The sequence below is a fragment of the Neomonachus schauinslandi genome, chromosome 13, assembly GCF_002201575.2.
Source record: "Neomonachus schauinslandi chromosome 13, ASM220157v2, whole genome shotgun sequence".
Taxonomy (NCBI): Eukaryota; Metazoa; Chordata; class Mammalia; order Carnivora; family Phocidae; genus Neomonachus; species Neomonachus schauinslandi.
Window position 1 is genome coordinate 54,971,867 of NC_058415.1, and position 144,179 is coordinate 55,116,045.

Here is a 144,179-nt window from a genome sequence, read left to right on the forward strand (position 1 = left end):
AACTTAAATGTTTAGTGATGAGTAAGTGGGTAAAGAAAATGAGACATATACATACATCACAGTATTATTTAGCCTTAAAAAAAGGAATCCTACAATATGTGACAAGATGGAGGAATCTTGAGGACATTAGGGTAAGTGAAATAAAGAAGTCACAGAAAAATATTGCATGATTTTACTTATATGAGGTATCTAAAATTGTCAAACGCATAGAAATTGAGTATAATGGTGGTTTCCAGGGACTGGAGGGAAGGGGCAATGTGAAGTTGTTAATGGGTATAAATTTTGTAACAAAAGATGAATATATTCTAGAGATTGCTGTACAACTCGTGACTAGAGTTAACAATACTGTATTGTACACTTAAAAATCTGTTGAGAGTAGATCTCAATAATACCACATAAAAAAACTAAAGTTAAAAGATCCCTTGAGCTGCCCCTCCCCCCCAAAAGGAGAAAAAATAAATGTTCTAAATTTGGGGTTAAATTTCTGTGATGAATTAAGAATGGTCTCAAATTCTTTATGACTCTCCCATAAAGAGGGGGGCCTGTTTTTCAATTTTTTATTTATGTTTTTCTCAATGATTCTAGAAAGGGCCTATGACTTCTTTGGCTAATAGAATATGACAGGAGTAGCACTGAACCAGCTTTCCATCCAGCCTTTGAGAGATCTGGCAGTTTCCACTTCTTCTCTAGGAATGCTCATTTTGAAAGTCCTGGACTTCTAAGAAATCTCACTATCTGCTATAGAGACCAAGTGCAGAGGCCATGTGCAAAGGGAAAGAACCTGAGATTACATGCAAGAGAAGCTAAGCAACCCTAGCATCCCAACTGAAACCAGCCTTCCCCCAGTCCTATGGGTCTCAAGGCATGTAGGGGAACCATCTTGAATATTCTAGCCCAAGTTGAGCCCCCAGATGGCTGCAGTCCCAGTTGACATCGTGTGGAATAGAAGATACACCCAGGTGAGTCTAGTTAACCCTCGGAATCACAAGAGGTCATAAAATAGTTGTTGCTTTAAGCAACGAAGATTTAGGGTAGTTTATTATACAGTAAAAAATAACCAGGATAGACTTATATTCATTCACATTCATAATTATTTCCTTCAATAAATAAATATTTTATTAAGCACTAAATAAGGAGCCCAGGGGTAGGCTTCTCGCTGGTGATTTCTGTCTAGCTGGAAAAGAAACATCAAACACATAAGAACATAACAATGCATCTCTGATATATGCAACTAGAAGGAGGTGAGTGGAATGATGAGATGAGTTTGACCCAAGCATGGAAGTCAAGGTGGTGAGGATTAAATTATGATCAAAAGAGGTAGTAGGAGGTGACTCCACATGGGAGAAGCAACCATCTGTGAGAATGCTTATTTCAGAGCATGGCACAGTGAGGATTAAGAGAAGGCTATTGCAGCTGGGGTTCAGCACACTGGGGGATATGTGGTCAGGTGAGGCCACAGTCAAAGACTGGGGTCAGAATTAACTTAATAAACATATAAATAGGGACCATCATGCTCACTTTATATTTTTACTACCTAGACCATTTCCTGACACAGTAGATGTTCAATAAATGCTAAATGTTTCCAGGAAGGAAGGAAAGGAGAAAGGGAAAGGAGGACGTTGTTCTTTGCTCTTACAAAATCTGCTTACACAGGAGTATGTTCTCATTCAGTGGTTCTCAAATTTTGCTGCGTATTAAAATAATCTGGGATTTTAAAAAAAATCTCTATACGCAAGCTGGACTATATAACTAATGAATTAGAATCTCTTTAGTGAGTGGGGTTCCTGGGTGGCTCAGTTGGTTAAGCTGTTGATCTCAGCTCAGGTCTCGATCTCAGGGTGGTGAGTTTAAGCCCTACATTGGACTCCACACTGGTCGTGGAGCCTACTTAAAAAAAAAAAATCTCTTGAGTGGGATTCAGACATCACAGGAGATTCCAATGCAAAGCCAAGTTTGAGGAGTGGTGTTCCCTTGAGTCTGTGCTCCTCACAGTAAAGTGGGGAATGGTGCTCCCTGGATCATTTTCTGTATTGACCTTGCAGTTTTAAAGGTCAGCAAATTAATCTCGGTTCTAATGCAACCAGACATTGGTAAGAAATGGGGAACAAAGGATCAGCATTCAGTGTCATCAGATCTTACTGAAAATACAAAATCTAATTTACAAAATAGGTCCCCATGCCTGTGTGCTAATGAATTATGTAAGTAGACTATGTAGCAGTTATTTACTGAAACACTCACTCAATAGAATAAATTGAAAAAAATATGCCAGAAAAAAAATGAGCAAATCTGGTTCAATGACTACTATATCATGGACTGTTCAATGAAAAAAAATACTTTTGATCATAGGTCTCAGCACCAGCCCAGCATAAAAACGTAATTAGTGTTCCAATTGATGTCTGTATTGTTGCTGATAAATTAGCAATGCTAACTCAATTACTGAGTCAGTAATAACTGTGGAAAAGAGCCACAAATGGACACACTATTTTCACTTGTTTATAAAATACAGCTTTGATGCATATGCTATATAATCTTGGTCATTTTTCTCACTCCTTATTGTACCTGTCCTGAAGTATTCTATGAAAAGTTATTCTGCATAACTTCATTAACTTCATGGAGAACTTGCACAGGGAGGATTTGAATATAAGAATTTCTCAGCATTTTTTGTCTCTCTTCATTCTGAAAGTAAATACACACACGCGCGCGCGCACACACACACATGGCTGGTTTGACGCTTTGAAGACATAAAAGTGTCTATCATTCAACAATAAAAAACTACATAACTTTATAAATAGTATATATGTGATATTAGTTGCCTCTTAGACTAAAGTCTCGTGTTCTAATAAAGAAAAATTTTCATAGAAGACATCTGTCTATTTCTTGGAGCTCCAGTGGTCATGGCAAGACCAGTCTGTTACCTTGGCTGGTAGGCTATGCTTTCATTTTTGTTCTAGTCCAGGAAACCATGGTTCCTTTATGGCTGTATTACATGGAGTTGACTATGTATCGTCTCCATCTGAGTCTTCTATCTGTGTAAATTTAACCCTGAAGTTTTGCTCAACTCCTTACTACTGATTAGATGTGGGTCTACATTCCTCTCTCTGTGTGTCATGAGTTGATAAACAGACACTTTCATGACACTGATTGCCTGAAATCTCAACAGCTTTCCAGTTTACTCCACTCTCTCTAGTATCTTGGTACTGCTCCCCCTCTCTCCACATACATTTTCCAGCATGCCACATGACCATCATATTGACTTCCTAGTAGGGGCTATTTCTATGTCATGGAACTGTTAGGTGTAACATGCATTGTTAATTAATCGTTAATGACAAATCTGTGAGATAGGCACTATTATTCTGATTCTAAAAATAAGGAAATGAACACACAGAGATATTTAGTGACTTGCACAAATTCCCGAAGTCACAAAAGAACAAAAATATGATGAGCCGGAACTCCCAACCCTAAGTCCAGTGCTGTTTAATTGTATTCCAACTGGAGGCGATCTGGTTTTACTCAATTAAGGAGACACTGTCTCAATATTCAATTTAATGGGTTAAAAACTTGGTTTTGAAAGTTCTTATCACTTGATATAATAATATTAAATCTCATTTCTAAATATTTCCTGTCTTTATTTTAAAAAGAGGAAGTGTAACACTTTAAACCAAAAACAGACTGCCTCCTTTCCTTGCTACTCCATTGCTGCTTTATGGCAAGTTTTTTCCTATAAATTTTCTATATCAGGCTTTTTGTTTGACATTGTTAACTCCCTGAAAGTATGGACTCAGAAATCACACAAACCCGATTCAAGTTTCACTACAACCTGCCTGAGTGAACTTAGTCAAGCTCCTTAGCCTCTTGATGTCTCAATTTTCTCATTTGTAAAATAATGTTAAGAGTAGAGCCCAGAGCCCAGAGCCCAGTTTACTGAGTGGTAAAGAGAACCAGATAAGATAATGTACATAAAGAACTCAGCACAGTGCTCCAACAATACTAATGACAATGATGATGATGATGATGATGACGATGATGATGATGATAACAATACTTAGAGGAATTGATATTTACCTTGAATGGGCTTTGGGTGAATTTGTTTTCAGCAAACTGATATGACACTTAACTTCACCAACTTTAACCTAGAGAATGTCACAGTACAGTTTCTTTCTCTTTCCTAGTTTTTCTACAGCAAGAACCATGCCTTCCTCATCTTTGTAGTTAACACAACTAGGTCTGTTCATAGAGCAGTTAATTTAGTAATACAGAATGGATGAATAACCAAATCCCTGAATCCTTGATCTCTATGCTTCTGTGTCTCACCTACAGCCAATGCCATCTTTTCCTGACATATCATTAGAAGCTTCCAAACCAGTTGCCCTTTCTCTAACTTCTTCCCACTACAGATCCATATACGGCCCTACTACCTAACAGAACTTAAGATGTATGTTCTGTTTGTATTAATACCATTAAAAACTCTTCATAGCATTCCATCAGCTACCATATAAATTACACCCTCCTGGCACAAGCTTTTATCAATACTGCTTTATAAGCAACATGATGGGTTTTGTTCGTTTGTTTTTGTTTGCTTATCAGTTTGAACTTGTTATCCTATCTTCTTGAAACATTACACTGATGCCAACTCATCTCTCATTTGATTCCATTTACCCAACTTGTATAAATCTTTTATTTTACAAAATATCTTTCATTACTTTTCTACCTCTTTTTTCAGTTTAGATGCTCCCTTCTCCATGCTTCTAGTATACCCTCCACTTGTCTTTTCATTTCACTCATCACATTTTTATTTCAACTTCAATGTCTCTCTTCTCCACCAGACAGTAAGCTACCTGGGCCAAAGCCAACCCATCCTATTTATCACACTTTCCCCAAAGTCCAGCAAAATGCCTAGCACTAAACAGAAACTAGTGCATGAGTTTATGAATGAATAAATAAATAGATGAATAAATGCCCACTGAGAGTATCAAAGACAATTTATATTTCACATTCTTGCAGACCTCTCAGAAAAATTTGACTCCTGCCCAGAGTCACTTCCTGGAAGAGATCCAGAGGGAGAGGCAGGGAGGGGAGCTGGTACTGCAGCCTCTTACAATTAGTCTAAAAAATTCCCTTGCATGGAACTCTTGGGATCACTCAGTTGTGGATTATTGTCCTGACAGTACCTACCAGTATATGGTTAGGTTGGAGACATTTGGGGTCAATACATCTCATGGAAAAGCAGTCCCCAGGCCTGAACAATTAATGTTCTAGTGATCTCTTACTGCCTTCATATATACTTGTGACACTTGATTTGATTAGTGTTTCTTTTGACCTCATGATGAGCAAATTTATATTAGAAATAAAGCGACCTGACTTCCCTCTTCTTAGGGATTTCACATCTGAGGTTGTGGCTCAATAACACAAGTAGAAAAAAAAAAAAGGAAAAATGAGAGGCAACCAAAGGTATATTTTTAATATTGATAATAATAATGGTAGTAGTACTAACGATATGTGTAGAAGGAGCTCATATTTTTAAGCATATACTATGGATCATTCATTTTGCTAAATGCTTTATGTATATTATCTTAATTTTCACAACACCCTTATAAATGGTATTCTATTATTTTTCCCTACTGTAAGGTAAGTATACAGGTTTTAGGGATTAACACCAGCCAAATAGAACATTACATATGGCTAATAGGAACACAAATTGAGATCTCATTGCTTGGATATAAAGCCAGCACTTCCATGATGATTGGGGATAATGGCTCTAGGTCCAGATCCTAGTTATCCAGGACATATAGTTCCATCTTTTGGCAGAATTACTTCACTTGCTTCATCTCCTTTGGAAGTCTGCAGACAAGTTAATAGAATGCAATTTCATACTGACTTCTTTTGCAAAAGTAGGTTTAGTCAGGATCTATGATATGCACTCCAAATTGGACAGATAACAACCATTTTACACAATAAGAACACTGAGTATGTTTACAAATAACTGTCTAATATCAACCTAGAAAGTATCATCTTGTCTCCACAAACCCACTGAGAACAGTTATATCCATCTAGATAAAAGTGCTTTATGTTAACACAAAAGGCAATAGTCTGTTCTTTAAAAGTATCCCTAGATACATCATCTTTTAAATGACTGTCAATATTCCTGGTATGTTGTAGATTTAATGCTACACTCAGGTTCTAAGCCATGGAACAAAACTGGAGATCAAATCATTATAATGAGACCTTTCTGTTTTCTTTCAATAAAAACAAAACAAAACAAAAACCAACACAAAGCAAAACACTGTCTTAGCTACAATAAAGAGGTGCCTGACATTTTTAAGAACACGGCGCTTGCTTTTGGTTAATAGTGATTTCTGAAACCTTGAATGCTAATACATTTTTCCAAGATTTAAAAGAATTGCTTTAGCCACTTTTATTGGGGAGTCTCAAAGCATGTAGGAACAATTTTCAGTGTTTGCAAAGACAAGACAGTCACCATCATGCTAAATTAGGAGACCTGGATAATAATGGGTTGTTCTCTTACTTCCTTTGAAGGACATGAGTACAATAGATGGGTCTGAACCTGGATCTTCCCCAGGGTAAAATATTATTGGGAGCTCCTATCCCGTTTGGTACAGGCATGGAGGGCATTCAGAAAGCTAGAGTGTTTTCCAGGGTCCTCAGAAAGCATTAAGTCTTCAAGTCAAAAGCTGAACCAAGGTGATACTTGTGTTACTGTTTTTCTTTCTTTTTTTTTTTTTACCCTTTAAAAATACTTAACACACACCAAGAAATTTGGTAACTTCCTTAAGTAGTTCATTTAATTTTAACTCTCCCATAAGTACATGAGATGAAATGACTTCCCTAGAGAGAGTGGTAGAGAAAGGATTTAAGCTCTGTTCCTATGAGTGCAGGTCCCCTAATCTTAGTTGCCATGCTCCTCAGTGTCCCGGATCAAGATGCATGAGGTCCACATCCTCGCCAACATCTATTTTCCTGACTTGTTAATTTTAGCCATTCTGATGGTGTGAAGTGGTATCTCATTGAGCAGTATGGAGGTTCCTCAAAAAGTTGAAAATAGAGCTACCGTACAACCCAGCCATTGCACTATTGGGTATTTACCCCAAAGATACAAAAGTAGGGATCCAAAGGGGCACGTGCACCCCGATGTTTATAGCAGCAATGTCCACAATAGCCAAACTATGGAAAGAGCCAAGATGTCCAGCAACAGATGGATAAAGAAGATGTGGTATATCTACACAATGGAATATTATGCAGCCATCAAAAAAATGAAATCTTGCCATTTGCAATGATGTGGATGGAACTGGAGTGTATTATGCTAAGCGAAATAAGTCAATCAGAGAAAGACATGTATCATATGACCTCACTGATATGAGGAATTCTTAATCTCAGGAAACAAACTGAGGGTTGCTGGAGTGGTGGGGGGTGAGAGGGATGGGGTGGCTGGGTGATAGACACTGGGGAGGGTATGTGCTATGGTGAGTGCTGTGAATTGTGTAAGACTGATGAATCATAGACCTGTACCTCTGAAACAAATAATACATTATATGTTAAAAAAAAAAAAAGAGAGAGTAGGAAGGGAAGAATGAAGCAGGGGAAATTGGAGGGGGAGACGAACCATGAGAGACGATGGACTCTGAGAAACAAACTGAGGGTTCTAGAGGGGAGGGGGGTGAAGGGATGGGTTAGCTTGGTGATGGGTATTAAAGAGGGCATGTATTGAATGGAGCACTGGGTGTTATATGCAAATAATGAATCATGGAACACTACATCAGAAACTAATGATGATGTGTCTGTTTTTGTGCCAGTACCATACTGTCTTGATGATGACAGCTTTGTAATAGAGCTGGAAGTCTGGAATTGTGATGCCACCAGCTTTGTTTTTCTTTTTCAACATTCCTCTGGCTATTCGGGGTCTTTTCTGGTTCCATACAAATTTTAGTATTATTTGTTCCATTTCTTTGAAAAAAAATGGATGGTATTTTGATAGGGATTGCATTAAATGTGTAGATTGCTCTAGGTAGTGAGCCATGAGAGACTATGGACTCTAAGAAACAAACTGAGGGTTCTAGAGGGGAGGGGGGGAGGGGTTAGCCTGGTGATGGGTATTAAAGAGGGCACGTATTGAATGGAACACTGGGTGTTATACGCAAACAATGAATCATGGAACACTACATCTAAAACTAATGATGTAATGTATGGTGATTAACATAACATAATAAAATTAAATTAAAAAAAAAAAGATGCATGAGGTCCAGAACCATGAGTCCAAATTACAAAGGAACAGTCACATGAAAAGGAGGGACTTAAAGCTGATCCAGAACCAGACAGTTCCCAATTGCTTATTCATTTGTTATAACAATGACCGTGGGTTAGCTGGCATCCACTGGCATGGATTCCCTCAAGAAACAGGGCCATCTTGACATGCTGAGGTATCCTGTTTCTAAAGAGAACTAGCTAGAGTGCCCAGCAGAATGTAACAGTCTTTCCTTTGGATATAAGGATATGACTGACAGAAGCAAAGTCAGGTCCAAACTAACTAGGTCCAAATCACAGAAGCAAACAGCTTGCTCTATTTCCAGAATAATGAGAGTCTTAGTGTGGTTCAGATATTTAGAGAAGAATGCTAAGAGATGAGGTGGAACACTGCACCAGACTCTTCAACAACAATACACACATAGCAGAGTTAGACTTCAGACAAGCATGTTCCAAGAAACGTACTTACAGAGAAGTGGGTATGAAAACCACAAAGTGCCTTTTGTGGAAAAAGAGCTGTGCTTCAGGGACCAAGTGACCAAAGAGATGGTGAACCCTCAGCGAGTCTATGAACTTGATTGCTGACGGACTCGGTGCTACGTGCTCCAGCACCATGCCAAGCACAGCGCTCCTGAAAAGAATTAAAAAAAAAATTCTGTGAAAAGAGTGAAACCACAAGTTCAGCACAGATCTCCCGAGGGTAACTACACAGAAAATATTAGGCTCCTACGTGGAAAAAATTAACACGTGCATCCGGAAATGAAAGCAAACTGCACACCTAAGTATATTGAGGAGAACAAAACTAAATCCAAATTTATATTTAAATCATCCACTTTGAAAGGGTCTAGGAAAGAGACATTTATCTTCAGCAGGGAATGAGAGAAAGGCTGTCTGACAGCACAGCTTGTTCAATTCACTTCTGCTTTCTAGAAACATTTACAGTGGGAGAAAGGTTAATGAGCTCCCCTGGTGGTAGTCAGGGCATATACACTAGAGAGGAAGAAGAATGAGTTCTTGTTTCCATCCAATCTGTTTTTCTTTTCACTCTAACGCAACATGCCAAGTGCTCCTATTACAGTAATTTACCGTAATATGTATGGTGAGACGACCCTGACACCAGGCAAAGCAATGAATGTGCCTTTTTCTCAAATAATTGAAAAACAGACACTGAAACATTTTCTTTAGAAAGGGACCATTAGATTGTCTACGCGGCGTGGTGACTAGCGGGATACTTAAGGAACAATGCAACTGGTATTTATGTATTTCTGGACAGGTACAGCTGACAGTATAAACTCATTTTACGGGATAGCTGAAACAGCTGCGGGAAAGAGATAAAGACATTTTATCATTTTAATTTGCTATCACCTAAACATAACAGCAGTGTAACAAAATTGCCTGGGATTATTGAAAATAATCTGTCATCAGAATTGATGGTATTTACCAAAGCAGTTTCACTAGCAAACTTCAGTCTGTTCTTGGGTTCAAAAAATAAAAATCTAGTACATGCCATGTGAAAATGCCCTTGGGTCTATCTGTACTAATAAATAATAATGTGAACTGCAACAAAAGTGATTTGGGATAAAGAAGATTATTCTTCTGAAAAACAAAAAATTATCCTGGAAAGGTAGATCAGAAGAAAGTATATCCAGACTGTTTGATTTAAGAGAATTACCACTTAAAGCCACATTTATACCTAGGTTTTAAAAGCATCTGAATTCTTATTTACCAAAAAACAAACAAAAATCCCTCTTTATGCAATTTTTTACATTTGTTGAAAGCAAACAACCTCGATAAACTCAGTAAAGAGAGAAATTCATTCCCAGAGCCTTATTATCAGTGCTAAACCAGATCATTTTTGAATGTTGAATTTTGTACCAAACCAATACCTTGAGTGGTCAGAGACAGGCTATCAGTTATGATGGCAACATAAAAATTAGGATAACTCTATCAGGAATCACACTGAGTATGGGATGGGAAGGTTATTAGTTTGTCTTTTCCACTATGAGGAGAAACTTTGCTGACAGGACCTAAGAACCTAAAACACAAAAGCCCTATTTTGTACTTTCCCGTAGGAATATTCCCCCCACCTTTTGTAAGTCATCTCTTCCTCCTTGAAATACCAATAGCATTTATTGCTTGTACAACTCAGATGAACAGAGATTATCATCTGTTTTCATAGTCATAAAACTGAGAAAGGTGACGGGCGCCTGGGTGGCTCAGTCGGTTAGGCGACTGCCTTCGGCTCAGGTCATGATCCTGGAGTCCCTGGATCGAGTCCCGCATCGGGCTCCCTGCTCTGCGGGGAGCCTGCTTCTGCCTCTGACCCTCCCCCCTCTCATGTGCTCTCTCTCTCTCTCTTTCTCTCTCTCAAATAAATAAAATCTTTAAAAAAAAAAAAAACTGAGAAAGATGTCCAGGAGAAGGGAAGCTAAAAATAATATTGTTATTTTTACAATGGGTATAATGTGCCAGATAGTGCTCGTGGGCAGGGAGCTAATGTGGGGAAGAGGCTGGGAATAAAGAATATTTTCCTCTGACGCCAAAGCCTCTCCAAAATCTCTCTGTAATTATACTGTTGCTTATGTCAAATGCCCAGATAGGTTGGTAAGTTTTCTGAAATCAGGGATAAGGTTTTAGATCTATCTGTGCACCCAGTACTACCCACTCAAGCGTGCTTATCTAAACCAGTCAGTAGAGATTTAGCTGTCAAGAAAATATAGTTTACATTTAAACAAAATGTAACTAAAAGGTAGTGCTTGGGAATTTGACTTTGCAGCATTTAAGACTTGAAAGGATATGCAAAATCATCTCATTTGACTCTCATTTTAAATTAGTATTTATTGTATCAAAATAATACAAGCACATGATTTTAAAAGTCCAATTATAAACATTTATATCAAAATATTAATTCTGCCCTTCCCTTCCATTCAGGGGTTCTCAACTAAGGGTAATTTTCCACCTAGGAGACATTAGGCAGTGTCCGGAGACATTTTTGGTTGTCACTATTTGAGGAGAGGGTTGATAATGGTATTTGGTGGGTAGAGGCCAGGGATACTGCTAAGCATACGAAAATGCACAGGACAGAGTCCCACAACAAACTTCAAATAGCACCAAATTGAGAAACCCCTGCCACAGACCCCTCCACAGAGGCATCTACTTTCCACTTCTTAAGATTTTATGATGCTCACATCCCTCCATGTTTCCAAATAACATACATACCCTGCTACCTTTTGTAGTACCAATTAAGTATATTATCTATCGACTCTAAATTATGAAGATGATGATTCAGTTCTCTTTTGCGATCATTTTCTCTGCTTTTCCACAACATCCTCCTGAAGTCGTATGCAAATTGTTGGTTAAATAAGTTATATTTAAATATACTTTATGTATTTATATATATTTATATCTTTTACAAATATACTTTATATATTTATATACTTATATATTTATATATTTATAATATATAATTTAGATATACTATATAATATATATTACTAAATAAGTTTTATATATATATATACTATACGCAACTGAGCACTGTTCTGTTTGATTTAATGTTTTCTTTTTCATCATTGATGTTTCTTTGCACATGTTGCTAATTCTTCATACACCTTCCTAAAGTCAAAACCTTTAAATGAAATGTTACACAGGCCAATCACATCATTTACATTATTAGTCCTATCTGTTTAAAGAAATCTCTTCTGAAACTTTCATGCTCTTGATATTTAGATTGGCTTCTCTCTCACTCTGCAGGAAAGCCTTTATCTAGGGAATTCCTCTGCTTGGATCCTTGAATTTCTTTTGTTTTCCTCCTGGCTTGATGCCTTTTTTCTGGAGTCTGTATCTTCCTCCTTCTTGTTTTGATGGACAATATCCATCCTCCAACTGTGACATCTAGTTCAAAAGTCAGAGCAATGTCAGAAATCTTGGTTATTTTTCCCTGCAACAGGCCAGAATCTTGAATCACACTAACCCAATTTGGTGTCACTCTGACTCAATTTTCATACATAAAAATTACCAGATGCCAATTAAATTACAATTCTGGGTATGGCACTTATCTCTCTCTTTCACATCTTCCAATATTACATTGTTGTTTTCTATTTCTTTGTTCTCTTAATTTTTACATTTTGTTTTGTCTTGACCATAAACATCTCATTCCTACTAATTTTGGTGGTTTAGGGAAAACTAAAGGTCTTATGGACTCCTGGTGGCTCAGTAGGTTGAGCATCTGCCTTCGGCTCAGGTCATGATCCCAGGGTCCTGGGATTGAGTCCCACATCGGGCTCCCTGCTCAGTGGAGAGCCTGCTTCTCCCTCTCCCTCTGCTGTTCCCCCTGCTTGTGCTCTCTTTCTCTCAAATGAATAAATATCTTAAAAAAGAAAAAAGAAAACTAAAGGTGTTTGTCCAATCCCTCGGTTGTACACAGAACTCAGATCTGAGATCTGAGAAGTCCAAAGATTTGCCCAGGATCACATAGTTAGCAGCATATTCAGGACCAGAAGCCAGGTTTCTTCTTTTAGTTCAGCTTTTATAAACTTTCCATTGACCATCAGATCTACTTAATTAAGTTCTTCCAAAAAATATGCTAATGACTCATAGTTATACCTCTTCTACAACCACAGGATGCATGTATTCCTACACTCAGCGATTCTCTATTGGTTGCCTAATATGTCTGAGGCATGACTTAGACACTGGAGATACAGCAGAAAATCAGACCAAAATGCTGGTTCTATTAGAGTTTCCAAGTTAGTGAACAAAGACTGAAAATTTAGGGGCACCTGGGTGACTCAGTCAGTTAAGCATCCAGCTGTTGATTTCAGCTCAGGTCATGATCTCAGGGTCATGATATCAAGCCCCGCATCAGGCTCTGCACTGGGCATGGAGACTACTTAGGATTCTCCCTCTCTCTCTCTTTCTCTCTCTCTCTCTCCCTCTACCCCTCCCCCAACCAACTCTCTCTCTCAAAAAAAAAAAAAAAAGATTGAAAATTTAACTAACAGGTAAATTATTATATTCAAATGGTCATGCAAACAAAAAAAAGCAGAAACAGACCTATAAATACAGAGAACTGATGGTTGCCAGAGGGGTAAGGGTTGGGGGAATGGGCAAAATGGGTGAAGGAGAGGGGGAGATACAGGATTCCTGTCCTGGAACGAATAAATCATGGGATAAAAGGTACAGCACAGTGAATATAATCAATGGTATTGTAGTAACCTGAAAACTTCTAAATCTCTCTTTTTATCAATTTATTTCCAGTGTTCCTACCTTATTTCAGCCTATTGTCATTTGTGAATTAAACTACTGCTTTAGTCTGATAACAGATGTATCTCTTTCCAACCTTTCCAACCTTAAACTCTCTTCTTCTCTTTATTCCTCAGTCACACTGGGACCCAAGTTATCTTCCCATGCACACACATCACGGCTCTACTTGAAGGGCTGCAGGGCCTCCCTAACACCTATGGAATAAAACCAAAGCTTCCTGCTACATCAGATATTGCCCTCTGTGACTGGTATTCCTCAGTGGGGTCCCTAAGGCACATTTTGAAGACTTTAGGAATCATTTTAGGGTAGTCACAATGACTGAAGGGTATTAAGAGCATTAAGTGAGCAAGGGATAGAGGTACTAGGTGTGTAGGGCAGATTTGTATCAGAAAGAATTGTCATACACCCTACACGACCTCCAAAAGACTCAGCCAACATTGATGTAGGAAAAAACCATATTTAAAATAGTCTGAGCCAAGAAGTAGCTTATTTTATCCTCAAAACAATTTGTTTTAAACCATTTTATATGTATTTAATATTCTTGGAATAGAACTTCAAGTCAATTAAGGAAAGATGATTCTTAGTTTTGTTCAGAATTTCATCAAGGGTTATTCGTGATTTTGTAAAAATATCTCTTCAGCAATTCCTCTAATGTATCTCAATACAACAGGTGTATCAGTCAGCAATTGTAACTGTTGTATTAAAGTTGGCTCTACATATTAGCAAAAACATCTGACTTCTTACTCCTGTTGTCTAATACAGTCTTTTCCAATCACTGATGTAGGCTGGGTTCTTTGGGAAACAGACTCTAAAACTCTGATATTTTAGTGCAGGAGGGTTATTGAGGGTACTCTCAGAGACAATAATTTGAGGGGTAAAGGATGCAGGACTGGGCCAAGGGAGAAGATGAACTGGGGTTTTGTTGCAATAGAGGACCCAACCTACCCCACCAGGCATTCTGGAGCCATCACACCTTGAGGAAGGGACCAGTTTTTAAAACCACACTTACGACTCATTAGTTGCATTGTCTCCTATGATGGATTTTTAGGTAATTCTGTATATGGCGTAAGACACAGATCAGGTTTTATTTTTTTGCCTATGGGATTCCAAGTGTTCCAGCACCATTGGATGAAAAAACTATTCTTTCTCCACTGAAGTAACTCTGCACATTTTGTAAAAATCCAGTCTACAAATGTGTGGGTTATTTTTGCCTTCTCTATTCTGTTCCATCGATATGTCTATTTTTATAACAACACCATATTGCCTTGATTACTGTAGTTCATAATGTCTTGAAATCATCTAGCATCAGTTCTCCAATTTTGTTCTTTTTCAAAGCTCATTTAGCTATTTAGTTGTTTTGATTTCATAGAAATTTCTTGTACACTTTAGAAAAAGCTTGTCAATGTCCAAGACTATCTACTGGGATTTTGACTGGAATTTTACTGCATCTATAGATCAATTTGGGAAGAAATGACATCTTAATCATTTTGAGTCATCACACCTATGAACACAGTACATCTTTAGAGTTTCTTAAGTCCTCTCAGTACCGTTATATAATGTTCAGTGTGCCAGTTTCTCGTATCTTTTGGCAGATTTATTCCTATGTATTTCACACATGTGGTCTTTACTTGTTTGTTGCTAATACAGGAACACCATATCTTCTGCAAATAAAGACAATTTTGTTTCTTCCTTTCCAATCTGGATGACTTTTTTTTTTTTCTTGCCTTGTTTCACTGGCTGGAACCAGAACCACCAATCCAATGTAAAATAGAAGGCTCAAGACTACACAGCCTTGATTTGCTCCTGATCTTAAGGTGAAAGCATTCAGTCGTTTGCCATTTAGTATGATGTTAGCTATCATTTTGTTTTGTTTGTTTTGTTTTTGAAGATGTCCTTCACTAATTTGAGGAAGATCTCTTCTATGCCTCATTCTTCCTGTGATTTAATCAGAAATGGATCTTATCAGATATTTTTCTGTAATAATGTAAGGTTTTTCATGACTCCAGTCTTTGTCTCAACCTTCTGTACCCAGTGCTTCAAGGACCCATTCAATACCACAGTGTGATGGTCTCTGACCTGCCCCCAAGCCTAGGAAGAGTTGGCTACACTGTCACCTGTATTTCACATCACTGAATATATTCCTTTCAGATGGCCCTTGTACTACTGTATTATTTGTATTGCGCCTGTCTCTTCTGAAGGGGAACCCTGAGGCTGATCATTTCCCTGAATTCAAATGATTTGGTCAATGTCTGGCATATAGCAGACAATCAGTGTTCGATTAACTGAATTGAATTCCAGACTGTTAGCAGTATCTTAGAAGTCTCAGTTCACTCCACCCATCAGGAGTGGAGAACATGACTGGAACTGACATACTGAGCTCCTGTCACTTCTATCCCCAGCCAGAATATGTGAGTGCAAAGCTGTGTGAAATTAAAAAAATCATAGTCCAGAGATTTTAGGTGTGTGGACCATTTCATTATTTTATTCCAACAACCTTATCAACATGCTTTATAACAAGGAAGCTATTCGACCAAAGTAAAAAGAACAGAAAAAAAAGTGTTAGTGAATTCTTGTAGGAACAGAAAACTGAAAGACATGCTTTGTCAGTTTTCTTGGAAGATATTCTCCAAATTCTCATGTACTGAAAAATATTAAGAATTTTGATACTTACGCCAAAATGTTTGCCATGGTTGCACACCTACTTAAATTGTTTTGTTTCAGTTTATAAATATCTCTGATGCTAAAAGACATTATCCAATAGGTAATACAGGACTCTCTAGAAAAATTGATTTTTTAAATCAATACTATAGCCAAATGAAGACTAAGTCATTATGAGTCTCTTTAAAATATCACAATAACATTATTATAAATTCTGAGAAATACTTCCAAAAAGTCTTTAAAATTAACGATTTTTGTTGCTCAAGTAGTTTATTCATATCTCAAATTCAACTCTAAAGCCATTTCTTTACATAATACTACTTCATATGGATTTTAATTTCTTCCCTAATTTTCATAATGATCCCATGAATTCATGTTGACATCTTTTGTTTTTAACATAAATCATTTTGATGATGTAATGAAACTATTCCATTTATATAATAAAGCTTCAGTAAATCTTTTTTTTTTTTGCTTTTAAAATTTTATTTGGCTTTTTTCTTTAGGGCATATGCCTACAAGTTAATTATATCAAAAGATAAGACCATTTGCATAGCTCTTAACATATTTTACCAAATTTCTTGAAACAAGTTGTGCCATTTTAGAATATATAGGCATATCCTGCTTCCTCAGCCCACTAATTACCCACTAAAGAGTAGAGTTTTTGACTCCGGGTGCATCCTGGACTGCACCTACCTTGGGGGCAAATTAGTAGGAGAAAAGAGCCTGCCACCATCCCTCCCCCCAACCTTTTGCAGCTCATGCCACCACCTTTGCCTGCAACAGAGTTGTAGTTTCATTGCTGAGACTCTCCTAGGATGCAGACAAGGAAAGTCTTAAGAGTTCTGTCCCACAATGTACCCTCTTCCTGGTCCTCTGACAAAACAGCCTTTTCTGTCTCTATCTGTTCACAATTCCAGGAGATACACATGTCTCAGCAAAGAGACATGGAAGGCAAAACAAGCAAGCAAATAAAATTAAAAATAGACTAGACTAGATCTCCAAAGTATGGTCATTCTTCAAGCTTTGATATCTCTACCCTGTCCATCTGCCCTTTCTTATTTTCACTTTTAGTTTGAGTATAGTTGACACACAGTGTTACATTAGTTTCAGGTATACAACATAGTGATTCAACAAGTTTGTATCTTATACTATGTTTTATGCTATGCTGACACATGTAGCTACCATCTGTCACCACACAACACTATTACAATATCATTAACTATATTCCTTATGCTGTGCCTTTTACTCCTGTGACTCATTCATTCCATAGTTGGAAGCCTGTATCTCCCACTCCCCTTCACTTTGTCCAACCCCTGACTCTCCTCTGGCAACTCTCAGTCCACCTGCTCTTATTTAATTTTGAGAGATCTCCAGTAGCTACTTTATGAATTTTGTCTGGGGATTTTGGTTATTATCAATAGGAGAGCTGGAATGAAGTATATTTATTCCTTTTTTACTGGAACCAGAAACTATCAATAAGCTTTTAGTTGGGAAAGTGTGAAAATAGATTTTATTCTTTGTGTCATTAGTTGATTTCAAAGACTGTGGAGTGATGATGACGACATATATTGGTTTTGAATAATCTGATCCAGTGGCTGAGATTTACCATTTATTCATCTCTTTGATATGTATTAAGCTAGAATTTTATCGGTTGGACCACTTAACCCTATTAAATAGTACAAGATGAAATATATGACAGCAGTTTTTGTTGTTGGTTTTTTTTTTTCCCCCCTCCACCTTCATGTGGGAACCCAGATCCAGGGTCAGTAGTTTTGGGTTGTTTTTTTTTTTTTCTGTAAAGGGCCAGATAGTATTTTAAGATTTGTGGGGTAGTATTTTAGGATTTTAGGATTTCAGGGACATACAGTATCTTTTGCAGCTACTCAGCTCTGTTGTTTTAGCATGCAAGCAGCCCTAGACAACATGTGAATAAATGGGCATGGTTTGACTTAGCCAACAAGCTGTAGTTTGCCGCCTTCTGGCTTAGAACATTGAATTAACATCTCTGTGCCTTGGTATTGATCCACTAATAAAACTGTTACAGTAAAAACCCATTGTAACACTTCATGTGGATTCAAAAATTTCTACTGAGTGAAATGTGCATTTGTATTATTTTGGGGTGATGCCTGGATGAGACTGGACCCCTAGTAGGCATGGGTCTCTGTTCTGAGGTTTCCAGGAGCCAGTCACAATCACTCCAATTTATATTTGTTTTATTATTTACATGTGTGTCCTTCTTGTGACCTCCTCATGAATTAAATGGCATAAATTAAATTTCTTATATATGACCCTATGCAATCTGGAAAAAAGGGGGGTGAGGCTTTCTAATTTCATTCCAAAGTTTAAAGATACAGGGCAATAACATTTAGAGTGGCGTGAGTTGATAGTTGCCAGATTCCAGGTTGAACTGTCACCTTACTAGAGACAGAATTTTAGAAGATTCAAGTATCTTTTAGCATTTATTTATTAGGAAATTATTTAGGCTTCCAGCTTTGGTATAGCCCTCCAAATCAGAAAGAACTATATTCAGTTTTTTTGCTATGGCACCACATAAATGTAAGTTCTGTCTTTATATGAAACCCAAATTTAAAATAGAAGTTTTTTTTTTAATATCCTCACTGAGTACTTATAATTAGAGTTTGTCTAAGTTAAGGGGCTTCTGTATAAATCAAGAGCAGTCTCAATTTTTCATATTCACAATTCAGAATTGCCTAGCTCTATTACCATCCTGTTATTTTACCATGGTTCTATCACTCATATTTCAAAAAACAGCCATGACAGGACCAGAAGAAATTACAAGACAAAACATAAATTTGGGGGTAAAAAAGATCTAAGGAAGAGGTGATAACCAGAGCCATAAAACATTATATATTTTACTACATAAATATGACCAGTATTTATGTGGCAATTCATGCCATAAACTAAGTCACCCTACAAACACTCAGCAGACAATTTCCTTTGAATAATTACAATTCAAGAAGGAAAAGAACCCAATATTGACAAGTTTACCAAGGGTATTTCAATGGGGGATTCATAAAGAAATATAATTGTGTAAAATATAAATGTAAAGATGTTGAAGCACAGAGAAGAGGATTATATGGAAGGCAAAATTTGACTTAAAGGAAAGTAGGATGAGGGTAAATGAAAGAAAATGTAAGGCGTCAAAATATCTCCTGAAGTTATGAAAGGGATGGGCTCTTATCTCTTTTCTCCCAGGTTATAGTCATCTATTTTCTTGCCCCAGAAGTTATTTCAAATCATATTTGCCACTGATCAGAGTAGCAGAATACATACTCATCACGCTCACTTTCTTTTTTTTTTAAAGATTTTATTTATTTATTTGAGAGAGAGAGAGCACATGAGAGGGGGGATGGTCAGAGGGAGAAGCAGACTCCCTGCCGAGCAGGGAGCCCGATGTGGGACTCAATCCAGGGACTCCAGGATCATGACCTGAGCCGAAGGCAGTCGCTTAACCAACTGAGCCACCCAGACGCCCACACTCACTTTCTTAAAAAGGTGTACTAAGAATATGAGTATAAGCCACACAGAGGAGTTTACTGGCTATATAGAAGTAGACCACCACAAGAGAGGGCAATCCAGTATTAAACTGTGCTTTTTTAATGACACTGCAGAAGGAACTTTAATTCCCATGAGTGAGAAATTACATGGTTCTGCAAATAATAGCGTTATTAGTATTTACAAAAATCACATTGCCAGGGGCACCTGGGTGGCTCAGTCGGTTAAGCGACAGACTCTTCATTTCAGCTCAGGTCATGATCTCAAGGTCGTGAGATCAAGCCGCTCCTATGTAGGGCTCCCTGCTCAGTGCAGTGTCTGCTTGAGATTGTCTCCTTCGCCCTCTGCCTCTGCCCCCTCCCCTGCCTCTCTCTCTCTCTCTCTCAAATGAATAAATACAGTCTTTAAAATAACTCACTTTGTCAGATGAGGTATTACTCATCATGCCTCACTGTATGTGCAGTTCAACATGTTAGGACTCTGAGGGGCTAAATAGTAAGGCATGTGAAGAAAAGTTTATGGACGGATTTGTTCTGAGAATTTATTCTTTCATGAAATTCTATATGTCACAATATGGACCCCATTTCTTAACTTATCCAGCTTGTTACCATTATAAGGAAGAAATGGAAGTGACTCAGTCACTACACATATTGTCTCCCGACTGTCAAGGCATCACTCACACTTGGCTTAACAGGACCCACTGAGAAAGAGAAATACAGGAGGGTCCTGTGCTTTAGTAATGAAGATTACACCCAATCCCTGTACCATCTGCTCCCTTTCTAAATTCATTTAGTATGATTTGGGGGTCTGGACAGATTTTCACTTTAAGTAAAGCAAGCCTAGCAAGGGGCTTAAAAACAAAAACAAAAACAAAACAACCAACATCAGCAGTGTCCCTTGGTTCCTTTCTCATGACATTTTAGAAAAATACTAATGCCCCCTGAAATAATGCTGAGTGATGGAATACCTGCTATCACAAACTATTAGGGAAGGATGATAACATGTCCATCCAATCTCTACATCGATTTAAACTTTGGTGTATTAATTACTGGACAATTTAACTCTGTTCTTAAGTTTCCTCATCTCTAAAATAATAGCATCTACTTAATTGAGAATGATATAAGACTAGACTCTAGAAAATATCAGAATACTAAAAAATAAAAGAACAACTGAGAGAGTGATACATTTGCCTTGGGGAGCAGGAGTTGGATATGGAGATTATATATAATATATTTCTGAGCCGGGAAATACGAATAGGGCCTTATATAACAGAAGAGTCCAAGCAATTCAGAGGGAAGAGCATGACTAATACACTAATACACAACTAGAAACTGACATAGCTGATTCATTGTGGAAGAACATAGGGTTACAGGTCATGATGCTAAAAAATTAACGTGGGGGACAAATGTGACATGTTTTGTAGCTTCACTGAGGAGTTTGAAATTTATGGTTTCCATGGAAATCCATAAAATATTTTTAATGAAGAGAGTGATATGAACAGACCAAGGGTTATTTGATGATCTTCACAAAACCAGAGCAGTTTTGGCAGAACAATGATGAAAATAAGTCATTTGGCTATGTTGAAGTAAATTAGACCATACAAAAATCAATTCCAGAGAGACTGTAGGTCTAAATGAAAAGGGTAAAGCTTTTAGAAGAAAATATAAAATGTCTTCATGACCTTGGGGTTGGCAAATATTTCTTAAAGAGATACAAAAAACCACTAATCATAAGGGAAATTTTTTTAAATGAAGAACTCTTGGGGCTCTTGGGTGGCTCAGTCAGTTAAGCATCTGAATCTTGATTTCAGCTCAGGTCATGATCTTGGGTCCTGAGTTCGAACCCCGAGTCAGGGTCCACACTCCGTGGGGGTCTGCTTGGGGATTCTCTCTTTCCCTCTCCCTTTGCCCTTCCCCCTGCTTGTGTGCTCTCTTGCTAATAAATAAATAAATCTTTTTTTTTTAAATGAACTCTTACTCATCAAAAGACAGCATTGAGAGTAAAAAGACAAACCACAGAGAAAGATGATGTCTTCAATATTTATATCTGGCAAAGAACATACACCTAGAAAATATAAAGAACTCCACAAATCAATACAATGCAGACAACCCAACCTAAAAGAAAATAAAAATATGCACATCAATGGCACAGAAATTATACTCATAGATACATAGAATAAAATGTGTAAGTTTACCAAAAAATATGTCTGAGAATGATCAGGACAATTAACCAAGTGTCTAGCCAAAGGATAAATTCTCATACATACATATGATGGAATCTAACACAACAATAAGAATAAACAGTTACACATACACATAACATGGACAAGGCTCACAAACATAACATGGTGTTTGAGAAGTTTGACATGTAGAGTACATTCTACAAGATCCCATTTCTATCAAGCTCAGAGAGAACTGACATACAGTGTTAGAAGTCAGTATAGTGGTTATGGGCATAATGATTAAAAGGAGGAATGGATAGTCTTCTAATATGTCCATAGTGTTCTGTGTCTCAATCTGATATTAGTTACATTTTTTGTTTACTTTGAAATTCATAAAGTTGTATTTAGGATTTATGTACTTTTCTATGCATATACTGGAATAAAAATTACAAAAAAAAAATCAGAGGGACTTCTACTTCCAGCATTGTGGCTAACTAAATATTCTGAAAAGGCTTCCAATGCAAATGTCAAGCTACTAGATAAATTGCAATAACCATTTTTAAATCCACAGCTAAGTTCATGAGAAAGTACAGGAAATATGCATGGGACAGATAAAAACCAGAAGGATGCTGAAACAGAAAAATATGAAATTTAAAGCCTGTGTTACCCTCAGGGCACACATTTCCTAGGAATCCAGAATTTGGGGATTAAATTGCCACCCTGGGTTATCAGACTATAAAGAATTTGACTCTCCTCTTCACCTCCCTGTCCCTCTTCCTTTCCTCCTTTTCACTCATTGATAGAACTTTGAGATAGCTAAGTAGTTAAAACCAACCTGACAAACTCTAAAGAATTCTTATAGGAAACATACATGTGAATTTCAAATTGAATGATTTACTCCTGCAATTTTCCCTAAAATATGTAAACAATTCTCTTGCTTTTCTCATTTTCTGACAGTAAGTGGCTTACCCTCAGCAATCTTGTGATTTACATTCAACCCATCACTTATGGACACTCTTTTTTTTTTCTAACTTCATTTAAGGTACCAGATGACCCTCTGTTTCACAGATACTTCATATACAACTACTTCTGGAAGAAACTACTGTTATGGAAGAGCTCTGCATTGGAATTCAGAGGGGAGAAAAAAAGCATCTGGCACCAGTCCTGACGTTTCCACTAAATCTGTGATGACTTTGGGCAAGTTACCCAACTTATCTGGGCTTAGAAACTTCATTTGTCAAATTTAGTGAATGGACACTGATTTTCAGGCATTATGTTGTAGGAGAAAAAAGCATTAGCTTTGAGGTCAGGCAAACTGAAAATCCGTCTCTGCTCTGGACCAGGTAAGTAAATTGATATAAGCATACACTGAAACCCCAGGCAGCCCTTAAAGAGATGAAGTAGACCTGTGAGCCTTGAAATAGAAAGATTTTCAAGACATATTGTTAAGTAATAAAGAGCAGAGCAATAAAAATGGCATTTCATTTGTAAAAAAAAAATAAACATGAATAAAAAATATATAATCAATAAATGTCTGCAAGGGACTACATAAATCAAATTTCCTCTGTAGATTTAAAAGAAGAACGAGTATAATTTTTCTATATCCATTGAATTAACATGTGGATGTATAACATAATTTTATAATTACATGTTTAATTAAAATTTTTTTCAATGGCTGGCACAAAGTTCTAATTAAATAAAAAGTCATCTCACTTTTCTGTGGCAAATAGCCTATGAAGCTATTGATTTGGGGAGGTAAAAAAAAAAACAAAAACAAAAAAACCAAGAATGAAATACTTGAAATTAGTGGATTATCTGAAAACATCATAAATTTTTTTTAAATCAAGTTTTACAGTGAGTCCTGTTTATTCAGGGTTGAGTGGAGCTTAGGTGGGCAATCAACGTTGAGCAACAAGTTTGGGTATAGACAGAGGAAAAGGAGAAAGCATTTAGCCATGTCATTTTTCTTTGGGAAAGAAGATGAGACAGAAGAGGTGGTGAATGCGAGAGAGATGGAGCAGGACAAAGGACATGGTTGTGGCATCATCCTGAGATTACAGAGGCAGCCAAGAAGGCATGGTGGAGGTATGTGGAAGCTGCTAAACGTGATTATACATGTCTAATGTAGGCTCTCTAAGTAAGTGCAACAGTGAGAGGAAAGGGGCATTAAGTAACCTGATAGAAAGTTTTTGGTCTCACTGTCAAATTCAATGTAAGTTCTAAAACAGAAGGTGTAGCAGAGAGAGAAAATTCTTAGGTAAAAGTTTTTCTGACCACCAAGGAGTTATTTAATAGGACACCATTTGGGGAGGCACAGTCCAGAAAAAAGAACAATTTTTCTGGCAATGAGACTGAATCAAATAACCACCCTGAGCCCCGAGTGACATAAATGAGCCTTCTTTCTCATAAGTGTCCCTTTCACCAACCGCTCACAAATTGTAGGTTGGCTTACTGAAGGACTCCTGTGTCAACAGTGCCGTCACTTTGTCTTTTGGCCTTTTATAAAACCAGCCATTTTAGCTCTTTTTAAAGAACATTTTTCTTTTCTCAGGTTTATTAGATCCCAAATATCCATCAGAAGTTCCTGAATTCCTATCCTATTTTTCTTTTTCTACAGCCATGGTTGCTGTAGAGGAATACAGAGGACATTTACATGATGTTCAAGTAACGAAGGCCTTTCTAAGCCTGATAGGAAACTAAATAACCTCAAAAAAATGAAGCTTGGCAAATGCAAATGATAACATATTCCTAGCCACAACTAACTTCAAAAGTCTCTGGGAAACAGTCAAAAAATAATCTCACGGAAAAAATATCTTCAGAAATGGCAAAAGTCCTTACCAAAAAAAAGACAAAGAAATGCTTCAGTAAATTAGACTAAGAACATAGCTAAAAATCTGGAAACAAAGTCATCAGAATACCTACAAATCCTCGAAATAATTTATTTAAATGCAAATTAGGGTGGTGAATGATTTTTCACGTGTGAAAATGAAAATTCTGAGAGTGTACATTTTTAAACATAGTTAAAGGGAAATGTATTAATATATTAAAATTAAGACATAAAATTTCTTCATCAGAATTAATCTTAAGTATCCTCAGTTATAGCAAGGAGGAAACATGGATGTCAGCACCTGACGTGTATGAGGAGGGGAGACATTTACGGAGACTGTTAAGTAGAGTACGCCAAGCAAAGGCCAGTCAGTGGGGAGCAAAGATGGTTAGTATTCCTGAGACCCACACTCTTCTCCCATCTTCCAGCCTCCTTCACATTTAGATTGGTGCCACGTGCTTAAGTTCTAGCCAATGCCATCTGGGCATAAGTGACATAGGCTATATTTAAGGTTTATCTTAACACCCCTGCTCAATCATCCTTTTTCTATCTACAGTGATCATGGAGACCATGGAGACCACGGATTGACAGCATCATGAGAGGAAATGATCCCTGAACTTGGGCAACAGCCCCCATGGAGAGCCACCTAACCCATGCTGTCACCCAGAATAAGCCTTTATTCTGTTAAGTCATTGTGATTTCAACATTTGCTTGAAATATTACAGGAAAGCCTAGAAAAGTGCTTCTGAAATTTTGGTGGGCCTACAAATTCTCTGAAGACTTTGTTAAAACACAAGTTTCCGAGTCACCTTCCCAGAGATTCTGATTCAGTGAGTCTAAGACTAGAGAAACTCATTCTTTATTTCTAACCAACTCTCAGTTTTTGTTGATGCTGCTGGTCCACATCGGCCTAAATATCCTGAATAAAATACTAGGAGTGGAACTACACAAAGTTTGTGTAGAAGACGTGAGGTTCTGAGGCAGCAAAGAGCCTCAGTCTTATACATACAAAGAACTGAAGGTAGAAGAGTATAGAAGAAGAATAAGCAAAGATTATAATTCAACAATGATCCTGAAATTTGAGATGCAAACCCGGAGATCATATTGGCACCAAATAAGTATTCCCAGAACAAACCTAGGGCACTAGTTCAATATTAATTGACCCACTAACATATCATGGTATTGATGGGGTGCAGGATTTGTTCACAATTAGGATACAGACGAATGCCAATATATTCATTTCCTTATACCTAGACGTCTCCAGGACCAATTGAATGGATCTTGAAAAACCCAAAGAACCAGACATTTTCTATCAGTTGTAAAAGCTTCAGTGTGAATGGGAATTTTATGACTGACCCTTCCTGTATGAACAAACTTTCTCTGGTTTATGAATTAAGGCTAGGAAATGAGAAAGGAGCCAGAGTGGCATTAACTTGGAGCCACCAGAAACCTCATGAAGAAACAGCGGTGTACCCAGTGAGGACGATGACTCCCGTGGGCAGGAGATTGGTGCCCAGAGCACTGGTTCTCAATACCAACTGCACATTAGAATCCTGATGTGAGTTTTACAAATTACTTTGCCTAGGCCACCCTTGGAGACTGTAATTCCACTGACCTGGGTTAAGGACACCCAGTATATCTTGCCATAGTTTTTTTTTAAAAATTCAACTGACTTCCATAAATGTTCAGACTCTTTTAGTCATTAAAATTTTCATTCTGGTTCCTAAAATCTAAACACTAATCATTTTAAAGACTCAGTGTCATTAAGCACTTATCCTCTTCTCGTCCCAACACGGGCTAGAACAGAGGTATAGCAGCTTAGAGAGGAAAGATATAGGGGACAGGAGAGGAGAAACTGTTTGTACTTACACCTTTCTTTTTCTTCTTTCCTTTCTACATGCTAGCCCAGTGATGTTAAGATGGACATACAGATAGAGGATGCAACAATGTCTACTTTGGCCACCTCTGGTGGTGTGGCAGTTTCCTGCTTCTGTTGGTTATAACTTCTTGTCTTGCTAACACTTCTGTGGCCCTCACCTCTATGAGGCATGCTTTCCAGTGTGTCTCTCATGTGGGTACATTGGTAGACTCTTCAAAAAGCCTTATGGCGTTCTCTGTTACGGGCCGAATTATCCTCCTAAAATTCACATGTTGAAGTCATAACCCCAATTGCTCAGAATGTGACTGTATTTAGAGACAGTGCCTTTAAACAAGGAGTTGGGGGGATGAGTGAAATAGGGAAGGGGATTAAAAGGTACAAACTTCCAGTTATAAGACAGTCATGGGGATGAAAAGCATAGGGAATATAGTAAATAACAGTGTGAAAATGTTGCACAGCGACAGATGGTAACCACTTACTGTGGTGGGCATTGTGCAATATAGAGAATCCTCCAATCACTATGTTGTACACCTGAAACTAATATAACATTTTATGTCAATTCTACTTCAATAAAAAATATATATAAAGAAGTAGTTAAGGTAAACAGAGTCATATGAGTTGGCTTAATCTAACATGACTGGTGTCCTTAGAGGAAGAAGAGATCAGGACACAGACAACACAAAGACCCAAGGGCAACCATGTGAGGACCCAGCAAGAAGGCAGCCACTTACAAGCCAACAAGAGAGGCCTCAGCAGAAGCCCAAACCTGCCAACACCTTAATCTTGACCTTCTCGCCTGCAGAATTGTGAGAAAATAAATTTCTGTTGTTTAAGCCACCCAGTCTGTGCTTTTATATTATAAAATCCCTAACAGATAAACATACCGTTTATATGGGAACTCCAGTTCCTCAGGAACAGCCCTGTTAGCCCTTCTCACTCTTTACTCAGGGTGGACTAACTAGCTATTCCTATTGTTAAAAAACAAAAACAAAAAAACACCTTTGCCCAATGGAAGGATTGACAAAATTACTGATAATATTTCATTTTCCACAACCTCCATTGAGCCCATGGGAAATCTGCATGCCAAAAAATAACAAAAAATAAAAGAGACATCACCACCAATCCTCTTTCAGTAGTTGCCCTGTTCTCTGTGCTCCAGGCAGATTCTGGACTCTAGTCCAGGGGCTCAGCAATCTTTTAGTAATAGCTTACCCGAGGACCCTACGGCAGTGATCAGAGAAAATGGTGCAGACCACCCCGAGTTTTTGGTGTTCTTCTCTAAGAGATCCCTTCCCTTGCCCCTGGTGAGAGGGAATCACATCTCCTTATGACTCTTCTGCTCTTTTTAAAAAGAGAGCTTCTATATAGGAGACATATGGATCTTGGTTCTGGCTCCAAACACTGAGGAAGCCTGAGTTCAATGTGGATGAATCTCAAAAACCATAATGTTGAGTATGTACACCAAAGGGTACATACAGTATGATTTCATTTATATAAAGATCATAAAACAAGCAAAACAAAACTATGGGGGCTACAGTCAAAAGAAGGAATAACTTTGACAGATAATTGGCTAGAAGAGGCAATGATCAGGGTCTTTGTGGTGCAGGGTAGTATTTTAATATCTCGATCTTTGTGGTAGATGTTTGGAAGATGGTAAGAAGGGGATATTTGGTGACTATTTAAACCTGTTTAGATCAGGGCACCTGGGTGGCTCAGTCAGTTAAGCATCCAGCTCTTGATTTCAGCTCAGGTCATGATCTCATGGTTGAGGGATTGAGCTCTGCATTGGGCTCCATGCTGGCCATGGAGCCTGCTGGGGATTCTCTCTCCCTCTTCCTTTTCCCCTCCCTCCCACTTGCACACTCTCATACTCTCTCTTTCTCTAAGAAAACAAAACAAAACAAAAACCTGTTTGTATCAAATTTCACCAAATTGAAGTAACTGTGAAATATGTGAATCTGATTAGAGAACTTGCTCAGTAGTAGGTGTTCCTGCATACTCAGGAAATGTCATTAATAATTGAAATGTCATAATAAAGTATTAATTTCATTAATAATTTCACTAGTTCTAATATGCTCCATATAAGTAATAAGGAAGGTATCAGGATTGTTAGCTGTGAGATCTTCAGTAAATTACTTTCTTCATATGAATCAACTACAAATTGGGCAAGGTACTTCTGAAAGTGTTATGCTTGTTAAATGCTCATTAATCATAGTGACCCTAAATGAGATACTTGTATATAAATCAACAGTCTAATCTCTGGTCATGTACCTGATTTTCCTTAAATTAATTTTCACTTTTATTTCCATGTAATTATACTTTTTCACATTTTTCTGCTGACCTTTACTCTTTTCCAGGAATTCTGTAAAACACTGAAAGATAAAAGACTATTGTACTCCTTGAATGGGCATGCTTTTCTCAGGAAAACCTTGAATCAATAAAGGAAAAAGGTTAACCTTGACTGTATTAAATTAAGGAAATAGATTTTATTAGAAAAAAATGTGGAAACAAATGTTCATCAAATAGTTATCTTCAAGTTGTGGTTCTTCTTAACATGTATGCTAAGCAATCATTTTTCAATAGTGATAAAAGCAACATTTAAAATATGAATGCCCAAGATATAGGATAAAGGGAGATAAACAAGTTTGAAACCAGCTTCATTATGCATTTCTTTTGTACAGCAGGATTTCTGGTGACATTTACTTTTCTTTGAGAGAAATAATTGACATGCTAGACTTGAAAGCTACTGAGAGGAGACATACAGATTTTATAGGTTGTCTGGGGCCTTTTTTTGAGCTTCAACTTCTTCTTCTAATAAATATCATCTTTTCTACCTATAGGTAATAAAACTTACTAAAATGAATCAAGATGAACCTGAGTGACCAAAAGTGAGTGACAGTGGGGACAAGGAGGGGTCCATATAGCATCTCCATAAAGGCAGAAAGAGTCAGGTGTCAAGGGTAAATGTAAACTTAGTTACACCTGAAATTCTTGCCCAAGTAAGGTAAGGTTACTGTCTGAGTGAATTAAAGATCTCTAATTCGAAAAGCATAGGGCACTAAAACTCATACCAACAAAATTTTGAATTCCCTAATGTACAAAAACACTGCAAATCAAGAAGGAAAACACTAAAATCTCTTTAGAAACAAATCAAAAAACATGAAAATTCATATACAAAAGAATAATTCTTTTTTTAAAGATTTATTTATTTTAGAGAGATAACAGAGCACACACCGGGGGGAGGGTAGAGGGAGAGCAGAGAGAGAGAATCTCCAGCAGACTCCCCACTGAGCACAGAGCCCAACAGGGGGCTCAATCTGGGACCCTGAGATCTTGACCTGAGCTAAAATCAAGAGTCGGCCACTTAACTGACTGAGCCACCCAGGTGCCACTGTAAGTAATTCTTAAAAATGTTTTTAATCATCCTTTCCCTCTGTGTTTTATTTTAAATATTTTCTATGGTTATGTTTTTAAGTTTATCTGAGACCTAACCTTATTCCTAAGGTAGTGGCAGGTTTAACTTCCAAATGAATGATATAACTAGATTTACCCTCCCACCTGAAACAAGCAAAAATGGACACAATATCTGAAATAATGATTTTCAAGACACAAGACATCACACAAAAAAGGACAATGTTTTGCAACAAATTGGAAACAAACAAGGTGAAACCTTTGGTAGCCCCAACTTTCTAGTTTTGGAGAACTCCCAAGCTGTGGCCCAGCTAACACTCCTGAACTGAGCAGATGAGAGTGAGAAACTAGAGATGCAGGTGGCTGCAAGTCTCAGGATAGCACCTCAGAAAGGAAAAAGCCACACAAGGAGAGAACTCGAGAAAGCTATAGATATCTCCCTCTGGTAGGTTCATCACAGGAACTTCACAGGTACTTTAAAAGAAGGTACTTATTCCTCCGTAAGTGATATGTCACTTTTTCCCCAGCTGTTTATGAGATTTTTTTTCTCCTTATCACTGGTTCTGAACAATTTGATTTTGATTTAACGTGGTATAATTTTAGGTTTCAGATGCTTGAGTTTCACTGATTTGTAGTTCCATCAAATTTTGAAAATGTTTGATGACAATTTCTCCAAATATTTGTCTTATTTCCCTACCCCCACCCCCCACCTTTGGGACTTCTATTACTTGCATTTTTTGGCTGCTTGAAGTTGTCCCATAACTCGTCGATATCGTCATTTGTTTGTTTGGAGGGGAGTGTTTTGTTTTTGTTTTCCTCTGAGTTTCATTTTAGATTGCTTCTACTGCTATGTCTTTTGGTTCTTTTTCTTCTTCTTCTTATTTAATGTCTAATCTGCCATTAATCTCATCTTGTAATTTTGCTTCTCACACATTGCATTTTTCATCTCTAGAAGTTCAATTTAGGTCTTTTCTATATCTCCTGGGCTTTTTTATTGCTAAACGTACTGAAGTGTTATAAGAATTGTTTTCATGTCCTTTCCTGTTAATTCTAACATCTGTGTCAGTTCTGGGTCAGTTTCAATTCATTGATTTTTTTATTATCATATGGGCTGTACTTTCATGCATATTTGTATGTCTGGCAATTCTGGATTGGATACTTACTATAGTGAATTTTGCCCTGTTGGGTGCCAGATATTTTTGCATTCCCATAAATATTCTTGAGCTTTTTCTGGGCTGTGGTTAAATACCTTGGAGATAGTTAGATCCTTTGGGGTCTTTCAAAAAAAATTTGTTAGATAGGACCAGGGCAGTGCTCAGACTAAAGCTAATTATTCCCCATTGGTCACACAAATCCTTCTTTGTACATATTATCAAATACCCTTTGAATATAAGGTTTTCCAGACTAACGGATCGAAACATATGCTATTTCTGGTGCTATGAGTACCAGAAATTGTGTCCTCTAATCTTTTTGAATAATGGTTCTTTCTTGGCCTTGGAAAGTTTCCTCAAGTGCACCTTAATGTTCTGAAAGGAAAACGAAAATTTAACCTAGAGTTCTTTAATCAGCAAAATATCTGTCAAAAACCAAGGTGAAATGTTTCTTCAAAAATATAAAAGCTGAAAGAATTCTTCAGCAGCACTCTCTCATAATAGAAATGTTAAAAGAAGTGCTTCAAGCAGAAGGAAAGTGATTACTAATGTAAATATAGATCTATACAAGAAATGAAGAGTATCAAAGGGCAACTACATGCATAAATATATAAAATTTTTCTCATCTTGGGGTGCCTGGGTGGCTAAGCATCTGACTCTTGATTTCAGCTCAGGTCATGATCTCAGGGTCATGGGATTGAGCACTACATAGGGCTCTGCATTGGGCATGGAGCCTGCTTGGAATTCTCTCTCTCTTTCCCTTTCGCCCCCTGCCCTCTAAAAAAAACTTTTTTAAGTGTTCTCATCTTTAAAATGTACTTAAAATATAATTGACTGTTTAAACAAAAACAGTAACAATGTAATGTGACTTTTTAACCTATATAAAAGTAAAATGTATGCAAAAATAGCACAAAGACTGGATGGAGAGAAATGGAAGTTCACTGGTGCAAGTTTCTTTTACTATATGTCAAGTGGCATAATATCATCTGAAAGTAGACACAGATTATATAAACATATACCTTAAAGCAGTCACTTAAAGAATAAAGATTTATAGCTAATAAGTTGATAAAGGAGATAAAAATTATAAAATACTCAATATGCAACAACACATAAATATGAAAAATGAATATAAGAAGAGATGGGGCAAATAAAAAGAGCTATAGATTAGATGGAAAGCAGGTCATATCAATAATCACATTAAATTTAAATGGCCTAAATGTCACAGTTAAGAAGCAGAGGTTGAGGTTGTCAGATTGATTGCAAAGTAAGGTGCAAATATATGCTGCCTACATGAAAAAAACTTTAAATGCAAGCTACAAATAAGTTAAAGAGTTGAAGAATGAAAAAAATATGTACTATGCTCACACTAATCCAAAGAAAGCTGGAATGAACATATTAATTTCAGAGAAAGTATTTCAGAGCAATGAATATTAACAAGATTTTTTAAAGGTAATTTCATAATGTAAATGGATCATTTTATCAAGAGGGCATAACAATCCTAAATGTTTCTGCACTCAGTAAAGAGCTTTAAAATACACAATAGAACTCCAAGGGAAATTAGCACATTCACAATTATAGCTGGAGATTTCAATAATCCTCTCTCAATGATCAACAGAAAAAATAGACACAAGGAGAGTAAAAATATAGAAAATGTAAGCTATACAATTAGTCACCTTGATCCAATTGGTATTCACATAATATTCATCCCAAACAGCAGAACACACATTACTTCTAGATGCACAAGAAACATGTAACAAGATAGACTATATCCTGGACCATAAAACAAATCTCAACAAATGTTTAAGAGATACAAGCCATACATAGTATGTTCTCTAACCACAGAAAAATTAAGTTAGAAATCAATAATGAACGTATCTCAGGAAAATCCCCCAATATTTTGAAACTAAATAACACATTTACAAATAAACCATGGGTCAAGAGTAAATCAAAAAAGATTTTTAAAATAATTTTGAACTGAATAAAAATTTTAAAATACCAGATGTTATAGGATGCTGCCAAGCAGTATTTAAGAGTAAATTTATAGCACTGAACCCCATTCATTAAAAAAGAAATTTCTCAAGTTAATGGTCTCAGTTTCTACCTTAAGAAATGAGGAAACATGAGAAAATTAAACCCAACATAATTAGAAGAAAAGAAACACTAAAAATTAAGACAGAAATAATGAAATAGAAAATATCAATGTAATGAAAAAAGCAATGAACTATTGTCAATAAATGCAACAATATGAATGAATCTCAAAATAATTATGCTGAATAAAGAGACTGGCCTAAACCAAAAAAGAGTGCAAAACTCTGTGGTTCCATTTACACAGAATTGTGGGAAATCAAAAACAATCCCTAGTGGGGTGCCTGGGTGGCTCAGTTAGTTGAGGGTCCAACTTTTGGTCTTGGCTCAGGTCTTGATCTCACAGTGCTAAGTTCAAACCCTGCACTGGGCTCTATGCTGGGCATGGAAACTACTTAAAAAAACAAACAAACAAACAAACAAAAGAAAACAATCCCTGTGACAGAAAGCAGATCATTGGCTAAAATGGGGCGGAGGGGTGGTTAGGGAGGGAAGAGAGAGAGAGAGAGAGAGAAGGATTACAAAGAGGCGTGAGGAAATCTTTGAGAGTGATGGATATGTTCATTGTTTTCATCATGGGGATGATTTCGTGGTCATGTACATATGTCACAACCCATCATACTGGGCACTTTAAATATGTTCAATTTAGAGTATGTCCATTATTTTTCAATAAAGCTGTTACCAAAAAACTACACTGAAAAATCAAATGATAAATGGCATATGCACAAGGTTATTCCACATAAGGTACAAAAAATAAATTCAATGCAACCTAATGTCTAGAAACAAGAGACTGGTTAAATTATGCTCATCCAAGAGAGAAAGCAAAATATCTTTATGCATGGCTATGTAACAATCTCCCTGATATATTGTTATGAACACACACACACACACACACACACACATACCCTTCAAGAATAAAAACAAAATCCAGACCATTTTATATTTTCTGTTTCTGTTTTTGGTATAAAAAGAAAGGGTAGGGCGCCTGGGTGGCTCAGTTGGCTAAGCGACTGCCTTCGGCTCAGGTCATGATCCTGGAGTCCCTGGATCGAGTCCCGCATCGGGCTCCCTGCTCGGCAGGGAGTCTGCTTGTCCCTCTGACCCTCCTCCCTCTCATGCTCTCTGTCTCTCATTCTCTCTGTCTCAAATAAATAAATAAAATCTTTAAAAAAAAAAGAAACAGTTTACCATCACTCTCATCTTCTAGCCACCCATGTCACCTTGCCAATGCTAATATTTTTACTTTCTCATGTGAAATATTCCTTGTCTATCCTTTTTTTAATTGAAGTATAGTTGACACACAATATTAATGAGAAAGTAAAAATATTAGCATTGGCAAGGTGACATGGGTGGCTAGAAGATGAGAGTGATGGTAAACTGTTTCTTTTTTTTTTTAAGATTTTATTTATTTATTTGACAGAGAGAGACAGAGCGAGAGAGGGAACACAAGCAGGGGGAGCAGGAGAGGGAGAAGCAGGCCTCCCGCAGAGCGGGGAGCCCGATGCGGGGCTCGATCCCAGGACTCTGGATCATGACCTGAGCTGAAGGCAGACACTTAACGACTGAGCCACCCAGGCGCCCCAGCAAACTGTTTCTTAAATATGATCTTGATATTTTCTCTCTCTCTGAAACATGCAAACGTCTTACCTATTTAAACGTATTCTTTAAGAGCCCTGGGAATGTACCATACTAATTAAAAATCAATCAAGCTCCTGCCAAAATAAACTTTATTCCCTATAACTTAAAAACAAAAAACAAAAAAACTAGTCAAGCTCTAGATTCAGATAGCTTGTCTTAACCATGTGATTTGGGCCAACTTTGTTAAACTGTCTCCATTTCCTTAAAAATATAACACAGATAATGAGAGTGTCTCCTTATAGGATAATTATGAGTATTAAATGAGCACTTAGAACAGAACCTGACACTATGGTAAACATGCAGTATGTTTTAGACATTATTTGCTTAGGTTCAGTTAAACATGGCTGGTTGTAAGGGTGTCTGGATGGCTCAGTCGGTTAAGTGCCCCACTCTTGGTTTTGGCTCAGGTCATGATCTCGGGGTCCTGGGATCAAGACCCACATTGGGCCATGCACTCAGCAAGGAGTCTACTGGAGATTGTCTCCTTCTCCCTCTGCTCCTCCCCTGCTCACAGGCACTCTCTCTCTCAAATAAATAAATAAAATCTTAAACAAACAAACAAAACCCATGGCTGGTTGTAAAGAGCACTGCCTGATTTGGATTTGGTTAACATTCATAAGTTACAAGTAACTCCAAACACTTGCAGGTTGGTTCATTTTACTCCCATCTCTTTGCTCACACTGGACTGACTCACCAAGTCAGTTCAATGGGAGTTCAATGTTTAGAGGAGCACAAACATTGTTTCAAATAAGTAGTGATTCAATAGTAGGTGAGGATCCTTAGAAACAGTTTGTCATCTTCCTCATTCTAAAGAACCACACAATATGTTATCATTATTGACTGTGCAGTCCATTATAAAGTTACACCTGAGCCCCAACAGCTTATTCAAAACTCTGAAGAATGAAGTCTGAATAAATATGTATTCACATATATATGAATAACTAATTATAAGTAGACTTTATACAACACACACACACACACACCCAAGAGGGAGAAAGAGCTCTGTGAGTTTAAGGGATTCATCCATGCTCATGCAGCTCATTGAGCAGGAGCTGTGAACAGAACCTTTGCATGGAACAAAAGTCATAGTATCTTATAGCTTATAACCTCTCTTTGTATCCCTCTGTCCTAATATGTAACATACAGGTAAGAGTTCAAATCCATTTTATCATTCCTAAGAGAAGGGAGCAGATCTCATTCCTGGTATATGAAACAAAATTAAACAAAAACCTGAGGGGCCTGGAGAGTAGACCAAGTTTATAGAGCAAGTGACTAGATCCTGGGTCTCCTGACACCATTTTTTTCTTTCTTTAGAACCATATTATCTTCTCTTTCCCCCTCTTGACCTCGAATAGACCAAGCAGAATCAACCACAGAATCTTAGAAAGACTTGAGTTCCGGGCACCCGGGTGGCTCAGTTGGTTAAGCGACTGCCTTTGGCTCAGGTCATGATCCTGGAGTCCCGGGATCGAGTCCCACATTGGGCTCCCTGCTCGGCAGGGAGTCTGCTTCTCCCTCTGAACCTCCTCCCTCTCATGCTCTCTGTCTCTCATTCTCTCCCTCGCAAATAAATTTTTAAAATCTTAAAAAAAAAAAAAAAAAGAAAGACTTGAGTTCCTGCAATGCCACTTCTGAAGTATCCATCACATATTTCCTAGCTGATTAGTGATGCACTGATCTTTCCAACTTTATAAAGCAAGAGTTCTACGACAAAAAAGGAAGAAGAAAGAGGAGGAGGGGGTGAACAGATTTAAACCAATGTCACACATCACATATAGTTCTATTATACTGGATATTATTTTATATATGATGCTAATTTGCCAATGAAAGAAGTATACACAAGTTTCATGGATCTAGGTCATCATTTGGTTATTTTTGATTCCTGTGCTGTAGGTTGCAAGGATTTATTGTGGAGACAGATGAGGGTAAATTTTGTCCCTTCAGAGGACTGTGGCTAAAGGGCTCTCACTCTTAGTGCTTACAGTATTCTGGGAACAAGTATAGACAAGGTGTTTATCAAGTGTCTCTGACAATAGTCTGAGGGTTATTGGATCAATTTAGGGGATCAAAATAGGGATTACTGGATCAATTGCATCTTCTCTTAAAAAAAAGTGAATATAGCTAAATCTTATCTACATTGAGTCTGTTAAATCTGAGACTATGCTAACTCTGCATGCATTATTTCATTTAATCAAAACAATACTCTGAGATGGTTATTATTTTCATTCCCATTTCGTGGATGAAGCTATTAGGCACAGAGCATAAAATAACTTTCCCAAGTTTGCACGGCTAGTATGTGGGCAAATCTCTGAATTGAACCAAAGTATTCTGATTTTCCAGTACCCTGCTCTTCCTCCTTGTCTAGGAATCAGAAATTAGTGTCCTTGTCCTGAACAGTGATTATTTGTATCTGACGGACACCAGGGTCTCTGAGATGTACCAGGATTTCATTTGAACCCATGAATGGGATGACACTTGTTTACCTAAACTTTTAATTTCAGATCTCTGTGCTAGTTATTTAGTTATTGGCCTTACTTCCTAGACCTCCCCTGTTGTTGTTGTTTTTTTTCATTTCTCATCCACCCTTCACTGGTGATATCTTGCTATATTTTATGCATTCCCTGCTAGCTGCATTAAATCCCTTCTGTAATAAATAAATACATGTATAAATACATACCAAAGCAGTCATCTCAGAAAGAGGATGGTGGTTGGTGACATATGAATTATAAACTTGCAATGAGCAAGTAATTACTTCATTATGTTTCCATTATTCCCTTTAATTAAAAATTCATTCTCTGTAGTTAAAGATGACTGAAAAACTATCACAAATTTCTCATGAATTAAGGATTTAAAATCCCTGGGTTTTGAGCAAAGACTTTATACCAGTTTAAATAAATAAATAAATCCACCACTTAGCAAAGCCAGTGAGGCTGCCAGAATCAACCCAGAAAAATTTCTGACCAATTCATCATATGTGCTACATCTTAAAAGTAAAATAATTCATATGGCTCACCAAGACCACACAGTGAATAGTCTAGCATTGTTAATTTGGTCCTCAGGTGGTGGATTCAAATAGCCTTCCACACCTCATCTCCTATCTCATAATGGATCACTACCTCATATGCCGAATACAATATAATTTCTTTTCCCTCCTCTTTTAACCAAATAAGTAAACCACGGATCTGGAATTTAGGTTCTAAAAGGGCCTTATAGATAATGTAGTGTTATCCCTGTATTTTACTAAAGAGGAGGGTGAGTTATAGGGTGGTTAAATAACTGCCTAAGATCATAATGCTACTTCAGGCGCCTGGGTGGCTCAGTCGGTTAAGTGTCTGCCTTCAGCTCAGGTCATGATCCCAGGGTCCTGGAATGGAGTCCCGAGTTGGGCTCCCTGCTCAGTGGGGCGAGTCTGCTTCTCCCTCTCCCTCTGCCTCTCCCCCCCTGCTCGTGCTCTCTCAGAATCTCTCTCAAATAAATAAAATCTTAAAAAAAAAAATCATAATGCTAGTTAGACTCAGTACTGGGACTAGAATCCAGGCCCCAGAACTTCAATTTTTTTTTAATATTTGTAGTAAAACCACACTTTCTATTTCCCAGGGGGAAAAAAAGGTTTTGACTTTTATGACTGTTGTGACATTTTACCAAGTATGAATTAACTCGACAGAGTTTAGCAAGCATGTTAATTTAATCAATAGTTCTACGTTTTCAAAACTGTATTTTCTAATAGAGAAAGGAATTTTCTAGAAAATGTCTTCTACCTGTTAGAAATTCCATCAAACATGAAAGAGTTGAGAATCAAAGTGCACTACACAAAGTCACAGAAGTTCTCAGCCACTCCACAGTTTGCACTGCCAGTCACATCATGGCCATCCTATTCTTTTAAGTTTTCCAGCTCCATGAAACAAGTTAAATGTGACAGGAGGAAGAAAGTGGAGTGGCTGGTTTTCTCCATGAGAACAGGTGTCATATGCTATGGACTGAATATTTGTGCCCTGCCACCAACTACATATGTTGAAGCTCTAATACCCACGGTGATGGTATATGAAAGTGGGGCCTTTGGGTGGCAACTAGGTCATCAAGGTGGATATTAGTGTCTGCATAAGAGACATGAGAGAGATGAGGTGCCTGCCTGGGTGGCGCAGTCATTTAAGTATCTGACTCTTGGTTTTGTGATCGTGAGTGGTGATCTCAGGTTGTGAGATCAGTCCCTGCATCAGGCTCCACACTCAGCGTGGAGTCTGCTTGAGATTCTCCCTTTGCCACTGCCTCCCAGTGCGCTCTCTCTCTCTCAAATAAATAAATCTTTAAAGACAGAGAGACATAAGAGAAATGATCTTTCTCTCTGCTATGTGATGATACACCAAGAAAGTGGCTATCTGCAAACCAAAGAGGGCCTTCACCAGACACTAAATATGCTGATACCTTGATCTTGGACTTCTAGCCTCCAGCACTAGGAGATGATTTGTATATCGAATTAATAATAATGTCATTAGAAGATTCCCAGGAGAAAATCCTGCTCAAAGAGATTTTTTTTTTCCTGTAAATGAGCAGGGCTAACAAATTGGGATAAGGGTGAAAGGTAGAAAAGATGTAGGTACCTAGATTGGGGGAGGTTTGTTTGTTTTAGTGAAAACTTAATTTTTAAATATATTTTCTCAATCAACAGAAAGGATATTGAGAATTAGGTTTCCCAAATACCACTTTTTAAAGATCAAGGAAATATATTTAAATTTACAATTTGGTGGGGAGAGTATATCCGATTATACCAAGAAGGATGTGCTGTCAGGAGTAGCTGAGTTGGCTGTGGAGCTTGAATAAAATAAAACATAAGCACTCAGTACAACATAATGCTTTTGCCCTTACTTGATTTCCTGTATGTCCATGGTGATTTAAAATGAAACAAAACCAAACAAAACCCTATACAATGCCTTCGGGATTAAACAATTGATTTCCTGGTCCAGAGAAACAAGATGTTCTTATTAGTCATAATTTAAAACCTTTGAATCTCAGAAAACAATAAGCATACAATGAGGATTTATAAACAAAAGGTCAGCTCTGCGTAGAGCTTAATGAGAGAGAAAGCACATTAAGGAAAGTACAGCTGCTACAATTATTTCAGTGCAAACTGCTTGTCCATGTTTTAAACAAGTACATGGACATCTAGCTCACTGAGGGGTGACAAAGTGGTCTCCAAAGATGGAGAGAAAATGGGGCTGTCAGAGTCACCTATGATTTGTGTCTCTCAAATCTTAGTATAAAGAGCAGTCTTCTATATTTAAGTGTGAGAGTGAGAGAACTCAGTTGGATTTATTTTACCTAACTGACCCACACTGGACGTGGAGGATGTGTTTGGTGTTTTACTCACAAATAATCTTATAAAATATATTTCCTTAAATAACATGTCATTTCCCTGTGAAAAATAATTGTAACTTACCCTACAATTCCTCATTTCATTGTCACTCCATACAATCAAAACCCTAAACCCTATCTACTTTGACCAAGTAGATAACAGGAATTGGAGTTACTCTATCCCATAAAAACACGAAATAAAGTAGACAAAATGGATGAACTCAGTATTATAGATGTTGGACATCAAGCAGCAGAGGACAGTGAGATCTGAGAAAGGGGAAGCAAACAAAATAGCCCTGTGGCTGCCATCGCTCACTGAATGGAGCGAGTTTCCTGGCCACCGTGGGTGTGGGGAAAGGAAGCTCAGAGGAGCCCAGCAGTTTCTGTGAGGGAGGGAGATGGAGTTGGGAGCTCAGGGAGGCCACTATGGCTAGAATATATAATTCCAGAGATGAAATCATACGATGATCATGCTCAAGTGCCTCAGCATCATTTTATCTGTGTAAGATGAGAAAACTTTTAAATCTTTGGCAGCAATTAGTTGTGGCTTTTCCTTTTTGTCCTCACAAAAACTATCAAATCCCTTCGTAAAGTTATGTGCTTGTGAGGACATCCATTCTTTATTATTTTCACTGATCTTTTCATTAAATCTAGACTTCTTAGTAAATTCCATGCTTTTCTGCCTCACATCCATTTTTATGGCAAGGTCTCTATGACGGTACTAATGAACTGTATGCATTCGCTTCTCTCAGCGCATTTCTTTGTCTTACATTTTCTTCTTCTAATATGTGTATGAGAGGGTTAGGCCTTTAAAAGTCTCTTATTTCTTCCTAAGTTGACTTGCTTAGAAGACAGTTTCACTTAATAATGAAGGGAAAAGGAAAGCAAGGATGCAAATATATATAAACACCACCCAAACAGGATATGGTTCTATAGGGAAAAAAAACTAAGGTAGACTGTGGTGTATTCTATACTCTCTTACCAAGACTGAAAAATAACTTAAATGTTTTTTTCTAGCTTGGCTTGTGGATTTGTTATAGGGGATTTTTTTTATTATTATTCTGGTAGTGAAATGATTTTGTAAGCCCTCATTTTGAAGGTCCAAAAATAAGGGATGCTTGTATTTAGTAGACTTAGGGACAGAAATCATTGAATTCTACCCTTAGAATTATTATATAACTATTTATAGTCCTGTTTGATACGCTAGACTCCTTATCAAGGGAATTCATCCTGTTCATTTTTACTCTCTTCCTCCCCACCCCACAAGAGAAATAATTGTAGACGTATATCTGAACATCACATTAACTAAACCACAACTGAAGAAGGAAAATAAGTTTAACTTCTAAGGGTGAATACAAAGTAATTTAAAAATAACATTTTTTCCACACGTGTATTTAACTCCTCAATTGTCTACAAATATCAGGCTGAGAAAAATTAGGAATTCACACATTCAGTCAAAGTTACCAAAGTGTCTGAGGTGCATCGCTAGAGCCCATGGGGCCCAGGTAGTCGGCTGGCCAGAGCTGAGAGGAGATGCTGAGACAGGAGCAGGCATGTTGGAAATGAAGAGAAGTGAAGAGGAGTACTTTACATGCATTACTGAGTGCGAAGACCCCAAGGCCCACACCACGCTCCTCTGCAGGGCCAGCAACGAGAATCTCTCGGAAGTGGAATGCAGCCTCCAGGATGCCAAACAAGTGTGCCACAATGTCCACCTGGACTCCCAGCCCATTTCTGGGGTGGAGCCTCTGAAATGGCCGTGGCCCAGGCCTTGACAGAAAAATCCAAGGGCATGACCGGTAGGGAAGAATGGCCAGACAGGGCTGTTGCCCAGGCCTCAGAGGTCATCCCTCATACCCTGATCCACAACTGTGGGGTCAGCACCTTCTGACTACTTCCCTGCCTTCTGGCCAAGCACATGCAGGACAATGGTGAGACGGGCACCCTGGGGGACAGAAAAGCCTTGGGCATCTGGGAGCCACGGCTGTGAAGCTGCAAACATACCAGACAGCAATGGAGACAGCAGTTCTGCTATTGCGGACTGATGACATCATCTCAGGCCACAAAAAAGAGGGTGATGACCAGAGCCCGTGAGGCAGGGCACCGATGCTGGCCAGGAGTGAGTGGTGGGCAAGGCAACCTCAACACAGAGCCAGCAGAGGGTCCCTCTTCCCCGAGCCGGATGGCCAGGGACACAGGGGATGTCTTTGTTTGGAAGGGATCAGGGTGAGGGGCAGCCCCAGCCCCTTTCTGTCCCAGCTCAGTCTGCAAAGGGCGCAGACGTGTAATTCTTCTCTATTGTAAGCTTTCCATTTAGTTTGCTTCTGATGATTATATCTAAGTCATTTGAAAAAAATGTTAATATCAACTGTTAGCAAAGCGGAGACAGAATATAGGACTAAGTGAACTAAGTGAGGAGGGTCCGAAGAAGCAAGTACTATCGCTTATGTGGCACGATCCAGATAACAGTGGAACTGGAGAACAGGAGGGCTCAGATCCTTGAATACCTCAGGTCAGCTGGGAGACAAAAATAGTCCATCAGGGTTTTCCTTTCTTTCTTTCTTTTTTTTTTTTTTTTAATAAGCCATAGGAAAAAAGTCCCTTGGAAACTGTTACGATTCTCTGCTCACTACAATCTTCTCATCTCAGAGCCCTTACTCCAGGAATGCCCCACACATCTCCCAGGGAGCTGCCACCTCGTGGGTTTCTTGTTAGGAGTACACGAGATAGTCAAGAATACACCCCTTCCTCAATTCCTGGCACTCACTGCTAGAATTAGGAATCCCTTAATCCAAAAACTGTTATTTAACCTGGCAGCAATAAAACTGAATTCTATCCCAAAGAAGGTAAACAGAAGGCACAATTGGGATCTTACCTGGCTTTATAATTCTTCCCTGTGAAATGAAATCAAAGGTTGGAAGCTCTTTACTCCTTTCTGTCTAGAACTAGGTTTGCAGGTCAAGGGTACAGAATGAGCCGAAATACTAAACAATCGGTCTTTAATTTTAAGCATGGAGGGAGCAATGCCACTTTGGGAATCACGATCATATGAACCAAGAAAGATTCCCATTGTTCAGAACCTATATAACAGTAATTATCCTACTAACCCACCTCACCACCACCACCACTTTCTCCTTCCCTAAGGAACTGATTCATTCAGGTAAGCAGGTGTAGATCCTTCAGATTCAGGGAAAATATGTCCTTTTGCTGGTACTTGTAAAGTAATCATGATTAGTCTAAGCCAACCATGAGAACTGCAGTCCCCTTTTCTGTGTATTTTCCCCCGCCTCTCTTAATAGTATGCATATATGAAACAGGTTCCAGATAAAATGACATAAGGAGGAGTTCTGCAGGGGAAATCTGGGGAGGGATTATCTCTACAGATAAATACGTACAACTTTCATAAAGGAAAGACATTTTTCCTAGATCTTTTTAGCCTAAAATGAGGGATGAAAATGTGATGCCTGGAGCTGTGACAACTATATTGCCACCATGAGGCAATAAAGCACAAAAATGAAAAATCAACACTCGGAGCACTGTTAAGCAGAAGTATGGAAATCCTGCATCCTTGACGTCATTGAACCTCCAAAATAAATCAGGACGTACCTACCTCTAGTTTTCTTTTACTGTATTAAATATCCTTACAACTGAAGCCCTTCGGTGCATTTATAGTTATTTGCAGCCAAATCAATCCCTACATATTCAACTTCAAGCAGAGGGCTGGAGGAAGTGGAGAGAATAGTCAGATATTTGGACACTGAGTTTGATAAAGCTGTATGAAATCTTTTCTCTCACTGCATATTTAAATTTGTTCTACTTCATTTCAAATATGATAAACTGCGTGTTTAGCCAAAGACTGGCCACTCCCAGAATAAATGGGGAGGTTTTAGATTTAAACCCGCTACAAATGTTTCTGCTCTTCACAGACATAGTTGCATTAACACAAGGATCTGACCCTGACTAGCATGAATGGAGATTTTAATCTCAGGTCCTGAATCTAGGTCCCTGTTCTGCTGTATGAAGTCAGTGCACAAGAGACTGGTAATCTTAGTGTTGAGATCTTCATAAACCCATGGGGTTTGGGGTTAATTTTTTAGACTGTCATTTTGTTTGTTCCAAACCCCACCTTGGTCTTACTTTTCAACTCTTCCATCTAAAAGGCAATTCACTAGAATAGTATTGGCTACTAAGGTAGATTAGACTTAATTTTTAAATAAGTATTTATTTTCAGTTAGCCAAATAATGAGTTAGTCTTTCACACAGTTAAAAAGTCAAGTAATACAGGGGCGCCTGGGTGGCTCAGTTGTTAAGCGTCTGCCTTCCACTCAGGTCATGATCCCAGGGTCCTGGGATCGAGCCTCGCATCAGGCTCCCTGCTCAGCGGGAAGCCTGCTTCTCCCTCTCCTACTCCCCCTGCTTGTGTTCCTGCTCTCGCTGTGTCTCTCTCTGTCAAACAAATAAATAAAATCTTTTCAAAAACAAAAAATAAAAAAAAAGTCAAGAAATACAAATAAAGTCAAGTGTTTGTTGGTGTTCTCACCAGAGGTGACCTCTATTGTATGTTTGTGATTCTTCCAGATCCCTTCTATTGATTTGTTTACAAAAGCTTTACCTAAAGATATAAATTACATATTTACATATATGTTAAATAGTTATTTGTATATACAGAATATATAGTTTTGTGTTTTCTATTTACATAAAGGATTTATACTATACGCACCATTCCTTTTTTTTTTTTTTTTTTTTTTTTTTTTTTTTTTAAAGATTTTATTTATTTATTTGAGATAGAGAGAATGAGAGAGACAGAGAGCACATGAGAGGGGGAGGGTCAGAGGGAGAAGCAGGCTCCTCGCCGAGCAGGGAGCCCGATGCGGGACTCGATCCCGGGACTCCAGGATCATGACCTGAGCCGAAGGCAGTCGCTTAACCAACTGAGCCACCCAGGCGCCCAGCACCATTCCTTTTTCACCATATATGTCTCTTTGATTATTGCATAGAATTTTATAGTGTGCATGTACTATAGTTTAACACCTATTATTAGATATATAGGGGGTTTCTGAAACTTTGCTTTATAAACAATATTGCAATAACATTCTTCTATATGCATCAAGTATAACTGAATCTAAGGAGAGATATGGGAAAGTAGAATGCTTAAGTGTACACAGTTTAAATTTTAATAGTGTTTGCCTAAATGATAGTCAAAATTTTATTTCCACATGGAAAATTCACAAAAGTACCTATTATTCAGTCACTTGATATTATCAGATCTTCAAACTTCTGATAATCTGATATATGAAAGTAGGCATCTGAGAGTTATTTTAATTCAGTTTTCAGGATGTACACAAGGTTAAGCATCTCTTCATATGTTTAAAGGCCGTTTGCATTTCCTCTTCAGAGAATAACCTGATATATGTCTATTTTTCTATTGAGCTTTTAAATCTTTTATTTTTAGGAGCTCTTTATGAACTCTGAATATTAACCTTTACCTTTAATAAACAATTGTTTTTATCCAAAATACTTTATCCAAATAGTCATTTTTATGGTGACTTTTTGTCATAAGGAATATAATTGGTAGAGTCAATTTTTCAGTGTCTTTATTATCTTTGCTTTTGGTTTAATTTATGTATGCTCCCCATAACCCATATATATATGTGTGTATGTGTATATATATATATACACACATATATACAAATATATAAATAAAATATTTATATAACCATATATATTACATATTTTATTATGTTTATATAATATACGTATCATATTAATAGAGACACAATTGTATTTCTGGAATAATTCCCATGCATTTGGAGAATAAATGCCAATAGATTCATATCTCTCCCACCACACACAAAGAAACAAACTTCAGCTAGACTGAAAACCTGAAGGTAATATACACGTTACGGCGAGACTGTTGCTAAGCGGCACTTGTCACGTGCAGCCAGCGCAGTGCTAACATGGCTAGGTTTACAGCAGTACCTCGCCTGAAATTCTAGGAAATCTACATTGAAATCTCGAATACAATCACATGGGATTCTGTTTACATGCAACTCTATATGGATACTTGAGGCCTACTGTATTTTAGCCTTACCGAAAAAACACGACTACAAGCACAATCCTTTATGGCCATAATTCTGTGAACATAAGCTAGCTTTCACAGAGGAGAGGTTACATATTCCACTGAGAAAAATGAATTCTGTAATAAAACCATTTTGTTAAAAGAAATTTCTAGAGTTGGGAAGGAGAACAGTAATTGAATTTTTTTTTCAAGTGAAAGAGAAAAAGCTGGTTTCCTGCCATGTTAGAGGACTGTAAGTTCTGTACAGTGCGATTTATTTAGTTACTGGTACCAGCTTCCCAGAATGTGGCCAATAGAGAATGGATGTGTTGCTGGAACATGGAAACTAGAACAGGTTAAAAATGTTGTGACAGGTTTTTTTTTAATGGCTTCATATCCTGTAAAAGGCATTAATTTTCAAGAGAATGATTTTGGTTTGCCTTTTATGTTCCATTATATCTAATTTGTTTTATGCTCCAGCAGTGAAAATCATTTTCCTCCCTTCAATTTACATGGCAAACACAAATGAATATTCAAGTAAAAAAAAAAAAAAACTGGTTTAATTTGGCCATTCTCTGCTTCACCATAAAAGTATGTACTTTTTCCTGAACTAAGTGGGTAGAAAAAAAAAATTGGTTTTTAAAAAAATTATAATTATTTTGGTCCCCAAAAAAAAAAAAAAAAAAAAAAAAAATGATTCTTGAAAATAAGTAATCATTCTCATTTCAGGAAGGTAAAAAGGTCATTGTACTTAGGAAAACCAAAGCAATTGTAATATTTAAAAACCGATGGCTTGATATGGCCTGGCTTTCTCATGAGGAAAATGCAGGAAATCTGGATGGATAGGAAGACTTCCCCGGGTATGCCTAATAAAACTAAGTCTAGATCTGAAATATTCTTGTTCAGATATTAAAACACTTGTGTTTATTCATTTTTGTAAGTAAGCAAGGTCAGTCCCATTATGGTAAGAGCTGAAGGAACCTGGGGAGACAGACGTGTGAAGAGTTTTTTACTTATGCCAGAAGTTTCCTTTCCTACCTAATGAGTGCATCAAACTTTGGTTAAAACCTAAAGTTAATACCTTCATTACCTAGATCAATTATAAATGTTCAGAAGCCAATTTTCATAGCACTAACAGTCTAGGGAACTCATGCCCTTCTTTCGGGAATGCAACAAAGAACCTAAGCCAAGATAACAGGATCCACACCCTGAAAATCCAGAGAAATGACACATTGCTCTGAAGCCATAGCGTTCATTCTAGGAGGCATGAGAGGTCCATATGATGTAACGTGATGGACTCAACATGATGTTATCTACTTTATTAAGTGGAAGTTTCTGGGAGAGGGAGGATGATGAGCCCTGTGAATGAAAAATACAAAATACATAATTTGAAATTGAATCCATCCCTAGGTTGCCCTGGAGAACAGACTTGTTAGGGCCAAGACACCAGGTCCTGCCCTTGACATTATTTTGTTTCTCAAATAAGCCAGTTCACCATCCTTGATTCATATTCTTTTGTGTATACTCTGTGGTAGTGGCTTTCAAATATGATTCCCAGACAAGTATTGGACCTAGGCAAAACTTCCACTATTTCTTGGGAAGTAAGGAAAAGAAACATGAATTCTCAAAAAGTTACAATTATTCTGGGGTGCCTGGCTAGCTCAGTCGGTTGAGCATCTGACTGTTGATTTCAGCTCAGGTTATGATCTCAGGGTCGTGAGATTGAGCCCCATGCTGGGCTCAACGCTGGGTGTGGAGCCTGCTTAGGAGTCTCCCTCTCATTCTGCCCCTCCCCTGCTCACTCGCTCTCCCTCTCTCTCTCTCTAAAAAAAAAAAGTAAGAAAAAAGTTACAATTATTCTAATAACAAAAAAAGTCCTCTTACTCTGAGAGATTTATTTATTAAATTATGGTGATACACATAATGGTGGTATATAAGCCCGTAGTTCTTATTCAGGAAAGGTAACTGCAATTCAGGTTTTTTTCCTATGAAACATAAATACCTGGGAAATACTAGTCTATGGTGAGTAAAGATTAGACAAGTAATTTTGGGAGGGTGAAGCAGGATTGGTAGATGTTGATGCTAAAAAAAAGTTGCTATTTTTTTGCTTTTTGTATTTGAGGAAACAGATCCATCTGTTGTATCAATTCAGGTGAGAAAATCCTTTAGGCAAAAAGAAAATGATAATAAATGGAGTTCTAATCTACTCAGAAGAATGAAGAGCACTGGAAGTGTTAATTAATTGGTCAAATATAAAGTTGTTTGTTTCTGGGCAATAGAACAGATCTCATTTACTTTTTAAAAATTCAAATCAGGGGTGCCTGGGTGGCTCAATCAGTTAAGCATCAGCCTTCCGCTCAGGTCATGATCCCAGGGTCCTGGGACTGAGCCCCGAGTCGGGCTCCCTGCTCAGCGGGGAGTCTGCCTTTTCCTCTCCATCTGACACTCCCCCAGCTCATGTTCTCTCTCTCAAATGAATAAAATCTTAAAAAAAAAAAAATTCAAATCAAAAGATACTAACAGTGGTGCCTGGGTGGCTCAGTTGGTTAAGTGTCTGACTCTTGATCTCAGTTCAGGTCTTGATCTTTTGGTTGTGAGTTCAAGCCCCACGTTGGGCTCCATGCTGGGCATGGAACCTACTGAAAAAAACAAAAACAAAAACAAAACCTCTTAACAGAACGAGTAGACAAGCCAGAGCAAGTTAATGACAGAGCCTGAAATAAAGGCACACTGTGTAACTCTTTTCATGACCCAGACTAATTCTAGAAAAATATAAGCCCTTCAATGTTTTCCCAAAACTCTAGAGTTACCTGTTATTATCTCAAATACTACATGGTCAATAGTAATGTCTATGTTAGACTTTTCCCTTAATGGAGTTTCATGTTGTTTTTTTTTTTAAGATTTTATTTATTTATTTGAGAGAGAGAGAGAAAGAGAAAGAGAGAGGGTGTGAGAGATCACACTTGAGTGGGGGGGAGGGGCAGAGCAAGAGAGAGAATCTCAGGTAGACTCCATGCTGAGCGCAGAGCCTGATACGGGGCTCAGTCTCACGACCCTGAGATCATGACCTAAGCCAAAATCAAGAGTCGGATGTTCAACTGAGTGAGCCATCCAGGTGCCCCAAGTTTCACGTATTTCTAAATAAATTCATATTTTCTTCTATGAAAATACAGCATGATAAAACCCAGCAATTTTGTACTCTGTACTGGTTCTGTTCTAGTCTTTCCTGTATGCACCATTTATTTTTTAAATGGAAATACTTAGACTGAATATACAACATTCCATTATCTAAATATTCTTTCCTTCTTTGATTTCCATGAGCATAGATCCCCCATTCATTATATGAGGCACTGAGCTGGATGCTTAAACAGGTCAACTTTCTCCTCATCTGTTTCTAAATTCAGCCCCATGACAGCCACTCACCAATAAAGAAAAGGAGTTTCAGAAATGCTAAGAAATTTGACATTGGTTCCTCAACTAGTATGTGACATAGATGTTTGAACTCAGGATTTCTGATTAATTTAATAAAACACCTAAAACAGGGGGAGGTACATGCAGTTCTTCAGTGAATATTAGGTCATTTCCTTTCTTCCCTACCTGCTCCTCCATAAATTCATCCTGATTTAAGAAAATGCCAAATATAACATGTATCATACCTCATGATTCATAAAGCATCTTTATACGTTAGATAAACAAGAGAAGACATATATAAAAAATGCAATAGTAAGTAGACTGGTATAAACAATGAGTGTGGATAAGAAGCTGTGAGGTAGATACTGCCTCTATTTACATTTGTGGAACTGCTTTAAACCTGGTGTGTAGTGCATGTCCGTCCTGGAACAGCCAAGGAGAGGTGCTCGGGAACTGGTCAGCTCCTCTTCCCAAGCCCCGGAGGGATGCGAGCACCCCCTCTTGGATCACTTCCTAAAGAGGAGGCCACGAATGTGAAACCACCGTCTTCCTGCCACAGGATTGCAGGAGCCTCACCAATGTGAGGTTACAGGAGAGTTAGCTGTAGGCCAAAGCTGGCGTGGCTCCCTCCTGGTACTCAGGAAGCTCCGCGATCGAGGCTTGCTCCCACACACGACCCCAGCCACGCTCTTCTTCTCTCAGCTTTTCCCGGGTGACCTCGTGTGACCTCTGCCTCCCACCCTGCTCTCCATTCCGAACCACGTGCTGCACGCTGCTCAGACACAACCTGCCTTGTTCTCCCAGATAATCCCTTCTTGTGAGACGTCATGGCCTATTGTCACTCTGATAAGAGCAGCCTAGGGACACTTTCTCAATACTGCCCAGGAAAGCACCTCTTTTTCTTCTCTAGTGAATCCTCTGAATGAGGCAATCCTCTCTCTCTCTACATTTCAGTCATTCTCATTTTTTAAAAGTAGGCCTGGGTTTTTGTGTGTTTTTTTTTTCCCTCAGCACGAAACTGTAAACTTCCCGTTGTCACACAGTACCTTCGGCCCCACACTGCTGATCAAAAGACTTCTTCCCCAGCATAGGGATTGTTTTTCAAGGATGGAAGAGAAGTGCATAAAACCACTTCACCTTTTTCAGCCCATGCTGGTGAAAGCTATAAGAAATCAAATCCTTTATGAATGACTTCTCTTCTTTGGAATATAGCAAGATTTGTTTGAGACCTAGCAAGAAAATCAGCATATATGAATGCTTTATGTATTTGAAAAAGAGAAATGTCAGAGCAGAGCCACGTTGCGTTGGGAAGAATGCAACGAAGGAGGGAATGCTGTCTCACTTTGGGGGCTAGTGGTGGTGTTCAAATGCTGATCAGGGAAAAAACAAAAAGAAGGACTTTTCTCGTGCCTCTGAGAGACCCTGACACAAGAACTAGGACAAGAACATGACGCTGTATTGTGAAGTCTAAAATTTCATGGGCTGCCTTGATGTGTTCAGCTTCACAGGGCTCTGAAGGCCTACCACGTGGTCCCCTGCCGCGGCCAGATACACTCCACACCTCAGGAGTTCGTCTCTCCGTAGGGCTAATCCCCTTCCCCGGCTGGACAGTTGCCATCTACCTGGCCATCAACCTAATGGCCTTAGCTGCCCTGACAGCCCACAGAATTATTCAGATAAGCCAACCACACCCTCCTGTGTAAACCGGGGAGCACTTCCCCTCCCTGTTCCTCTTGACCAAGCCTGCCTCGCGTGGCCCCTAGTGGTTCCCTCAACTCCGGAGTGCATCCCCCATGTGTCCCTGCATAGCACACAGTCTCCTCCACTCCTAGGATGTCAGTACTGCGACCAGTGTTGAGTGGCCTATGTTTGGCCACCTTCTACTATCAGACCACGTATCCCTCCCTCACCACCGGGGTGAAGAGAAGACAATGAGAACAGGAGCCCACACTGGTAAGTCAGAAACAGGCATTTTCAAGAGCAAATAGTTCCCAAGTAACTTTTTAGTTGAAAAAAATGATCCATTGCAGTCACTGGGAAAGTAGCTAGGTAAAATGTGTACATGAACATCAACAAATACCGTACAGGCATCAACATCATTACAGCATTTTGCAAGAACACATTAAACACATTAGAACAGTTATTCATTAGGATGCTAGGGGAATGAGAGGTGGGTGCGCAGATACCAGGGAATAAACAAATCACTAAAATCAACCAGAGAGGGGCCTTACATAGACTCTGCACCGTAATGTGCCATGAATTGAGGACAGGATAGACACAGCCTCTGTATTCCAGGAACCCTTTGCCCAAAAAAGGCAGTAATTCATGCACATGGTGTGTGTGCACATTTAAAAAATGGCTATTTGTTTTCGGTCTTGGAAATCTACTTTTATGTATTAATCTTATGACCAGTTACTTTATTAACCTATTTTATGTTTCCTATTAGTGTTCAATGTCATTTGCAGGCTAGGTATGCATCCCTGATCATCTACAAATAAAGATAATGATCTTGTTGCCTCCTTTCTCATATGTGTTTCTCCTATTTCTTTCTCTTCTCTAATTGAAATGGCTAGTACATCTGGAGCAATGTTGAATCATCAATGAATAGTGCCTCCTTTTTTTTCCTGACTTTTATGAGGCTGCTTCTGGTGCTTAATGATTAAGGTTGCTGAATACTCTTTTATAAATATTCAGCATTATATTTAATTATGAAGCAATAGAAATATTCTTACAGTCATAGGAAAGGAGTATTTTATTAAGACATGTTCTTTGTCGACTGGGAATGGGAGTTGGATTTTTATCACATGTCATTTTTATACCTCTGGAATTAATTGTGTGGCTTTTCTGCCTTGGCTTCTTCTTAGAGTGACAGATTCTTTTATTTGTATTATTGTTTAGAAGATGCACAGTCTATTTTATAATATGAAATGCAAGCAATCTAAATCTGTAGCTGTTCTCAAATTAATGTGTTGAGGAGCATTACTACATGAACATGCAAATCTAATAGAAAGAGATGGCCAATAAACTTTGCATGTCCTTTGATGTGTGGCATTCCAGATTCTTTCATTTTGCCTCATAGAGAATGATTCTTTGGGGAAACCTGGCTCAGGCCCCAGCTACATCTCCTCCAGAATGCCTATCACTATTATGGCATGTTTGCTTGTGATACAGTTTTATTTCTGTGCAATCAACAGCATGGATTTCTGTTCCCCCAAGAGGAGCCGTTTCGATGCCTATATTTTGTCCTGATTATGAGCTGCATGATATATTCGTCTGTGTTTACATTGTAAATTTTCTACAATGCTTCCATGATTTATTCAGAATTTGATGTTTGGGAGCAATTACTTTGATATAAAACCTGTAGGCTCAGTGAAGGCAGAGACAGCATCTGTTTTATCTCTAGGGTCTTCCTGGCACAGAGCTTGGTACATAAAAGATGCTCAATAAATATTTGATCATTTTTGTTTGAATTTGTTTTGAAACATTACAGAGGTTATATGGTTCTATCTTTAGAAAATACTAATTTTATAGGAGGCTGTCTTCGAAAGTGCTACTAGGAATGCCATAATCCTATCCTTCGTGCATTTTTCCAGCTTTAATGAGATATAATTGACACATCACATTGTACAAGTTTAAGATGTCCAGCATGTTAATTTGATACAGTTATATATTGTGAAATGATTACCACCCTGGTGTTAGCGAACACCTGCATCCTCATATAATTACCATTTCTTTTCTGTGGTGATAATATTGAAGACCTACTCTCTTAGCAACTTTCAAGTATGTAAGAGAGTACTGTTTACTCTAATCACCATGCTGTACATTACATCGCCAGAACTGATTTATTTGGTAACTGAAAGTCTGCAAGGGCTTTAAAGGTACTTCCCATGGTTTAATTAAGATTTTATTACTCTTTAAAGTATACAATGCATTTTCATATTTCACTTCAATTGATTTTCACCCAGATCCTTTGGGGTGAGTATCCTTAGTATTCTGTTTTAAATATGAAACAAAAATCACAGAGATCAGGGAATTTACACAAAAGCACTAATTTGGTAATCCCTAAAAAAATACACCCAGCAATTTTAAATCCCAGATCACTGAATCTTCCACTGTATTTTTACAAAATATCCCTGTTCTTTTTATATTCATCTCTAAACATATTTATAAGAAAATAACACTTAAAATAAATACTAAAGTCAATTAGAAAGCCAAAATAACAGACGACAGGTCACACAACAACAGTGTTTGGCCTGAGGGCAACTTTATGGAGAATGAAAGTAGTTTATTATTGGTAGAAAAAAAGTGCATTTGAGATGCTTTCAAATAAGAAAAAAATAGTATTGAACAATTCCAATAAAAAAAATTACCAGAAAAAAAAAATCAGGTAATGCATTTATAAAAAGTCCCTCAGGGTGGAGACTACATTTTCATCCTTGCTTTTCTTATACCTAGAGCAATTAATATTTGTCATTTAGAACACGCTCAAAAATGTCCTACTGATTACTGAATAAATAATCATAATAATTTACTTCTAGGTTTATGTAAAACATTTTGAAAGTCACAGTAAAATTTCAAAATGTCTATATTAGGTTCAGGCTCTTTTCATTATTATTAAAAAATCACTGATAGCTTAGTTGTAGAGTTAACTTAAATATTATCCCCAAAATGCATCACTTAGAAGTCAACTTTTGTTTATTTTTGTGGCCTTAAGGAAGGATAAGGCACAATTTTTCATGTAGAGTTTGATATCTAACTCCTGTGTTTTTTATGACTTCTTTCTGGACTTCCTGCTCTTGAGATTCCCATCTGAGGAGTTAGATGATCTCCCTATGACCTTTTCTTTATTTTTTCTGATGTGATCTTTTCTGCCATGTACACCTCAGAAAGGAAGACATCAGTAGAAACCCAGACTCTGGAGCTCAACAAACCTCACTCTCGGTACAGAAATTAAATGTAGGTATAGGTACAGCAAATAAAAGAAATTTGTGTCATTCTATTTAGAATTACATGATCCCAGAGTTGTAAGGAAATGTACACTCAGTTTATTCCAATCACTCATTGAAGGCATAAAGGCTCACTCTAACAGCCTTCCATTGAATGGTATGCTTGGTAATTTTTTTTTTACTTCATGTGACGTTTTATTTTTTTAAAGATTTTTTATTTATTTGAGACAGAGAGAGAACGCATGAGTTGGGGGGGGAGGGGCAGAAGCAGAGGGAGAAGTAGACACTTCGATGAGCAAGGAGTCTAGATGCGGGGCTCAATCCCAGGACTCTGGGATCATGACCAGAGCAGACGCTTAACCGCCTGAGCCACCCAGGTGCCCCTCATTTGATGTTTTAAATTGTAGTGGTAATTCTTGCTTATTTTACCCACTCAAATAATTCAAAATATAAAGTTAATAATCTGCATAAATTCACACCCTACAATAGCAATCCTTTGAAGCAGCTATTATTAGTAGTTGGGCATATATCATTTCACATCTTTTTTTATGCTTATGGAAGCATCAATAGGCATACTCAGAATTACTTTCAAACATAAGTCATTCTGACCTTGCACGACTCTTTCAGAAACTTCCTAAAATTTTATGATACCTTAGAAACTGAGATCTATATTAATACCTAATTATTTTTAATAGACAAACTCCATTTTAAAAGAATTGTGCCCTTTGATTTTATTTATGCATAATCATGCTCAATATAAAGGAAACGTAGTTTAACTTATACCAAATACTAACACAATTTTTTAATTTTTTTTATTAACTTGTAATGTATTATTTGTTTCAGGAATACAGGTCTGTGATTCATCAGTCTTACACAATTCACAGCACTCACCATAGTACTTACCCTCCCCAGTGTCCATCACCCAACCACCCCATCCCTCCCACCCCCCTCCACTCCAGCAACCCTCAGTTTGTTTCCTGAGATTAAGAGTCTCTTATGGTTTGTCTCCCTCTCTGGTTTCATCTTGTTTCCTTTTTCCATCTCTTCCCCTATAATCCTCTGTCTTGTTTCTCAAATTCCTCAAATCAGTGAGATCATATGATACTTGTCTTTCTCTGATTGACTTATTTCACTTAGCATAATACCCTCTAGTTCCAACCACATCGTTGCAAATGGCAAGATTTCATTTTTTGATGGCTGCATAATATTCCATCTCATACACACACACACACACACACACACACATCTTCTTTATCCATTCATCTGTTGATGTTTCCATCCACAGAAGGATGGATACATAATTGCAGTGTATTTATATAATATGATACCATAAAGCAAATCAATGGATTTTAGCTAAATGTTCAACATGGATAAGTATCAGAAAGAAAATACTGAATAAAAAATCAAGTTATAAAGGATATGTGCAATATGCTACCATTTACATAAAGCTACTACCATGGGAAACAATGAGATTGTTTATTCAGAAATAACTTCACAGGGTAACTTAAAAGCATTGAAATATTCTTAAGCACATGGAACACTAAATTTAGAGCCAGATTTCTTTGGAAGTGGAAGAAAAGAGAGTGGGAGTGAGAAATGTTCACATTTGATAGCCATGATTGGTTAAATGGGTGTTATGTTTATATGTATGTTGAAATTTTTCCTTAAAAACATCCAATGCAGCAAAACTGTCATCCATCCTTAAAAGGGATAATACCTGTTGCTTAAGATGCACAGCAAATGAAGTATTCAGTTTGTATTTAAGGATAATATTGTGCAATATCACTATATACTTAAAACTAAAATCATATTGAGCATAATTAGATGCCCAGAATATGAGAGAAACACTAAAACCTGGAGTCCACTGGCAGGTTGGCAGATTTAGGTCTCTTATCTTAAACCCAGTCCAGGGCACATCTACATACTTATCATTAAATGGAAGAGTACTTTTCATTCTATTTGAAATATACGCATTCATTCATTCATTCATTCATGTTCTCTCTCGCTCGCTCTCTCTTATTCTTGCTCTGTTTTCACATACAGTCAGAAAATAGCTTGAATGATGAGCAGTGGGCTCATTTCTGTGTGCTCTGATTTACCAAGAGTAGTCCCAAATCCAGTCCTTCATTTACTTAAACTTAGAAACCTCAGCAGAGGGTAGTTGAATGTCTATTTTTCATATTTTTTTCCTTTCCTAATTATCTTGGATAATGTTGGATACAACATTCTCAAAATCCAAAAGGACTGTGCAGGAGTTCTCAACTACTTGTGTTTCTGAGATTAATGAATACTGGGACTTTGGCTGGCAAAGGCAATGGAATTCACAGTTAACACTTTATACTTTATGGCCATTTACCATTGTTTAAATAGATTTATTGAGTACTCTACCGGCACTAGCTTACATACTCAGAAGCTCTTAGAAGTTTTCATTAAACCTATAATTTTTCTCGGGCGCCTGGGTGGCTCAGTCGTTAAGCGTCTGCCTTCGGCTCAGGTCATGATCCCAGAGTCCTGGGATTGAGCCCCGCATCGGGCTCCCTGCTCCACGGGAAGCCTGCTTCTCCCTCTCCCTCTCCCCCTGCTTGTGTTCCCTCTCTCGCTGTGGGTCTCTGTCAAATAAATAAAATCTTAAAAAAAAAAAAAAACCTATAATTTTTCTCAATCACTGGCCCAACATTTATTTCATCATCACATTTGCCCATTCTGCTTTGACAGGCTTTGCCATATACACATATGTATGTGTGTGTGTGTGTGTGTGTGTGTGTGTGTGTATATATATATATATATATATGGTATATATGTGTATGTGTGTTACATTGAAGCAAAAGTAAAATCATTAAAATATAAAGTGTCTATTATAACAGCATGTCATAGTAGAAATAAAAGTTTTGAGAAAAGTTGATCTAACCCAAAGTTAACTAATTGGACAGACAGCTACAATTCTATGTCAAAGCCTATTTTAACTCAGTATGTAACTGTTAATTCATAAGGGCTCTAAATCTTACTATTTTGCACAAGACACATCCTTCTTTAATTTATCTGGTCTTTAGATATTATAAGACATTTCCCCATTCTAAACCTAGTCCCAGTAAAACTCCCACTTCCACCAAAACAAAATGAAATGACAAAGCCACTCTCGGATTTTATAGCCTCTCGGTTCCAAGAGTTTCCATTCATGCAACTCCAACCAGATTCTTTCCATTCTAAAATTTGTTACATTTCTGCATTAACTTCCTAATCTTAAACTCAGTTCTAGTGGTTAAGATGGTGGATTATGGAGTCCAAAAACCTGGATTTGAGAAGAGTTTCTGCATTTTCCCATCTATGAAGCCACACCACATTCTCAATTTTCTTAACTAAAATATGGTGATAATAATGATACCCACTTCAATGGACCGCCATGTGAATTGAATGAGAAATACTCTGATAGCTTTTAGAACTATATCATTTAGTAAATACTCAATGAATTTTAGGCATTACTAGGTCATACTAGGCTTCCCCATTATCATTGGAAAAAGCAGGTTTCTCTTGTAATCTGAAACAAAGCTGTATTTCTTGTCCAATCACTCTGGTTGCCAACATAAGAACACAGGTCTTGCATCCACTGTCTACCAAAACCATCTGCCTCTTTGCTTGACAGTTCTCATCTTTTGTCCATATGTCCAGATTATCCCTCCTTTACATCCCATAACTAGCCAACATCTCAACATATTCTCTTTCAATTAAAGTTCTACAAAAAATACACTCTTTGTCCTGTTTTCCTCACCAGAATGTAAAGTCCACAACAGCAAGAACAAGGTCTGTTGTATTCACCAGAATCTGGAAAATTCACAAATAACAACAGTAGGCCTTTGGTAAATACTAAATAAGCAAGAGACAAAATAGTGTTTAAGTTCAAAGAGGTTAAAGAACTCAGCTGCTTTATTCATTGCAAAACTGGAACAGAGAACAAATCTGAATTAAATAAGTAAAATTTGGAAACTATAAAATAATAATGTATATACATTTGAAATCCATAAAAGAATCAATTAAGAAGGCAAAAGACACGGATACATCACAAAAGGTGTATGAATGGCAAATACACACATGAAAAGATGTTCAACATTCTTAGTCATCACGGAAAGGCAAATTAAATTTACAATGAGATACCACTACAGACCACTAGAATGGCTGGGGGGCGGGGCGGGGCGGAGACCAAGGGACCAAGGGTTTTAGGTTGTGGAGAAACTGCAACTCTTGTTCTGCCAGAAGAAATATAAAATGGTACAATGACTTCAGAAAGCATTTTGGCGTTTCCTTAAAAAGTTAAACATATACCTTTCGCATGACCTCACGCCACTTCTAGGTATTTATTCCTAAGAAATAAAAGCAGGTATTCACTCAAAAGCTTGTACATGAATATCCATACCCAGTTTATTTATAAAACCCTGAAGTGAAAGGGCGCCTGAGTGGCTGTCGTTGGGCGTCTGCCTTCTGCTCAGGTCATGATCCCGGGTTCCTGGGATCGAGTCCCGCATCGGGCTCCTTGCTCGGCGGGAAGCCTGCTTCTCCCTCTCCCACTCCCCCTGCTTGTGTTCCTGCTCTCGCTATCTCTCTCTGTCAAATAAATAAATAAAATCTTTAAGAAAAAAAAAAAAAGAAGGAATGAACTAATGATACATGCAACATGATTCAATCTCAAAATCATTATGCTGAAAGAAGCCAGACAGAAAAGCGCATATACTCCATCTATATAAATTTGTAGGAAATTAAAATGAATCTGCAGTGACAGAAAGCAGAGTGGTGGTTGTCAATGGACACTGATGGAGGAAGGGATGGATTGCTAATGGGCACAAGGAAATTTGGGGGAGAGATGGAAATGTTTGCTATCTTTTTTTTTTTGTGGTAACAGTTTCATGAGTATACATAGAAGTCAGAACTCATCAAATGGTACACTAAATATGTGCATTCCTGGGCCTCAATTATGCCTCCATAATCCTGTAAGAGTCACTTCAACCTTGTGTTCAATAACTATGACAAGATAAGAATGATAACATCTACCATTCAGTACATTAACTTTTGCTAGAAAAGTTCTATGCTCTTCCCAGGGCAAATTGTCTTCACATCCTGCTTCAGCCCATGTTTCCCCCCCAAAACAGTGCTTGAAATGAATAGCTTGAGTGTATGTGTTTTTGGAAGTGGTTGTAGGGAACAAGAATTGCAAGCAAGGGATGCATAAAATAGGTGAAGGGGATTAAGAGGTACAAACTTCCAGTTATAAAATAAGTCAAGGGGATGAAAAGTACAGGATGGGGAATACAGTCAATAAGACCATAACGATGTTGTATGGTGGTAGATGGGAACTACTCTTATGGAGAGCACAGCTTAATGTATAGCATTGTCAAATCTCTGTGTTGTACACTTGAAATTAATATAACGCTGTATGTCAACTGCACTTCAATTTAAGAGAGAGAGTTGCAAGGGCTACTAGAAAAGTCAAACAGGAAAAGAGGGAAAGCCAATCCAAGGGTAGCTGCTATGACCTAATCTGTCTGGAGATCCCTAAGGGCCTCCAATTTGTCACCCTGAACTTTCTGGTATGCATATGTGCCACACCAGCTAGCCTGGCTTCCACAGGCCTCCCACAAGGTTACATAACTCAAAACATACCTGAAGAAGCTGAATCAAGATTCCTATCAAGCTACACCTTGTTGAGTCAATGGCTAGAGGCAAAAAGATGAGCTGAGAGGTGAGACATGGCACAGAAGATGCCAGACACATATCCTTAGAAAATAAGTACCGTTAACACCTATTTTTAACAATGACTGAGTGGAAGAATGGAGCAATTTAACAATTTCTCAAAGGTTACATGTTTGCAAGTGGAGACCTTGATCCCAACACTTATATACAATCTTAATAAAGTTTATTCACTTCTTATCCAGTCCTTCCTGGAACTGCTTCCTCACTTGATTTCAATTCAATGTTCCTGTGAAAATACTTGTTATTTATAAAATTTATAAAATACAGATAATGCAGATAAGGCTAAAATCCTCCTTGACCACCACTCTCAGGTTTTACTTCCTTCCACAGAATTAGATACTATTATCAGATATGTAGCTACCAGACCTTTTTCAAAATATTTCCCTGTATTACTGTATGCATGTAAACAGATTTATACACACACATCAATTTATATAGATTAGTATTTAGTAGTATGTATATATTTACACATAAATGATATTGTACAATACTTTGAGAATCTCACCACATAAGCATGCACACGTTCTCTCATTGTTTTTAATTGCTGTGAGACATTCCATGATATGGCAATATCATATTTTGACTAGTCCCATTCACACAAATGGGCTTTTTTCAATTTTACTATTTTAAATTCCAGGGCCATACTGAGAAGTAAAAGAACTGTGTTCAAGGACACATTCCTCACTCAAATGGAACTGATACAATCAGATTATTTTTGGCCTATTACTGGCTCCCTAAATCTCTAAATGATAAGTAATGTAGTTATTTACTATTTAGGTCACATATCATGTCTTTATCTCATTTTAAAATACATTTTAGGGACTTTATATAGAGTTATGCGTCTCAGGAGACAATGGATAAAGCTAACATTCCTTCTTTTAAGACCAAATTTGATCTCTAAACAAGTTTGTTTTTATTACTAATGTTAACCTGCTTTGAAATAAGACAAAATAGAAAGTCAGTCTAAGTAACAGGAATTCAGCTAATGAATTGGAATGCCATCCTACTATTACCTAGGCAGTATCTATATTTAAGTAACCAAGCTTCATTTATGCTTGATGACTAACACTCACAGATGAACTGTCAGCTTCAAAATTTCAGATGTCTTCCAAACAGGCTGCTGTGGAGCAGAAATCACACTTTGAAAGCATTATCTAATTATGTATGGAAAGGAAAATATTAATTACAAGGAGAATTTGCTCAAATGCAGCGAATTTCAACCTAACTTTGTCTATAGGACAATACAGTCAAACATTTCTGGTATTTGCTACTCGGTATACCAAGATAAATTAATGATCTTTAGGTTCTTTCACTTTTTACTTAATTGAGCTAATCTTCATTAAATATGTCTTAAAGGATAATTAGGAACGAATATAAACCAAGAAAATATAGAATCCAAGAATTCCTCAAGTTATTTTCCCATTAAACAGATACAGAAATGCATTATTGTTTTTCACATTTCTTATAAAACCTTTTCTAAATAAAGGATATTTGAGATATACAGATAATGCAGATAAGGCTAAAATCCTCCTTGACCACCACTCTCAGGTTTTACTTCCTTCCACAGAATTAGATACTATTATCAGATACGTATGCTACCAGACCTGCTACCAGAGTAAAGGTTTTTACTTAACAAATTATATGGTATAGTCTTATTTCCCCTGATATAGTCAATTTTTAAAGTTTGTGACTGAGCACATTTCATTGTTTTTGACACTGTGAAGCACAAAGACCAAACATATGTCCCCCTTTCAACAGCTGCAAAGAATCATATGTGCATATTATGACTATCACCTTCATTTTAATTTTCTACTTACATTCTTCTCTTATCTCGATTGCAAAATCTCTCACTATCATTATTTTAAATTCTTATCTCTAAAGAATTATATATCATTTTTTGGAATGTAGCTAGTACTATGTAACATAGCAGTTTCTATCGTCAACCACACTTCTTCATTTTTTCCTGCATCCATACCTTTGGTTGTGTGACTTTGGAGTTCCTCCCCTTAACTTTGGGTGCAGCCATGTGTAATTGCTTTGTCCAATTGATTGAGAGATATAAAGTGTTCAAGTTCAGAGCCCAGGCCTTAATAGATTTTATCCATTTTGACAGGCATTCTTGGGATTCTGTCATTGCTATTGGAAGAATATTCCTGGATAATATGATCCAAGGTGAATGGGAAACACATACAAAAGACTCAAAGAACTAGAGTATGAAAGAAAGCCTCTTTAGCTGTTGTAGCCCAAATAAGTGGAACCAGAGACATGTAACAGAGCCCAGCTGACACACCAACACCTAGCTAAATAAGATCCTTTTGTTATCTCCCATAGGAGTGAATAAATTGTTAAATGTCATTGACATTTTTTGTTTCCCTTTTTTTGAAAATGTTTTAGTTTCTTTGTTACACAGCATTATTGCAGCAATAGCTAACTGATGTTTGTACTGTGTGTGTGTGTGTTTTCTCCTAAATTTGCATGCTGTTGAATTCTGTTGTCCAGTTATGTCTCACCCAGCTCAAAAGGGCTGAAATACTAATAAACATTAAGCTATTAGTGAATGGATTTTACTTGTTACAGATGAGAAATCCAATGACCTTGTTTCAAGCCTTAGCTCCAGAGCCTATCATTCACAAGATGTTGTGACTTTAAGTGATAGCTTACCATGCTGAACTTCAGTTTTATCGTCCAAATGCAGTGGATACTTGAATATTTGGCCTCAAGCACAACCTCAGGATCCTCAATAGAGTCATAGGGTATAATCAATTAATGATATTTGCCATTACTACATGGTTGAAAGAAAAAAGTGGGTTATCTGCTAGGTATTTGCCTTCCCTCTAAATATCCCTCAAACATCACCTATTTACTTATTCAGTTTTATGGCTAACAACACATAACTCCCATACCCCATACTACTTAAATGAAAATTTCTATAAAAATCAAACATTATAAAGAACCAAGGTCAGTAACATTTATACAAGCACCTGATTTAGAACCCTAGTCTCATGGTACAGTCCATAAAGATCATTTCATCTATCACTCTTATTTAACAAGTGAGATACTGAGAATGCAAAGGTTAAGTAGTTATTCCATGGTGACAAATTTATCTAGTAGCAAAAATCAAATAGGAATCTCCTCCTTACCCCTAGTCCAACACTCTAACCAGGAGGCTTCTCTAAATCTCTTCTGGCCTAAAAGTCATTTCCATGATTTTACTAACTACTGCTTTGTGGAGCCTTGGTCTTAATTTATAGCCCTTTACAACAGAGTAATGGCTTTTAAAAAAGAAGGATTTTACACATTTGGGAAATAAACTCACAGTTAACCAATAAATCCATATTTTCTACATTACTGAATATGAAAAAGCAAAGACTAGAAAAAGTTAAAGTATCTTCCAATGTTTTAATTAAAAGTCTAAGTATCTGATCATCTTTTTTGTTTTAACTAAGCCTCTCATTAAAGATTATGTAAACCTTACTTCTAATGTAACTCTTGATGTGAGTTTCTAGAGAAAGAGGCTATAAAAGAATTCCGTATGAGCTTAAATTTATGATTCCTCCATGAGGAAGAAAATAGATTCTGAAGTGTGCTTTCAAAGGTGTGGGATAGGTGAGCCTCTTAGAATTACTCTAACTCCAAAATAATTACAAAGAAAAACAAATTGTACAGGTTTCTGAACTTGGTTAATTGAAGAATTGGGTGTATGTCTGCACTTGAGCCAATGCTGATTTAATGTGAGAAATAAATACATTGTTAAGGGGATGTGGAGATAAACCCCAGGGAAGGTTAAACAATGTTAACAGCCACTGTCTGGTGGCTTCACTGACTTCAAGATACAGAAAGATAATTTGAACAGAGAAGATACAGAATTGTATGTGGCATCTGATTCAGGGAGGTAATGGTGCATCCAAGAAGGGGGTCAGAACAAAACTGTAAGCCAGCTAATGCACTTAAGAAAATGTGTTTTCTGGTGTTAGACTTCCAAAAGTGTTTTGACTTGCCATCTAGAGTTTTCTGATTATATTTGTATCAGGCCACTGTTTTCTGATTAATTCTAACAATTTATATCCCTCCTTGCAAAATCTGCGCTTGGGCACAAGTGAGTGTATGCGTGCGGGCAGAAGCATATGCAGCACAAATGGGTACCAATTTCTCCTTATCCTGCTACTTCTGCAATGCACCATTTCTACGGATATGATACTAACTGCATAGATCTGATGTTCAAAAAGTGCATTCTTTTGCTCCATGGCCACCATCTGGCACTACCACCAAAGCCAGCTATCCTATAGATTTATTCTTCATAGCCTAGGCATCTAGATTTGAAAGAAAGATTTACAATAATTTAGAGCCAATACTGGGAAAGCAGTGTAAGTGGAATCCAACAGGCCTTTTTAAAATACCCAGTATTTACCTAATGCTGTGTTGGGTGCTGGAAATAGAAAGATGAATAAGGCACAATACTTAACCTCAAAGTGTTCACAGTCATGGGCTGTCCTGATGGTGTGTCAATAGGGTTTATTTGATATACAAAGAGTGGGAAGCCATTAAATTAATAGTTAAAGGGGTTCCTAAGGTAGGGTAAAGCAAAATATTCGTCTTCCTTGGCGTTTATTGTCAGGTAGAAGTAGTAGTCAGTGTACAGTAACCATCTACCCCTTACAGCTAGTCCTATAAAGGATTTGAGGCTGTTACACATATAATTGACCCATAAAATTGCACTCTTATTTTTCCTGCCTTGTCAGTCATGAAGAAAGTAGATTATCCCCACCCTAACTTGTTCTGGAGATACCTCTTAACTTGATCTTCTGTAATTGGTCTTCTTAAATATATTTTAATTAACATTTTTAAAAATTATAAAATATTTATTATGAAAAGTTCAGACTATAAAGAGGAAAATATTTTTTAAGAATCCTAATTCCAAAACTCAAACAAAGAAAATAACGACACATGCCTATTCATTTGGTCATTCATTTATAATTTCAACAAATATTACTAAAGGCCTACTATGTGCTCTACTTGATGGCCTTCTGGATTTCATCCTTGCATAAATATGCATTTAACAAGTAACTTTCACAAAACTGGGATCATGTTGTATTCTGTTATATAAGCTTAAAAATATATGTGGTAAATATTTTCATGTAGCATTAAACATTGTTACACTTATCCAAATATTCACGGTCTTAATGTCAGCACAACCCCTTCACAGCATACTGGCCACAAGGAATGGCTATACCTATAGGCACTGCTTTCAGTGTTAAAACATCGATAATGACCAAAGCAAAAAACACCTTCCTGAAATTAGGTGGAAGCTTCTTGAGAACAAGGACAATGTATCACATTTTCTTTTGTCTACTGTAATATATAAGATTAAGTATGTAAAAATTGATAAATCTCTGAATTACTACCAATTTGTCATTTTATTTAATCTTCTAGGAGTACTTCAAAGTACTTGTATTATCTTATCTCTATCATGTATTTTTATCACAAATAACATTGCTTTAATACACTCTTACCAATTAATCTGTTTAGGGGCGCCTGGGTGGCTCAGTTGTTAAGTGTCTGCCTTCGGCTCAGGTCATGATCCCAGGGTCCTGGGATCGAGCACCGCATTGGGCTCCCTGCTCTGCGGGAAGCCTGCTTCTCCCTCTCCCACTCCCCCTGCTTGTGTTCCCTCTCTCGCTATGTCTCTATCAAATCAAATAAATAAATAAAATCTTAAAAAAAAAAACAATTAATCTGTTTAGTTTTTCTTTTTATCTATCCCCAGACAAGACAGCACGCTCCCCATTCCCACTGGGTCTCTTTATTATACAAGTAAGATACCCTCTTCTAAATGCACTTTCCCACCATATTATGATCATCTGTTTACCTGTCTGCACTATCCAGCCCTGACTAGATTATAAACTCCACCGAGGCAGGGGCCACATTCATATAGATTATCACTGCACCATTAATGTCTGTAATTAAGTGTGTAATAATTAGTTGAGAGAAAGGTGAAAAGTTGAAATGTTCTGGATCATCATGGTAGTAGTTGGGCTAGAAAGCTCATGTGGAAAGTGCCAGAAGTTTACAAAACATCTGAATGTATGATGATCATCCTGTCCATAGGGATCTATCTACATGGAGACATACCCCCCAACGACTTTCTTCCCCACGTCTACCTCCAGTACTCCAACCAACCACATTTGGGGAACTGGTTGGTTCTTCCCCTAAAAGGAGGCCTGTCCTTGAGACAATTTTAAAAGACTTTCTGGGGTTTCTTTTTCTAGATTCCTGACTCATACAGTAATCTCTCATTCCTGATCTACTGTCTGCTTTGAAGGAAGAGAGGCACACAGACAAGTGTTCTGAACACTGGTTTCTGGCTACATCCTCATGTTCTATAGCTGTGAGCTCTCTCACTCCGACTGTTTTCCCACTCAGCTTGGAAAATAGGAGTGATGTGAGGAAGGGAGGACGTGGTGTCATTAAGCCCTACATGTGAATCTTGACCTTACCATTATTGAGGATAGAAGACACGTTTATCACAACTTTCCTGACCCTAACATCATCAACTATCAGAAGAGGCATTTTCCACAGGTTGTTGTGAACATGAGAATAGATCATATGTGTCTGATACATACCAGGAGTCCAGAAATATTAATCCACTTTCTATGCCATGATGACCAACAGCACCCAGGGCTACTTCCAGTCCTGCCCGATTTGCCCTCGCGGTTATTATTCAGAGCTTTGGTCTTAGCGCATTCTCGGTGAATCTCTAACTCACCACTGCCCACACTTCCGCCTCAACCATAACCTCTGCATGACTGATTCACTATATCCATGGGACAGGTTAGAAAAATTACCTTAAAAATGTGAGCAAACTAAATACAAAAGCTTAATACCCCAAAGAAACAAATCTGGTTTATTTTCCAGAGTGATTATACAGACCTCATGCTTACCTTCTAAATCAAATCCATCAACAATTTTTAAACAGGTTCCTATGAATGTTGTAACTTTGTATTAGAGCCCTTGTTCTATTTTGTAACAGTGAAGACCATGATTAATGCCGTCTTAAAAAGTTCAATTACAGTTTTATTGTTTCTGTCAATTTTATATTACTAGTACATAATGTTTTTTAGCAGCTTATCCACTTTTAAATGTACAGTTCACTAGTGTTACATCTATTCAGACAGATATTCAGAATCAAATCTTTTCATGGTCTCAGAGGTTAATATACGTAACATACTGATTTTGGTTGTCTTTGCGTTTTCTCTAAGCCTAAGGAACATATAAGAGTGAAGTTTTTTCTGATAATTTTAAAGTCAAATTAAATGTTAACAGTGAGAATCTAAAGGCAGTGCTAATTGCCATTAAAATTCCAATTCCCTTATTAAACATATCTTGAATTCATAAAATATACATTTTCAAAAGGAAAATGTTTTCTCTAAGACTCCTAAATGTTACCTGTCTTTGTTTTTTTAAGTAACGTAAAGATAGGACTTTAAAGACTGAAAAAGCACTCCATCTTTTTTTATTTTTTCAAGTTTTTATTTAAATTCTAGTTCACATATATGGTAAAACTGGTTTCAGGTGTAGAATTTAGTGATTCACCACTTACATTTAACACCCAAACACAGCATCTTTTAAAATTTTCTGAAAGGGTAAGCCTTCTTTGGGTGATACAGCTAATTAAAGAATAACAACATATGTAGGTAAATATGGATATGGACAGATACAGAAAAGTAACTACCAATACCTGTATATCATTTCAACTCATATACAATGATTATAGCCTCTGGGGGGGGAAGCAATAGGCCAGTCTACCAGCAAACATCCTTGCTTCCTGATGCATGCAGATTCCCTTAATCTTTGTATGCTTAATCACACTCTTCATTCTTCACCTCACTCTTGGTGTCCTTTAGAAATCCTTTCCAATCCTCCCCCATAATCCCTGCCCCCAAAGACTGACCTCACGGTAGAGCTAATTAACATGCTCTGCCCTTCGTTACTGGAAAACTTGTTTCCATATTTGTTTTTTTGTTTGTTTGTTTGCTCCTTATTTGTTTCCTCTAATGCTATAATTATGAAGCCAGTCCACTCAGCAAAGCAAGTGTTTGTAGTTTACACAATGAAGCTTGGGCTGAGCCCTTTTATCTACCTGACTATATTCTCCTGGGGAGATGCTCAGCCACCTTCACTCTTGTGCTTAAAATTAGGCAAATATTCCAGTTTTGTTTTCTCTCGATTTTTTGTCTTTTTTCTTCTCCCCTACTTTGTCTCATGTGCAGTTTCCTAATGAATTAGTTTAATTCCTTCATCTTAGCTAACCTTCATGCTTTTCCTCCTCCTACATAATGGATTTCTCTAATCAATGTATCTCCCTCAACAGCATGATCAAATCTGACAGCCTTTTTCAAATCTTCCACTCAGTTACTTAAATTTATTCCCTCACCAACAGTTTATGAGAGTGCATGCTTTTCTGTATACTGCAGAACTATGTAAATTCAAACTTTTTTAAATTTTTGCAAATCTGATAATAGTATTTCATAGTTTGATGTACAACTTCTTTAATTACCAAGGTTTATGTTTTCACATCTTTTTGTATATTTTTAGGCACTTTTACTTCTCTCAATATTGTTTTCCATTCTTTGCCCACTTTTCTAATACTTTATGTTTCTTTTCCAACAAATTCTTGAGCTTGTCATAAATATAGAAAATCAGACCTTTGCAACTTTAAGAAAAACAGTATCTCAATGACAAATTTTGAGTGGTGATTTTTTTCCTGGAATGGAGAGTACTTTTTATAAATGTATACTTAGTTCTTCATTATAATAGGACTTCCTAAAATATCTTTTGATACTTTTTTTGTCCTGGTTTTATGGCCTTTTCTAACTTCTGGGATATTAAAAAATCTTATAATTATTTATCTTTGTCTCCATAATTATCTTATCTTTGTATCTAATATCTATTGTGCCTTACTCTTTGTTTTCCCTCTCTGAATTCCCTGCAATTATTTCCAGACTTCCCTTTGTGATTTAGTGCTCAACTGTTTCTGTTCTGTCCCTCGATCTGTGTAAATTTTTAATTAGTCCTGTTTGTATTGTTTGAATCAGTTTCATAACTCTCTCATCTGCAATTTCAGCTAATTCTGTACATGCATCTACCCACCCCCCCCCATACACATACAATCTTGAAGTCCTTGTTTTATTTAATTCATGTTCTCAGTAACTTAGTAATATGAGGTAGCCTCAAAAAGCTTCCTTCTTTGTTTATCTGGTTTTGTTTGAGCAATGTTTTCTAATGCTTTCCAGAACTGACCGTTCCTCTGTCTTTGGTTTGCCTTCTGTCTTTTTCTAATCCGATTTTGCTTTGGTATGTCCATGTAGCTTTCATAGTCTTTCTGTGGTTTTTCTTTCCTTTTGCCAATTCTAAAATAACCACCAGCAATGTAGACAATTGAGTCCTAAACAGATAAAATTAGTATAATATGTGATAAAAGAAAAGCTTACTTATGATGTTTATGTTCACTATCAGAATTAACATACCAAAGAGAAATCTTCATTCCTACCATCAAGATTTGCTTGCTGTTCTTACTGAGATTCAGCCATTTTTCTTGAATGAATACTCCCAGGTTGCTCCAAGTCTTTAGTTAATTCCCAGAGTTTTGAAAAATTCAATCCTGATATACTTTTTTTTTTTTCATTACTTTTGTGGAAGGGTGAATTTTTTGTTCAGAGGTCCTTACACTGCCACTGTCATGATGTCACTCACTTCTCTTAAGGCTTTGATAAGCCTTGAACCACAAGGGCGCTGTAGCCTGGATAATGGAGTGTATTCCTCTGGGAAATTCTCTATGCCTGGAGACAGGTTTGGAAGCATTTGATGAAGGTGCCCTTTTATCCCCTCAAGAGACCACGTAGCCCTAGAGTTCAGCACTTGGAGGGACTCTCAAGCTTGGAGGGGGGCACGTGATGCTACTGAATCCTTCTCCCTAGAAGACTACTAAGATTTTTTTCTTCTTATTCGTCTTCCGCTTGATTTCATCCTCTTGGAGCATCTCTAAAGGAATTTGAGCCAAGACCACTTGATCTCTGCTGCACTTCTGATGGTACTCAATGATCTTAAATATAAATCAAGATTTTATAGTATTATATGTGGAACATAAAAATAATATTTCTTTGGCTTCTGTAGAAGCTAAAAACCATGATATTTTGCTTAATATGATTTGTCTTTAAATTTATCCTAAGGATCTGGATTTTTTTTTTTTCTTTACTTGCATCTTAAGCTGGCCTACTTTCTCAGGCAAGGCTTATATTTATCCATGCTATCTCCATTTCCCCCTATGTTTTGACCTCTCAAGAAGACTACTTAGTAAAGATTCAACTATACCAGGAAATACCATAGAGAGAGGGACAGTAAATAATATCTGCAAATAAGTCATTTTTATCTAAACAAACAATTCTAAGGAAGACTTTTTACTCTTACAAGATCACTTCCCTCTACATCAAATTTAGAAAGAGAATGCCTCTCAACCTAGATCATGCTCCCCAAACCAGAGGACCAAACCTAAATTTCAGAAATTCCAGGCAAACTATTAATCATCCAGTAGCGGATCAAAGAAGGAAAGCAACCTACTCTTTAATGCCATGTATATGGGGCTGTTCATATTAAATAATGTGACTTTTATTTATACCCACACTTTGTCTCTATCCATGCTTACATATTTATGAAAAACTGATAGCAAAAAGGACCTTCACTCAGCTCATTTTGACCTCAATAATGAAAGCATTATAGACAAGAGGACATGTAGGCTTAAGGTATCACTTTGAAATACAGTCATCCTTAACACAGAGTTGCATTTATATTAGTAGCAATGACAACTGCAATGACCCCTTGCAGGATGTCATTGTGTATCTTGACTGTCACCACGCTGGTCTGGCTACCATCTTATTTGGTCAACTCAAGCAACCTCTAAATTGACTTAACTGAATCCACTCCCACCATTCTCCAGTTCACTCTCCAAAGGGTAGCCAGGGAGATCCTTTAAGAATACATACCTGATCATTCCACATTTCTGCTTAAAAACCTTCAGAAGAGCCTCACTGTTCCAGTACATGGATCTGGCAAGAATTTGAATCGGACACCCCAGCCTACCTCACCAGCTTGATTTTTAAGCCACTCTCTTTGTATTTTCTGACAACCAACCTCACATTATTTTTTTTCCCATAGTATACGCTTATTTTTCCCACCTCAGAACACTGGAACATGCCCCTTCCTCTGCTTGGAGCTGCTTCCCTCTGTGTCTAATTAATTCTAACTCAACCTTCAGAGTTCATCTCAAGTGTCACTTCCTTAAGATAACCTTCACTACCTTCCTAATCCAAATCAGAACTTTGTCCTTCTCAGCAATACCACAGTTGTAAATAATTGATTGCACAATTTGGTGTTAGTGCCTATTTCCTCCAAAAGAATATAAGTTCCACAGATGCTGGGACTTCACCTTGGTCATTACTGCATTCTTACTTCCCAGCACAGAGTACTTAGTAACTCTATGAATTAAATGTATAAATAAAACTCATGAGTAGGATTTATAAATGAAGTGAAAGTTGAAGAGTTCAAAAAGGTGTTCATATAGTTTCTCTTATTTCTCTACCTCCTCCCAAAAAAATTTTTATAGTAAATAACAGTATTCCCATTTGACAGATGAGAAAACTGAGGGTAAACAAATTTCTTTCTTAGGTGAGACCAATAGTTCACTCTGCTCAGTCTTCCTCTGACAATAACATTAAGAAACATTGTGTGGGGGTGCCTGGGTGGCTCAGTCTGTTGAGTGTCCGACTCTTGGTTTCAGCTCAGGTCATGATCTAAGTCATGGGACAGAGCCCCGCATTAGGCTCCATGCTCAGTGGGGGGTCTGGTTGAGATTCTTCCCCTCTCCCTCTCCCATCACTAGCTTTCTCTAAAATAAATAAATCTAGGGCGCCTGGGTGGCTCAGTTGGTTAAGCGACTGCCTTCGGCTCAGGTCATGATCCTGGAGTCCCGGGATCGAGTCCCGCATCGGGCTCCCTGCTCAGCGGGGAGTCTGCTTCTCCCTCTGACCCTCCTCCCTCTCCTGCTCTCTCTCTCTCATTCTCTCTGGCTCAAATAAATAAATAAAATCTTTAAAAAAAAAAATAATAAAATAAAATAAAATAAATAAATCTAAAAAAAAATATTTTGTGAATAAATATCATCGTCTACCACCAAAGGTATATAATACAATTGGATAAACTTATTTTCCTTAGTATGATCTAGAATTGTCATCATTAGTCTAGACCCATCTTAAAATAAATCATATTTGCTTTAACTTATATAATTTCTTAGGACTTAGATTTAGTCCTACTGATTTACAGTACAACTTCATTTATTCTAAAATGGTATCTTGTTTTTTTATGGCAAATAAATGTAATTAAAATCTCTTTAATTTTCAGTGTTTCTATGTTCAATGAACACCTCTACTAATTTAATAACATCAAACAGAAATTATGTATCCATAATATGAATATCAGCATAGAAGCCAAAGTACTCCAGAAGAGAAATTAGGGTGGCTTTGTTATGGGGATATGTGTGTATTTGCATGTGTGTGTGTGTGTGTGTGTGTGTACAAATTTAATTCCCTTTTACAATCTAAATGTCATCTTTAAGCATTTACTCTACTTCCTCTTCTTGCCTAGTGAGTCTAACGCAATTTCTCCTTTGGTACTTTTATTAATATGCCTTAAGTAACAGTTTCAGTGTGTTCAATCATGAAATCCCTCTTCCAGTTTCCTCTAAAACTTATAAAATAGGCAACTCTGAGGCTTCAAATGCTAAAACCCTCAAAATAACATTTGACATTTAGAAAGTAGGTCAGGTGCCCTATCTCAGGTTTGACACACATATACTATTCATAAACAATTTTAGCCACTGGCACCACAAATGAACATTTAAATCTGTTTCTAATACTCCTTTTATGTTTTTCTACTTAAGGGAATAGAGCTTTACATAATACTGAGCATGAAATGAATTTTATAAGCCCAACCCATAGCCTTATTTCAATACTTTTAAGAAACTCTTTTCTCTCAGTTTTGTTGGCATTTTGGAAAGGAGAAAATAGAGATCAGAATTTGATTCCTAGTTCTACTTTCTAATTATTGACTTTGGGCATATTAGTAATCTTCTTTGTGAGTTAATTTCCACATCAAAAAGAAGATAATAATTACACAAAGATGTCCAAGGGCCCAAATCACAATGATCATCACAATACACAAGACTTTTTTTTATTATGTTATGTTAATCACCATACATTACATCATCAGTTTTTGATGCAGTGTTCCATAATTATTTGTGCACAACACCCAGTGCTCCATGCAGAACGTGCCCTCTTTAATACCCATCATCAGGCTAACCCATCCTCCCACTCCCTCCCCTCTAGACCCTCAGTTTGTTTTTCAGAGTCCATCGTCTCTCATGGTTCATCTCCCCCTCCGATTTCCCCCCCTTCATTCTTCCCCTCCTGCTTTTTTTTTTTTAACATATAATGTATTATTTGTTTCAGAGGTACAGATATGTGATTCAACAGTCTTGCACAATTCACAGCACTCACCATAGCACATACCCTCCCCAATGTCTATCACCCAGCCACCCCATCCCTCCCACCCACCCCCACTCCAGCAACCCTCAGTTTGTTTCCTGAGATTAAGAATTCCTCATATCAGTGAGGTCATATGATACATGTCTTTCTCTGATTGGACTTATTTCACTCAGCATAATACCCTCCAGTTCCGCCCACGTCATTGCAAATGGCGAGATTTCATTCTTTTTGATGGCTGCATAATATTCCATTATATATATATATATATACACACACACACACACACACACATATACATACCACATCTTCTTTATCCATTCATCTGTTGATGGACATCTTGGCTCTTTCCACAGTTTGGCTATTGTGGACATTGCTGCTATAAACATCGGGGTGCAAACCCCTTCAGATCCCTACATTTGTATCTTTGGGGTAAATACCCAGTAGTGCAATTGCTGGATAATATGGTAGCTCTATTTTCAACTTTTTGAAGATCCTCCATACTGTTTTCCAGAGTGGCTGCACTAGCTTGCATTCCCACCAACAGTGTAGGAGGGTTCCCCTTTCTCCACATCCCCGCCAACATCTGTCGTTTCCTGACTTGTTAATTTTAGCCATTCTGACTGGTGTGAGGTGATATCTCACTGAGGTTTTGATTTGGATTTCCCTGATGCCAAGGGATGTTGAGCACGTTTTCATGTGTCTGTTGGCCATTTGGATGTCTTCTTTGGAAAAATGTGTGTTCATGTCTTCTGCCCATTTCTTGATTGGATCATTTGTTCTTTGGGTGTTGAGTTTAAGAAGTTCTTTATAGATTTTGGATACTAGCCCTTTATCTGATATGTCATTTGCAAATATCTTCTCCCATTCTATCCGTTGTCTTTTGGTTTTGTTGACTGTTTCTTTTGCTGTGCAAAAGCTTTTTATCTTGATGAGGTCCCAAGAGTTCATTTTTGCCCTTGCTTCCCTTGCCTTTGGTGATGTTTCCAGGAAGAAGTTGCTGCGGCTGAGGTCGAAGAGGTTGCTGCCTGTGTTCTCCTTTAGGATGTTGATGGACTCCTGTCTCACATTTAGGTCTTTCAGCCATTTTGAGTCTATTTTTGTGTGTGGTGTAAGGAAATGGTCCAGTTTCATTCTTCTGCATGTGGCTATCCAATTTTCCCAACACCATTTGTTGAAGAGACTGTCTTTGTTCCATTGGACATTCTTTCCTGCTTTGTCAAAGATCAGTTGACCATAGAGTTGAGGGTCCATTTCTGGGCTCTCTATTCTGTTCCATTGATCTAGGTGTCTGTTTTTGTGCAAGTACCATACTGTCTTGATGATGACAGCTTTGTAATAGAGCTGGAAGTCTGGAATTGTGATGCCACCAGCTTTGCTTTTCTTTTTCAACATTCCTCTGGCTATTCGGGTCTTTTCTGGTTCCATACAAATTTTAGGATTATTTGTTCCATTTCTTTGAAAAAAGTGGATGGTATTTTGATGGGGATTGCATTGAATGTGTAGATTGCTCTAGGTAGCATTGACATCTTCACAATATTTGTTCTTCCAACCCATGAGCATGGAACGTTTTTCCATTTCTGTGTGTCTTCCTCAATTTCTTTCATGAGTATTTTATAGTTTTCTGAGTACAGATCCTTTGTCTCTTTGGTTAGATTTATTCCTAGGTATCTTATGGTTTGGGGTGCAATTATAAATGGGATCGACTCCTTAATTTCTTTTTCTTCTGTCTTGGTATATAGGAATGCCATGGATTTCTGTGCATTGATTTTATATCCTGCCACTTTACTGAATTCCTGTATGAGTTCTAGCAGTTTTGGGGTGGAGTCTTTTGGGTTTTCCACATAAAGTATCATATCATCTGCAAAGAGTGAGAGTTTGACTTTTTCTTTGCTGATTCGGATGCCTTTTATTTCTTTTTGTTGTCTGATTGCTATGGCTAGGACTTCTAATACTATGTTGAATAGCAGTGGTGATGGCAGACATCCCTGCAGTGTTCCTGACCTTAGGGGGAAAGCTCTCAGTTTTTCCCCATTGAGAATGATATTCACTGTAGGTTTCTCATAGATGGCTTTTATGATATTGAGGTATGTACCCTCTATGCCTATACTCTGAAGAGTTTTGATCAAGAAAGGATGCTGTACTTTGTCAAATGCTTTTTCTGCATCTATTGAGAGGATCATATGGTTCTTGTTCTTTCTTTTATTAATATATTGTATCACATTGATTGATTTGCGGATGTTGAACCAACCTTGCAGCCCAGGGATAAATCCCACTTGGTCGTGGTGAATAATCCTTTTAATGTACTGTTGGATCCTATTGGCTAGTATTTTGGTGAGAATTTAATACACAAGTCTTTTTAAAGTTTCAAAACCAAGCTCTGAATTTATTGAACTATTGAAATGGTATAAATGGGCCTAAGTGACTTACCTATGTTGTTGTTGTTGTTGCTTACAAGCAACATGTGCAGTTTTCTCCTTCTCTTGCAGTATTTTCTCAGTCAAGTCAGTGCTATTCTTTGGGGTAGTTAGTTTAATCTAGATCTGTAGTACTATTACTCTTCCTATAAACACTACCCTGTTGTTTTTTCAGGTAACTTTCTAAGATTGTCCATCTATTCCATTTATATTACAATCCCTGAATCACAAAATTCTTCTACTATTGCTTTGCCTTTCTAAAGTAATTGTATACTTTATGTAATAATTAAAACCTCTCATATTTTATGAGAGAGAATATATAGCTCTGTAAAAAATTGAGATCTATCTTGAACAGAGGTTAAGAAAAAAATGAAAAGTAAATTCCTTTCCAAAAAGATGTAGCAAAAATTATATGAACATAGTCATGTCATGTGAAAATAGTGACAGCTTCATGTCCTCTTTTATTTATTTACTTGTAGATATTTATTTTTCTTTCATTATTGCACTGGCTAGTAACCACAGTAAAAAAATGAATAGAAGTGTTTGAAATGAGTATCTTTGCCTTGCTCTAACCTTATTTTGTACCCAGGAAGTCCAAAGGAATCTGTAACTATTATAATAAAAAGGAATTTAGCAAAGCCACGAAATACAAAGTCAAAAGTATTGTATTTATACACCCACACAATAAAAACTTAGAAATTTTTAAATAATATTATTTACAGTAGCATCAGAAGATATCAGACACCTGGGAATAAATCTAACAAAAGATTTCAAAGACCTCTATACTAAAAATTATGAAACACTAATGAAAGAAATTACAGAAAAACTAGATAAGATATGCCAAGTTCCTTGATTTAAAGACTGAGAATCATTGAGATGTTCATCTTCTCAACATACAGACTAAATGCAATTCACTATCAAAACTTGAGCAGGCTATTTAAAAGAAATAGACAAAAAAAATTTTAAAGGTACATGCAAATGAAAAAACCTGGAATAGCCAAAATACACTTTTTTAAAAAAGATTTTATTTACATATTTATTTGAGAGAAAGAGTGAGAGCAAGTGGGGAGATGGAGAGGGACAAGCAGACTCTGCATGGAGCACGGAGCCTGATGTGGGGCTTGATCCCAGGTCCCCAAGATCATGACCTGAGTGGAAATCAAGAGCCAGACACCCAACCAACTAAGCCATCCAGGCACCCTGCCAAAATACACTTTTAAGTGAGGAAAAATATTGGAGGATTTATAATACAAGGGAAATGGAAATGTATGCCCACAAAATACTTGTATATTAATTTACGTCCTTATTCACAATAGCCAAGAACTGAAAACACCACAAATATTCATCAAAAAAGGATGTGAATAAAACAGTATATCCATACATCCATACAATGAAATAGTTATTCGCAATAAAAAGAATTACTATTGACTCATGCAACATGAATAAATCCCCCAAAACATTAGGTAATGGAAAAGCAGTCGGACTAAAAGTTCACATTGTATGATTCTAATGATATTAAATCTAAATATGGGAAACCTCATCTATTGTGAGTGTTTGGTTCACACACCCCCCTCTTATGCCAAAGAACAGGACACCTGTACCTCTTCTACAGGGGACAAATTTAGCAGTGGGGAGGACCATGATCCATATGACACACATGCTTACACAGAACAAGGAGGACACACTGAGTCCTGGAACAAATTGGGAGAACAAGCTACGGCTTATAGGTATAGATTGTATTTCTGTTTGGGTAAAATAATCCCAATGCAAGACATTTAAAGGGATCTCAAAAGGGGGGGGCCTAGATGGAGCAGTCAGTTGAGTGTCTGACTCTTGGTTTTGGCTCAGGTCATGATCTCAGGGTTGCAAGATCGAGCCCCGCACTGGACGCTATGCTCAGTGCATGTCTGCTTAAGTTTCTTTCTCCCTCTCTTCCTCTTCCCTTCTCCTCTTCTCTTTCTCTCTCAAATAAAATCTGAAAAAAATAAAAATTAAAATAAAGGGATCTCAAAAGAAATGTCAGAGTCCAAGCCCACATGCAAGGACTACACGCTGCCCCATCAGAGCTATGTCCCTCACAAACCCCTGATTTCCTAGGTTAAAGGTTAATAAAAAGCAGTATCTATCACTCAAGCTATAGGTCAATTCCCAGGAAAAACAGAGTCAAGGAAAATTAACCCATACCATATCATAACAATGAGAACGTCTGGATATGAAGATGAATCAGTTGCAAAAGAAATGGCATAGAAACTATGCAAACATACAAGACAGAGGGGAAATGCAATGAACAATAGAACAAAAAGCCTGAATAAAACAGAATTCAAGTGACTTTTGTATCACCCGCTATTTGCCTGGTACAAACAACCCCATGACACAGGTATTATTATTACAGATCAAAGAAAGAAGAATATTCTTGTGCCATAGAAAAAGGCTCCTATCCCAACTTCATCTTATAGAGGCGGTTCAAAAGAAACATAGTGAATCGAAAAGATCCTGAGAACTTTAATAAATACCCCTGAATTGGAAAAGTATAGGCTGAGAGAGTGGGGGGATAATACATAATTTGGTGTGGTTCTTCTCAGTATTTTTCAGTATTGTTTTATTTATTTAAAGGATATAAAGTCATTTTCTTTAAAAATACAAACAAAATTACTGCATTACCTTTTAATTATTGATCGAATTTTCTAATACGTAACTGAATAGGGTCACAATGTCATCATTTTCTAAAGGGCCCACTTGTATATATAATTTCATCCCAATTTCAAATCCTTTAAGTCAAGTGCCCTGGATTCATTCCTTGTTTTCCCTATTGATGCATCAAGAACAAAATTAACAAATAAATAAAATGTGGACAAAGCAATTGACGGTGCTGGTGAGAATGTCACTAAAATAATTCACCATGAGGGCACCTGGGTGGCTCAGTTGGTTAAGCGACTGCCTTCAGCTCAGGTTATGATCCTGGAGTCCCGGGATCGAGTCCCGCATCGGGCTCCCTGCTCGGCGGGGAGCCTGCTTCTCCCTCTCCCTCTGCCTGCCTCTCTGCCTACTTGTGCTCTCTCTCTCTCTGTCAAATAAATAAATAAAATCTTAAAAAAAAAAAAAACTGCTGAAAAGCGAACATCTACCGTAGGTGGCCTCCAACTCTATGCATCCACAAAGAACAGGCAAACCAGAAGTCAGAGAACAAATAACTCAGCTTGAAACCCGGTTCTTCTGGTGCCTTCTACCTCCTGAATTGGCTCATCATGTTTCCTTCGCTCTGCTCTGGTTGCCCCGGTTAATACTAGTAATTGGAGGGCGACTGGGTGGCTCAGTTGGTTAAGCAACTGCCTTCGGCTCAGGTCATGATCCTGGAGACCCGGGATCGAGTCCCACATCAGGCTCCCTGCTCGGCGGAGAGTCTGCTTCTCCCTCTGACCCTCCCCCCTCTCATGCTCTCTCTCTCTATCTCATTCTGTCTCAAATAAATAAATAAAATCTTTAAAAAAATAAAATAAAATAAAATAATTCACCATGAGCTATAGGCTGAGTGAAGAGCGAAGGGCAGTAAAGCCAGAAAGGGGATAACTTCACCCAAACCCCCTCTGTGTTGACTTTTCCATATCTTACCCAGCAATATGTTAAGTGGGAGTGAAGGGAGCAAGTGCAAGAGGCAAGTAGGATAGAAAATGTGGTCTGAGAATTTTAGAGACTGGCATTTCAGGGAGAACAGCTCTGTGTGGTAAAAAGATCTTAAATGTAGTTAGCTGAGTGGGTTGCCGAAGTGACGGAAGTCACTTAATCAGATGGAATCCCGGAGTGATGCTGCTATGTTGAGATCGTAAGCTTATTAATTGTGAACTAACCCAGGGGCTCAGGTGCCAAAGACTTTGTGAGGTGACCTAAATCCACATGCTTGAAGGTGAGGAGCATTTCTGAATGAAGCTGAAACATGTCAGGACTGGCACAGGAGCCAGAGAAATGCTGACTATGCATGATGCTTCCAAGTAAATAGGTATGAATGTGGGAATGTGTGTGTGTGTGTGTGTGTGTATAAATGAAGGTCTCCGTGTGGTTCAGAAACTAGCATGATAACAGGAAAGACAATTAAGGTCCAGAGGTAAATCCAATAGTCAGGGGAAAGCTTGAGGTTATAAAAATGCTATTCTCGGTGAATTGAGATTTCCAGAAGGCACTTGGAAAAAATTGATGGGATCTGCAAGAGATGGCCACAACAGTAGGGAAGGAAAAAAGAATGAGGACAAGAATATGGGGCCTGTGTAAGTGTTGAAATTCATTTGATTGGTAGATCTTTAATGGAAGGCAGAGGCTATCAGAAGGATTAATTCAACCTGGAGCCCAGCACATGTACATGGTTAGTAAACATTAAAAGAGCAAATAAATTAAATATCAGCCTCAGGTTTGCAAATGAGAACTTGGTGTGAATTTTTTTTAAAGATTTGATTTATGTATTTATTTATGCATGTACGCACACGAGAGAGAGAGAGAGAAGGGGGAGGAGCAGAAGGGAGGGATAAGCAAACTCCACAGTGAGCAGAGAGCCTGATGTGGGGCTCAATCTCATGACCCTGAGATCATGACCTAAGCCAAAAATCAAGTCGGAAGCTTAACCGACTGAGTCATCCAGATGCCCCTGGTGTGAAGTTTTAATTTACTTTCCAGAGGCAGGCATGTGGCTGAAAGAGACCAAAGAGGCAAGAGTATACAGTGGGGAAAAGACAGTCTCTTCAATAAATGGTGTCAGGCAAACTGGACAGCTATATGCAGAAGAATGAAACCAGACCAATTTCTTACTTGACAAAAAAAGAATAAATAAATAAATTCAAAGTGGATTAAAGACCTAAATGTGAGACCTAAAATCACAAAAGTCCTAGAAGAAAACATAAGCAGTAGCCTTAGACATTAGCCTTAGCAACATTTTTCTAGATATGTCTCCTGAGGTAAGGTAACTTGTTGGGACAACACCAAAATAAAAAGATTTTGAACAGCAAAAGAATGATCAACAAAATGAAAAGGCAACCTACTGAATGGGAGAAGGTATTTGTTAATGATATATCCAATAAGGGGTCAATATCCAAAACATATAAAGAACTTACCACCAAAACACACACAAAAACAAACAAAAAGAATAATAATCTGATCTAAAAATGGGCAGAGGACCTGAATAGACATTTTTCCAAAGACAACATATAGAAGGCCAACATGAAAAGATGCTCGACACCACTAATCAGGGAAATGCAAATCACAACCACAACGAGATATTATCTCATACCTGGCAGAATGAGTAGTATCAAAAAGACAAAAACAAATGAACGAACAAAGGTAACAAGTGTTGGTAAGGATGTGAGGATGTGGAGAAAAGGGAGCCCTCACGCACTGTTGGTGGGAATACAAAATGGTGCGGCCACTGTGGAAAACAGTATGGAAGTTCCTTAAAAAAAATTAAAGAGAGAAATACCACATGATCCAATAATTCCACTACTGGGTATTTACCCAAAGAAAATGAAAACACCAATTCAAAAAGACATACTCACCCCTATGTTTATTGCAGCATTATGTATAAAAGCCAAGATAATGGAAACAACCCAAGCGTCCATCCATAGATGATAGAGTATCTTGCTATTTGTGATAACATAGATGGAACTAGAGGATATTATACTAAGTCAGAGAAAGACAAATACCACATGATTTCACTTATATGTGGACTCTAAAAAACAAAAGGAAACAAAGAAACAAAAAAATAGGAACAGAATCACAAATACAGAGAATGAATTGGTGGTGGCCAGAGGGATGGGGGTTGTGGGAAGGAAGGCAAAATAGGTGAATGGGATTAAGAGATAAGAACTTCTAGTTATAAAATAAATAGGTCATGGAGATGAAAAGTACCACATAGGGAATATAGTCAATATTATAATAATGTTGTATGGTGGCAGATAGAAACTACAAAAAAGTATTTTTTTAAATAAATAATTTCATTAATATATCCATTTCCCTCATTGTAAGTAATTTCAAAGATTAGATTATGAAAAATGGCATTATTTAGTTAAATTATATAAATGTGTTTATGACTCTCGAAATCCATTGCCAAATTGAATAGGAATAACTCTTTGGAATGCAGCCACAAAGGATAGTGATGAACAACTCTGCCAGTTTTTTTCCCCCAACCTCAAGAACTCTGAGTGTTGTGAATAGTGCTTTCACATTTGCTAATTAAGGATGAAAAGGTTATTTGCATTTTCTTTGATAACTAATAAAATGTACTATTCTTTCTCTCTCTCGGTATGTATTACTTGTATTCTAATACAGAACATAGCATGGCAATGGAATTAATGTGAATGTGATGTCAAAATGATCTGGCCTTGAAATTTATTTTGCCTATTTTCCTGACTCCTCTCCTAAACTATATCTAAGTCCCAAAGAAGACTATTATCTTACCTATTTTTGAAATGTCCAGCATTTAGTCCAGTATCTATCACTATTAGGGAATCAATAAATGTTTGCTGCTTTGAGCTGTGTCCGCAGGGGATTTACCTAGTTTCTCTGTTTCACTTTTCTAGAAAGTGAAGCCAGCAATGGTAAGGAGTCTAAAAGGTGATATGGATAGGCCCTCAAGCTTTTCTGTTTACCTTCCCCTTTATTTTCATATGGATTATTACAACTGTAGGTTTTCCCCTTGTTTCCGCTTTCTCTTCATATGGATTGTTTCCCAGTTCCCTTTGTATGAGATCTTCACATAATCCAGTTATCAAAACTGTCATTGACAAATATTTCATTTTTTATATGCTTGCTCAGTTGTACCTCTAGGGAACCTTTCAAATGCCAAAGAAAACTTCTATTTGGATGCTGATCGGTAAAATATTCAAACTGTAGACTGACTTGGACAGGATGGCTATTTTCACATTTAGTGGAAACGAGAACATGATCCAACTCCCCAGTTACCTCTTATTCTTTTCTTAAACCTCAGGGAAAAGGAGACAAATTAAACATACAAAATAAACATAACCCCTCTGTTCATGATGGGCCATTGTCATTGGTCTGGTGAAGGCTCTGTTCTTAGTTCATTTCCATTCCATTCATAGCAAACCTCTCCTCTACCTTCCTCCATGGATACCCATGTCAACTGATGTATAAAATGTGTCTTTGGGCATGTCATTTTGTAGTTTTCTTCATATAGTTCACTCATTGCTTCGTGTCTGTTCCCCAAAATATTTATCTTTCTGTTATATTGTGAATGGTATTTATCAATTATATAATTTAGGTAGTTGTTGCTGGAACTCAGGCCACTTATATTTTAATTATTTTTCCTTACTCAGACCCTTAAGTAAACTTTTCCATTACATCTAATAGTTTTGAGTGGTCTACTCAGGATTTTTTACTTATGCAATGATGGATCTATGAATAATTATTTTTTCTATTTGACAGTATTACATTATATCAACAAAAATATCTACAATCACAAAAAAATAGCAATTAAAATGTGTGCTATTAGCCATTGCTATTTCACTTTTTAATTTAAAACAGTGTATTTATTATTCTACTATAGAGTTTGAAGTAACTAATAGTTTAAAAACCTTTTCCTCGCTTTGTCTATTTTATTTTGTTTTGTTTGCTATTTGTGATAACATAGATGGAACTAGAGGATATTATACTAAGTCAGAGAAAGACAAATACCATATGATTTCACTTATATGTGGACTCTAAAAAAAAAGGAAACCAAAACAAAAAAATAGCAACAGAATCACAAATACAATACACAAATCTCTTTTATTTTATTTATTTTTTAGAGAAAAAGTGCAAGCAGTGGTGGAGCGAGGGGCACAAAGAGAGGGAGGGAGAGAATCTCAAGGAGGCTCCATGCTGAGCACAGAAGGGTGGCGGGGAGGGGGCTGGATCTCATGATCTTGAGATCCTGACCTGAGCTGAAATCAGGAGTCAGACACTTAACCGACTGAGCCACCCAGGTGTCCCGTAGCTTTGTCTATTTTAAAATATGTTTCTTAGGGATGCTTACTGAATTTTAGCCAACATCTTTATTGCTGCTTATATAATTATCATTTTCATTCAATTAATTATATATCAATCACAAATCCCATTTAATCTTTCTTTACATATTTTTCTATTACAGCGGGTGGGCTTATGATACAGTGATCAGTGACACATCTGTAAATTCCCTCAGATTTTTAAATGGAATATGAAAGAAGAGAAAATCAGCAGTCTATTCCAGCTTTCAAAAACACTACCATCCACTGAAACCAGAACCACAGAGAAGGGATTCCTCAACAGGTCTGTGTCCAGCACATACTTAAGATGTTAACCAAATTATGTAGACAACTGTCTGGAAGATGGAACTTCAGTGAGATGGCAAGCGTCTCTATTAACTCCTGACAATTCTTTAAGAAGCTCTGATACTATCACCCTGTGATAGATTAATTGTAAATATGCAAGTACTTTAGGTGCCAACTAGATCACCTCTTACATGTGTAAGAGCAATTAAAAAAACATTTAGTCATTATTCATCACTAATTATAATAATTCATCAAATGTCTACTGTAAGTTCTGATAAAGAGTAAAGTACGGCTCTATGTTCTATGAATTAGAACTGCACAACTAAGAGATGGGAATCTCACCAATTAGACATTAGACCAGGGAGAAAACTACTTTGAAATCCTGCAGTGTTGCTTGGCACTAGCTACCACACTTAGTGACCTTAAAGAATACGTATGATGGGCCAGCAGCCGTGACCACCATTTGAATCTCTGTGACGTGCAAGATAGGATCATCACCTAACTTACTTAACTCTGAATACCATATTTTTAAAATAGGTTTTTAAAAACTAGGAGTGTTTTTCTTAGATAGGTTTTTCTAATTTGGCCTAAGAAGTAGTTTTTCCTCCTCCTTGTATTCACATATTAAAACTAGTGCAGAATGACATTTACTCTCATGTATTTAAGGCCTCCAAATTAATGAAACTCATTTGTCCTTTGACAAAAATTTAGTATTAAACTTTTACAGAAGATGGAGTTTGGGGCGCCTGGGTGGCTCAGTTGGTTAAGCGACTGCCTTCGGCTCAGGTCATGATCCTGGAGTCCCGGGATCGAGTCCCGTATTGGGCTTCCTGCTCGGCAGGGAGTCTGCTTCTTCCTCTGACCCTCTTCCCTCTCGTGCTCTCTGTCTCTCATTCTCTCTCAAATAAATAAATAAAAATCTTAAAAAAAAAAAAGATGGAGTTTGTATAATTAAAACGACACTGAGTTGTTTTTAAATCTCCCTTTGGATAATGTTGTGCCCCAAATGTTGTGTTTCCAAATATGCAAATTGAGATTTCAGCTAGAATTTTATGACTCATATCACTATTTATCTCTAACAAGAGATGTTCAATTTCAAAAAGAGTGATTTTACATTTTTCCGATGAGTACACATGGCCAGCTGCAGCATGCCCCTACACCGGTTAGAAGTTTCAAATAAGTTAGCTGATGTTACCTGAAAAAAATATTAACATATATGCTTAGACAGGTTCCCTCAAATCCCAGACTATTCTTTTTCATTATTCCTGAATGCCAGAGAAATAGGAGTCTAAACCAGGAATTAGGGATTGTTCCCTGCTTTTAATTAGTGCTTTTATATTCCCTTGAGAGAAGAGATAGGTTAGTAAGCAGTTGGCCTTGCTACCACGCACCATGAATAATGCTGCGAGAAATACTATAAAAGACAGAATCGTGCTCATAGAACAGGGCTGCAGCAGTTGTTACTTGGCTTGTTTTCAGTGGGAACTTCATCTAGCCAAACTTGGATCCATCCCATCATCTTCATATCCACATCCAGCTTGAAGGATTCCTGTGTTCAGTGAGTGCTCTTTCCTGGGATCTAGTATTGAGGGGAAAGGATATGGGTATGGCTTTCTTCTGGATCCATCAAGCCCCCCAAAAAGGACTTGGAGATGTCATGTGCTGCTTCTATTGCTGAAATCATTAGGCCTTGTTTTAAGTGTCCAGAACTTAGCTGTGTTTTTAGGTCATGAAGAAGCCAATCACTGCGGCTTGGAGCCAACAGAAAGTAAATGAACACATATAAGTCCTTATTTTAATGGACAAGGACTTCTAGATGAAAATATATCATGAGAAAAGCGACACACAGGAAAACATCATGAATGTTCCTACGGCTGGTCAAGAACATCTGCGGAGGTGACCAATATCATCCACACCGTCATTGAATCTTGTATCCCTGAGCCACGAGTTCTCCTCCTCTTTCCATAGATGAAACATTTAGCTTAATACACAGCTCCAGCAGTTTGTCACTAACAGTGTCATTAGCTGACCATCTAATAGAATCGACCTCTATGTGAGATTTATCTGAATTTCCCTATTATTAGAAGCATACTGACCCATGCAATTATTGATGCAGAGATTTGATCTTTGTCTCCAATTAGTTTACTTTCATGATGATAAAGTGGGATAATGAAATGTTCATAGAATAATCAAATAGAGAGCCCACAACCTATTTATATCCATATTTAAATATCACAGTAAGGTAAGTATTAGTTTCCAAATGCTGCTATAACAAATACCACAAACTTAGTGACTTTAAACAACATAATTTTGCTGTCACAGTTCTGGAGTCAGACATCTAAAATGGGTCAGCAGGCCTGCATTCTTTCTGCCAGCTCTAGGGGAGAATGTTTCCTTGCCTTTTCCATGTGGGTGAGAGGTTTCCCACATTCCTTGGCTCCTGGTCCTTTCTTCACTCCAATGTTGGCTTCCATTGTCACAGCTCTCTCTAACTCTGATCTTCCTGCCCCCTTCCCATAAACATCCTTGTGATAATGCTAGGCCCACCTCAACAATCCATCGTCATCTTCCCATCTCAAAATCCCTCACATTACCACATCTGAAGAGTCACTTTTGTTCTGTAAAGTAATACACTCACAGAGTCCTAGAGTTAGGATGTGGGTATCTTTGCGGGCCATTGCTCTGCCTACTATAGGAAGCAATACCTTCCTCTCATTATATTTCCAGAAATACTGTCAAGAATGTTATCATATTTTTCCCAAATGAGGAAACTGAAATCTAACAACATTGTACATGTCAGATCACATGTACAGGCTCATGTCTTTCACCACAGCACAAAGACAACAGGCTCACTGTCCCACCAGGCTCCCATGGCCATCCATCCCCTACTCCACATAAGCTTTCCATGCTTCCCAATTGCTAGCTAAAGTGTTTTCATTTTTAGCTTTAATAAATAATGCTGAAAATAATTGCATGTAGAACATTATCCCAATCAACAAGGAACCATGACATATATCTTTGTCAGTGCATACATTTTATTATTATGTTAATCACCATATATTACATTAGTTTTTGATGTAGTGTTCCATGATTCATTGTTTGCATATAACACCCAGTGCTCCATACAGAACGTGCCCTCTTTAATACCCATCACCAAGCTAACCCATCCTCCCACCCCCCTCCCCTCTAGAACCCTCAGTTTGTTTTTCAGAGTCCATCGTCTCTCATGGTTCGTCTCCCCCTCCAATTCCCCCCCTTCATTTTTCCTTTTTTTTTTTTAACATATAATGTATTATTTGTTTCAGAGGTACAGATCTGTGATTCAACAGCCTTGCACACTTCACAGCGTTCACCATAGCACATACCCTCCCCAATGTCTATCACCCAGCCACCCCATCCCTCCCACCCGCCACCACTCCAGCAACCCTCAGTTTGTTTCCTGAGATTAAGAATTCCTCATATCAGTGAGGTCATATGATACAGGTCATATGTATGAATATACAGGTCATATGATACAGGTCATATGTATGAATATTATGCAGCCATCAAAAGGAATGAAATCTTGCCATTTGCAACGACGTGGATGGAACTGGAGGGTGTTATGCTGAGCGAAATAAGTCAATTTCGCTTATTTATTTCGCTTATTTCACTTATTTCGCTCAGCATAACACCCTCCAGTTCCATCCATGTCGTCGCAAACGGCAAGATTTCTTTCCTTTTGATGGCTGCATAATATTCCATTGTATATATATACCACTTCTTCTTTATCCATTCATCTGTCGATGGACATCTTGGCTCTTTCCATAGTTTGGCTATTGTGGACATTGCTGCTATAAACATCGGGGTGCACGTACCCCTTCGGATCCCTACATTTGTACCTTTGGGGTAAATACCCAGTAGAATGCATACATTTCTATTAATTCTATAGATGTAGATACATAATGATGTGTTCAGGACAATCTATCTCAATTTTAAATGGAAATTTCTCATTTCTCCCATTGATTTATTAGGAAATCCTCTAAAAATCTATCCTAGTTTATTTCTTGGCAAACTGCAGTCTAAACTATTCTCCATGAAGAACGGTTAGGATTTAGGCCAAAATATTCTACAAATACCCAAGGTGAAAAAAAATCTGACTTTATAGTCAAGAACCAATTAATGAGCAAATTGTACAAATTTAAAAATGCCATCATTTAGCTAATAGTCTAAAAGAATCCATATCAAAATTTTATTGTGGTGATTAGGTCAAAAGATGATTAGGTTCTCACGATATATATATAACATCATTGCATTTGGTTCACCAGAGATTTGTTTAAGTCACCCATCCCCTTCCTTTCAACCTGTTTCTTACTTTTTAAAGAGCTGGATATACTCCACTGTTATCTGAGGCCTCTATCAGGTCTATGTGGAAAGCAGAACCACACTACAGATTTTAATTCCGCAGAGTTTTCAGAAAAGCTGAAAACATGGGAAGATCAAGTATCCAGAGATAAATCATCTGTGAGAAGTTGCTGTTACCTTTGAAAGTAGGGGTACATAGAGAAGAAGAGATGATATCAGAATCCAGAAGCCAGGGTCATCAGGAGGGAGCTGTGATCCCAGTGAAGGAGCTGTCCGAGAGACCACCAGATAAGCCATGTGGAAGGGGCCACCAGCTGGGAGCTGGAACTCAGGAGGAAGAACGACAGGTGGGAGTTGGATCTATGGTGTGGGCTTCCAGAGGCGATGGAAACCATAGAGTAAAGAACTAGTGGCAAGATAGGGCTGTACAGAAAGAACTAGAATCATGGAGAAACAGCCACTGCCGAAGATTCCACCCAAAGTAGGGAGGTGAAGAATTAGCCTCGCTGTCCTTTACCCACTTCAATTTCCAGCCACTTAGGGTGAAAGAAAGTTGAATTCAATGGGCAATCGAACCTTAGCAACGTAGTTTTCAAGATCACTCCCTGCTCTAGAGAGAGGAACAGGGAGAGGGGGGAGGAGGAGAGAGGGGATAGAAAGTATGCCTGAAAATAAATAGTCACAGGTAAAATGGCTAGAACAATGGCCCAGAGAAAATAAAAGTAGGCATTAACCTTTAAGACAAAGGTCTAATTTTAAATGTGATTTGCTCTACTGTTTACTTCTCACTGCTGAGTGGAAATCATTGCTGATCTGTTCTAATGTGCACCAGCAACAGGATTATTAATTCTTCTCAGTGTTGGATATAAACCTTTATCTGTTTGGAGAAGTATTTAGGCCCATTAATAAAAATTCAGTCAAGGCACTTTCATGCCCTGGGGCAGGGGCCATTCCAGATTTGGCGTATCGGTTAACCTCCTTATTTTAATATATATAGATCTTAACATTATCCTCTTCTCAGTTCTAGTTACCTGAAAATATGTATATAATTATCATCCCCCAAATTAACAAGTATGCTCACATTTCCTATAACAGGGCTCATAACAATTGTGAGGATTCAGGAGGCTGGTTTTATGCCTCCTTTTAATGAAGGAGAAACAAAGATCAGAGGTTTTAACTAACTTCATCCAAGTCAAACAACTAATAACAAGTAGCAGACCTAGAAATAAAATCCAATACTTAGGAAAGGAAGCACTTTGTTCTCTTGTCTAACCATTATGTTGGATACATAGTTAACTCCAGTTACATCCTGGTAACTGCAAGATATGGAAGCTAGATCTTAAAAAAAAAATAACAATGGTGGGTATGTGACTTAAATGACACTTTGAAGAGCTATTTACTATCAAACAATTTTGGCTTTTTGAGAAAACAGCGTGGTTTCTTTACAGATAGAAGATAGATAAGGAAAACTAATTTTAACAAATACTGCATTTGTGAATTCAATCTGAGAAACAAATGATTACTATGGAAAAAAAATCCTCTTTACAAAAGGAAAAGTGTTTGCCTTCTATTTAAGCAGAATCAAATGACATAGCACTTATTACCCTTTACTGGTCCTCTCCTTCCTTAGATTCCCACACTAATATCTTTAATTTTGCAAGGCACAGAATTTGTTAAATACCATTTGTGTTCCTCAGGTATCTTTGGTATATTTTTCTAGATGACTGCCGAAGACAGAAAATAAGTCAGACTGTTTTTGTTTCCCCAACGTTAATTTGATCTATTTTATCTTGCTTAGAAACACATTCTTTTATTCATGTGATTATTCTGTTTAAACCTAGAAAATTATGTGACAATTCAAAAAGCCAGTATTGTATTTAAATGTAACTATTATTTCTTGAGCATCCTCTCTCTCTTTGGTATTAGAATAAGGGTATCATTACCTGAATCACATAGCCTCATTTTTATAGTTACTATAAAACCAAAATAGTTGTATGGATATAGTGAAATACACACACACACAGATACACATATATGTGTGCATACCTACATATATACATATGTATTTGTGCACATGTGTATCTTTTGGCTGGATGTACACTCTTATGTTTACAATGGACATAGAAGAGTAGAGACAGAAGGAGAGGTTAAAATGCCGGCAAAGTAGATCATCGCCTTGCAAACAGAAATGGGAAGAGCCTATTTATGTTTGTGCACCCCTGTGTGTATATATACAGTCCACAGAGTCTGTACTCTTTTGATCTATGATTTCTCATATTCACCTTCCCTGGGCTCCGAGATTGTAGGATCGGGGCACATGTGTGTAAGAAAGATTTTAGCAGTCACAGTGGCAGTTTGAAACTAGGAATTTATTACAGAGAATGAGAAGTGTTTACCTGAGACATTTTGACCCAGAGCATCAGGGAAAAAAATACAGAAAAATTCAAGGACAACTACACCTAGGACCAAATCACCAAGGTTTGGGGCAGAAATACAGCAACCTGGCTCCCCAGAGGTCTCTAATTGCTCACTCAGACAGAAACCACCATGTCCTAGCCCAGAAAAAGAGCAACTACATCTTTCCTCTCTTAACCTTTTGGCCCCAATTTCATTCTTCCTCCCTTTTGGTCTCTCTTTTGATGTCTGGAGAGAACTCATTTGTTTTCAGTGTGGTCTCACAAGAAATGCTGGATGCAGAGAAGTAGCTAGACAGGAAAAAAAGGAGTATCCTTGATGAACAAAGGAGCTTGCCTCCCATGGGGGTGGAGGGGTAGGTGGGAGGCAATGGTTTGAGGATGAGCAGTCGAAAACACCAAGGCTTTCCAACAATACATCGCTTCCAGGTTTCTAAATATAATATGGGAATCTTGCAGGTTAAATGAAAGGACCAATAGCAGTAACTATATAATTCTATGTTCTTGGTTTCTTTCCCCTCATGTTTTGTGATTTGTTTAATCTTTTTCTTATTTTCCTTCATTTTTAAATTAGGCGAGTGTCTTTTAATGTAAATTGAGTCAATTCATTTTGAAAGTAGTTCAGGCAATGGTTATAAATATGCTAACATAACTTAATACTATAGCTCCCATCAACCTCTACTGTCTTTGTTTTCAAACCAAAGATCCTCACCGGTAAGTTGTTTTTCTTTCATTAGTCTATTATGGTTTTTTCTCCTCTCTAATAATTATACTTAGAAAAATAAAAATATGCAGTTCTTTCTTATTCACCAAGTATGGGTCATATATAGGTATTTACACATCTTTCCAAACCTCACAACAACTCTGTGAGAGGCAGTTACTATTCCTGCTTAGTTTTATAACAAAATAATAAGAAAGGAATGGGCACTGTTGGGATCCGTAAATAGTACATGTGAGGGAACTGAGGCTGTAAGGAATTCTACAAGGGACCTATCTGCCCAAATTCTCTGAGGGAATCCCACAACTCCGGTCAGTCAAGAATCACCCCTTTGAGACCTTCTGACCTGGGAATTCCCCTGCGAGGACATTTATGTGTGAAATTCTGCAAAGAAATGTGTGATCTTGCTTGTGGCAGCCTCACTTGGGGTGAATCAGCCCAAAGTATCTATCCACCAATAAATGGTCAAATAAATTATGGTTTATCTATGTATGGAATATTAAAAAGCTTATAATTAAATAGGCACATTTTACATGTTAAGGTGGAAAATCTCTCAGGTATATTAAGCCAAAAAAAAAAAAAAAAAAAAAAAAAGTTTAAAAAGTTTTATTTTTTTTTTTTTATATTTTTCAAAATACATATAACATTTAACATGTTATTAAAATTAAAGATTTTGTAATCTTTTCATAATATCTATCATTCTGTATGACATATAACTGATTATATATGTACACACACACACACACACACACACTCACTCACTCTTACAAAAGGATACCATAGACAAAAAAATCTGTAACAGAGATTTTGAGGGGAAATAAGGTTGGAATAAAGTTTATTTTGGTTTTATAACTTTCTGTGTGATTTGAATTTTTGTCATATTTGTATATTATTTTTCTATTAAAGGAAGTTAAGATTTTTTCAGGGGTGTGGGATTATAGACAATTATTCATTCAATTAGTCATACTTCTCCACAGATTGAATATGCACAAAATAAATATTTTGAATTAAAGCTAACAATGAGATTCATGAAAATAAAGTATAACTTAAAAACTCTTAAGGAAAAAAACTTGATTATTTAAACACACACACACACAGGTCAGAAGCAAACAGGAGAAGGAAACACACAAGAGAACTTGATACAGTGTTAAGATTATAAAATGCTGGGACAATATAGAGAATAGACAATATTTTAAGACATTTTCAATAGTATAGCTCAGAGTTGAAGGACTATGCTTTGTAACTGAAAGGGTCCATAAGTGCCATGATCAGACAGAAAAGTGCATTAATAAAACATTCCAGAATACCAGCTATCTTTGTCTGGTTCAGGTTGTTGTAACAAAATACCACAGACTGTGTGGCTTATTAACAACAGATTGCCTTATGCAGATTGCCCTATGGTTGTCCCTCTACCCTTGGATTTTGGCTTAGATCCAGTAATTTCACAATCTTTGAAAGCCTCAATTTCTTCCGGGAGCTTTTGCTACTCTCTAGGCATTTACCTTCAGAGCTTCCTTTGCTCTCCTGTCTACCTTCCTGTGTAATATTTTTACACCGTATATCAACTTAGATATATAGACTGCCTCTCTGCCATTTAACTTCCCCCAAAATAATCACTTTCATAATAAAAATAATTAATGAGAATTAACCTTCGTACTAAAATACTTTATGAAGTAAAAAGAATCGGAGAACGTGATTAGTACCCGGTCAGAAGTCACCTTCCAAAAAAAAGGAGCCAGGTATCCTGAACAGTCATTGACAGGTTCTGGGTAAGCCTCTGTAGGAAAGGCTGAGTGACAGCCAGGGACCATGAACACATTGTCCAATGAAACTTTGGAAACAGCAGAGTAATCTCAGGTCTAAAGCCTGGACCTGGAAACACTGTCCCCTGGTGTGTGTGTCCGATGCTGTCCCCTGTGTGCGCTCTACCCCTTCCTGATGGTATAAGGAAATAAACACAGACGAATTATATGGACACAAACTAGATAAAAGTAGTCCTAGGATTCATAGAGGCCAGCTTCCTTAGTCTCAAGTATAAAAGCTCCTTCTTCCCAGAAGACAAAATGGTATAGAAATAATGAGTTTAATTTATAAACTCTGCAGGTTACTTGCTATGTGAGATCTCCATCATATTCTTCAGTAACTCTGAACTCTATTTTCTCAACTATAAAATTGTGTATGGGAGAATTTTCTGAATAAGACATAAAAAATAGCTAACATGTTCTATCCCTGGAAAACGGATTATCAACCTTTACTTATTCTCCAGTGTTTTCCTAACAATCTTTATGAGTTTGAAACACCAATCTGCTACCTTATTTCTTTACATTTAGCTTTATTTCCTTGACCCTGATATTCTTTAGGGATTCTTTCAAGGGTTTTCTCAACTAAGTACCTTGAATGTACATAATTATTGCTTGAATTGACTGTGTTGCAGCAGATTTTTAAAATATTGTGGCATAATGAATACATAATGTGGCATGAAATGAGCTAAAGACTCTGTTGAAACCATTAAGGGGTGGGATCTATACTTTAAAGGAAAAAAAAAAAGAAGAAAGAAAGAAATGTAAAGTTACCTAGAACCGTAAAGAGTTGAGGGGAACACCCACTCCATCTCTCTATCTAAACCATGTCTCTTTGTGCATCACCAAAATGTGGGCAATTGAGAACATTATTTACCTCCCCAGAGAAAAGATGATGGATCTGAAGAACCAATATCAAAGATCGGATCTTTCAATACCAGTATTATCATAGAAGACTAACTAGCACAAGATTGATGATCACACATATAGTTGAGGATAGTTCCTCTTGATTGCAGAGGGGAAAACATTCCCAACTACGTAGGACTCACTGAGTTTATCTACAATTAACAAAGAAGAATATCACAAAGGTATAGTCCTTGTCACAAGTCAAGATAGACCAGTTATGCTGAAGTAAACAAACAACTCCCAAATCTGAACATAGAAAAACGTAAGTTCTTGCTCATGCTACAAGTCCAGTGAAGACTATTTGGGGGAGGGGATGGTTCTACCTTTTCCGTTTTTCAGGGATACCGGCTGACAAAGGTTCCATCAACCATTAGGTGATTTGCACATGTCTTTATCGTGTGTCATTTCCACTTACTTTATGTTGGCCAAAACAAATTACATGACCATGTCTAAATTAAAAAGGGACAGAGAAGTTCAATCCTATTAAGTGGCTAGAAAAAAAGGTGAAGCAGGGTATTTGTGAGGGCCCTCTTCACTGCCATATGATGTCATAAAATTATAAATATAAAATAAATAGATGTACAAACTACTAGGGAGTAAAATCATATTACCTGTAAATAAAAAATAGAATTAAATAAGAAACTCTGGAAGAGAAGGGCATACTTCAAGAACTGCCCATGCAGGGGCACCTGGGTGACTCAGTCGTTAAGCGTCTGCCTTCTACTCAGGTCATGATCCCAGGGTCCTGGGATCCAGCCCCACACAGGGCTCCTTGCTCAGCAGGAAGTCTGCTTCTCCCTCTTCCACTCCCCCTGCTTGTGTTCCCTCTTTCGCTGTGTCTCCCTCTGTCAAATAAATAAATAAAATCTTAAAAAAAAAAAAAAAGAATTGCACATGCAGTCATACTGATTCTATATATGGAAGCAAAAGAAAGAATTATCTGATGTCTTTGGATAATTATGAAATATGCCCTTTCACCAAATTTTTTGGGAAATACCTGCAGGTACTGAAGGCTGATTTTCAGAAAGAATTTTTTAACAGGATGTTGATAAAAATGAGTACTGACAGATCCATTTATCAAAGAGGTGGGTGAATAAGATCACGGAAAGCAATAACCGCAGCTGGTTAGAATTATCTAAGCATCGAAACATACACATTAACAACACACACACAGTAAAAAACAAACCCACAACCATGTTTCCAGAGCTCCAATTACATTACTAGGTTAGCGGAAGACTGAAAAGATAAAAACCACAAAATACAGCACTTCTCTTTCCCATGTAATTGAATCCACAGATATAGTGAACTATTCAAATTACGTGAAGAAATGATAATAGCTAGAAAAGTTTTACGATAATCAATAACACACACACACAGCATTAATGATTTAGTTCCTAAATTGATTTAGTTTCTAAATTTTTAAAATCATGCTTAATTCAGCAAAAGGTAAGGAGCTGAGTAAAACCTGGTGCCAACACCTTTTATACAATATTGCTTCGTACAATTCTTAGTAACACTGGGAATTTAAAATCCATCTTATTTGTTTAGGTAAAAGGTTAGTTACAGAGTTGAAAGGCAGGATGCGGCTCAAATGTTAGAATTTTCAAAAATAAATATATTTATATTTTTCTATCTACAACAGACACGCATATAATTTAAAAGTTAGAATACATCAGTGGACAAAACTGTCTGATATATGGCCAGCATTGTTCTTCTCCTTCTCCTATTTAAATCAGTAAAATGTATGGGAAATACTGTCAAGTGAAACAAGAAAGCAGACTTAAATGATGAAGAAAGGCACAGGCAGACATGACAACACTCAATCTATTTACATCCAACAAACAGCAAGGCATTCCAGCACATTAAGCAAAAATTCTGTTACAAATACTAGGAATAAAAGAGAAACATACTTGCAGTGACATTTTAATTCCTTGTTACTGTTATATGACCATTAAAAATAGATAGAAGATAGGAAATCAGAAATAGATACATTATGGGATTTGATTCCATTCTCATGTTTTCTCTTTGACTATTTTTCTTTGCTTCAATTAGCGAGCTTAAGTTCACTGAGTGTTTTGTGCTGTAGCTGAACTTTCTCATGCACCATAGCTTAAGACTTAGCTACTAATGGTATCAGCACCCTTTTCATGTAAGGCAGAAATCTCTGAGGCCAAAAATCTTTTAAAAATTATCTCAAAGAGGCGCCTGGGTGGCTTAGTCGGTTAAGCATCCTGCTCTTGATTTCCGCTCCGGTCTTATCTCATGGGTCTTGAGATAAAGAGCCCCGTGTCCGTCTCCTTGCTCAGCCGGGAGTCTGCTCAAGATTCTCTCCCTCTACCCCTCCCCCTACTAGGGCACACTCTTCCTCTCTAAAATAACTAAATCTTTAAAAATAAATAAATAAAAATAATCTCAAAATCCAAATGTGTGTTCGATATGCCCACTGAAATGATTTCAAGATTGTTTATTCAACATTCTACTCCTCTCCCTATTCATGCGTTAATTAACCAAGATCTCCTATTCGTTATTCTTTCCGATTTTTACAACTTGTTTACTACACTATTTGGTTATGATGCTGGACTGATTTCTTAGGAAAGATCCAAAAGCATGAAGATGTAGCTTTCTCTACTTCCAAGAAGATTACAAGTTCATTTTCAGGGTAACTAGTTAGAAAGCCAAAGGGCATTAATGCATTGATGCCCTATTGTCTTAAATAGCATTGTCGTTGGGTGATCTAAAAGCCAAAGACTGCATTTTTATCTCAGTAAATTTGCTCTAGTCTAAGCCTGTTAGATTCAAACTCCTCATGTGTGGGGAAAAAAGGCAACTAATGTACTGTAAGTGAATGAATATAAACTAAGTTGTTGGAATTTATAATAAGAGATGAAATTAAGGACTTATTCTGCCTCAGCAGTGAAATGAGTTCTAGTCAATTGGATTATTTTTCAGTAAGTTTTACGAAAGTCTAAATCAGAAAACACAAATGAAACCAAATTAGAAATCATGTGCAAAATATAAATGCAAATTTACTTTGAGAGAGTAAACTAATGTTGAATTGATTGGGAACATGAGCATAGGGGATTGTGACTTTTAATTCCTTAAGTGTCATAAATTGAACAGTAATACATGTTTTTATTTCAGCAAAAATCTGTGTCTATGATGACTAGAAATTTTAGGGTACAACCATATCTTAACAATCATAAGGTCTAATTCTTCATTTTCCACATGGATAATAGCAGCCTGGAGAAGTGACCTCCTCTGAGGGACTGGAACCTGGGTGTTAGCATACGGTCCTTTTCTTTCCAGAGATCTACAGATCATTGTCATCCCTTATGAATGGGGACCATTCATAAAGCAATGGAGACAGGGCGTCAGTGTTGGGGGAAAAAAAAAAAAAAACAGTGGTACAGGAGTCCTAAAGTTCTGATCTGGAAAAGCAGAAAATAATTAAGGAAACGCCAAGCTGAGAGCACTCCCGTGAGAAAATGAGGAGGAAGAACTACATGGCATCCAGATCAGGACATGACAGGTTTAAAAGTCAGAAATTCATGAAAGAAAAGGCACACAGCATCTTCAGAAGCAAGAGCGGAATAGGGCAGAAGAGAGTGGCGCCTGCCAAAGCGCAGCGTCTCACACAAGAGTGCTTTGCAGTCGAAGGAAGCTGCAGGTGTCCCCTGATGGACGTGTGGTGTGCCGTGGTTGGGCCTGACGGCCAGACCCTAGAAAGCTGCGTGATGACGAGAGTCATTAAGGAGTTAGAAGTAACAGGATTATGTAATGATATTTACATGCAAGCAGGATAATTTTATGATTAGGAGCATCCAAATGAATAACAAATGTGCTCTCAGTGTTGGGAGTTTTCTGCCCTGCACGGTGGGAGTTTGAGACCAGAGCTGAGCAGGTGTGTGTGTGATACTGCAAGATTACCCCCAAGCACTCCAAGACCCAGGTTCTCCCAATGTCTAGTGATTTTACTGCTTTTGAAGCCCAGCGGAGGTGGTGGGCAGAGAGCCAGGATTTCTACTGGCCGACCAAGCTTCCTTCCTTCCTTAAAGAGTATCAGTCACTTCAAGTCCCTGGAATTTGGATGTGGCTTTTACACATTCTTGTTTGTTTCTGCTCTCAATTAACAGTGTCAGGAGGAGAGATACAAAAGAAATATACATTAAGCGGGATTCACACACACATGCAAACAAACAAAGCAGAAGCTCTACAGAGATGTAGAGACCCAAAGAATGAACACATACAGAGATAGAGACAGGCAGAAAGAGAGATATACATGCACAGGCATAACCATAAGACACAAACAGCCAGAAATATAGATATACTACACATACAGAAAGAAACATGGAAGAGATATAGTTTCAGAGAGAAACACAGGCATGCAGGCAGAGTAACGTGCAGAGACAGATATGCAGAGAGAGAGATCCAGGCAGCATATATGGAGAGACGAGTGGAAAGACACAACAGGAGATACATGCAGGGGGAGTCCCGCCGAAATCCAAACTTGTGTTCTTCTCAACAGTCCATAAAACTGTGCTTGCCAGGGCCTCAATCACGCCAGTCTTACCAGAACTGCCAGGGCTAACACCAGGAATAAGCTTTTATAAAAAAACAAACAAAAAAAACAAAACAAAACAAAAAACCCCCAGATATTTCTATTATGTACCTTTGGCGAGAAACATCTCGTATTAAATTTTCATCAATCGTAAAGTAATGCATATTACTAGATTTGATGCATATCAATCATTCTTTTTTTTTTTTAACTGAAAGAGCCTTACCAGTACACTAGAAATTTTTTTGTGGCTTTTCAATGTCTAGTGTGTCACTTGTCCCCAATTTTAGCAACTTTCTTGCCAAATTGATTTGTAATTTTTAATTATTCTCTACTTTTGTATTCTCATTTATTTTAGCTTTCTAATATTTTGGGTTCTCTGGTTTCACCCTGTCCACTTTTATTTTTATTTATATGATTTTAAAATATTGTATTTTATTCATCTTAATTCTTGGGCTAACTCTTTTTATTCTCAGCTGTTATTAAATTAATTGGAAATTTTTAAAAATCTTTCAACAATAGATGGAAAAAAATAAATTAATTGGAATGCCATTGATAGCAAGCAATGGAAAAGACAAGTCAAACTGGCTTAAACAATAAGAACACTTACAGACTCTCGTACCTGGAAGTCCATAGGTCATGTAGGTTGCAGGCTTTACTTAATTCAGTGGCTTTGATTCCATTCCCCTGTGATTCTTGGAGAGGCAGGAGGAAGTAGGAAACCTCTCTGTGTACTAGCTTCATCTTCAGGCTAGTAATCAGACGGCTACAGTGTTGCTAATATACCTACCGAGAGCCAGCAGAACAAAACTATCTTTAAGATTTTCCCTTAAGAATAATGAAAAGTTTCCCAGAATCCCCTTTTCAAAATTCCCCTTACATTTCATTGGCCCAGATTTAGTCTTGTGCCCTTTCCTGAGCCTATCTCTGGCCAAGGAATGCCCTACACTTTTTATCACACATTTGGGTTCTTAAACCAATCACGGGCTGGGGAAGGGGATTTTGTTAATTGACACAGACTAATTAGGGCTCACAGCTGAGTTGGGGCCAACCTCTAAAACCTCACCGTTTCTACAAGTCAGAAAAGGAATAGATACCAGAAGGAAAATTGAGGCGTTAGCTTGGAGAGGGCATAGGTAACCAGCCAGCTCCTGGATGGGCAACCAATTATAGCCATTAACATCATCACCTTTATTTCTTGATAGGTCTTAACACAAATAAACATGACAGGTGTAAAATGCCTTACATCTGTGACAGTTCTACTGGCCATCCTCTGTTTTGTTTTGTCATTTTCTCTGTGAAATCTGCCCTGATTTTTAACCCCCAGAATTAATGACACTCTTTTATGATATTTCATTTATATTTTTGTCAGTGTTTATTGATTTACATTTATGCTACACCATGACCCCATGAGATGGGATGAGGCATTCATTCTCAAAGCTTCATGATCTTTTATAGTCCTGGAATATATTAAGTGCACAATTAACGTTTACTGAGTTGATTTAAATATCAAGCAATTGGAATGTTTATAGAGCATATTCACTGACATAAAAGAGACTGTGAGGGATGATTCCAGATGATGATAATTTTGAGAAAAACTCCATGAGGGCTACATCACTCTGCCTTAAACTACTTTGGGGAAATTGTCCATATTTTAACAACTTATAATAAAAGCCTACAAAAAAAAAGCTCCTAAAGTATGAAAAGTATGGCATAGGGAATACAGTCAATAATATTGTAACAACATTGTACAGTGACAAATGTTAACTATACTTATCATGGTGAGCGTTGTGTAATGTATAGAACTGTCCAATCACTATGTTGTACAACTAAATTTAATGTCATATTGTAGGTCAACTGTATACTTCAGTAACAAAATCTTTTTAAAATTTCTAAAATTAAGAAATAGCATTGAGATATAAGAATGATATGCTGATGAAAGAATATGTTGTTATAGTGCATTACACATCCTTAAGTCAATTTTGGATACTCAACAGAATGTCTCAGATACATTTTTTTAAAACTGTTCATTGAAACACCTAGGGAAAAAATTCAAAATATCAGTGGGTTCTGGCAATAGGCCATTAACTTATAAGCCAATGTCAAAAAATTATTTTTAAAATATTTATAATTCTATATACTTTGTATATGTAATATTACATTGTTTCCTATATATGTACAAAATATAAAGGGTAGGTTCGAAAACAACTTATGTATAAACAAAACCTGAGTATTATTACTTGCCTCTCACAATTATTAAATTAGAGTTTAAGACTGATTTTGTAAAACAAATTTTAAAGAATTCAGAGAAGTTTCAAACAATTCAAAGAGGATTAAAAATCAAACATAACCATCTTAGGATGGAGACTGTGAGTTGGCCAGCTCCATTTCTGTCCCACCATGCTCCTGCGGGACCTTCCTATAGAGAATCTTGAGAGCAAAGCCATGCATTTCCCAGACTCCTTCACAGCCAAGGTTTGGAGCAAAAATTAGTTCTCACCAACCAAGTGAAAGCACAGAACTTTTGGAAAGTGGAAGTGAAACCGAGGTTATCTCTGGCTTCTTTTTCTATTATTATTATCTATTTTTCTATTATCTAGTATTATTATTACTGCTATTAGCAAACAGGGTTGTGGAGACATTAGGCTTTCCTGCCTCAGCCTTCCCGCCTGGTCTCTGGCTCCCCAGGCAATGGAGTGATGGCAGCAGCTGGGGCAGAAGTAGACTCTGGATTCCAGCCTCCTACACTTTGGATATCAGTTTATGCACTATATTCTTAAACTCAGTATTTCCAAGCTGATTTCAAAGGCAGCATTTCATTTAATAGGTCAGTTCTTCAGAGTTCAGAAAATCATTCCTGGCATCCCAGGCTAGAGTTTGCTTCTCTAGAAATTCTATAAATTTTATAACAAATGTCGACTTCCTTTCTACCTGGAACATTGACAGGATGTACCAACCAGAAACAAAAGTTCAAAGCAAAGAAAATGTGAAAAACGTGATAAAACAAGAATACGTGGAATCAGAAAATATTATATGAAGTAACAGAAATAAGATGAAATATAAGAGTGATGGTCATAGATGAAATACCTAAGCTGTTTCCTCCTTTTTAAATGAAATGCACTCCTATGCATCAAAATAACTTATAAATATTGACGAATATAAGAAACCTATTGCTGCGGCACCTGGGTGGCTCAGATGGTTAAGCGTCTGCCTTCGGCTCAGGTCATGATCCCAGGGTCCTGAGATCGAGCCCCACATTGGGCTCCTGGCTCAGCTGGGAGCCTGCTTCTCCCTCTCCCTCTGCCTCCTCGCCCCCCCACTCATGCTCTCTCTCTCTCTCTCTGTCTCAAATGAATAAATAAAATATTTAAAAAAAAAGAAACCTATTGCTGTGATCCAAATGTCAAATGGAGAATAAGCAAAAATACACTCAATAAATTAGGAAGAGAAAAAAAGAGAAGCTTCTTTGCTTTCTTTCTTGCAATGATTGCTGTGTTGATATCAGAGAAAACAGAATTTGATTTAAAAAGCATTAAACAGAAAAATAATATTATATTCTCAATAAAAACACAAGTCATGAACATTTATGTCCACACAACATTGATTTTTTTTCACGTTTTGTGAAAATTCAATTCCTTAAAACTCTGCAATACCATGCCAAATAATTCAAAAGTTGTATAAGATGAAGATTTTTGATTTACAAAAGTCAGGCTAATCTCTTTACACTTTTCCCTTGTTTGCACAAGCATCCCTAATTACAGACTCAACTTTTTGTTAATTTGAATGTTATTCAAAAAGAATGCAAAATGAAATTTCTAAACCTTGAAAAAATGGAGCATTTTAGGAAGTGGATGAATCTAACATTGATGATATTTAGACTGTATTATGTTTTGATATCTTACAAATGCTCTGTGAGCAATTCTCATTGCTTTTATAATTAGTCAATAGTTAAAAAGAAAAATATTGGGAAACAACAATTTTCTGAATTTTAGCTCTTATTTTGGTCTTTATGTTTTTATATCTTTCCCGAAGTGTACGTAGTATTTTTATTACTTTCATATCCGAGAATTTAGGTTTTAAAGGCTACGTAGGTTTCACATTTCACACATCGTTGCACATCAATGGCATTAGCAAATTTTTTAACATTCTTTGAATAATTTCAACAATGCAGATTATATTTTTCTGTTTATTCTTATTGTCTTCAATGCTTAATTTATTCCAACTGATCTCAGAGGCCTTTAGGGCATTATTTCTATGCTTTTTTTTTTTCCCCCTCAGAGAAAGAAGGAGTCAGTGGTCTTTATAAATATAATTTCAATCATATAATTCTGCACCTCCATTTCTTCTCCACCCTTTTAGTTACCGTTGTGTCAGGCTGAAAAGATGAAAAAATACATTTTATAAAATTAGATTCCCCATTGACTGTCCAAACAATTCAGATGGAATGTTTAGCACCTATCCCCTCTCCACATCCTAACCAGACAATCGTTTTTTGTAACATGGAGTTTATATTCTCTCAACAAGATCCCTGCTACTAACCCCAGTGTCCTGGGAGTCATTAAAACCTCTGGAAAAATTCAAGACTCTCTTTCTGGCATTTAGTAATTATCGTACAAGGCAAGAATGCTCAGTTTCCCCTCTGTCAAGAACTGCTAGAGAACCACCAGGGTAAGAGAACAAAGAGCACAATGTAACAATTATTTAGATTCAAGTTTGTCTCACACTGTCTTGGCATTGAAAAATTTTCACTAATAATAGTAGTAAATGGGCTGTACTTTAGAGTTAGTTAATACTTATGTGTGGAATGGGGAGAACAGAAAATAGGCTAATCCCTGGAGGACTCTCACAGTAAAGAATGTTGCCTGTTTTAAGGCTGCAAATGTGTTGAGCCAAAAAGTCCCCAGGTGTTTGTCTTCCATCTGTTTTTTAAAAAAGCTTTTTTTAAACAACCCACACCTGTGTTAAGATGCCTTTTATTTATTTATTTATTTTTAAGATTTTATTTATTTGAGGGAGAGAGACACAGCGAGAGAGGGAACACCAGCAGGGGGAGTGGGAGAGGGAGAAGCAGGCTCCCCGCCGAGCAGGGAGCCCGATGTGGGCTCGATCCCAGGGCCCTGGGATGATGACCTGAGCCGAAGGCAGACGCTTAACGCCTGAGCCACCCAGGCACCCCAAGATGCCTTTTAAATCAAAGCAAGAATTATCAGGTAAAATGTTTCAAGGAGCCTCTTTATTTCCTTAATTTCATGTTAGAAATCGGGTAGCTAAATAGGATTTAACTAATCTCCAAGTCAAAATACTTGGGTGTTTTTCAAACCACCATCAGAATTCACATGGATTTAATCAAATGTGGTAACTGTAGAAATTATCATACGGGCAGATCCAACCTTCTGCCCCAGTTAGGAAGGGTCTGCGATTAGGAGGGGTTCTAATCCAATTCGGTGCTGATCAGATTCATTATCCTCACAGGGTTCAGAGACAAGAGGGGCACAGAATGCCTCTACCTGAGTGGGGTGGAGATTCATATCAAGAATCCCAGGAATTTTAGGGATCGAGAAGAAAATACATTATACTGGAAAAACTGAGCAAAGAACATTGTACATATGGAGATACAAATGGTGCCTAAACATGAAAAAAATAGCATCTTCAACAAGTGAAGAAATGAATACAGAAACAATATTATTTGTCTATTGAACTGGAAATAATTTAAAATTATAGAATAATATAAAATTATTTGTGGCAGCAAAATGGGCAGATTCAAACTTTGCTACCAGGAGTGTAAGTTGGGAAAATAGTTCATCTTCCTTGTGGCATGTATCTCCTCAATAATTTTGTTTCTTCCCTTTCCTTTCTGCCCCCTTTGCCAGCATTCTATTTCAGTCATGACTTCTCTGATGAATGGCTACCATTGCCTCCTCTCTACTCTCCCTCTTCCAGCCCTCTCCTCCCTCAAGTCTGTCCTGTACATTACCCCAGAGTACTCTTTCTAAAACCCAAATCTGATCAGGTAGATCCCCTGCAGAAACCTGTTCAGAGGCCCCCCACTGTCTCCAAGCAAAAGCCAGTTTCCTTAGCATGACCTTCAAGGCCTTTCTGATCTGGCCACTGTCTGACCTTTCCCACCTTCTCCCACCAGACCACCTGGCTTCACCTCAAGGCTCCTGTCCCTACCAGCCACATGGTCTTCGCCAAGTTGTGTAGAGTCTCCCTGTGCTTCAGCGTCCTCCCCTCTAACACAGGAACCATAATAGAACCAATGCACAGACTTGTGAATGTTGCATGTCTCGATATAACCAAACTGCTCATAGCGGTGCCTTGCACATCACTGGCTCTATAGTGATATTTCCTGTTATTATTTGCCTTTATTATTATTTTATGATCACCTTCCACAGGATTCTGTGAGTCAAACTTCTTGAGATGGTCTTCTGTCAGCCCTGCCTTTGCCATGCTCTTCCCCTTGACAGACTGGTACACAACACTCATTCTTCCTACTTTTTGCTGTAAATGTCTGGGAAGGCCTGAATTCATTTTTTCCCTGCCCCCACAGGACTTATATTCAAGTAAGGAAAGATAAATAAACATGAGGTAAATATATACTTTATGTGTGGGGATAACAAGTACAATGGAGAAAAATAAGGTCTTCTTGGAATAATCACAATTCTGTTAAGGGCTTCTGTGCTCCAATAATGCTATGTTCATTGGATTTTTTGACTGATTATTTTGTCCTATTATTAGACTATGAGTTCCCATGTTTACTTAATTCCCTATTCCAGGGCATGCCATTTTGCCGAACACATGAAAGGTATGGGGCGTACTTAATAAAGACTTGTAAAATGTATAGATGAATGCATGCATAAAATAAGTATCTGAGTGAATATGTGTAATCCTTAGCTCTGTCATTTATATTTCAGAATATAAAACCTTGTAATTACATTATCATTGCATAGACAGTAGAAATTTAAAATCACCTATTTGATGTATACGCCTCCCTCTGAAATGCCTGACTTGCAAATATCCAGTACAGAACTGTAACTGGGAACTTGACTGCATATCAAGGCTGAGAGATCCCCCTTTCTCACCATAACTGCAATACCCAGGAAGCTCTCTGCCAGCACTACGATGCCCTTGACCTTCCTTCCTCACACATGAAGAATTTTTTAAATCCCATTCCACACACTAGTTTTCACAGTCATTTCGAGAGATGGGAACAAGGTCTTCATTCAATCCAGGAGAATCCACCCAAATCCAATCCATACCTGGTCCTGAGATGCTACCCAGGATGAGCTTTTTCGAAAAACATGCTACACATGGTCACACTATTGTTTTTTATGTCTAATTTTGTTGCATTTAATATGAAATGGGCTTTCCCAAGCTCTCCTAGGTACATCACCGCCATTCACAATGAGCTCTCTGTGGAATAATCTCTTCCAACTGTCAGCCAATTTACGAAGGAGTATTTGGAATTCTGCCCATTCATAAATTGGGGTTTGTCTTCCTTACTACAGAACGAGACTTACTTCAAAACCTTCCTGCTGCATTCAGGCCTCTCTGCTATTCAATATTCAATTTATCTTCAGAGACCATCATGATGCTCAGAACAGAGCAGACACTTAATAAATGTTCAACGAATGAGACAATAAATCCTACAGCACATTTAAAATTGAAATATCTCAAGACTAGGTCTGACTTTTTCATAATGTGAATAGTCGGGATTCCTTTGGTTACAAATGTCAGCGGTTCTCTTCAAACTAGTTTAGGCAAAAGGATAAATTTATTGTAAGGCTCAAGTAACCGTGGAAAGGAATGCAGTCATTTCTTAGGGATTCAAGGGCCACCAAGACTCTCCCTCTCTCACCCTCATTTCTCCCACTTTGTTGGCTTCATCTCTCAGACTAACTTGCTTCACATTCCAGAGCACCTGCCTGTCAGCAAAGCAGGCTTGCCATCCTCCCCTTTCTTTTGTCCCTAAGAAAGAAATCTGTTTCACCCATCTTGGGGCATGTGCTTACCTCAAGATAAATCATGCTAATTGGCCCTAAATATTTCTAATTGTTTTTTCTCTCCTAATTCCCAAACCTTCATTTTCAATTGCCTACTTAGCAAGTAAATGAATAAAAACGAATAGATTAAAAGCAGTATGTTCAAATTCAAACTCATTTCTCTTCCTACATTCCCCCTTCTGTATTCATTATCTATTAATAACACCATAAATTTAATAGTCTCCTGGGCACCTGGACTTGAAATCTGTCCCCTTGTCTCAAATTTAATTAGGTGCTAAGTCATTAGCTTTTGTTTCTACCAGGACTTTCTGTATCTCCTTCCTCATTTTTCTTCTCATTCCTGCCTCCCTAATTCAAGTGTACTTTACCTTCTTCCTGGACTAATGAAATAATGGCCTTCTAATTGAGCATCATACCCCCATTCTTTATTCTAATCTAGACTTCACACTGCTGTCACAACCCCACTTCTCAATAAAACTCAATACCCAATCTTTTCTGTATTCAGTCTCTCAGTGGATCCCAGTGGCTACTGAATGTAAAACAATCTTATCATCTTGACATTAACATCCACAATTTGAAGCTGAACCTGCCAGTCTTGGAGAAGCTGCTCTCCTCCATACAGAACCCTTGCCCATATGCAATTTCTTCAATTTGAAATGCTGCCTCCTCCCCACCCAAATCAAACCTTCGTTCCAGTTCTGAAAATCTTGTCTTTTTATGTTGGTAGCAAATGCCACATTGTTTGTGAAACTTTGCCCATTTCCATCGGATTATGAATTTTTCTTCCTGATGGTTCTTGTATTTTCATTCACGCTCTTCATTTGTACCTACCCTAATGGCGTTGGTTTATAGTCATGTGTATGCTTTAGTCACTTTAACATCTGTTTTACCTCTTTCCTTGGTTAAATGGCCTCCTTGAAAGCAGAGTATGGGCCTTTATCTTTGTAAATTCTTCTGCAAGAAAATGGCATCTTTCCTAAAAATATTTGTGTTAGTGGTATTTCTGAAGTAAACTGAAGGACTTTAAGATTCTTTCCAGGTTTGCATGAAGGACACTAGATGTGCTTGGTATGCCCAGTCCCAGCTTTTATGAAGCTGTATAAAATCACTAATAATGACAGTAGCCCTGTGCACTAAATATAGGGAAGACCTGCAGAATTTCTACCCACTGCATTATTAGTGAGGACCTAATGAGTAACACCTTCCTAAACTCTCTCGGGACTATAGTATGTCAGATGCCACTACAGAAGGTGGGGGACATACTGGCTTTCCCACTGTCTGCACCTAATTTCAGGATTCATAGGTCTATATGGATCATAAAAGGGGCTGGTAGTCCCCAGCAGCATAAAACTGTCTTGTGAACTAAACCAAATCTGATAATTGTCTTTTTTTGGCCCCCTCGACCTCTTGGTCCCCTGACACTTTCTCTCTCCTCACATTTACTCAGAGATACCCTACATAAAAAGGGCCTAGAGCACGTAGCATTTTAAGATGTTTAACTGCATTTTAAAAAAGCATTGTATTATTAATTTATATATAAATTAAGAAATATATAAGAAATGAGCATATATATATATTTTTTTAATTTATTTATTTGACAAAGAGATAGCACAAGTAGGCAGAGCGGCAGGCAGAGGGAGAGGGAGAAGCAGGCTCTCCGCTGAGCAGGGAGCCCGACGCGGGGCTCGATCCCAGGAGCCTGGGATCATGACCTGAGCCGAAGGCAGCCGCTTAACCGACTGAGACACCCAGGCGCCCCTGAGCATATATTTTTAAGCCAGCATTCTACAGGGATGTGGGTACAGCAAGGTAGGCATTCTAATGGACTGCCAAGTGGGAATGTAAACTTGTTATAACCTTCCTAGAAAGCAATTTGCAACATGGATCGAGAGATTTTAAAATGGCACACTTTTGGACCCAGTAACTTGCCTTCTATGAATCATTCCTAAGAAACAGTCAGATATATGGGTGAAGATTTAAGGCTCCTCTCTCTGAGAGTACAAGGAGAAGATAAAGGAGAGAAGTTTGTAAAATGTACAACTCCACGATGCACAGGAGGGAAGAGGAACCGAGGAGAGGGTAGGACAGAGGAGCTCAGATAATGCAATGCTTTGGAAGTCAGTGGAGGAGAAAGTTTTAAGAAATCATGGTGGTCAGACGTCAAACTCTGCAGTAGGGCAAAAAGGATGAAGACTCAATTCAGACCATTAAATTTAGTTATTAAATAGAATAGTAACTAATAAATTTCATTGTCAAGAGATTGTCAGTTTTCAGGACAGTTTCATTGAGTGCAAGTTCACAAGGGCTTTGGTGTAAGTTAGTGAGTGGTCAAGAGTAAGGGATATCTGATTGAAACTATACTCCTAAGTACCCAACAGTGAAGAATGTGACCAACAGACATTTAGGGGGACCTACTCTGGGAGGGGAGAGGGTAGTGAAAAACAAAGGTAAATGAAGTCCAACTCTCATCCCCAAAGAGTTTACAGTCTGCTAAATCTCTTAGAAACTGGCCTCAGTAGGCACTGTTCATTAATCAGTGACCTCCTCAGTGTCAGATTTTCAGGTCCTCCATTTTCCCCTCCATATGGAATACACTTATGAAACCCTCTTCAAGATTTTCTAGTGGTCTTCTAACTCATCGCTGTCGTGCTTGCAGAATTTCTATCCCAGCTCTTTTACTAATTGCTGTGGTTTGGGCCAAGCAAAAGGAAAAGTCCAGTGTTTTGGACATCCTGTGTTGCTATGACACCTTAAATTAACAAGCAAAGACTAGAAATCTATGGTTTCTTTCTCTAAGAAATCAGCCAATTAATCCCTCTGGTCTGAATTATTTACACTATGGTGAAAGTGAATTTAATGGCCCTGCCAATTCATGTGAGGTGATGTGACAGAGTCTGACATGAAGCTTATTTGCTTTTCTGAGAGGCAGCAGTGAGTACACAGGAGGCCAATCCCACTCTCCCCCCCAGGACTCCTACAATCAATGATTTGCATCTAAGAGATGATAGGATGATCTCTAAACTTGGGTCAATAAATCAAAGGGATGCCACTGGCCTATTGGACAACCACACTCAGGGAGATACTCATTCAGGAGACCCCGTGGATGGTCAAGGTGTTAAACCCAAAATACTGTTGCAACTCACACATAAAAGAAATGGGAGCAGACATTATAGCTCCTCTGATGAAATCAGCTATTGTTGAAAAAAACTGTGGAGAGCATTTAACTGGGGGGAAGGAAAAAGCATGCAAGGTTAAAACCAAGCTTCCTGGCTTCTTGGGGCTTGCGTCCTAAGGAGGAGAGGCCGGTGAGGCTAATCCTGATAAGCCGACAGCGATTGTGGGAAAGAATAATTCAGTGTGAATCATGATGTCTGTGCTTCCCTCCTCCTTTTCAGTGTTTTCAGGAGTGATTTCTTTGGCTATCTGGGCCATCTGTCTGCTGAGTCTTTGAGACCGGCCCTTGCACTCATTCTCTTCCTTCTGTACTTGTTTTATTGTGAGAGAATAGTGGTAGGTTTTATATAAAAGCTGACGGATTTCCTTAATTGCTGATTTTTTTTTTTAATCTGCAGAAGCTGGGAAGCAGACAGGCAGAGTTATCAGTTATTCCTTTGCCATTCGAGGTCTAATGTTACCATCACTAAAAAACACTTTCAAAGCAGAGTCCCGAATAAATAAGAGAACAAACTGGTGGTTGCCAGAGGGGAGTGGTGGGGGATGGGTGAAATAAGTGATGGGGATTAAGAAGTACACACTTCCAGGGGCACCTGAATGGCTCAGCTGGTTGAGCGTTGGACTCTTGATTTCAGCTCAGGTCATGATCTCCGGGTCCTGAGATGGAGCCCTTGATGGGCTCCGTGCTCACGATGGAGTCTGCTTGAGATTCTCTCTCTCCCCGTCACTCTGCCCCTCTCCCCACTCTTGCTCACTCGCTCTCTCTAAATAAATAAATAATTAAATAAATAAAGTCTTTAAAAAAAGAAGGTACAAACTTCCAGTTATAAAATAAGTCAGGAGGATGAAAAGTACAGCAGAGGGAATATAGCCAATGGTATTGTAATAACTGTGTGGTGACAGATGGTGACTACACTTACCATGGTGACTATTCCATAATGTATATAAATGTTAAATCACTATGTTGTACCCCTGAAACTAATATAATATTGTATGTCAATTATACTTCAATTAAGGGTAAGAAAATGAAAAATAAAAGCAGGGTCCTTGTTTCTGGTTGCTGTAGTCCCCACAGGTCTCAGGAAATATCTTTTGGACCCATTCTTCCCATACTTCCTTTTGTTCATTCCACCCTTCTTTTTTCCCTTCCCCCTTTCCTTCCTCTCTTTCTTCCACAAAGGTTTATCGAGCATTATGTGTTTAGGGTGCTAAATGCTGGAGATACAGGGATATAGAGAAAACTTTGTTACGTAGACTTAGGGGAGTCAAAGTCAGCTGGGGAAGAAGCCATTACACTTGTGATTCCCTGTTCAAAGTTGAGTGTCTCAAAAGGATGAGTAGATTAGGGTGTGAAATAGAGGTTGCTAATCAGGTCTGTGGATAAATGAAAGCCTTTCTTAAAGAAATGACATTTACACTGAGGCCTGAAAGATAAATGTGTCATATTTATACGTGATTTGAGTCAGGGCTAACACTTTTCCCGTATTACTTTATTAAGTTTCCTGGCACCTCCATTTTTGCCTTTTAGGGGGAAAAAAAAAAAAAAAAGCCTATACACTTTATCATCTCACGTGCTTGTTAGAATTTAAGACTAGGGGCGGGGGGCGCCAGGAGGATTCGAGGATTTGGGAAGGATGCCACTAACAATGCTGTGTTGGCTTTTTTTTTAAGCAAATACATATTTAGTTTAAACTGAGTATCCAGAAGTTGCTTATAAGGAGATTTCATTAGTTCGTGAACTCTGAGGAATCCCTGTGAGAATAATATCAGAAAACTCACAATGGACCTGAACACAAATAACTGACCAGCAAGAGAATAAATTCAGGTAAACATAAGTTAACTTACTTTTTGGAAAAAAAAATAATAATAATGTCAAATACTATACTGTACAAGTTCCTTATAGAAATAAATGGACTCCGAATTTTTAGAGAACCAATTTCAGAAAATCATTGGTGGCACATGGATTTGAGGCCTTTGTTCAACTAGGATCTCTGTGGGAAAAGGGTGGAGAACAAGCTCCAGGGGACTGACAGTATCTCTACCGGGCAGCCCCAGAGGGTGATGGGGGTTGGGCTCATCAGCACAAAATGATGGATTAAGATTCACAACATTCTCTAAGGAAGCAATTCCTTGTCTGTTTCCAAATTATGGCTCTGAACACCCAATTCCCTTTTTCATAATTAATTTCCCTACAAAAGTGGCATTTTAATAAAGGTTTGAAAAATTTAAAAGCTGTGTAAGACTAGAAATAGCAATTGGAAGATGCATCATTTTATTAACAAGAAAACCCTGCCTGTGTTTCTCTGTATCTCTTTGCTTCTAGGAAAATTTTAAAGCAAAGCACAGGGCACATACGTATAATGAGAAATGAGATGTGCTTTGAGGAAAGGAGAAAAACCTAAAATTTAGAGCAACTGATTAAGTTTTAAGACCACATCAGTAAATTTATAGTTGAAATTTACCTCACTTCTATCGTCTGGCCCAGAGGTTCCCAAACTTTCTCAGTTCATGGCATCCTTTGTATCATTTTTTTTCACAGCATCCCTAGGGCGAACAGTTCTATTTATTAGTTTCAACCTTCTGAATAGATTTGCATGTCCTGGCAAATTTGTAGCTTTTTTAAAAAAACTAATACATGTAGATTCAAAGAAAAATATTTTTATTTCATTCTCAAATAACCATAACAACTTATTGATAGGATGTGGGTACCTGTTATTCACCACAAATTTTTCCGCAAACTAGACTCCATCACTCACCTCCTCATTTCTTGTTGCACATTGATTTTGGGGGGTTACCTGTTTTTTTTTTCTTCTGTTGCACCTAAAAGGGTTCCTGGCATAACTGAAATGCTTTAAAAATATTTATTCAATGAATCCAGAACCACTGGGGTTGGGGAGACCTGAATTTCCATCTGGCTTTACTCTAAACCAACTCTATGACCTTGGACTTAACCTCTGTGTCAGTTTTTATTCTTCTAAAACATGGATAATAAAAATGAATGACTACCTGGACTCTTCTAATGATTAAACGAGCCTTAAAAATCTCAGTACAGCTTTGCACAGTGGCAGTATTGTAGCCAATGAGGTTTATCCAAGGCGCAATTATTGCTAATTGAAAAATCTCAGCACAGTGTCTGACACTTGTAACTGCTTAATGAGTGATACTTTTTAATATTACTACTACTACCATTCCAGGTCTTTTTTTCCTTTCATAGTTAGCAAGTCTTCTGGAAGGCATATTTTAAAATCTGACCACAATAAATAACTACAGTCAAAATACCAAAGGGAAACAGAGGATTAGAATTATATTGAAGGAATTCCTAGGTCTATTCTAAATGAAAATTCAGAGGTGGAGTGGAAATAGCATCAAAAACCTAGTTTAAATCAGACTTCTGCCTCTCAACAGCGTTTCTGCCCCTGAAACTCTCTGACCCTCATTTTCCTTTTCTGTTGAATGAGGGAGAAATAATACTTCTCAAAGGGATGCCATTAGGAAAAGCAGAAAAAATAGTTTCCTTCATCTCCACGTAGAAAAGAAGCTGAACATGCTCGCCTGGTGGGATTCTGAGTCCCAAGGCTCGAGACTGAGAGGAGGTCTCATATCAGTGTCCACGATAGCATGTTCCCTATTTAATCTTGACATAGGCTCTCTAACACTTGGCCACTTTATCAATCAGAGTTTGGTTTAGAAAACAGAAGCCACTGTAAGTCTTTTATACTGAAAATAATCTAATGCCACGTATCAGAGACTTACACAACAGCTGGAGAGGCTGATGGAATCAGGAGACGATATGTCATGATAGCTTCTGCTAGCTTTCACCCAGATGAATGTATAAGAGTCGCAAGGAACCACCTTTGCTGAATCACAGGTGGACACCCCAAAACTATTGTCAAAACCCCACAGCTGCTGTCTGCTAAAGCCCATGTGCCTTCTCACCACTGCTGAAGAAGTGATGGCTTTTCTTCTTCCATCTTCCATGTGAGACCTTCTCATGGATTAGAACGTAAAACAAAGCCCTCCTGGCAAGGAAGTAGAAGAAAAGTAGTTTCCAGGCTTCTAGGCTTTGCAATACTAGAGACTGTAGAAGAAAGCAGGAATGCTAACAAGAAGCCAGTATCAAAGACTAAGGCGGGGAAGGAAGGAAGGATATACTTAGGTATGAAGACCCAAGTGTCCAATATAGGGACTTGAAGGCAGAGCAGCGGTAAAGGACAGGGCTAAGACTAAGCCTCCAGGAATACAGGGGCTGATCAGCAGCTCCACCTTTTCTTTAGGACGAAATCAGGGAATAGCCAGAGTGGTATCATGGGTACACAGTGCAGTTAGGTGACGGACTTCCCAGATGATATGTACCGTCATGTCATCTTCCTTGGTCAGCCTTTCCAGGATCCCACACCTCCAAGGCAGCCCCTGGGTTAACCTGGCTTTCACTGAGACCCTCATTCTGAGGTCAGAGCATGCTGGTGGAGGGTACCTGGGGCTGGTGCTAAAATGTATTCCGCCTTGGGCATTTATCAAATGGGGTCCCTTTTGCTGATCCCTGGTGTATCAATATTATGAGAAAGGAGAAGGAAAAAAACAACTTGAAATTGTTTCCATCTCATGCATATCCACAGACATTCTGGATGGCAAAGTTTCACTAAAATCGTAGATAAATTCCATTTTATAGGCTTCAACATCCTCTTAACTCTCACCATAAACTTAAAGTTATTTTTCCTTTTTTAAGGAAACAGTCGTGACAGTTATTTTTCTCAAGAAAATGACATCAAGGTTTGTAGATACCTGTTCTCAGAAAGATAAATTCGCCATCGTTGTAGCATATGGAATATATGTTTGCTAAGTTCCTCTGAGAATCTTAGCTCAAAAATCCTGCCAGCTTATTTCTTAATGTCAGTCTCAAAAACTGGAGCTGCTTATTGAACTCAACTTATTTCCGTCCTCAGGGATAATAAAAGGAGCCAGAGAGCAGTGTACTTAGAATTATCCTTAAGATAGACAAGTTCGTCTGTGGGTATACCCCTGCAAATATGCGGAGAAAAACCTGCTAGCACTTTTGGAAGAATTCGCTTCACACACAGTAGGTTAAAACCCATGTGATGATATCTGAGCGTCAGGTAATTCTGTTTTGAATAGAGAATGAAAAGGCAGCAGAATAATTCTTTGAATGGCTCCTAGACCTCTTGGTGTCTTAAAATTTCTGTCCCAATGCAGATCTCAAAAGAACAAACATTAAGCCTAGTCAAGACAAGGAATTTACCCATGACTTCAGCAGACTCCTAATGAGTCTACTAGGGGTTTGTGGCCCCTCTCCCCAATTCCCAGCCGGGAACAGGTGCCTTACAAAACCTCCGGTAATGGGGCAGAAAAAAGGCTAAGATAAGTTGTACCAGGGGATGGTAAAAACACAAATATTCAAAGACGACAGTTGTCTAATGGGCTGCAGCTGTTCCAGTTCTGCTCCTTGTAACGATCTGAGGGTTTCAGTACCATGGGGATCATTCATCAGTGACCACCAACACCCACTGCCAGGCACTGTTATAAATCTAAAATCTTTTTTTTTTTAAAGATTTTATTTATTAGAGAGAGAGAAAGAGAGAGAGAGAGAGCATGAGAGCGGGGAGGGTCAGAGGGAGAAGCAGACTCCCCGCCAAGCAGGAAGACCGATGTGGGACTCGATCCCAGGACTCCAGGATCATGACCTGAGCCAAAGGCAGTCACTTAACCAACTGAGCCACCCAGGCGCCCCTAAATCTAAAATCTTTTAACCAATCTTTTAACTTAAAAAAAATTTTTTTTTAAAGATTTTATTTATTTATTTGACACAGCGAGAGAGGGAACACAAGCAGAGGGAGTGGGAGAGGGAGAAGCAGGCTCCCCGCTGAGCCAGGAGCCCAATGTGGGGCTCGATCCCAGGACCCTGAGATCATGACCTGAGTGGAAGGCAGATGCTTAACGACTGAGCCACCCAGGCCCTCTAACTTGTTTAAATCTTTTAAACAAGGCTATGCTATTATTATAGTCATCTCACAGTTGAGAAAACTGAAGCATAGGGCAATTTAGTGCCTTGCCCTCACAGACAGCAAGGGATTGAGCTGGGATTAAGACCCGGGTGGTCTGACTCCAAAGGCCATACTTGGAACTCTTGGGACACTTGTCCCAAATCGTTAAGGCAGGATGTCCCCACCTACATGCTGTATAAATTGCTTGCCAATATCAAATTTCCCAACTGCTATCCTAGGTACTTGGTAGGAGCTGGTGGGAGGCTACAGAAAGATGAGTTGCTTCCCCAGATGAATTTTAGAAGACCTCTGAGAAAATCCACGAATTCTGAAAGACCCAAGGCCGGGCTCCACATCTACTCATTACTCAGACCACTCCTCCCTTTGGAGGCACTCACAAATTGTTCCGGCCTATTTCATCGCCAAGTAGGATCAGAACATATGATAGCAGACTAGTCAGTGATTCTGCCAGGCCCTCTATGCAGTGGGATAGGCCATTTCCTAAGCACTGCTCTTTGGGGCCATTTAACCTTGTCCCCTGCTGAAGCCAGCAGACCCAGGAAGCATTAAAAATCAGGCTGCCCACCTGGGCAAGGTGCAGTGCTAGGGAGATCACACGTCTGAATTTGTCTGGGCAACAGTCTTGGTTTACTTCTGTTGCAGTGCAATGATGAATAGCACTCACTTTTGCTTTCAAGAGTCTCCCGGTGTGGACTATGAGTAATGACATTGTCACCGTGGACATCATCCACCTCTTCTTGCGCATAGCCAGGAAGGAGCCCCATGGTCGGCTCCTTTGGGGGGAATGAGATGCTAGATGCATCCTCTAGAAATCAGGGACTCAGCAGCTCTGTGGATACCTAGATCTGAGCAGAAAGCCGGATGACTTCAAGGAGATCTGGGATTATGTGACCATTTCTAAATTTCTTTCTGAGAGTTTTAAGCTAAGTATAAACCTTTCAGAAAACTTTTTCCATTTATGGATTTTCTCTCATCACATATGCAAAGCAACTATTTTAAAAACTTGCTCCCAAAGCTATTATTTTCAAAAGTAACACATCACTGTTGGTTTCTCTGTTCTCCGAGAATCCTCCATTAGCATAAGGGGAAAAACACACAGCCAGACTACATATTACCATGAAAGGGGGTCACCTGAGGGAATTAGGGAAAGCCTGATTGACAGATAGGTAATAACAACTGAGCCATGACTCCTGCTCATCAGTCACAAGTTCGAGCAGCCATCAGGAGTGAGTAGGTGGGCCAGGAGAACTGGGTACACACGATTCTCCAGAGCATCCATTGTGGTTGGGTCATTCACTTTCAATACGTATCTAATTTGTTTTCAGTTTGGTAGTGGTAGCAAGATGATAGACCGGATTGGAGCAGAAGAGTAATAAAGGACTAGCCAGGACCTGATTGTCAGGGAGAGGTTGAAGAGGCTAAATCTAAGCATTGCCTGCTTCCAAAATTTGGTTAAGCCAGTTGTGCACAGGGCCCCAGTCAGCCCACAACTTCTCTCACTCATCCTGCACACTAGAAACACGACTTAATGCCCCAACCATCACCCTCCTCACCTCCCTGCCCAAACCACAAGCAAACTGAATCTTGAAGTGCCTCCACACCCACAGAATCTGGTGACAACTTGGAGGAGCAGCCTTCTGTGTAGATGTCCAACAAAACTGACCTTCTCTCCCAGACATTCAAAGGGCATGAGGGGTCACTGACAAGCGTTCACCAAAAAGATTTGAGTGAGTGAGTAGAGGTATCAAACTCTGAAGAATGCATTAAAATAGCATTTGCTTCAATTTTTAGAACTCTCCTATCTGAGGCTAATGTGGCCAAGAGCAAGAGGCAACCCTGAATGCCACCCATATGTATTACATGAGTAAGGTATCTGAGGCCTTGAAATGTACCCACCCTGTATAGACCCCCAGTGCTGAGCCCAGCAACATTCTGGCTTCACTCACCTCGGCTTTACTCACCTCACCTCCACCCTACATTCTGTTAAACTCCCTGTGAAGCTTCTCCCAAGAAGCTGGAATCCTGGAACATCATGGTGTGGGATGCTCTGTGTGGAGGAAACCAAAAACTTGATTTGGGAAAAACCTTTGATACACCAGAGTTGGCTCTCAGTACTTCCATTATCTCAGCCAGATTCCACAGGGAATTGTCTTTTCTTCCATCCTGAGTTGGAATTCCAAATCTGGCCTACTATAATGATTCCCATTTCCATCAGATATTCTCTTTCTTTTTGACCCAAACCAGAAGTCTTTCTCCATATCCTCCTCGGAGAGGTTCATGGGCCTTCTTTCCTGAGGTTCATCACTGAGTAATAACTGAAACCCATACATACCCCAAACCTTGTTGTTCAAACTATTTTGTGTTATAGCAACTGGGAACAAACTCCCATTCTCAATTTAAATATTAAGAACAACAAGCACAAGCAACACATTACTGTTGGTTTCTCTCTTCCAGAACTCCCTCATTCCACTAGCTTTCATGTGAGAAACTCCATTAAACTTCAGCCATTCTTGCTTGGCATCCTCACTTACTCCGACTTCTCAGGATTTGTGAATTAAATACATCCATACCATGATACACTGAGTTTTTCTTTTCCAATTCGAAATAGGTTCCTCTAGCTCTTCCTCTTCAGATTGGCTCTGCCAGACCAAAAACCTTAAAACGAATCCAAATCTTAGCTCCTAATAGAACTCACGCCCTGGGATTCCTTATCTGTTCCTCTGCTATGCCTTTTAAGTAGCTAAAGCAAACAAAAATATTTTATCCCCATATTCAACAAGGAAATATTTATGTATCATAAGGGATTTCTCATATGAGTATGCAATTAATGATACAAATAACCTTTCATGAACATAATATTTAATTTGAGTTAGAGTTTTGAGGAAGAGGCAGTGTTCCATTACGTTTCAAGAAATAGTTTTGCCTAGGGGCGCCTGGGTGGCTCAGTCGTTAAGCGTCTGCCTTCGGCTCAGGTCATGATCCCAGGGTCCTGGGATCGATCCCCGCATCGGGCTCCCTGCTCCACGGGAGGCCTGCTTCTCCCTCTCCTACTCCCCCTGCTTGTGTTCCCTCTCTCGCTGTCTCTCTCTCTCTGTCAAATAAATAAATAAAATCTTTAAAAAAAAGAAATAGTTTTGCCTATTATTCATTTCTAATAATAAAAAAGAGGGGGAAAAATATCATACGATTTGCTTTAGTTTTTATGAATATATCAGAGGATGTCCCTTCTGAATATTGGAGGATATACTGGTTCAGATACAGGGTATATTGTTTTAAAATATTTTAGCTATTAGTTATAGCTGTGACTGACTTGCTTGTATTCAGACTTTGAAGAACAGTTTTCTATTATAAGTACTGATTCTATAAAACTATATAATTTAAGAAACCCAAATATTCAAGATTCTATCAATAAAACTTTGTCTATCCTTGGCCCTGTGCCTATTAGTAATGAGATGGATGCAACCAAGGGAGGGAAATCTGGATCATCTTATTTTCCTACTAGATAAGAGCACTGACCCTAGGCTTTCTGAACAGAAAAGGATCTTCCAGAGCCGTCTAGTCAAAATATAACAGCTAGATATCATTCTATGTTTTAACTCCTATGGAAGGAGGATGTAGAGGCAAAAACATTTAGGGAAGAAAAGTCCGTTGCTCACAAATTCGGTTTGCAAGAGAGCCAGATTTCAAAAAAACTGTCTCATCAAATAAAAACAACAAATATTTAAAGAAAAAAAAATCTGCAAAATTACCAGTTTATCAAATTTGCAGTTATCTGTTCATGGTAGAGAAAAAGAGCAATGTTCTCAGTTATCATATCCAAGAAAATTCTGACATAATCTCAGGTATCAGCGTTATAAAAATCAGGGATAAAGATGCTTTTGTTAGAGGGACACCTGGTGGTGCAGTCGGTTGAGCATCTTACTCTTGGTTTCGGCTCAGGTCATGATCTCCGGGTCCTGGGATCGAGCCCCACGTCAGGCTCTGCGCTCAGTGTGGAGTCTGCTTGAGATTCTCTCTCCCTCTCCTTCAGCTCATGCTGTCTCTCTCTAAAATAAATAAAAATCTTTTTTTAAAAAAGATGCTTTTGTTAGAAAGTCAGTAACTTATGAGAACACTCATGATTTCATTTATTTTGAGACTAAAACTAAATATAGTGACTGGTTTGTGTCAGGGTGCAATGTTTTGTTGCTTTGTTTTTGTTTGTTTTCCTAATTGTGGGATGTGATGTAAATTTTACCTATAATGGAAAACTGCCAAGGGGTCAATTTCACTTTCACACTTCAACCAACTGACAGAGGTTATGGAAGCATGAAGGATTCTGGAAGCCTCATCTGGACTCAGTACAAAACGACGTATTTGAACATTATTTTCTGCCATGAGCATGGCAAGAGTGAGTGAAACCATTTCTTTTTTCTTCCTTTCTTTCTTTTTTTTTTTCAGTGAGTGAAATAATTTCTGCCAGACACTTTTTATTTTTTAACCTCTGCACAATTTGAATGCCCTTCTTTTAGTTATAAAGAAAATGGATGGGACGGGAGAAAGGCGACCAGGTAAAATCACACAAACAACACATAGCATAACTCTGACTTGAAACCAGATGTTATAATGAGTAGTCCATCAAATGTGTAGGGGGTGAAGAGCTGAGTGGCACTCATAAATATTTGGGGTGAACTATTTCTTTCGATTTCACTAAGCTGTATACACTCCAAGAACTAAAATCACCACATCGTGCTCTGGAGCTTATCCATTCCAAGTAATTATAGTTTTTTCACAGTAATGGTTTCTTTTTCAATGTGGAGAGAATGAGTTTTTTAAAATATTAAGGTGACTAATCCCGGTATGCAATATAATCACTGACTGTTCATTGTATGGAAGAGTTCAGTTGGCTTGCCAGAAATCTCAGGGTGACCCTCTGGCTGAGTGGTAAGGAGTACAATGCGTTAATTTTGTGAAGTGACTGTTGTATGTTAATTACATGGTGCCACAGAAGGAAGGGTGATGTTTCTGCCCAACTTCTTTTGTAAAGGGTCAGTTCTTTACCTCTAAAATTTGATTTTTTAGTCTCTACTGGGTTCATTGATAGTTCTTTTCCACATAATAAATGCTTAGCTTAGCCAAGAATGTTTTCTAGTTTTGCTTTAAAGTGCATGGTTTCCATAAAAATTCCCTCAAATAATCCTTGTCTCTTTTCCTCAGGGATGAGTTGCCTTTTTTAGGTTGAGTGTGGCAAACCGAGGGTTTCTTCTTCAGCTACAGTCCCCTCACTTGGCAGTGGAAAGGGGCAAGTAGATAATTTAGGAATTCTTGCCAAATAGACTGCTGGTGTCATTCACTTCCTTTAGAGGTCTAACCACAGATGGCTCATCCTACAGCAAGGAGGGCTTTAAGACCAGTTTATTGTAGAGGACTCGAAACCACTGTGGATCCTAAACATCCTCTGCATAAGGTAATTTCATTCTAAAATATTACTAGGAAATGCAAGGACAGTAAAGCCTAATCCTTCTTGCACATTAGTATTTAAACATATAATTAATAATTAATATTAATTAATTTATTAATAATTAGATCCCCCAAAAAGCCACTCTTAAGAAAAGACACACTTGGTCTTGAAAAGGGCTAAGAATCTCTTCGGAAGGATACTATGTAAAAACTGAGTAGGAGTGGCAGGAAAAAAATAGCTTGAAAACTATTGATTCTGCAAGAGAATGGAACTCAGTGGAGTTCTGTTTCTTTACAGACAGCTACTTAAAGTCCACTGACAGATTATAGCATTGTTGATGTTGAAGTGAACCTCAAAGAAGGAATTATAACATAAACTTAAAGATTGCTATTTTTTCCTTTAAAAATGCATAAGAAATCAAGGTAGCATTTTACTGTGTTGTTAATGCCAACAGCAATAAAATGTTTAAAACTGGGAAAAAAGTTTTGTCACAGCCTTAGAAGACACAGCCCTTGTCTCTAAGGATGGAAAGAGCTGTTTGTCCTATGAATTCCATTTGCATAAACAAATATTTAACATTAATACTTGAATGTTTCACCAAAAAGTCCTGCATTTTAATGAGCTTTGTGAGATCCTGGAAGACTGTATCAGAAAAAAAACATCCTTCATGCTCACTTCGGCAGCACATATACTAAAAACATCCTTCTGCATCTATATCCTAATTATAAAAACCATTGAAATATATATTGTTCACTGAGCTTTTCTTATATTATTAAAACACATATATGTTAATTTGTGGGGAAACGGCATTAGGAGAACAAGACTGTAACCCCTATAAATGACGGAAATGAACAAAGGAGTATTAAAATGAGGGAAAGTATCTACTTGTTCAGAATGGTCACATTCTGTGATGGTTATGTCAAAAGGCTGAGGGGTTGGGGCACCTGGGTGGCTCAGTCTGAGCATCTGACTCTTGATTTCGGCTCAGGTCATGATCTCCATGTCCTGGCATCCAGCCCGGCATTGGGCTCCACGCTCAGTGGGGAGTCTGCTTGAGGATTCTCTCCCTCTCTCTCTACCCCTCCCCTCCCACTTGTGCTCTCTCTGCGTCTCTCTCTAAAAATAAATAAACCTTTTAAAAAAAAGTTGAGGGGTAAATGCTGATACACAAAACAGAACTAATCAGTTTAAATAGGTCAAAAAAAGAAATTATTTTATCTAAGGCAATGCCAAGATCATTCTGTAAAAGGTAATTCCCATTCTGGAATGGAAATAAAAGAATATTTCCTTAACACCATAAATGTTATCTATCATTATATGTAATGAAGAAATTCTTAAAGCATTTTAACTAAATTTAGGAAAACAAAACAAAAAACATAACCAAAATTATTAGTAAATATAGATCTGATAATATTAGCCTAAATGAACAAGAAAAAAGAAAAAAAGAAAGATATAAATTTGGAAAGAAAATGAGATATTATATTTATTTGTAGATATGATTTCCTAGAAAGCCCAAAAGAAATCTCTAAAAATAAAGAAAACTATTGGAACTAGAGAGAATCTTTCATGCATACCTGGTACAAAAGAAATATACAAATAGCTCTGTTATGTACGGTGATACCTACTTTTTCCATACCAGCTTTGCCAGGAGGTCCTGCCCTGGGAATTATAGCAAACCCTTAGGTAAGAGTGAGCAGTAGAATTAAAAACCCATTGCACTGGGGAAAAGAGCTTGATAACAAGTATTTAGGGCAGGAAGGATATTTATATTTCACATACACCTTTCCATTTATTTGAATGTTTACTATGTATGAAGACTGAGAACACTTTCATTCAACTTTTGTTTTCTATTCACACAAACATATTTAACATAAAAATATTTTATATTATTAGCTAGATGAATTACTTAATTCCTACTGTTGCCTACCACTCTCCACTCATTTCCACTATATTTCTGAATATGATGATGCTTCAGGAAGATATTCGACAATTATACTGTGGCTTAACCTACCCCATAGTACAGTATCATGATTCCCTAGGGAATGAAAAATCATAATTTGAGAAACACAGCTCTAATTTAATTTTAATATGACAGTTCCCTAATTCAAGCACATCTTATTGAAATATATAATTGAATCTTTATGGAATTCCAAATTTAATTGAAATGGATATGGTTCTAGTTGTTTGCATGCTAGCCTTTATTTGAGAGAGAAAATAAAGGTATTTTCGGTCATTGCAGAAGCCAGTTTAGGAAATTTGAACCAGCCTGTTGAACAAAAGAGATAAAGAGTCTTTTTTAAAATCCAGACAATTATTTCTTTAATTAATATCTGTCACTATTAGACAGACCACCTTCTAAATGCATAATTTAATTTCACGGACTGATGCCTTTCTTGGAAGTGCAGCCTTGTGTAGTTTGTAATTTGTCATAGTCGACTTCTTTACAGGGCGAAAGATTAAAATTTTTAGAAGTTTAACCATTTTATTGTTGCCCTACCATGGAGTAAAACAGCATTTGGAAGTCCAGGGTTTAGAATTCTCATAACCAGAAAGAAATGTTCTTTTGGCTATAACATATCTATATGCTATAATGACAAGGACAGTATAAATGTTATATATATATATATATATATATATATATATATATATATAATATACATATTATATATATGTTTACTTTCCAACAATAGTAGTCAGATCATTTAAAATACTTTTCTAACACCCTGAGGGATAAAACATAATAAATAAAAAGGCCATGGAGGATGGAGGATGCATATGAAAAAGACAAAAATACAATCTAGCTGATAAACTCTATTAAACAATATAAATCATAAGATTTTGAAAGTAACTTTTTTTCTAATGCCTATAGAACATTTATAAAAATCAATCCCACATATTAGGCAAGAGACAACCCCCCTCACTGATTGCCCCAAAGCAGGTACGGAACACTGAGGTCAGTGCAATGAGTAAACATTTATTTATAATTAAAAATACTCAACCATTTGTATAAAAATACTCTCCTATATAACTCTTTGTTAAAAGAAATCAAAAGGGCAATCATAAAATTCTTAGAAATAAGATAAGGATAATACTACCTATCAAGCACCATGATTCCAATAAAGGCAAATTTAGTGGAAAAAACAGATCCTTAAATGCATTAATTATCGACAAGAAAAATCATATAGGTGTTCAATTAAAAAAAATTTGAGTAGAAATAAAGCGTTATTAAAGATAACATAAGGCTGATGAATTAGAAACCAGAAAATTAATATAGTTGATTTTCTCCCATTCCCATTCCTAACAAGTAGCAGGGCCAAAATGACGTCAAAGATCATCCCTTTAAATGTTTTATTACACTTCAGCACAATCAGCATAAGAAAGGCAGCATGTATACAAAAACACTCTTGAAAAAGCTGAATAAAGAAAAATATTTAGTGACTAAAAGAGGAAGATACCTTCCATCACACTAAAGAAATAAATTCCATAGATATTGTAGAAAATAAACTTTGCACGCTCTGAAATGAGTGAAACTTTCTTAAGAAAGGAAGAAAATTCAAAAGTCTTAAATGAAAAAATAGAAATATGTTATAATGTAAAAATGAAAAGTCTTCCGTGGCAAAAGATATTGAACATGACAGTTAAAAAAAAAAAAAGCTGATGGGGGGGCAAAGTTTTGTAACATGTATATATACAAAAACTTAATATTCCTGTTCACCATACTGCAAATTCGTAGTAAAAGGATAAACATCAAGGAAAAAATGGACAAAGAATACAGAAAGCAAATTCATGTGAGGGAAAACATAAATGATGAAACTGGACAATAAGCGTGTGAAAAGTATTTTTAGGTTTGCTGATAATTAGGAAAATGTAAATTATAAAATGAGAATTCAATTCTGACCCATCAAATTGGCAAAATTAAAATGTGTGGTGATCCTAAGATTTAGTGTGGATGGAGGGAAATGGATACGTATACATTTCCAGTCAGTGTGAACTGGAATATCTACCAAAACTTAGATTAAGACACAAGTAAGTGAAGATATATGTGCAAGAAGTTTTTCACAGCAATGCTTTTAGTAACAAAAACTGGCAATTCCTATCAATAGAGGGAATATCAGATATATAAGTAGTAACTCTGAGGAGGGGCCAAAAGACAGCAATTACACACATTTACAAAATCTAAACTATATGATTGTTGCTGAACAACTTTATGGTAATACAACTCAAAATTTGCCCCAAAAGATAACTTTCCTGGAAAATGAAAATAATCATCTCAAGAAGTAGATACCAGAGCAGATCAATAAATAAGGAGAAAAAAGAAAAAATGACATTATCAAATGATCACTTTCAAAAAAAATACCACATCCAGAGATCTGCAGGATGAATTTATCAAATCATCAGGGAATAGGTACAATGAGATTTTTCCCATTTTTTTCTTTGACTTGTTTTTTGTGAAAAATACACATATTCAGAATAGTACCTGAAGCCTAAATGGTGATTATTTATTAAGTAAGCACCTGTGTAACACCATGCAGTCACAGAAGGAATATTTCCTGCACACCTGATGCCCTCCGCATTTATCTTTCCATCGTGGTCCCTTCGCTCTCCCAGCCGGGTAACTGGTATCATAACTCTACTTAATTTCTTTGTTTCTCTTTTTGGGTTTAGCCTATAGGAGCATCCCCAGTGATATGGTTGAATTTTTCATGTTTCTAAACTTTATGTCAATGTATGTATTCTTTAGTGTCTAGATTCTTTTATTCCATACTTGTTTGTAAAATTCATTTATGTTGTTGTTGCATGAAGCTCTAGCGCATTAACTTTTATTGATTACTCCATTGCATAAATGTCATTACATGAAAAGTCTGCAAGTCAGTTATCCAGTTTGCTATTGATAGATTTGAGTTGTTTGGAGCTTTTAATCTATTGCAAACAATGCTACTAGGAACATTTTTGCATGTTTCCTGACATACAGACATCGATTTCTCTAGCACACACTCCCAGGAATAAAACTGCTAAGTTATGAAGTATATATGTCATTAAATACTAGAAAATGCTATACTGTTTCCCAAAGTTGTTATACCAATTTGCCTTTTACCTAGCAGTGCATGAAAATTCCTATCACGGTACATCCTCGTTTTAAATTTTTTAATTTGACAGTCTGGTAGCCATGGTTTTAAATTTGATTTACTATTGAAGTTGAATAATTTCACCTATGTTTATTGATCATTTAGATTTACTCTTTTATGAAGTACCCATTCAAATATTTGGTCCATATTTCTATTGGTATTTCTTTTTAAAGAATATTGATTCGTAAAAAAAATTTTTTTAATTTAAAAAAAAGAATATTGATTTGTAAATGTTCTGTATACAAGCCTTTTATTGGTAAATATTCTCTTCCACTCGTTGGCTCGTACCTCTTTATGGTATCTTCTGATGACCAAAACACTGAATTTTACTGTAGTTAGATTTATCATTTTCCCTAATATATAGACATTTTTGTCTTGTCTAAGATATCTTTCTATATCTCCAAGTTAATAAAGATATTATCTGCCATATTATCTTCTTGCATATTCTTCCAAAACCTATAGTTTGTATTGTTCTTTTAGGTCTGCATGCACCCATTGATTCTGTGTCTGGCATGATGTCCAGTACCATTTTTTCCATATAGATATCTCATTGCTCCAGCATTTTTTATTGAAAGACTCCTGTATTTGCTAAGTATGCATGGATCCATACATGCATATATGCATAATATGCATCAATCTATTTCTTGTTCCTTTATTTTGATGTGTCTAGCTCTGCAATAATACCACACTGTCTTAATTAGTGTAACATTATAATAAATCTTGAAAAGTGATAGGGAGAGACCTCCTACCCTGTCTAGGCTTTTTTGAAGCTTTACACTTCCATATAAATTGAGATTTTGATAAGGATGGCAATAAATTTATAAATCAATTTGTAAAACTAGAGACACAATTAACTTGCATCTGAAGTGTACCTCTTCTCTGAGAAATTATTTCATGGAAAAAAATTGCTATTTCATCTTATACTTTAAAGACTCTCCATCAAAAAGGTATGCCAATTTTCTTCTTGATATATTGCAAGTCTGTGTTTCTTAGACTTATGCTCCATAAAACAAACAGGTGGGATTTTACACAGCTATTCTAATGTTGGCACTTTACCATGTTTAGAATTAATTATTTTTATGTAATAAGGCTTTTGGTGAAGTTTTCTTGATTGCTGATTCTGTGAAAAGAAACTGTTTATGAGCCAAGCTCTGCAGAATAAAGTCCCCTGATGTATGTATGTATGTATATTACAATATTACATGAAATTGAGAATTGATGGGTTGAAGGCTTAGAAAGCACATTGGAGTTCAATGTTAAGTAATGTAGGAATCTATAAGCTTCATTAATATAATTTAACTTTTATTATAACTATAACATGCTCATAACATTTAATTTGGAAAGCATAGAAAAAGAACAAATCAAAACTCACCAAAAATGACTTTAACAAAATTAACAACTATCAGTGTTACTATGAACTAAATTTCTTTCTTGGTTTTACATTCAGCCACATACTGATATGTCTATATATTTCAAAACCATATAAAAATAATTACTCCAATAACTGGCACCAGAGATCTTTTGATAGTTTTAAGGACAGTTTCATATTCTCAAAGAACAGGCAGTTTCAATTCTGTATAATTTTCTTTGGCGCACAGGAAAAGATGAAAGACTATTCAACTCATTTTCTGAAACTTGAAAAACCTAGTTGCCAAACTATGACAATCAGCAGAAGTAAACAGACACAAAACTCATTTAGGAATGTAGAAGGAAAATCTGTAAATGAAATACCAGAAAACAGATTTAAACGACATATTGGGGCGCATCTCGGTGGCTCAGTCAGTTAAGCGTCTGCCTTTGGCTCAGGTCAAGACATCAGGGTCCTGGGATCAATCCCCCCCTCCCGCCACACACACACACACACACACACACACACACACACTGCTCAGCGGGGAGTCTGCTTCTCTTTCTGCTTCTGCCCTCCCCTCCACTTGTGCACATGCATGCACGCACTCTCTCTCTCAAATAAATAAAATATTTAAAAATAAATAAATAAATAAACGGCATATTGGAAGGCCAATCTACCTTGCTCAAGGAGAGTCAACCTCAGGGATATGAGGACGGCTTACAATTACGACATTTCTAAATATATTTTGCAACACCACCAAGTCAAATGGGTAAATAAGGAGACTGAGAAGGGAGACCAGATCTGCCAAGCTCGGAGTCTACCCTGAGGATAGAGAATGATGAACAGAAAGCCAGCCCTCCCAGAAGCGTCAAGAAACAGCCAGGAGCTCACCAAGACTAAGTTCCATGCTGGGTTGCCCTTGGCCGGGTCTCCTCTCTGCTTCCTCCAAAAGTGCTGGGTTCCAGAACTGATAAGACTGACATTTATAAAACAGAACACAGAGGAAACCCAAGGAGAATAGTTTAAGATAAATACCACATCTAACTTATCTCTTTATTTAAGAATGAGTAAACAGAAAATGCAAAGCACTATCCTCTGCGAGGTAGAGGAGACAAACGCAGCAATCAAGTGAGAGAAGAAAATCATAATTTTATAATTTCAAAAAATATGAACTCTAGGAAATAAAGGATCAAAGGCGATGCTATAAGGTAAAAGTGTGGGATAAAAATGAAGACTGGCTTACAAGAGAATATAAATTTTTTAAAAGATCAGATTAGTTAACTATTAATGTAAATAACTTTAAGTTGTAAAAATAATTTAGAACACTGAAGAAAAAGAAGAAAATGAAGAATTAATTTAAATTTCATTTATGAGATGTAAACACGTTTCTTATATATGATATTACAATATTTTTGCTATGTAGGACTGAAGAAGGTAAGACTATATATATAATTAATATAAAAATATATTTTCTTGATTCTCACATATATATTCTAATATTCCATTTTATATAAAACCACTTAATGATTCAATAACAGCTTTTGAGGGAAAAAGAAGTATTTAATGTACAAAAAAATTTTGCTGGGAAAATATTGAATACATTAATACACATCTGTGATATTTTTCTTTTGTGTCACCAAGTCTGAACTGAAACCTCCTTCACACTCAGAGACTAAAAATCCTGTAAATCACTGTGGCCACAGACTGTGGTAAAAGCATCACAAAAGCACACAGTTTTTCCTAGTTCCTGATCGGGTGCTTGAAATTTGAGGCCCTTTATGATTACTAACTTATTTCAAGGAAAATCAAAGAATACTGGAGTTCAAATTCCATTCCCAAATTCGTTAAATGCCAAGTTGTTGTTGTTGCTGTTGTTTTTAATTTTATTCGAATAACAGTGTAAAATATTAAAAAGCTTTCCTTGCAAGTCTGATGGAAAATTTTGACAGAATATGTTTGGCACCTGAGTGACATCTTTGAAAATTCCAGGATCCCTTCTTTCCCCCTAGCTTTGTTGAGGTGTAACTGACAAATAAAATTATATATATTTAAAGTCTCCAAAGTGACAGTTGGATATATATATACTTTGTGAAATGTTACCTCAGTCAGGTTAATTAGCACATCCATCACTTCACATAGTGCCCTCTTGGGGGAGGGTGTGTCATGCGCACTTGGCACTCGTGGCGAGAACACAGAATCTACTCTCAGCAAATTTCAAGGATGCTTTCTGAGGTGACGGTTTCTACTGTCTTTAATTTTATTACTGCCTGTGTGACATGATGTCTGCTGCATGAGCAATAACTTAATTTCAATGTTGCATCCACTATTTTGGAAGATATTTTTAGCAACAATTAAGAATTCATTTTTAACTTTTAAATACTTGAGATGCTACCAATGAGCATAACTGAAGTGATAATCAATAAGTTCCCCTTGGACCCCATGAGGTTACCACATGGGCAGATAATAACCATGTCTCAACTCACTCCCTTGCTTGGTGGCTGCCAAAAATCTTTTGATATTAATTTTAAGACACAGCATGATTTCAGAAAATTGGACAAAACATGCATCTTTGAATGGAGAACATTCAGAAATAGCATGTATGTGCACTTCATTTTTTTTTTTTTTACAAAATGATATAATAGGATTGTTTTTACATTTTAAGGCTATTTATTGGGAGTGTTTTTCCATACTATTATCTATTCTTTTCATTTTTAATAATAGAATAATATTATTCATTTTATGGCTATTAAAACCATTATTAATTAAAATTAATTAAAAACATTATTTGGGTCATATTAGTTGTTTATAATTCTATGCTACTATAAATAAGCAGTGCTATGTAGCTAAATCTTTGTGAATATCCAATGTAAACTCCTGAAGGCAGAGTTTCTGGGTCAAAGGATGTGCATGTCCTTATAAAGGCTTTGACTGCTTCAGGCCTAAGTGTCCTACAGAAAAGCCATGTCCTGTCCTACTGCTCTCCTCCTGCTCTTCTTCCTCTTCCTCCTTCCTCTCCTTCCTCTTCCACTTTTCATCTAATTGCCACACAGCTCCAGCCCTGTCTCCTCTTAAAAGCCTTCGTTATATTCCCAAAATGGTTAGGTGATCCTGCTCTGCTCTTCTGTATCATAACTGTTTTTTCTCCTTGTGTTTCTAATCCCCCTCATTCTGAGCAAGGTTTGAGGCCACATGGTGTGTTTAATTATTAATTTGCATTTTTGCATCTTTATCTGGACTCTGAGCTCCTGCCTGGCAAGGTCTCTGGATTGTTTATCTTTGTATCCCCAGCACCGAACACAGTCAATTTTCAGTAAATGCTTGTTAAATGAATTCAGGAGGAAATAAATCGCTGCTTTTGTTTGTTTGTTTTCAGCTATTATGTCATTTTTTCTTTTCCCTTTTCTTTTGAAGTTTTCAGAGATTTTAATAGACCTGAGCATATTAATTTCAAAAAAAGGAAAATAATTAGATAGCTTCAAGGTTGTAAACTCGGATGCCCTCAATACCGTAGTACTATTAGAGCTACTAGTAAGTGAACAGCTGCTAATTATGGAACCCAAACAGTCAGAAAGGAGAAACAAAGATGTTATATACACTTGAGTGGAGAAACCGTAACATTTATACTCAAGGAAGATAATGTTTTCCCCAAACAAGCACCCATTTATAAGATTGAAACTCACATCCCTAGCCCCTCTGACTTAGAGGGTAAATTAGTCATCACACAAAGGGTTAAAAATAAAACTACAGTAGCTGCGTATGCGAGATAAACACTTTTCTTCTTCATGTGGTCGTGAGAATGCCAGATTGCTGGTCCATTATTTTGGCAGGTGTCTCTTGGAATGAACAGTCGAGAGGCCTGGCATGATTTGACAGCATTTTGACAGGACAGCGTCTCAGTCGTGCAGTTCCTGAGTAAATTGGCTTCAGGATCTCCCTTAATGGAATTCCAAGTCAGAACGATCTGAGGCAGCCATGTCAGTTTACATTATTCTCCCCCAGTCTCCAAAGACAACACGGGTTCTCTGTCAGCTCTCTGCAGACATGCTGTCCGATTAGCCTCAGGTTTTACAAAGCAAAGGAAATGAATTTACTTTACAAATTTCAAAAAAAAAGGGGGGGGGATTTTCATAAGCATTCCTCATGGGACCATCAGGTTACTTGAATCCAAATCCAACCTTTTCCAGGAACTAGCTACTGAATTTAAACCACGCACTTAAGTTCTTTCAGTCCAAGGGTCTTCATGTGAAAAATGAGCATGAGAATATCTAATTGTTAGATCTGTTGTGTGGATGAAATGAGAAAACCCATGCAAAGTTCCTAGCATGTTGCCTGCTCAGTGCAGGTTCAATGATGTCAGCTCTGACTATTCTGAAGAAGACTTCTTCACCTTGTGGCAACTGGGAATAAGAACCTCAACGGTCATTTGAAAAAGTCATTCCACACGCACGCAAAGTCGTCACCAGTTAGGCATAAAACACAATGTGTCTACATCCCAGCAGAGCCCCAGGCAATCCTGAGAGAATACAAACAAATGTGCATTCAAATTCTGTTCACCTCACCATTCTCAGTTTTGCTATACATTTATAACATGTATAGAGGTATCGCTTTTTATTATCCAAGTAAACTATGTTCATTACTGGAAGACACAAAGAACATTAAGTGTGCACCCAACCAACAGTAATCTCTGGATCCAGATGTAAATACAGATAACATGAAGGTATTTATCCTTCTGCTTTTATTTTTCATTTAATATTACTTTGTGAAGATTTTTCAATACCTCTTTTTTTAAAGATTTATTTTTTTGAGAGAGAAAGAGAGAGCATGGGGTGGGGAGGTACAGAGGAGACAGTCTTAAGCAGAGTCCATGCTGAGCGTGGAGCCCAATGTAGGGCTTGATCTCACTACCCTAAGATCATGACCGGAGCCAAAACCAAGAGTTGGAAGCTTAACCAACTGCACCACCCAGGCACCCCAAGGTTTTTCAGTATCTTTAAGTATCCTTCTAAAACTCTGACTACACAAGAGTTTGTTTAAACAATTTCCCATTGTTTGACATTTAAATTCTTCCTAATTTTAATTTGTTATAAATTATCTTCCACTGAATGTGCTTTCATACACATCTCTATAAAATAAGTGGAATTAATAATTTTTCAGGAAGTATAAAATTTTCATAAATACAAATTTATCTCTGTGTATTTTTATTTTTTTCTCTATATATTTTTAATAGATTATATTCTCAACAGTAAAGTATGAGGATGTCATTTTTTCTCACTTCTACTAGCACTGGATATTAACATATAAACATTTTTTGTCTCAACATTTAAAAAGGCAAAACTTTATTTGCTCTTTTATTTTGCAGTTTTTAGATCTACTGCCAGTGTGTATTTCATTTATGCATTTTGTACTTAAGGTATATATTGAGTGTCTATTTTGTGCCAAGTTTATTGCCAATATTTTGTTTATTCGTCCATTTATTTAACAGCATTTATTGAGGGCTTGCTAAATAATTGCCATTTGTATTTTTCCTGTTGTGATTTCCAACATTTTACTTCTGAGTTTTTTAGTAAGGCATTTGTTATTTAATACTTTGTAAAAATTCCTAATATAGATTTTAGTCCATCATATAGCCTGCCATTATTTTTCCGGTTTTGTGTGCCTTTTAATAATATTTACTTATAAATCAGTATTTTCATTTTACAAAGGAAATACAGGTTTTTATGAAGTTAGCATAATCAATTGACGAAAGAAAGCCTAGTACTTCTTTGTAATAAAACCACTAGGTCTGTGTGGGTGGGGGGAGTGGGTAGGGCAGGGGCTGAATGCTCCCACATACTCATAAGCTGAGTTTTTGAAATAAAATAAAAACAATTATTATAAATTTCCCCAGCATATATGTAGGTATTGGCCTTGTTTCTTTAATTTTGCTGGGCCCACTATAAGTCACTGTGATTCTGTGAATTTTATCTTCACCTCAGAAAATTTGTCTTCTAATACATCTAGGTCATTTTATTATTTCCCTTTTGTTCTCATTTCTTCTTCATGATTCCTAATGTTGGATATCTTGCTGCTCTCTCGTGTTATCTTCTCGCTGATTACTTTCGCCTCCCTGGCCTATTCTGCTATACTTGGGGAAATGTCTCAAATTTAAGGTCCACATCACTTTTGAATTTTGGTGTAGCTTTTTCTTCACTGTTTTCTATGTCATGTACCATTCTATTATTAAGTTAGTGATTAATTTCTCTTCCTTCTGAACATCAAGTTCCTCTTTACTCCATTGCCATTGCTGTAAATTCTTTTTCAATCTTCTTTGAGTTAATAATACATATGTAGTTTTACAATTTTATTGATTGCACAGAGCAGAATCTATTCGTTTTAGGTGTGTTTTGTTTTGTTTACTATAAAACTTTTCCAGAAGAACATTTATGCAAAATGCAGCTCTCTCCTTTATTTTCTATTACAGCAATTTTCAAGGGGCAATAAACCACATGCTATATATACTTCTTTCACTCATTCTTGCACAAGAAGTCTGGCCAGGCTTTGTATTGACGGGGAAAACCATGCAGGGGGATTCCCCTCAGCCATGCTCACTCTCCTCCCAGATGCTGCCAGGATTTTCTTGGATCTTATGTGTGAAGAGTTTGCTCCTATAAGGTAAAATAACCCCAGGATGGGTCAAGTGCCCTGCAGGAAGCTGGGGGTGTGCGTGTGGGTGGATCAAAAACAGAACTTGGTTATTTTAGACATTCTGCTCTGGTTGTGATGAAGCCTCAGTCCAAGAGAGGGTTTTTACCACCTGTTTTCCATAGTCCAATCGCAGCTACAGGGACAAATTAGGGTTCAGTTTGCCCTCCTTCCTGCCACTAATCTTCTGTGTCAGGCTGGACTTCAGATGCCTACATGCATTTTCTTGATGCGACAACTCTTGCCATGGGAGAGCAAATAGAGATGCCTTGGAATTGTAGTATTCCAGTGGCTCCTGTGACTCATGAATCATCTTGCTCTTTAGCCCTCTGCTAATTAGAGAATGTTAAAGTGATTTTGCTAGGTTTCCTCCTCATAAGTCTGTGTCATTATCCAACACAAATTCTTAGAAAATAAACCTCCTCAAATCATTACATCAACCTTATATTTAAGAGAAAAATGATTTGGGAACAGTGAAAACATTGTCCCAGGATTTCCTTTAGAAGTGGATGTGTATTTCTTTGTAATAATGTGGACCACAAGACTAAATCATGAAGTATCAGGCTGTGGGCAGAAATGCTTTATTTGAGCCAAGGGGAGAATCTATGCCAGACATTGTAGTAGATTCTAAAAATAAAACCTTCAACACGGTAGCTGTCTGCTCTCACTGAGCATAAGAGTCTAGTGAGAAATATAAACAACTAATAAATGAAGTCTATGTGATAAGTGGGAAGGTAGAGGAACCTTCCAGGGCTGTGGGAGCATAGAAGAGGGACATGGACTCAGATTTGTGATGGCAGAAGCAATTTCACAGAGAATTTCAGACCTGATGGGTTGAGGGTAGTCAAGCTGAGTAAGGTAAAAGTGTGGGGAAGGAAGTGTGGGGGAGGCAGATCTGCAAGGTCTTACCTCAGGATTCTGAGACTCTTCTTTATGATCATCTTTTCTTAATCATATGGAAAAGTTGGACATGAAAAGAGCATGGTAACATGAGGTTTGGGCCATTCCACCTCAAAAGAAATATACTGAACTCAAGTTTTTATTGTATTTTTCACTTTTAGAACATCAGTTAGATTCTTTTTCATATGATTCAGTTCTATGCTGAAATTATAAATTGTGTCATATAATTTCTTAGAGATATGAATCAAGGCTATTTAAAAATCAGTCAGGATCTTCTGTATATATATTCTATTGTCATTTGTTCTCTCATTGTTTTGGTCAATTGTTCTTTTCTTCTGGCATGCCAGGTAATTTTCCAGCAAATGCTGGACTTTATACATTAAAAAAACTATAGAGATAATTTAAGGTTCTAAATGTTATCATTTTTGCCTAAGAGAATTTATTTTGTTTCAGGCAGGCAAGCTGCAGATAATCTAGTCTGAGATTTAGCTGACTCAAAGTTAGTTGGTTTCATTCTTGGTGAGGGCCAGTCTATTTCTACTTTAACTGCACTCTTATACATAGCCCTTTGTTTGCCCAGCTGAAAGACTATACTGTTTTCCATGGTCCCTTCTACTGGGCCTTCCCCAAACTCCAATTTTTGCCCCCCCTGTTCTGTGAGACTTTCCAAAGCTCTCCTTAGCATCTTGGTGTCTAGATCTATAGATCGCTTATAAATGGGCAGATACTGTAAAAGGAAAAACATAGGTGAATATCAGTTTCAAGTTAATCCATACTTTAAGTGCTTTTAAACATATCAATTATAAAATATTCTACCCAATTTTGCTAATTATTCTTAGTTGTAGTATGTGATTATTGGAAAGAGAAGTCTTAATCCCTTCCCCCTTAGTATTTTTTATTAATATTGATTGAATTCATTAAAGATTAACCTATTGCCTTTTTATATAGGGTACTACTTTTTATATTGGCTACTGAGTCCAGAACTCATTCTGTTTATTCAAATTGCTGATTTGAAATCTGCTACATTCACATCCCTACAGCTCTGGTTCGCACTGTGAGAAATAAGGCCAAATAGTGAATGGATAATGATATTCTTATCTTAACATTTACTCTGGCCTTTGAGCTCAATTGGGAGAGACTTATTATAGCATCATACTGCTATTTTTTTTTAAAGATTTTATTTATTTATTTGAGAGAGAGAGTGAGAGAGAGCATGAGAGGAGAGAGGGTCAGAGGGAGAAGCATACTCCCCGCTGAACAGAGAGCCAGATGTGGGACTTGATCCAGGGACTCCGGGATCATGACCTGAGCCAAAGGCAGTCGCTTAACCAACTGAGCCACCCAGGCGCCCCCATACTGCTATTTTTGATGCCTACATGAAGTGAGGACCACACCTTCAAAACCCTGAAATCATCAATAATGATATAGATTATCAGAAGCCAGAAAGTTTCAAATGAATATGTATTTTTCCATTAAATAACACACATTTCCATTAAATAACACACATTAATCTGTTTTTTCCACTGTGGTTTCCCCAGCACCTAGTACAGAGCTGATAGTCTATCAATAAACAGGTACTGAGTGAATAGATGAATAATAATTGAGTGTCATAACCTACAGTATGTTAGGTTACTCTGCCCAGAAAGTACTCATTAATTAGTTTTTGTAATGATAACGAATCTTACAACAATCTGGTCTCACTTTTACAGCTTTCCAGTTGGGTACACTATCAAAATAGGAATGCCTTCAAAACTCAATCTGATACACTGAGCAAGTGCTTTATGTGAAACTTTGCTCCATATTAAAATGCTGATCAGGGGCACCTGGGTGGCTCAGTCGTTAAGCGTCTGCCTTCGGCTCAGGTCATGATTCCAGGGTCCTGGGATCGAGCCCCACATCAGGCTCCCTGCTCAGCGGGAAGCCTGCTTCTCCCTCTCCCACTCCCCCTGCTTGTGTTCCCTCTCTCGCTGTGTCTCTCTCTCTGTCGAATAAATAAATAAAATTAAAAAAAAAAAAAGCTGATCATTTCTTCATGTAGCATCAATGCCTATATGCAATTCCGCAGGTAACATCTCCTTCCCACTTGGAATTTTTCTTAATCAAGTGTCACATGATGGATGATTCACTGAGCAGAGGTTAGGGAACTGGTTTGATTCTCAGCTCTGTCTCCATCAGGCTGTGTGTCATAGGAGAATTTGACTTACCTCTCTATGTCTGGGTTGTCATTTCTCCCCTGGGCAGTATAAAACATGACTATTTTGAGAATTCAATGGGGTTAGAATGAGTTCCTCTAGAATATATCATATCATAGGCACTCAGAAGACGTAAGTTCCCTTTCTTAGTGCAACTAAAGAAATCTTTTAGACTCTATTTTTCTTAATGTGGCTTGAGTAAATTAATCTGTGTTAGGTTATGCAGAAGGTAAAGCTGTATAAAAGTAAACAGCAATGGACTACTTACATTAAAAAAAAACTATTATAGAAGAGCATATATTTTTCAGTCCTTTAAGTACCAAAAAATGTCCTTACTCCATTTACAAAACTTCAGCCTGCTTTACGGTGTTCTGTGATACAGACTATACTCTTACTTGTTCCAGATATTCTATGATGTTGCTAGCATTAACAGACCCATCCCTTCACCCTGTAGGAGGAATAAGCTGTTCCCTTTGCCTAAGAAAAAAAGGCAGATTTCCACAAAAACAAATAATTTGCAGTTATGATTATCGTCAGGGCCAAAGATAATAAGCAGCCGGGTAGACATCTCCTGACCTTGAGGTAGATATAGCTATCACCAGCTCTGGGCACGGCAGGGACACCACCTGTGGTAACAACCTTCCTTCGGCAATGTGCACAATCACCACTTCCGCCCCTCCCCCACTGTCGGCCTTGCTGTTCCAAAGGCAATCACTCTACAACACAAAAATGAAACAGGAGAGGATCTGTCCTACCCTATGGATGCCTCTATTATATTCCTAACTCCTGCAGAGCTTTCTCTTTATGCCATACATCCTTCCTCTCCATTTTTATATGTATGTGCCTTTGAAAAAGGATGTAGCTAGAATAACACTGATCTGGCCAGGACTGTTGGGCAGAGTATCTGGGAAAGCCTCCAGACCCCTGTATTATCTGTTGATTTAGGGCAGGTTCTCGGAATTTCAGAACCCTCAGGTACTAGCACCAAAACCAGGCACTACAAAAAAATTATTGGATCTGCCTATGTTGCTCAGCCGTCAGCCATCCACCATCTGAGATGGGAAGACATTTTAGATTACAAGGAATTCGTCTGTAACATTTTTAGACAAGGAAGGACTCCTTTGAAAATCTGAGGATATTTATGACTCCTTTAATAAAGAAAGTAGAACATTCAAAATTTTACACTATATATCAGGTAGTAGAATTCCTCATCAAAGATACTAAGAAGGGCATGATTCCTGGAACAATGCTGTGGCAGACTTGGACTTGCCACCTTCTAATCTGATGTGTGACAATTAGCTCCCACGGGCCAGAGAGGAGGCCCAAGAGGCAGCATGGTCTCACGAGCCAAGCACTGGCATAGGTGTCAAACAGGTAAGAACTCAGTTTCTAGAAGAGTAACTTAGGGGCTGGGTGACTTATCGTAGTCATTTTTTATATATAAATAAGAAAACTTAAGTAATTTTGCCAAGGTTTGCAAAGAGTAAATTATGAACCCATATCTGATGGGCTTCAAGTCCATATTCTCTGCCATATGTTATACTAGCCAGAAAAATAGGAAATCTAAAAATGCCATTTTCTTATTAGTTCTAAGGCCATAAGTATGCCATTTACAAGTTTATGACTGAGATGGAGGAGTCTGAGGCCAGACAGAGCAAGCATTTAGAAGACTGTCCAACATCTAATTAAAGCAAGTCCTACACTCTTGAGTAAGAAGCTCCAGGAGGGGATTTAGAGCAAGTAATTTTTACCCAAGCAGAGGAAAGAACACTAGACTTACGTTAAATAGTGCTTAACCAGAGTATTCTGATATTTCTTCAATTTGTCTCTGTTAATACAAAACACTATATTTTATACTCAATTAATGTTGATACTTAGCTGTGTCAGCCAGGGAGTCTGCTTTTTTAAAAAAATACATTATCTTAAAATTATGTAATAAAAATAGAAAAGCAGGCAACTATATTTATGACATATAAAATATGACTTTAAATATGACTAAAGAAAAATGGGTTTCTGTATTTCTGAAGCATAATTGCTGGATTTATTACAACAGAGTTTAGTCCCAGCTCCCTCAGTTATTAGCTGGACAACCTTGGGCATGTGACTGAACTGTGCACCAACTCCCTCAACTGTAAAACAGAGATAATAATATTTCCCTCACATAATATTTATTTGGAAATTAGGCAAAATAATGCAAAAGGGTGACTGATGAATTGGAGTATGAAAAGGATGCTGGAAGTTTCTGTGTAGAGAGGTCAAATCAGAATGTCAACTTGGAGCCAATTTTCTGTGCTTAGTAAAACAGCTCTCCCATTACTCCTGACATGCAGAGCTCTTGGAGCCCAGGGGCCTCCTGGAAGGGAAGAAACTAAGATACTATGATTCAGAGTTAGGGAAGTGTGTTGGCATTGGCCAGGATGATGCTGATAGATACTCAGTGGCAGGTAAGGGGGGAATGGAGGCCCCGAGCTAAAATGACATTGGCATCAAGAGAGAAAGGCTGCAGACTCAGTCTGGCACTAAATCTGAGAGGGGGTGGGGTATTGAAAGGAGAGAGAAAAGGGAAAGCCACCCAGTCCAGCTTTCCTAGGACAGACTCGCACTGTGAAGAAGTGGCTGTATGAATGACTTTAGCTTTAACTCCAGAGAACCAGCCATCTTGGCATGGAATTTTTTCTGCTGAGGAACAAACTGTCCTCTAAGAGCTATGTCAGAACAGGAATGTGCACTAGTCCTTGGGGAGGGGAAAGACTAAAGCTCAGTTCCTAATCCATGGCTTTGAGTATGACCCTAACCCTAGGGACAAGGCTTCCCCCTGGTAGGTAAAACTCTGCCACACACGTAGACTCATAATCACAGACAACACATTTTCAACATAGAGAAAAATTCCCCTCAGAGACCTCAGAAGACATTTTATTGATGTGTAACCTTGAAGAGAACCTAGGTCACTTCAACCACAGCAATAACTGATTGCTGCAGAAACATTTACTGAGCACAACACTCCATGCTGCGCTTGTATTATCCTCTTTAGTTTCCCAAACAACATTATGAGATTGGCACTATCATTCCCATTTTATGTATAAGAACACCGAGACTCAGCAAAGGTTAAAAATGTGCCCAGCTGGTAAGTGATAGATCACAGATTGAAAATCAACTCTAGGGGTGCCTGGGTGGCTCAGTCCATTTTATGTCTGCCTTTGGCTCGGGTCATGATCTCAGGGTCCTGGGATCCAGCCCTGCATCGGGCTCCCTGCTCAGCAGGGAGTCTGCTCCTTCCTCTCTCCCTTTCCCTCTGCCTCTGCCTTGCCCACCACCACTCCTGCCCTGCAGCTCGTGCTCTCTCTCTCTCTCTCTCAAATAAAATCTTTAAAAAAATAAAAAATTCAAAAATTGGGAAAAGAGAAAGAAAAGAAAATCAACTGCGTCCTAATTCCAAGCCTCACACTTAACCCTTACACTTTGCTGCCTTGAAATCACTTCTTGACAAAGTCTTTGACTTTCCAAGAAGCCAACAGGTGGGCTGCAGCTATTCTTGTGAAAGATTTCTGCTAAAGGAAATTTTCTGCAAGTGGCCACAGCAGAACTCCCGTCCCTAGGAGTTTGAGCTTCAAATTATATTCCAGGTTCCCAGAGTCTATTAGGTTTAAAAACAGCCTGGGCTTGGAGCTCCCGGGTGGCTCAGTTGATTACGCATCCAACTCTTGATTTCAGCTCAGGTCATGACCTCAGGGTCCTGAGATCGAGCCCCTCATCAGCTCCAGGCTGGGTGTGGTGCCTGCTTAGGATTTTCTCTCTCTCCCTCTCCCTCTGCCCCTCCCACCCTAAAAAAGAAAAGCAAAAAACAAACAAACAAAAAATGAGCCCGGGCTTTTTCTCTCATACATTACCTCACTACTTTAACACATCTGTAAATACAATCGGCCGGCGCGTGTCATTGAAGGAGCACGCCCAGACAGCTATGCAAACAAAAACTAACTTTGCTCTTAAATGACCAGTAGACCTCTGATGACTCCCTGTCAAAAAGCATTGTTATGGTCACAGGCTTCTCTAAAAAGATCTCAACCCTCCAAATCTGTGAAACTAAGCCTGAAGTCTTCAGTGATAATACAAATATAGTACGATGATTATGATTAGCGTAGTTTATTTGGCTGCCTAGATACCCAATTTAGAAATTTTTCCTCACGCTAAAGAGCATTTGATGAGTCTTATAACATTATTTGTATTCAATTTGGTTTAACCCTGTCTCTTCAAGCCTAGCCACCCTGTTTTCAACAAATGCACATGCTAATAAGCACAGACAAATTAAGTCTTTGTAACAACTCCTGGGAGCTGCCTCATTTTTAGCAAATATGAATTTTGCAACATCAAGTGAAGAGATTCTGTCTCAATGGACTATGCTGTGAAAAACCGAGAGATACACCATTTTATTTTAAGTACCAGACTGTGAATTTTACTTTATTTGAATTTTACTTAACCTTCTGGAGGGTGAGACCTTTTGAATTCTTAGTTAAAGAGACTATTAGAGAATTGTGCAGACACTGAAAAGAAGAGTATTTGCTATTTAAGATGCCCTAGTATAAAAAGTGCAACATCTAAAGCTTGGCACCTGCAGAAAAGAAATGCTAGAATAGGAAGTAAGAATGAGTAGAATATATGTAATTATCTGTAATCACCTGCTTAGAGGAAGGGAACATTGAGGAAGGTAGGAAGGCTGACCCAGTGACCTTAGTGATATGTAACAGGCCACCTTCTATTTATTTGTGAATTGTTGCATTACAGATATGTTCAAGTGCAGTAATCTTTAATATAGCAGTCATTCTGACCCCAAAGGATTCATATAAGCAAACCACAAAGTAACACCTTGGTGAGTTAGAAAAACACAAAATAGGTTCTTCGAGATGAAAACTTTATCAACTTCTATGAATAAGGTGGAAACAAAAACAAGTCTGAAAGATTGGTGAATAGAACAATGGGTTAGGCAGGAAAGATTTTTGAAATATCTTCACTGTAAGCGTCCCTGAGAATTGAATATTCTTACTTTATTGAGATATAAATCATTACATTTTATGTGGAAAGAGAAAAGTATTTTAATTAGTGTTATTTATCATTGATGGGAACATCTGTAATTCTGTGGTCTCCTTGTAAATGATTATCACTGTTAAACATGTTTTCCAGTATAACCTAAAGAGGAAGAAGGTTTGTGTGAGAAATGTGGCCAGCACTCCCCTGTAGGAGTTAACGGAGTTCTTCAATCTGGGACAGAATTGCTTGGGGAAGAGTCACTGGACTAGGCCTTTTTCATTTAATGTAGAGCTCAAAGAGATGCACTACCTGCTGAAAGGGCATGGGAGGATCTTTTATGAGTACCTCCACTTTCTCTCTACTTTCCTGGATGGGCAAGGCTTTTAAAAGTCAGTATATTTTCAAAGGGCCCCCCCCCCCCCGCCAAAAAAACCCCACTGGGGTAAAGATTGGGATCATTTCTCTTGTGAGATTTATCATTGCCCTTTCTGATGGTTGGTCCATCACCAAATGGACAAGAGTGAGGCAGGCAGATCTGTTGGGAGGCTTTTGTAATAGTTCAAGCAAAAGACGATGGTATATTTGGGCTGTGTTTTAAGTAGTGGATATAGGAGACCCGGTCAGGTTTGGGATAGATTTTCCAAGAACTAAGAGGATTTACTGAGAGAATGAATGGGGGAATGCGGGGAAAAGAAAGAAGGTAGTGAAGGGATTTTTTAAGAGAAAGTTGATGGTTTGGGATCACCTGGGTGGCTCAGTCAGTTAAGCTGTCTGCCTTCGGCTCAGGTCATGATCCCAGGGTCCTGGGATAGAGTCTGGCATGGAGCCCCGCATCCGGCTCCCTGCTCAGTGGGGAGCCTGCTTCTCCCTTTCCCTCAGCCGCTCCCCCTGCTTGTGCTCTC

The 144,179-nt window shown here is 37.7% G+C and overlaps 1 non-coding gene across 1 annotated transcript; it reads left to right on the plus strand.

The window, feature by feature from the left end:
• The first annotated feature begins 113,598 nt into the window (after positions 1 to 113,598).
• LOC123326604 lies at positions 113,599 to 113,733 on the plus strand. Its single transcript, XR_006541203.1, has one exon. It is a non-coding gene; the product is annotated as a U4 spliceosomal RNA (small nuclear RNA).
• The last annotated feature ends 30,446 nt before the right edge of the window (positions 113,734 to 144,179 follow it).